Source organism: Lepus europaeus, chromosome 5, assembly GCF_033115175.1.
Source record: "Lepus europaeus isolate LE1 chromosome 5, mLepTim1.pri, whole genome shotgun sequence".
Taxonomy (NCBI): Eukaryota; Metazoa; Chordata; class Mammalia; order Lagomorpha; family Leporidae; genus Lepus; species Lepus europaeus.
This window is the reverse complement of record NC_084831.1, coordinates 134,230,662-134,374,840: the sequence shown is the minus strand read 5'-3', so window position 1 is coordinate 134,374,840 and position 144,179 is coordinate 134,230,662. Positions and strand designations below refer to the sequence as shown.

At 41.0% G+C, this 144,179-nt stretch overlaps 1 protein-coding gene and 1 pseudogene across 1 annotated transcript; one reads left to right on the top strand and one right to left on the bottom strand.

The window, feature by feature from the left end:
• Window positions 1-24,996: 24,996 nt before the first annotated feature.
• Window positions 24,997-109,951, bottom strand: LOC133759265 (adenylyl cyclase-associated protein 1-like; annotated as a pseudogene).
• A 5,467-nt stretch (window positions 109,952-115,418) lies between these two features.
• LOC133760363 (E3 ubiquitin-protein ligase Midline-1-like) lies at window positions 115,419-119,544 on the top strand. Its single transcript, XM_062192712.1, has one exon. It carries the CDS (start codon window positions 115,448-115,450, stop codon window positions 117,137-117,139), a length of 1,692 nt encoding a protein of 563 aa, XP_062048696.1. The 5' UTR covers window positions 115,419-115,447; the 3' UTR covers window positions 117,140-119,544.
• Window positions 119,545-144,179: the final 24,635 nt, after the last annotated feature.

Here is a 144,179-nt window from a genome sequence, read left to right as displayed (position 1 = left end):
CAAAAGTAAAGATAAAGGCTTGTTAAGGATCATCACATGTCAAAGTGTCAATTTCACTTCTATAGAATACCTTTTAGGTACTCTATTAGTTACCACAGATTAGGGAGAAAGTACGGTATTTGTCTTTTTGGGACTGGCTTATTTCACTATGTATAATGGTTTCCAGTTGCATTCATTTTGTTGCAAATGACAGGGTTTCATTTATTTTTCTGCTGTGTAGTATTCAATAGTTTATGTGTACCATAATTTCTTTATCCAGTCTTCAATTGATGGACATTTGGATTCATTCCATACCTTAGCTGTTCTAAATTGAGCTGTAAACATAGGATACAGATCACTCTTTCATATGCTTATTTAATTTGGTAAATTCCCAGGAATGCGGTGATTGGGTCATATGGTGGGTCTATATTCAGATGTCTGAGCTAACTTCATGCTGTCTTCCACAATGGCTGCACCAGTTTACATTCCTATCAACAGTGGATTAGGGACTCAAACAGGCACTCATATGGGATGCCTTCGCTTCAGGTCAGGGTGTTAACCCACTGCGCCACAGCGCCAGCCCTATCCTGCTGTGTTGACTTCTCATATGGGCACTGGTTCATGTCCTGGCTGTTTCTCTTCTAATCCAGCTTTCTGCTATGCCTGGGAAAGCAATAGGAGATGGTCTAAGTCCTCGGGCCCCTGCACCATCATGGGAGACCCAGAAAAAGCTCTTGTCTTCTGTCTTCAGATCGTCCCCAGTCAATGAGGCCGTTTGGAGGGTGAATCAGCAGATGGAAGACTTTTCTCCTCTCTGCCTCTGCTTCTCTGTAACTCTGCCTTTCAAATGAATAGATAAATCTTTATAAAAAAAAAAGGATTCTATTTATTCATTTGGAAGGTAGAGTTACAGAGAAGCAGAGGCAGAGAGAGAGAGAGAGAGAGAGAGAGAGAGAGAGAGAAAGGGCTTCCATTCACTGGTTATCTCCCCTAAATAGCCATAGTGGCTGGTGCTGGTCAAATCTGAAGCCAGGAGCCAGGAACAACTTCCAGGTCTCTCACATGGGTACAGGAACCCAAGCACTTGAGCCATCTTTCTGTGCTTTCCCAGGCCATAGCAGAGAGCTGGATCAGAAGAGGAGAAGTCAGGACAAACACTGGTGCCCATATGGGATGCTGGCACTGCAGCACTGGCCCCAGGATGTTGTATTTTATCAAATGTTTTCTCTATATCTACTTATTAAAAAAAGAGGAAGAAGCTCCAAATCAATAAAATCAAACTTTCAAAGAACTGACTCCAATTCTTCTCAAGCTATTCAAAATAATTGAAAGAGAGCAAACCTTCCCAAACTCCTTCTATGAAGCTAGCATCACCTTAATTCATAAACCAGAAAAAAGATACAACAAAGAAAGAGAACTATAGACCAATATCCCTGACGAAAATAGATGCAAAAATCCTCAACAAAATACTAGCTAATCAAATCCAACAACACATCAAAAAGATAATTCACATGGACCAAGTGGAATTTATCCCTGGTATGCAGGGATGGTTCAATATTTGCAAATCAGTAAATGTGATAATTTATATTTTTCTTTCTATAATAATTTTACATGTTTTTATTTAGTAGAGCCTGTTTAAAAAATTTTTATACAAAAACAGATTTCATGTATTTCATATATACAATTTTAAAAAAAAATTTTAAGGAGAAAAGTTTCATGTATTTCATATGTACAAATTTAGAAATAGAGAGATACTTTCCACCTTACCCTTCCTCCGGCCAATTATCACAGCCTTCTTCCTCCTACCTCTCCTATTTCCACTCTTAATTTTTTTCAAAAACCCATTTTCAGTTTCCTTTATTTCTATCTGTTTAACCATACACAAAGTAAACAACAAATAGTATGAAGAAAAACCACTGCTCAACACTAGAGACAATGGTCGTAAACAATCATTGAATCTCAAATGTCAGTTTCACTCCTATATGTTACGTTTTTGGTACTCTATTGAGTTACCACAGTTCAGGAAAAAATATCATTGTTTTTTGGGACTGATTTTTCAGTAAGTATAATTGTTTACAGTTGCATCCATTTTGTTGCAAAAGATAAGATACCATTCTTTTTTTTTTACGATGGTGTATTATTCCATTCTATCTATCTATCTATCTATCTATATCTATCTATCTATCATCTACCTATTTATCTTTCTATCTATTTATCTATACCACTTTATCCAGTCATCAGTTGATGGACATCTGGGTTATTCCATATCTTAGCTATTGTGAATTGAACTGCAATAAACATGGGGGTACAGATAACTCTTTCGTATATTGATTTCATTTTGTTTGAGTAAATTCCCAGGAGTGGGGTTGCTGAGTCATACTATATATCTATTTACAATTTTAAGCCCATAATGATACTTCCCACCTTCCTTCCTCCTACAAGAAAAGCAAATACTATTTCTTAAAAGTAAAATTACCTAAGGTAGAGGGCTCAATTTTGCTTCAAAGCTCTAAGTATCTTTAGTTTGATTCAGTTAGAAAATTTCCTTCAGGAAACATAGAATATTCCAATCTACCACATGTAATTTGATTCCATGTAAGACTGTCTTTCTTGTATAAGAACAAATGTCAAATCTGCTTGTCTAGTACCTAGACTAACCAAAGAGTGTCCTCTTCACTGTATTCTTGAGTCTTACTCAGAACTGGATCAGATACACGTGTTACTGTGGTATGTACTGCATCCAAGTCCCCAAGTTCCAACAAGTACTCAATGCTTAAGTACTTTCCTTTTGATGGAATACATTTACCTATCTGCATCTACTTTTAACTTCAAAAATTGTAGTTCTCTACTAGAGTTTTCTATTTTTGTAGACTTTATCTTGTATTCTTTGAAACCCATGTTATTATCAAAACATTTATGTTTTGATATTTGTACCATGTTTTCCAGGTTCTCTGAATATTATTTATAAACATAAGAAACAGATGCCCTAACGTAGCAGTGTCATTGTGGATAAATTGTGGCAAAAGCAAGAAAGTTTAAGAAAAAAAGTAGACATAAACTTGGGCACAATATTTACATTTTTTTCATAACATGTGATCTCATTTTTATGTTTCATTTGTCTTTGGTGTGCTGCAATCATCTGTGCATGTCATCCAAGATGAAGTAAAATTCAGTTCTACTATTGTGAACCTTTAGCCACCTACCTTATCTTTACCTTAGGAAGTCATCTACTTGTTGAAAATCCCCTATATTGTCCTGGGAACATTTTCTTTTCTTTTTCTTAGATAATTTTTCATATATATACATACATATTACATAATTATACAAACATATATAATACATAATATATACATAAATATGAGTACCTATATTGTATATAAACATATGCACGTACATTATATATAAAATAAACATATATGAATTATACATATATAGTTTATATATAATAAATATATATAAGAACAGATTTCATGTGTTTCTTTTTTTTTTTTTTGACAGGCAGAGTGGACAGTGAGAGAGAGAGACAGAGAGAAAGGTCTTCCTTTTGCCGTTGGTTCACTCTCCAATGGCCGCCGCGGTTGGCGCGCTGCGGCCGGCGCACCGCGCTGATCCAAGGCATTAGCCAGGGGCTTATCCTGGTCTCCCATGGGGTGCAGGACCCAAGCACTTGGGCCATCCTCCACTGTACTCCCTGGCCACAGCAGAGAACTGGCCTGGAAGAGGGGCAACTGGGACAGAATCCAGTGCCCTGACCGGGACTAGAACCCGGTGTGCCGGCGCCGCAAGGCGGAGGATTAGCCTAGTGAGCCGCGGCGCCGGCTCATGTGTTTCTTATACTCAATATTAGCCCATAATGATTCTTCACATCCCTCTCCCACCGTCCCTCCTCCTGCATTTAGTGAAATAAGCCAGGCCCAAAACAAATGTCATATATCTTCTTTACTTTGTAGCTAATACACAGAATACAAAAATTTGAGGTGTATGAGTGAAATTGACATAATGACATTCGATTACTGTTTATAGCCTTTGTCTATACTCTATGGAACAATGGTCTTTCTACTTTCTACTTGTTGAATTCTTCATGTAGTTGAGTATTAAGCCTGTGACTATTAAGTAAATTGAAAGTATGTTATCACAAAAATTAAAGGAAAAAACTAAATATTTAAACTTATGATGTTTTATATTATTGCTTCCAAAAGTATTCATGTTAACCACTTAAGAAATCTATGGAGATCTTTTATATCCTTGGTTAAATTTATCTATTCCAAGATAATTGAATTTTCTTTGTAAGTATTGTGAATGGAACTGATCTTAGTTCTTTCTCAGTCATGACATTGTTTTGTATACAAAGGCTATTGATTTTTGAGTGTTGATTTTATAGTCTGCAACTTTGCCAAACTCTCTTATGAGTTCCAATAATTTCTTAGTGGAGTCTTTTGTTTTGCTTATGTATAACATCATGTGATCTGCAAACAGAAATCATTTGACTTCCTCCCTTCCCATTTTCATCCCTTGGATTTATTTGCTTGCCTAATGGCTCTGGCTAACACTTCCGGAACTATATTGAATAGTAATTGTGAAGTGGGCATCCTTGTTTGGTTCTTGATCTCAGTGGAAGTGCGTCAAGTTTTTCCCTGTTTATTATGATGCTGGGTATGGCTTTGTCATATATTGCCTTGATTGTGTTCAGGTGTTTCTTCTATACCTAATATGCCTAAGGTTGTTATCTTAAAATGATGTTATAGCTTATCAAGTGCTTTCTCTGTGTCTGTTGAGATAACTGTATGGCTTTTATTCCTCAGTTTGTAGATGCGATGTTGATTTGTGTATGTTGAATCATTTCCACATACCAGGGGTAAATCCCACTTGTTCTGGATGAATGATCTTTCTGATGTGTTGTTGGATTCGATTAGCTAGTATTTTGTTGAGGATTTTTGCATCTATGTTCATCAGAGATATTGGTCTATAGTTCACTTTCTTTGTTTTATATTTTTCTGGTTTTGGAATTATGTGATTCTTGTCTAATAGGAGTTTGGGTGGGGGGAGAGAGCAATGTGGTACAAAAGGTTAAGGCCACTGACTGCAGCACTGGCAGCCCATATGGAAACTAGTTCAAGTCCTAGCTGTTCCACTTCCTGTCCAGCTCCATGCTACTGGCCGGGGAAAGCAGTGGAAAATGGCCCAGGTGCTTGGGCCCCTTATCCATGTGGGAGACTCAGAAGAAGCTCCTGGCTCCTGGCTTTGACCTGGCCAGGCCCCAGTTGTTGCAATCAGTTTGGGAGTGAACCATCAGATGGAAGACTTCTTTCTCTCTCTCTGTCTCTCCTTCTCTCTCTCTCTCTCTCTCTCTCTCTCTCTCTCTCTCTAACTCTGCCATTCAAATAAATAAATAAATCTTTAAAAATGAAAGGGGTTTGATAGCATTCCCTTCCTTTCCATTGCTTTGAATTGTTCAGGAAGAATTGAGATTAGTTCTTTAAAAGTTTGGTAGAGTTCAGCAGAGAAACCATCTAGCCTTGAACTTTTCTTTTTTGGACAGGTCTTTATTACTGATTCAGTATCCATCTTTGTTTTTGGTCTGTTTGGGTTTTCTGTGTCTTCATGACTCAATTTTGGTAGGTTGCATGTGTTCAGGAATCTATCCATTTCTTCTAGATTTTCCAATTTGTTGGCATACAGCTCTTTGCAGTAATTTATGATGATTCTTTTTTATTTCTGTGTTATCTGTTGTAACATCTCCTTTTTAATCTCTGATTTTATTAATTTGAGTCTTCTCGCCTACCCTACATCCTTTTTGGCTAGTTGGGCCAATGGTGTGTCAATTTTGTTCATTGTTTTTCAAAAAGCCAGCTCTTCATTTCACTGATCTTTTGTATATTTTTTTATTTTAACTTTGTTTATTTCTTCTCTAATTTTTATTATTTCTTTCTTCCTCCTAAATTTGTGTTTGGTTTGTTCTTGTTTATCTAGATCCTAGGGATGTATTGTTAGATCATTTATTTGATGTCGTTCCAATTTCTTGATATAGCATTAATAACTATAAACTTTTCTCTTAACACTGCGTTTGCTGTATCCCAGTGTTGATATGTTGTGTTGTCTTCATTTGTTTCTAAGATTTTTTTTAATTTCCCTTTTGACTTTTTCTATGGCTCACTCTTCATTAAGGAGCATGTTGTTCAGGCTCCATGTGCTTGCATATTTTCTATAGATTCTTAAGTTGTTAATTTCCAGCATCATTCCATTGTGGTCAGAAAAGATGCCTGATGTGATTTCAAATATTTTGAATTTGCTGAGACTTGCTTTATGGCCTGGAAAATGGTCTATCCTAGAGAAAGTTCCAAAACACTGATGAAAAGAATCTGTATTTGAAACTGTGGGTTGAAATGTTCTGTAGATATCATTTAGGTTCATTTGGTCCATAGTGTAGATTAGCTCTGTTTGTTGATTTTTTGGCTAACAGATCTGACCATTGAGGAAAGTGGAGCATTTAAAATCTCCATTATTATTGTATTAGAGTCTATGTCTCCCTTTAGATCCATTAACATTTGATTTACATAGCCAGGTACCCTGGCATTTGGTGCATATACTGTTCCTATAGTTGCATTTTCCTATTGAATTGATTATTTAATCATTACACAGTGCCCTTCTTTGTCTCTTTTAACAGTTTTTTAAAGTCTATTTTTCTTGATATTATGATGGCTACTCCAGCTTATTTTTACTTTCCCTTAGCATGGAATATCTTTTTCCATCTTTTTGCTTTCGCTCTGTGTGTAGCTTTGCTTTGAGGTGTTGCTTGTAAGCAGCCAATAGATAAGTCTTGTTTATTAATTTATTCAGATATATTGTATTTTTAATTAGAGAATTTAAGCCATTTATAGTCAAGATTATTATTGATAAGTAATGGCTTGCTGTTGCTATTTTTCCATTAACATTCCTATTGTTTGTTTTGGTTTTACTGTACTGGGAGATTTTCTGCCATCACATTCTTTCATGATGCTATCTTTGTTTCTGTATGTAGCACATTCTTAAGTCTCATTTGTAAGTCCGAACAAATGGTGAAAAATTCTTTCAATTTCTGTTTGTTTTGGAAGGTGTTTATTTCACCTTCATTTATAAATGAGAAATTTGCTGGGTACAGTATTCTGGATTGCCAGTTTTTTTTCTTCTAGGACCTAAACTATGTGCTGCCATTCTCTCCTACCCTGTAAGCTTTCTGATGAGAAATCAGCTGTCAATCTAATTGGTGATCTTTTGAAGGTAAGCTGTCATTTCTCTAGCACAAATTTTAGAATTTTTTTTATGTTTTACTTTTAAATATTTGACTATCATGTGTTATGCTGAAGATCTTTTCCGGTCATGTCTATTAGGAGATCTATGTGCTTCCTGAATGTGGATTGCCGTATATTTCTCCAAATTAGGAAAGTTTTCTGCTATTATTTCTTGGAATTGATTTTCTAATCTGTTCTCTCTTTCCATGCCTTCAGGAACTCCTAAGACATCTATGTTTGGTCATTTGATAGTATCCCATAAGTTTCAAATACTATTGACAGTTTTTCTAATTTAAGAAATTGACTGAGATTTTCTTGAATCTTCCTTGTTGTTTAAGTCTAGCCCCAGTTTATTAGACCTAAATGTTTCTTTTAATGTCATAAATTCAAGTGGTTTAATGTTTGCAACAGTGACAAATTATCTCTGCCAAAGGTCTCTGCAGGTAGAGGTTTTCAGATTTTCTCTGTTCTTGGTCTTTTTAGTGTCTCAGTAACTTTTATGATGATCCATGTCAAATTAAACAGTTTACAGTGTCATTTATCTAGTGTCAAGCCCAAACCATTTAAAATGTATTTATAGCCCAATACCTTAATCATTGTTATTTCTACTGACATATTTTATAACTGATAGGGAACTATGTAAGGGATATGTAAGGGAGCATGACTGATTTTTTTTTTTTTTTTGACAGGCAGAGTGGACAGTGAGACAGAGAGACAGAGAGAAAGCTCTTCCTTTGCCGTTGGTTCACCCTCCAATGGCTGACACGGCCAGCGCGCTGTGGCCAGCGCACTGTGCTGATCCGAAGGCAGGAGCTGGGTGCTTCTCCTGGTCTCCCATGTGGGTGCAGGGCCCAAGCACTTGGGCCATCCTCCACTGCACTCCTGGGCCATAGCAGAGAGCTGGCCTGGAAGAGGGGCAACTGGAACAGAATCCGGCACCCCGACTGAGACTAGAACCTGGGGTGCTGGCGCCGCAGGTGGAGCATTAGCCTATTGAGCCGCGGCGCCGGCTAAGCATGACTGAATTCTATAAAGATATAAAATAAATTGTACTATTATTTTATCACAGAATAATATGAAGATACGTCAAAAGTTTGTGGAAAAACAAAAGATGAGTTTTTTTTGCTAAAAATGTTTTTGAAATATACACATATGACTCATAGAATGGCAGATGTCCTAAACAGCACTCTGGCCTCAGAATCAGCCCTTAAAACCTTCGGATCTGGCTGAAGAGTCCATGAGAGTATTTTAGGCATGGAAAGCCAAGACACTCTGGCAAAAAAAAAAAAAAAAAAGAAAAGAAAAGAAAAGAAAAATACCTAAATGAAAGATCTCTGTGACTGAGATCCCAGTGGGAAGAATGGGCCATCAAAGAAGGAGGTACCTTTCTCTGAAGGGAGGAGAGAACTTCCACTTTGACTATGATCTTGTCTAAATAAGATCAGAGTTGGCGAACTCAAAAGGCTTCCATAGCCTTGCCAACTCATGACTAGAGCCTAGGGTGATTACTGACACCATAAACAAGAGTGTCAATTTGTTAAGTCAACAACAGGAGTCACTGTGCACTTACTCCCCATGTAGGATCTCTGTCCTTAATGTGTTGTTCAATGTGAATTAATGCTATAACTAGTACTCAAAGAGTAATTTACACTTTGTGTTTCAGTGTGGGTGCAAACTGTTGGTGGCTTAACCAGCTGTGCCACAACACTGGACCCAGGAAGGTGTTCAAAATCAATCCCTGGAGCAAGGACAGTCTCTTTAACAAATGACGCCGGGAAAACTGCATCTCCATGTGCAGAAATACGGAATAAGATCCTTACCTTAAACCTTACACAGAAATCCACTCAAAGTGGATCAAATACATAAATCTATGACCTTATACCATCAAATTACTAGAAAACATTGGGGAAACTCTGCAAGACATTGGCATAGGCAAAGACCTTAGAAAAGACTCCAGAAGCACTGGCAATCAAAGCCAAAATTGACCAATCTGGTTGCATCAAGGTGAGACACAGTGTTCTGCATTACAAAAGAAACATCAGCAAAATGAGGAGGCAACCAACAGAATGGGAGAAAATATTTGCAAACTATGTAACTGATAAAATATTAATGTCCAGAATCTATAAAGAGCTCAATAAACTCACCTACAGAAAAAACAACCCAATTAAGAAATAGGCAAAGGAATTGAACATTTTTCAATAGAGGAAATTCAGATGACCAATATACACATGAAAAAATGCTCAGGATTATGAACCATCAGGAAAATGTAAATAAAAACCACAATTAGGTTTCACCTCTCCTCAGAATGGTTCTCATATAGAAATCAACAAACAACAAATGCTGGCGAGGATGTGGGAATAAAGGTACCCTAATCCACTGTTAGGAATGTAAACTGGTGCAGCCACTGTGGAAGACAGTATGCAGATCCCTCAGAAATGTGAGTATAGACCCACCATATGACCCAGTCATCCCAATCCTAGGAATTTACCCAAATGAAAAGAAATTGCCATATGAAAGAGTGATCTGTATCCACCTGTGTAATGCAGCTCAATTTAGAACAGCTAAGGTATGGAATCAACCCAAATGTCCATCAACTGAAGACTGGATAAAGAAATCATAGTATATAAATGCTATGGAATACGACACAGCAATAAAAAATTTAAATCTTGTTGTTTGCAATGAAATGGATGCAACTTGAAACCACTATACTTAGTGAAATAAGCCAGTCCCCCAAAGACAAATATCATATGTTCTCCTTGATGTGTGGTAACTAATAGAATATCTAAAAGGTAATCTGTAAGAGTGAAATTGATACTTTGAGATGTGATGATTTTTAACAGCCCAAGTCTTAACTATTGAGGAACAGTGTTTTTTTTTTTTTTTTTTTCATGATATTTGTTGAACTCTTTACTTAGTGTAGGGTTAATCTTATGAGTATAAAGTTAAGTGAAAATAGAACCTTGTAAAAAATAAGGATAGGAATAGGAAAGGGAGGAGGAAGAAGGGTGGGAGCATGGGCAGGAGGGAGGGTAGGGTGGAAAGTATCACTATGTTCCTGAATCTGTATATATGAAATACATGAAATGTGTATACCTTAAATAAAAGTTTAAAAAATGAGTAAAAAACTAAAATATCATTTTATAGTAAAAAAAATAGTTCCAAGCAGTGCTGCACTCATTTACTTTGGGACACAATGTCAAGTGGATGAATTTCCATTTCTATTTATTTGGGAATATGGAAGCTGTTGTAACTGGTACAAGTATGTCAGCAGACAAATCAACAGTAAAGAGTTTGTTGTACAATACTATTCTTTGATTTTTTTTTTTTTTTTGACAGGCAGAGTGGACAATGAGAAAGGTCTTCCTTTTCAGTTGGTTCACCCCACAATGGCCGCCGTGGCCAGCATGCTGTGGCCGGCGCACTGTGCTGATCCGAAGCCAGGAGCCAGGTGCTTCCTCCTGGTCTCCCATGGGGTGCAGGGCCCAAGGACCTGGGCCATCCTCTACTGCTTTCCCGGGCCACAGCAGAGAGCTGGACTGGAAGAGGGGCAACCGGGAGAGAATCCCGCGCTCCGACCAGGACTAGAACCCGGGGTGCCGGCACCGCAGGCAGAGGATTAGCCTATTGAGCTGCAGCGCTGGCCAATACTATTCTTTGAAGAAAAGTCAAATTCTGGTGTAACAGTGGGAGAGCTAAATGTTTTTTCAGCATAACGACTAGATAATGAGCATTTGTTACATATTTTCTATGTAGGTGGATAAGCTCTATGCGCAGTAACAAGGGGCAGAGATTTGAACGTGCTTTGGAGGAAGATAGCTCCAAAATTATTTTACAAAATTGACAATTGTGGCCTTGGGAGCATAGTGATAATCCTTTCTTACAACTTTGAAAAGGTCCGTGTCAGGTGAATGTGATAACCACTACTCCATGGAAACCTGCATGAAAAGGCCTGTGCTAATGTTGAGCCCTGACACTTAAACTTCACATTACTGGTGGCGTTTCTTTAAGAAAACCATGATAATGTCAATATCTTCAGGACGGAAAAAAGAGAAGCATGACATCCTACACTCTGAAGGCCTCCAATGGGATCCTGGACATTCATACATTCACAGGTAAGCAATGTATGAATATATATGAATATACAGAAAATATAGACATATACAGAAAGTTACTCAAGGGAAAGCTACAAAACTGGGACTGTAATTCTAGAGAGATGAGCTGGAGCTGGAATCTTTTTATCCCATTCTGAAAGAATACATTAAATACAGAGTGAGTAGCCTCACCAATCCCTTTTCCCTGGACTCAACTGCTTTTTAAAAAAGATTTATTTTTATTTATTTGAAAGAAGTTTTTATCATCACATGTTCCCTGCCTCCATCATATCAAGTCCATCTCCAGAATAAATTTCCTTGAAGCTTATGTGTTTCATGTGTTTTAACACTGAATTATTTCCTCTTTATTTTTCTCCCAATCAGGTTCCTTCCATGAGCACACATCTTGCCTTCCACAATATGCACCGCTTTTTACACTGTGCTCCCCAGAGTCCTGGGGCTGGAAGCACCTCTGAGGCCCTCAGGGAGGATGCGGGTAAAGGAGAGTGGAGGCTCAGGTCATTTGTTTCCACTTTTGATGAGATATGTCTGCTTTGAAGTGTTTTTTGCATCATCCTTCTCTTTAAGATTTGAATTGATACAACATGATTCCAAGGCATAAACAAGAAACGTGAACACCACAAATTGTTGACATCACCATTTGGCTAAGACAATCTCAGATGCTTCCGTGTGATGCTAAACATATGATGTCCTAAAGGACATTTCACATTTGAATGTTCCCTCCCAGAGTGTATGGCCCTTGTGCACTGAAATCCAGTTAATTACATGACACTATTTCACAAATAAAGGGCAGATAATAACTTATCTTTGCTTACTATCCTGTAATTACAAAGGGACCATGACTTGGACTGCCAGAAAAACAGAATGCTTTTACAACCTTTCCTAGAAATTAAAAAGTACAGAATGTGGGGTAATAAATTATCCAACCTGAAAATTTTCAATGGGGGAATAAAATCAGGCAAAGGAATTGGCTTTCCTTTTATTTGTCATGGTGGCTTTCAGTTAGGATACAGTCCTGGGGCATTCAAGCTGAGTACTCGGCCAAAGTCATTTGGATTAAGCCATCTCGGAAACAGACGCCAGGTACAATGTGGAGATTGATTTCCTATAGGTCCTTAATATGCAAACTTGATGTGCTTATTTTTTGTTAAATTTTATTTATTTTTTATTTGGGGAGAGAAGTGGGGGTCGGGGGAGAAAGCAAGAAATAGATTCAGTTTCCAGCCACTGATTCACTCCCAAAATGCCCGCAGTAACTCAGGTTGGGCTAAGCCAAAGCTGAGAGCCAGAATTCAGTGTAGTCTCTTATGTGCCACAGAGACACAGCCACTTGGTCTATTGCCTGCAGCCTTGCAGAGTGCACATTAGAAAACTAGTGCATATTAGAAGCAGGAGTGAGCTGCCGGCGCCCTGGCTTAACAGGCTAATCCTCCGCCTTGCCGCGCCGGCGCACGGGGTTCTAGTCCTGGTCGGGGCGCCGGATTCTATCCCGGTTACCCCTCTTCCAGGCCAGCTCTCTGCTATGGCCCGGGAAGGCAGTGGAGGATGGCCCAAGTCCTTGGGCCCTGCCCGCATGGGAGACCAGGAGAAGCACCTGGCTCCAGGCTTCGGATCAGTGAGATGTGCCGGCCGCAGCAGCCATTGGAGGGTGAACCAACGGCAAAAAGGAAGACCTTTCTCTCTGTCTCTCTCTCTCACTATCCACTCTGTCTGTCAAAAAAAACAAACAAACAAACAAAAAAAAAAAAACAGGAGTGTTGTCAGGACTGAGACCCAGGCACTCTGAAATGGGATATAGGCATTGCAGCTGGAGTCTTAACCACTAGGCCAAAGCCTGATCCTGGGTGCTTTGTTACCAACTCAGTTATTTGAGTGGTGTGGTTTCCTTTTGTTGATCAGTAATTCCTATTTGTTTCCATCATAGAGAAAATACAATTATTTAAAACATTAATGATTTGAATTATTCCTAATATTTTTGAAATTTTAAATATTTAAGGAAAAACAGTGAAGAAAGATGCTTTAGTATATTGTATGTATGTGTGTATACTTGGAATTGAATACTTTAAAATAGCAATTATTCTTGAACTATATAAGCAGTAACAAACCATCAACTTACCAGTTGCTGATAAGATTGTCCCGATATTGGTGCTTTGTACATTGCATTCTGCCATCTCTCTGTCATGCAGGTTGGTCTCTACAGTCACTGGCTGTGCATTCTTGACCCAATATGTTCTGTTTTCCCTGTGCAATGAACTTTAGCAAATCACATTTTATTCATTATATTAGCATAACACCGAAAGGAGGGGATCATAAAGATAATCTACTTAGAAACATGTTGTTGTTGAATACTTCTGGTGCCCTCACTCCTTGACAAATAACATTCTTCAATTCTATTACAGTCAAATGAGACTTTTTTGCCCGGTTTTTCACTAAGGTGTCTGTATCATCTGACACTCATATGTAATCCCCTTGACATTAACCCATGCTGTGTTTAGTTCAAGGTTCACACTTGGTCAGGTTTGTGGTGGAGTTGGGGGCTCAGTTGTGCAGTGTGCAGACACCAACAGGAGATTTTCTATTTTTCTATTGGTTCAAGGAATTAGTTAGATGGAATTAAGGCCATGTGGCACAGAGGCCATGAACTACTGCTTTCCTAGGCCATAGCAGAGAGCTGGATAGGAAGTGGAGCAGGCAGGACTTGAACCAGTGCCCATATGGGATGCCAGCACTGCAGGTGACATCTTTACCCACTACCCACAGCACTGGCCCCGAACTTATCTTTTAATTGTATTTTTTTCCATGAAATATATGAAATATCCTCATAGTCCTTCCATTGAGCATATGATGTCAGAGGCAACTGACCAACTTACTCCTGAATGTCTGTGCTTTTCCCCTAACGATGAGCTGGTTCCACCATATACCGTCTTATTTCCCATCTTTCCTGCTCTCCAACCACACTCAGGCTCCCTCATTATAGCATTTGTTCAAAGATCTCTTTTCTGTTGTTGATTTATCTTCATTATAATTTATCCATAAGTTCTGAGACTATAGGTTGCCTCTGTGACCACTAGAGATAGATAAGAGCAAACCTTGGGTTATGTGCTCTGATAGTTACAGAAATACACACAGTGTATCATTTGATATGATTTTCTTTCAGCTTATACTAAAATCTAGACGAGGCTGAATCATTTTTATGATGAGATTTGCCCAAACCTATCCTCCTGTGGATTTTCTTTACCTGGGAAATATGTGCTCTTAGAGCTTTTAATAAAAGAACCGTAGTTCTTTCTTTATTATGTTTCATCCAGGTGGCAAGAGGTGTGACACATGAGCTGAAAGTAAATTTAATAGGAAACTTGGGTTTTGTTTCCCTGGCAACTTTAATTCAGTCTTCTTACAAGTGGAGACAGAGCTGGAGGCCTTTGTGTCTGCATTCCCAGCTCTACGGGACAATGCGATGTGCTGAGCACTCTGGAAACAGTGCCGTCAGAAGCTTTAGACTTACGCCACTAAACTTCATACAACACCACAGGCATAGTATGCTGCCGCTGATACTCATTCTGTCTGCTGAAAACTATGTGAGGATGGAGGAATATTTAGTGCTGTGACGCAGTGCACCAGGGAGTGCACGTCAGCAGGGCAGATGCATTATGTAAGTCCATGCTTAGAGATTTGGTGATTTGGGAACGACAGGGTCAGAAGACTCAAGGTCCTATTGTGCAAGATCAGAGTGGACAATGGTTCAGTAGTTCAGACATTTGGGGCTGGAGTACCAGTGTTGGAGCAGTGGCCACATCAAATGCATGACCTGTCACTCTTTATCATCAACCTTGAACGTTATATGAATACTAGGTGAGTTTCAGAGTCCTGGAAGATACTATAATCCAAGTCTATCCATTTCAATACTTTGCATTCAAGAGGTTTTGGTGAAAATTTGTCCATTTTCTATATCCAGGAGATTTCATGGGTGCATTTCCACTAGAAGACTTTATCATATAGGAGATACGCAGGGTTCTAATGACAGACTCCTGAGATTTAATTCTTGGCTCTATTTTTCATCAGTCATGAGCCCTTGGCAAGCCTCATACTTTCCGTGTAAAGTGAAGACATCTATATAAGGTGCTGAGAACAATGCCTAGAGCCCTATGGTTAATCTTCATGTATTTTAGACATTGAAATACCACACCATCCCATGTATTTGTCATGGAGAGAAAGAGAGAAAGAAAGAGAGAGAGAAAAGGAGAGCTCACTTGTTGATCTTTTTCAGCTTTCTGGGGAAAATTTCAGTAGAACTGATGAATATAAACCCTCCTCCCAAGTAATTCCTTGGGAATTGATCCTTATTTTATAGTTGCTTCTTAACTATGTGACGGGGAAGGGGCTTGAGATCATGAAGCAGAAATTGGGCCAGGGGCAGGTGGAGGAAGGAGAGCGCAAGACAGAACCAAGAAATCCAGTGAGCTTAGAGTTGCATGAGGTTGGCACTCACACCCTCCTTCCTCTTTCCCAACAAGGTTTGCTCCTTCCCAGTAACTGTAGACTCTTCTTAGAACTATGTGTCCCTTTCATCTTGAATCCCTAAAAGCCAAACCTGAAATGCAAGCCCCCGGTGTGGAGTTACTCACAGGTTGTAATTCAGAGCTGCAACCGACAAGAAGAAACCACCCTAAGCACCACAGCCTTGCTAACAGCATGAACCCAGGGTTCCGCGTGGGTGTGGAGAAAGAAAGGAAGATTTCTTTTTCACTCGTAAGGTTAAGATTAGGGAAATTAAAAAAAGACTAACCTCCTGTTTTCATCTGTCATTCTTAAGCATTTACCTTACAATTTTAGAAAATTAGAGGGCACAGGATTTCCTTAGGACCATAATCAACTGGAAGAACAAATGCCACACATTTTTTGTTTATAACTGACGATTAATGTTGTTTATTGAAGTCATAACTGTTGGGCATCTCTCCCCCTCCATCCGTCCACAGTCTCATGTTGCGGGGAGCTCAGAGTACAAGGGACATTCCAGCCAAATGCATGCTGCTCATTCTTGGAGAGAAATTCTGTCTTAAGTACAGACACTTGGAAGGGCATACCCAGCTCCTGTGATGTGACCGCCAGACACCCTCTCCCCAGCTTCCCCCTTCCTCACGTATTTCCCACTTCTGCGAATCCAACCAACACGTATGGTGCTCCAGTATCTCTGGCCCTTGGTGTATGCTGATACTTCCACCTAGAGTACTTTACCTCTTCCCATGATTTTCACCTCAGCTTGTCTTTTTAGCATACTCTTTTTCCCTCTTTTGGACCAAGACATGATCTTCCTTGAGACCTTCTCCCTGTCAACCCTCATTGCCCTTTCAACATTTCACCCTCCGGAACTCAGATAGTGTTCACATCTTGCATTTAGCACCTGTCATATGGAATCCCACTGTATAAACGTGGTGTGTGTGTGTGTGTGTATTATTGATTTTCCCTATACATCATGGTAACCTTAATGATGGGGAGCCAGTGTTTTTTGTCTTTATTTCTTGAGTTCCTAAAGAAGTTTTAGCACAGAAATAATTTGTAAAAGCCCCTTGTTTGCATGACAGAATGAGGAATGTCCTGGGCACTTTACCACTCACTCCATTATGCACACTAATATTTGAGAATCGCTAGTTTCATTAGAAATGGGAGCCTACTTTCACGATGAACAATTTCTGTAGTTTTGTGGGGGGAAAAAGGTTTAATTTTCTTTAAGGTGGTATGAAGTTAGTGTGGGTTATAGCTAAACACGGATTCTTCCATTTGATAAAATCATGGCACAATAAATTTACCTGTGAAAGACAAAAAAAAAAAAAAAAAAAAAAAAAAGAGCTACCACTCACTCCAGCTACTGGGCTGCTAGGAGGACGTCTCTCCCAAAAGGCTCTTTGTCTTTTCTCCTGTGAGCCTTCTCTGCTTTGTCAGCTCTGCCCTGGTCCTCGCCAGGAGTCCTTGGGCCTGGAAGTAGATTTTCAAGTCTAAAAGAGAACAGCAAACAGGCCACAAAGCCCATGGGTCAAGTGAACCTTCTCCCCACCTTCAGCAAAGTTAAACAACCACAGGATTTGAGAGTTCTTCAAATATTTTTCCCTTTCTCTGTCCAACTTCAGTGGAGGCTGGTAAGCTTCTGGAAGGGGCTGAGCAGACAGAACCTCTGGTGCCAGCTCAGTCTGAGGTCAGCCTTATTTTACCTCCTTTAAACATTCTCTGTACTGGTTTCATATTTTGTGGGGAGTTTCTGTCAATATTTTTTTTCATATCCTCTTCCACTTTATGTCATTAGTATCCCACAGTCTTGATCAAGCCTGCCTTCTTCATATCAAAGGCCAGATTTGTGAAATCCTAATAGTATTATGCACATTAATGGTCAGTAATGGCTTGTGATTTAGTCCCAGCTTATCAGATAAGCACATAGGAGTACTATTTGATTGGTGCCTGACTGAGGGTAATTAATTAAGTCCCATGCTCTCTGCCTTTCCCTGATATCTGCCACTTTTTTATGGGAAGAGTCTTATGTAGCAAACAATTTCTTTATTTATAGAAAATAATGATGATGAGAATCAAGGATGCATGGAAAGAATTTATCAATCAACATGTATTCTTTATTTCTCCCTTTTAAAAGATTTATTTTATTTATTTGAAAGGTACAGTTACAGAGAAAAAGAGAGAGAGAGAGAGAGAGAGAGAGAGAGAGAGAGAGAGAGGAAATAATATTTTATTTGCTGGTTCATTCCCCAAGTGGCTGCAATGTTCAGGGCTGAGTCAGTGGGCCAGACAAAAGCCAGGAGCTGGGAGCTTCTTCTAGGTCTCCCATGGGGTGCAGGGGCCCAAGTACTTGAGCCATCTTCCGCTGCTTTCCCAGGTACATTAGCAGGGAGCTGGATTGGAAGTGAAGCAGCCAGGAACTGAACTGGCGCACATACAGGATGCTGGTGGTGCAGGCAGCGGCTTTCCCAGCTACACCACAAGGGCAGCCCCTCTTTATTCTTATTCTCTGATCATTCTGACTTTTCTGAGCACTTTCAGATGTCCTAGGGCAAGAAAGAGAGAAGCACCTGTCTTTTTCTAATTTCTCTGTAAGTGAATAGATAGTGTTCTATCACTGTGTCTGGAAGTTGCTGTCCTCAGTGGGCTTGGGAGGGTTTAAAAACTTTGGGTGCTTTGTGAAGAGCAAAATACAAGGATTTAATGGACAGGGCTCTGGGATGAGCAGCCCCTCCTCGGTGTCTGTGTGGGCCTGGATGAAGGAGATGGCAACAGCTCAGATTATTCGACACTTCTTTTTCTCAGTGCTTCATAAGACTAAGTCATGAACTATTAGAGCTAACTGAGTGTTATTCCCATTTTACAGATAAAGAGGCTGAGTTTGAATAACAAATGCATGTCAGAGGCAGGACTCAAACCTAGGGCTGAATTGGAGAACCCGACTCTTCACAAGTATCCATGCTAGGCCCATGTCGATAGGGCTCATGTCGCTGGCCCTCTTCACTCTCAGGGTTCCCAAGTAATGGGGGCATGGCTGTGGTAGTCAGTCATAGATGAGATTTTAATGCCCAAGGTAGAGTGAGGGACGACCATTTGCACAGTTTTAACATGGCATCACCTGCAAGAACTCCTCAGGAATGCACAAAGCCTCAGTTGTCCAGAGATTCATATCTGACATCTTTTCTTCAAATAAATAAAACAAAGCATGACTGAATTTTAGTGTCAGCCTACGACATGGCTTCTTTGTGTTTAGACCTAGCAGCTCTCTTGAAATTGTTGCTGCCTGTAATTAGATTTCGGATTTTTCTGTGATAATTCAGTTAAATCAATTTGGCCTTCTTATAAATTATCCTTGTACATTCCATAGTTTAGACTGTTTATCTGAGCCTAATGACAATTGTAACGTATTTCTAACTTGCCTGTTTTAAACCAACAAGTGCCTTGTGGTTTTTAAATAGAGTGACATGGTTTTACCTAATCAGGGAGTTGACGTTTTCTGCATGACAATGTGACCCTGTGACTCGGTTGCTCGAGTTTCATCTCTGAAAGCTGTCATCTCAGTTGTTCAGATTTGGGTCCACCAGATGATGCTGGGGCCTTCCTATGTGCAGGCACATTCCCTTATGTCTTCTCCACTGCTGTCCTGTCTCTCAGGTTGGATTTGTCAGACAGGGACTCAGGGGCTCTGTGGTTGCAGTGACCAGTGCACCGGGATGCCAGCAGGCAGGATTCCAACTCGAGTTTCAAACCTTACACTGAGCATGGTGCTTTTTATTACATCTGATCTCTGCTTTGTAATGGATTTGTCTTTTCTTCTTTCTCACGAATCATGTCAGTGAATGGCTTACAGTATCTTTAAAAAACAATTATGTGGACACAAATCAGGTTTTCCTTTTTTCATGTTGTTGATGTTTTCAGAATTTATCTCCAGCGTGACCTTGGGTCTCTGGTGTATAGTATTTGAGCTCGCTGACTGCAAGCAGATTCCTGAGTTTTTGGCAGAGAATAAATTTGGGGGTGGAAGCCTTCACCATGTCTCAGGTCCTCTGTCCCCTGTGCAATTGATTTGTGTCCTTTGGTAGAGAAAAATGATAACCAAATGGAAAAAGGCTATTTGTGTAGAGAGTGGTGGGATTTTATTTTATTTTTTTATTTTTTTATTTTATTTTTATTTTTTATTTTTGACAGGCAGAGTGGACAGTGAGAGAGAGACAAAGGTCTTCCTTTGCCATTGGTTCACCCTCCAATGGCCGCCGCGGTAGTGTGCTGTGGCCGGCGCACCGCGCTGATCCGATGGCAGGAGCCAGGTGCTTCTCCTGGTCTCCCATGGGGTGCAGGGCCCAAGCACTTGGGCCATCCTCCACTGCACTCCCTGGCCACAGCAGAGAGCTGGCCTGGAAGAGGGGCAACCGGGACAGGATCGGTGCCCCGACCTGGACTAGAACCCGGTGTGCCGGCGCCGCAAGGCGGAGGATTAACCTAGTGAGCCGCGGCGCCGGCAAGGCGGAGGATTAACCTAGTGAGCCGCGGCGCCGGCCGGGATTTTTTTAAATATGGTTTACTCTGAACTTTTACTGTTTTAAAAGAGCACATGTAAGATGTTCTAAAAGTGGGGCCCATATGTAACTAAACTGAAAAATCTATCCAACTGGTTAAAAGTCTCTTTAAAATCATGTCAAAACTTTTGGCCTTTCCTGCTTCGCTTCGAAGACCTACGTTATTTAAAGTGCTGTTGGCAACTACCCCAGTGGTGGGTGCCAAGGGAGGGACCAGGATCAGGAGGGCCCAAGGATCCCTCCTGGGCCACCAGCACACAGAGATAACTTTTTATTTCTATATAAGGTCAACTGAATGCATTGTTTGGCAAATAATATGGTAAAATGAGAAAGAGAACAATACTTTCTTTCTCTATTGTAAGAGTTCCTGGATAATTGCTTTCAAGTTCACTGCATTTTTATTGAATTTTTTTGGGTAATGATGCACATTAATGAGGGCAGATTTGTGTCTTTGACACCTAGATGAGCCATTTACCTTTCTTTCTTTTCCTGTGCTGACTGATTGTATTCTCATATCTCATAAATCTAGGGTCTTGACCCCTGGCTGGTAGTAGGGAGGTTCCTGGAATATCTTGTCATCCCATTTCTCACCATGCATCTGTGTCTATTCAAAAGCAAGTTCAATGCTACTCTCAATCTGTGTGAAGTGTACTGAAATTGTCATCCTAGCTCTTCATGACAAGTGCATGGTGTCCCATGCCCACACCACCCTGTCAGTAATTGCACACACAACCTTGAGACTTGGGTGTTGCTGAGATTGCCTTTCTTTCTCAAGGAATTCTGCCGCCTGCTGGGGCAGGTGTTGGGAGGAACTTTGGACCTCATAAGTACAGGCACCTGTTTGGCAATGAAATGTCCTGGTTTGAATTGTGGCCCCACCTTCTTGTTAACTAAGAAAACTTGAGTAAGTCTATTAACTTTTTTTTTTTTTTTTGACAGTCTGAGTTAGACAATGAGAGAGAGAGACAGAGAGAAAGGTCTTCCTTCCTTAGGTTCACCCACCCCCACCCCCACCAAATGGCCGCTACAGCCGGCGCGCTGCACTGATCTGAAGCCAGGAGCCAGGTGCTTCCTCCTGGTCTCCCATGTGGGTGCAGAGCCCAAGCACTTGGGGCATCCTCCACTGCCTTCCCAGGCCATAGCAGAGAGCTGGACTGGAAGAGGAGCAACTTGGACAGAATCTGGTGCCCCAACTGGGACTAGAACCTGGGTATCGGCGCCTCAGGCGGAGGATTAGCCAAGTGAGCTGTGGTGCTGGTCAGTCTATTAACTTTTTTAAAAAGCTTCATAATCTTTATTTAGAAAATGTGGATAATAAGGAATCAGTCCCGGGCTCATAAGGTTATTTTTAGCACAAAATAAAATAATTCATATAAAAGCAACTAGCGCAGTGCCTTGTAAATAATAAATACTCAAATGTTAATGATAATTAATATGATAATTTCATATGATGGAAAGGAAAATGAATATATAGTAGATGAAATAATTTGTAAAATCATTGTTTAGTGCTAGGTTTGGGTTGATAAATATTAAAATAAATTCTATGTGAAGGATAACTTTCTACTGTTTAGAGGCAGTTGAGATAATTGGTTAAATAAAATACTTAATGTATGAGGGAAAAATGGAAAAGGAAACTCAGATGTTAACTTCTCACTTTTGTTTTAAACTTTTTGGCAAGAATCACCACACCATCTAGTGTTTATCATTTTCTCTGGCAACAGAACAAATCCAAAGAGTTCTTAGTTCGTAACGGATCATTGACCAACTAGAGGCTCATGGTGAGTCACTTGTTCTGAACTCAAGTTTTCCCATTGCGGCAAAGAGATAAGAAATCTTAGTTCATTGGGTTCTCATGAAGACTGGGCTGGAAAATGCATTTGAAAGTACTTCCTAATCCACAAAATACTTAAAAAACTAAAGTAGTGTTATTTTCTTATATGGCTGAAAAGTGAAGGGCAGAGTCCCTTAATTCCTTGAAAAAAGTTTAAGAAGTTAATGCTGAAAGTTGGTGTAGCCCCAGCTTCCTTCTTCCTAGATCCACCTTATTGATCAAGTACTGGATCAAGTGAGCCTGCTCTGAAATCTTTTTTAGGGCATGTGTAGCTAGCTGTTCTGCTCTCTGCCCTTACTGGTTGCAAATCCACACGCTGAGGGCATCTTGGTCATTTTTCAGGAAAGGAGTCCTTTCTTGTCAAGGAACCAGAATCCATTTCTTTTCTTTTATTTATTTGAAATTCAGAGTAACAGAGAGGGTGGGAGGGAGGGAAGGATGGAGGGGGAGGGGGGAGAGAGAGAGAGAGAGAGAGAGAAGGGAGAAGGCAGAAGGGAGAAGGGAGAAGAGAGAGCTTCTACCTGCTGATTCATTGCCCAAATGTCCACAACAGCCAGGGCTGGGCCAGGATGAAGCAAGGAGCCAGGAACTTCATTTCAGTCTTCTCCATGGGTGCAGAGACCCAAGGACTTGGACCATCTTCTGCTGCTTTCTCAGGCTGTTGGCAGGGAGTTGGATTGGAAGTGGAGCAGCCAGGACTCAAACTGGAACCCATATGGGATGCCAGCACTTCAGATGCAACGCTTCAGACACAATTCATTATAGTTGTGTGCTTTGTTTGTTAGAAAAAAGAATCTACTTGCAAAGAAAACACAGATTTTTATGGTATTATTCCTGCAGATTTATTAATGAAAAGTAGGTGCTCCTCTAATCAGCAGTAAGGGTGAGGGTCTTGAAGGTTCTTGTTTGTGGTTGTAGGGGATGTCACTCAAGCTAAGTGTACAAAGGATTTTATATCTACAGTTAGATCTGTTTTGGGGATAGGCCATAAGAATGTCAAATTTCCCACTTAAATATTCAGTTTCATCCGTGGCTATATCCAAGGTTTGATTCCGTGTTCAGCCATAAGCAATATTTTCCTTTTAGTCTTAGCAGTGTCCTCTGCATGCTGTCATGTTTGGGCCTTTGCACATGGTATTCCTGTGTCCCGAACAGTTTTTCTCTATCTTCCCTACCATTTCATGTGACTATAGCCTACTTTATACCATTGATATTGATAGCACTTATAATCAATCCATCTGTCTATCTCCTTCACTGAATTGTGTTTATTTCCCATTGTATTCCTTATTTCCTTCCCAAATATCTGGCTTACTTTAGATTTACAATATGCATTTTCAGCATAAAAAAGCTATACTGTTTTTATTTTTAATATTTAATCTCCTAAGGGCAATTTTATAGTCTGCAAGTTCCTAGGATCTTTAAATCCTTGGTTAATAACAAGATAAATCACCTAGGGTTTCCAGTTAAAACTTGAGCAAAGATTCAGTTACAAGCAAAACTACTTCTCTTATTCAGCAGAGTCAGACTTCATGACAGATTGAAAATGGAAGAAACTGTGGAACGTGTTGGATTCTTGCTAGAAGAATGCTGTTCATGACAAGACTTGTCTTTGGGAATAGCTGCAGCTGAATGAAGGGATTGAAGTGCTAGTGCTTGGATAGCTAATTGTTGAGAGTGACTCTACATGTGCAGTAATCGTCACTTGAGAATGATTAGCTGATTTAGGAAGCCCTGGGAAGTCTTCAGTTTAGTTGACAACACAGCCCTGGGTACCAGGCAGCCACATGTAATTGTGTTTAATACTTCTATTCCTCTGCCTCAAATTGGAGTGCTCTCAAGGGCAAGATTTTGTGTCAGTCATCCCTAAATTCTGCAGACCTTGCAGAGCCTAGCACAGAGCAGGATCTTAGTAAAAATCTTAGTAAAAATTTTTGATTTATTTTCATTTTCTACTTGAAAGGCAGAGAGACACAGAGAAGTCTTTTAACCTCTGGGTCACTCTCCAAATGCTCACAACACCAGGGGCTGAGTCAGGCCAAAGCCAAGATCCCTGAACTCCATTCAAGTCTCTCAGAAGGATGGCAGGAACCCAAGTATTTGAGCTATTGTGTGCTGCTTCCTGGGATGCACATTATCAGGAAGCTGCATTGGGAGTATGATAGTCAGGACGCAAGCCAGGCACTTTGATATGACATGCAGGAATCCAAAGCTGCAACTTAACCACTGTGCCACACACTGCCCTTCAGTGAGTATTTCTGAATGAATGATGAAGTAGAGCCAGCTACAACTACATGAGCTAGGTGGTTTGGTGTCTGAGCGTCTGTATGTACATTCTGATGACTCAACCATATAGCATGAATTGCTGTTGGATTCAGGTAATCGCTCTACCCCTAGATCTTCCAATTCTTACTTACTTGGACGAAGCAAGAGTTACCAGCAGAGAACATTTACCATTGTGTGGAGTGTATAAATAGCTAATCAGTCTCTAATTGGCTTTTGTTGTCATTGTTCTCAACCTTTCAGGAGGTGAAACCCCTAAAAGAGGGCAATGTTGACACCTCCCTGCCACCTGTCTTCTCCCACAGTTTGGCCAGCTTCTCCCAGTGGGATTGCTGAGAGGAAGCTACTGGGACTTCTGGGCCTGTGAAATGGGGAACTGAATGGGGAGGAGAGGGGGAGAGGACAGGGGAACTAAAATGTGGTGGTAAGAGTATCTTGTGGTACAGATGTTCATAACTCTTGCTCCCACATCAGGCCGTACAGATCTCATGACCCAGCTTGGGTAGAAATGTGGGCTTGGTGGAGCCTGCACAGGCGTGCGGGGCTAATCCTGCCCGTAAGATTCACAAATTGAACTTAAATAGCTGAGAGTTAGATGCCGACATGTCTACAGTACAGCCTCAATGGCTCCTGCCATGAGGGCCTTCATATCTTAAAGTTCTAAGCAGGTATGTAGATGTGCACCTCTTGTCTGATGACTCTAAGGAAACCACAGCAAAGGAAAATAACAGATAAAGTACTCAATATCTTTTCTGTAGGCATCCAGAAGGAAGTTTTGCAGCCCTTGACTTACCTACTGAAAAGTCTCATGTGGGATTTCTGCCAAGAGTTCTCACGTCTCATAAATCATAGCTCTGATAATAGATGTGACTGTGCCACAAAAGAAAATAAAAGCTGATTTCAAGACATCATCAAACCAGCTTGATCAGTAATATTTGCCTAGTGCTTTGACACTTTTGAAAGAAGCATGGAATCAAAGGGTAAGTTCTCAAGACAGTACGCAAAGCAGGTAGCTGGCTAGCATAGCTTTAACATAATCCCATTCTAAGCTCCCACGTAGAAAGAACAAGCTGGCTATTGAAAAGACTTTTGTAATTTATTTATAAAAGATTTTGTGTTCTAGCACGGACCATGTTTTCCTTGTTAGACATGAGCAAATATCCAAGTTCATGGCCATGAGATTGGATGTAATTAATAGAAAGCTCATTATTCCTTTTTAAAAAAGATTTATTTATTTATTTGAAAAAAGTCAGAGTTACACAGAGAGGGAAGGAGAGGCAGAGATCGAGAGAAGTCTTCCATCCACTGGTTTACTCCTCATTTGGCCGCAACGGCCAGCCAGAGCTGCACCTATCTGAAGCCAGGAGCCAGGAGCTGGGAGCCAGGAACTTTTTCTGGATCTCCTACACAGGTGCAAGGGCCCAGGGATTTGAGTTTGGCAAAGTAGCAGGATTTGGGCCATCTTCTACTGCCTTCCCAGGCCATAGCAGAGAGCTGGATTGGAAGTGGAGCAGCTGGGACTCAAAACGGCCCACATATGGGATGCCAACCTGCAGGTGGCGTCTTTACCCACTATGCCACAGTGCCGGCCCCTAGCTTATTATTCCTGACACTAAGTCTCCCAGGTGCTGAGTGTGAGAAGGAAGTAAAAAGCCACTCAAATGAAAAGCTGTGGCTTACCGACACAAGGAGAAAATCACCATTATTCCTGCTTTTTGCTTGAAATTTGTATAATAAAGTTGACACTTGATTAACACAAAGTTAAAAAGAATGGGAGTTTATGTTCCAATTTGTATGTGGAGAAAGTGGATCTGGAACTCAAAAGCTCAGAAGGAGTGCTTCAACTTCTTCTCTCTGTCTAAATTTAAGCTCATCCCAGTATGTTACAATTGCTCCAAACTCTGGATACCGCAGGAGTCAGAAGACTGACCACTAACAGGATCTTCACAAGCTATGCCCACGTTGTCTTCTGGTAGAGTCCCTTGCTGATTGGGGTTGTCCACAGGCGGAGGGGTGCAGTAACCACAATACTGGGCTTTACGGCATGTAGAGGCTTGAGAGTGGTTATGCAAAAACCAAAAACTAGTGAGCAATCTCCGGTGCTGGGATAAGAACTTTTCACTTATTATCCTCATGATATCTAAGAAATGATTATCAATATAATCCCCATATTATGGATGAAGGCACAGAGGCACGGATAAGAGGCAGCCATCCCAAGGTCACTGTGATATTTTGATGTATGTTTAAGTTTTCATCTGTGATTCCTGGCTCATAACTCCTTCCCAAAGACAGGTCATAGAAACTAGAATTTCTCTTCTCCAAGGTGGGCCATACTCTAATCTTTTCCAGCCTTTTGGTCTTGGAGTTGGCCGTAAAGGAATTATATGACCTATCTGACAGTAGTCTGTAAGACCCCCATTTTAGAAGCAGTTTTGTATCATACCCTAGAGGAAAGATTGCTTCCCAGAAAGGCCAGGAAGAATTTGAACAGATAGGACTTGCTGGGTTTCCCCACTCACTGTGTTAGCATAAGGTTATAGCCTTTTGGTTCAATCACGTTTTGACACAATTGTCATTGATTCAATCATGTCGATGCAATGAACTCTCTTCATGTATGTGCATTGTAACATCCCTTATAATTAACCAGGAAATATGCTTCCCTGGTTTCTTTTTTTAATTTTTTAAATGATATATTTTATTTTCTTGAAAGGCAGAGTGACACAGAGAGAGGGAGTGACAGAAAGAGAAAGAGAACGAGGTCTTCCATCTGCTGGTTCACTCCCTAGATGGCTGCAATGTCCAGGGCTGGGTCAGGCCAAAGCTAGCAGCTCCATCCAGGGGCCTAAGAACTTGGGCCATCATCAGCTGCTTTCCCAGGGATATTAGCAGGGAGCTGGATGGAAAGCAGAAGAGCAGGGAATCCAACCATCACTCTGATATTAGATATTGGCATTGTTGGCAGCAATTTAACTTTCTGTGCCACAATATTGGCCCTTTTCCCCTGATGTCTGTGGGCCATTCAAGGACATTAATCAAACCTAAGGAGGAGATACAAATTTTTTTAAAGATTTACTTATTTATTTACTTATTTATTACTTATTATTTATTACTTATTGAAAGGCAGAGTTACAGAGGCAGAGGGAGGGAGGAGGAGAGAGAGAGAGAGAGAGGTCTTCCATCCGCTGGTTCACTCCCTAAATGGCCACAATGGCTGGAGCTGAGCCAATCCAAAGTCAGGAGCCAGGGGCTTTTCCTAGGTCTCCTGCATGAGTGCAGGGGCCCAAGTGCTTCGGCTATGTTCTACTGCTTTCCCAGACCATAGCAGAGAGCTGCATTGGAAGTGGAGCAGCGGGGACTGGGACTGGTGCCCATATGGGATGCTGGTGCTGCAGGTGGTATCTTTACCTGCTTCACCATGGCACCAGCCCCAACGAGATGCAATTTATAGCTGGTCATTCAGAAGCACCGGCAAAACAACTTGGGACTCATGATTGATGTCTGAAGTGGGAAAGGGAAAAACCTTGGAGAAACTTATCCCTCTACCTGAGGGGCCTGTCTCCATGTAGGCAGTGTCAGAAATGAATTGAATTGGGACTGGTGCTGTGGTGCAGCAAGTTAAGCTGCCGCCTGTGACTCCAGCATCTCGTATGCTGGTTTAGTCTCAGATGCTCCATTTCCAAACCAGCACCCTGCCTTTCAAATAAATAAATAAATCTGTTTTAAAAATAAATGAATTGACCTTCGAGATACAATGATTTTGAATAGCCCTTGTCTGGACTGTTGAGGAACAATTTTTTTTCCTCCTTCTCTTTTTCTTTCTCATACAAAGTGTTGAACTCTTTACCTAGAATAGAGTTAACACTCTGTATATAAAGTTAAATGAAAATAGATCTTAGTAAAAAGCAAGAGAGGGAACAGGAGAGGGAAGAGGCCAGGCCCCATTTCTGGGTTTTTGTCTCAGCTCTGCTACTGATTAGCTGGGAACCCAGATCATGCTTTCCTCATTTGCAGAACTAAGATCTTATCCTATATAACTGCCATGGTTCTTCATAAATCAGGTAGGGTATACTGCCTAGACTTTGTCCTATTAGTCTTCAAGGTTCTTCATTTCCTAAATTGAGATCTGAAGACATTTTTGGGCTTCTGAAATTTTGCAAGGCTGTTCTAGGAAAACTTGATGTCCAAGAATGATTTTATTTAGGCATTGAGCTTTGCAGAGTTCCTAAGAATGTTAATACCTAGTATTCTCATGCATTGCACATGTTGACTTAGACATGCCATGTCCCACAGTTCCCAACAGCAAGTTTGAGTGGTTGGTTGGAGGCTGTGGTTCATATAAGCCAACACTGAGTGTCATTACCCACTCAAACACCTTTCCTCTAATTGCTTTCTGCAACCTTCACAAATCAGAGGGGTTCTAAATGAGTATTAAATATACTCACAACATCCCTAGAGGAAGTGGCTAGCATTCCCATTTCATAGATGAAGAAAATAAAGTGCAAGAAACCATACATTTTATCTAAATGCTAGGCATTTACAACTAAGACCTGAGTCCCAGCCTACATCTTCTGTATATAAATCTAAAGTTAAATCTATTTTCATTGCCTCTTGTTAGGAAGGCTGCATAAGATAAATAAAAGGCAGAGCCCTGCAGTGGTAGGTTTGATTCATTCCTCCACTCTTTACCATCCAGAATTCGAGCCAACAAAATTCTATGATTCTCTTCTGTGAAACGGTTTAATAATATTTACTTTTCAATATCATTCCGAGGTTCAGAAATGATATACCTGAAAGTAGGGGCAGACATTTGGTGCAGTGGTTAAGATACTGCTTGGGATGCCTGCATCAGTATGGGAGTGCCTGGGTTTGAGTCCCAGTTCTGCTTCTAATTCCAACTTTCTGCTACTGCAGAGCCTAGGAAGCAGCAGGTGATGGTTCAAGTTGCTGGGTCTCTGTTACACCTGTGGGAGACCCGGATGGAGTTCAGGGTTCCTGACTTCAGCCCAGACCAGCTCTGGCTGTTGCAAGTATTTGGGGAATGAACAAGTGGATGGAAGCTCTCTATCTGTCTCTGTCTTTCTCTTTACCTCTCTGCCTTTAAAATAAATAAAATAATATTTTTTAAAAATTATTAAAAAATTTAAACAAAACCAAAAAATTATCTTGCCAAGTATCTGGAACAGAATATGTACTCAAAGTCATTATTTTTATATCTCTGTATTTGAGAAACTGCATTTTCTTTTTGCTTTTACAGATTATCTGTTGTAGTCTAATTAGTATGCAAATGAGAACAATTATTTTAAAGGTCTACCATGGAAATAATTTTCTTAGAGAGTAAAGAAGAGAATGAATTAGAAATTGGAAAGTTATCTTTTTAACATATCAGAAATAATCTGGTACCAGAGTAAAGGCTTGCTAATCTCTATTCTCTTAACTTCTAGAATTTCATTTTCCATATTTTAAACTCAGCTTTAAGAAGTATTAATGTACAGATTATATAATCTGTGCTGTTAGGCTACTCCTGTAGGGCTTCAGTACAGAGCTATAGAAATCCATGCACTAGAAAATCTATATTCAGCATATACAACTGCAACCGTGGTGAAACATTGGTCCCAGTACCCTGATGGAATAAACAATTCTCTAAAGGAAGGTTTTCAATTTTTCATATTTCAAGCCATACACACTTATTTAAAAACAAAACAAAACAAAAAACTATTTCAGTCACCATCACTACTTGTCATTTCCCTGAGAATTTGGGTGCTCTGCTGGTTTTTATACCTGGTTATCAAAATTTCTGCACTGGGGGATGGGAAGACATATTGTCATTATTGACCTACTATGTGTATTAGGATCTATTTTTTAAAAGCTTTGTTTTATTAACTTGAAAGGCACAGCTACAGACACACACGCGCTCACGCACACACACACACAATAACCAGCGCTGGGACAGGCTGAAGACAGGAGCCAGGAGCTTCTTCAGGGTCTCCCACACGAGTTCACAGGCCCAAGGACTTGGACCATCCTCTACTGCTTTCCCAGTCACGTTAAAGGGAGCTGGATTGGAAGTGTAGCAGCCGGGACTGGAACTGGCACCTATATGGGATGCCAGTGTTGTAGGTGGCTGCTCTTCCCACTATGCCACAATGCTGGCCCCAAAAATCTATTTTTCAAAACACATTTAATCCACTGAACACTGCATACCTGCAGAGTGTTGTCTGACCGGGTTCTGTTCCCTGTTTCCACTCACCACCTCCATTTTGCTCTTTGTCAAGACCTCTGGTGGAGCAAAGAAAATGGGGATGGTTTGTGCAAGAATTCAGACTTGTTGACTGAGGCAATGCTGTGTTAGAGTAACAGAATGGGAATGTATTTCCCAGTAAATACTTGAGTGGAGAAAGCAATAAGAGGAGGATGGCAAACGAATCAGAATACACGAGTCTGAGTCTTGGCTCCTTCACTGCATGCCTACGGGACTCTGGGAAAACCCTGAACTCTTTCTAGGCCTCAATTCTCTCTTATATTAAAGCCAATATTTGGAATAATAGATCTCCAAGTTCCCATCCAGTCTTAGAATATTATGGTCTAAGACTATGCATTTCAGTTACAGTAAAACAAATCAGGCTTAAGGATAGTTATGTTAAGTATACTTGGTTCAACTGTGATTATATATAATAATAGGTTTTTTTAAAAGTAGAAATGATGAAAGATGGTTGGCTGAATCTCTCAGTTATCCTCTCCATACACAGGAGGATCGGTGGTTTGCCAGACAGTATTTATCTTCTATCATTGTGCTAGGATAAAAACAGGCTGGGGCTGGTAGCACAGAAGGTGCAGCCAATTTGGAATTCTTGCTTTTCTACCATAATCTGAATCTCATAGTCCCAGTAGGCATGGCCTTAGAGTGAAGCAGGGAATTTTAGGCAATGATCAACATCTAGGTTCAAGCTCAGATCACTATTCTACAAGGTGCTTCTTGCCTCGTGAGTGGTCCATAGAGTTAAGACTCCTGTGGTGATATTTGAGAAGGTGATATTCAAAAAGGATGTGACTGGAAGACTAAATCTTCGTTGAAGGTTGTGTAGGACCCAGATAAATAGAGAAGAGCTGGGGGCTGGAGGCTGGGAGGGCAGAGTGCAACAGGGTATATTGGAAAGCTGAGGAAAAAGGATTGGACCAGTTTAGCAACTCTGATATAGAAGTCTTCTGAATCAAAACCAGAATTTTTAGGCTCTAAAGAAATGTGGAGTCATGTAGATGAGTCATATTGACTCAAACAGACCAAAACTTTCAATTCAGTTGAATTTTTTTATTTGAAGTGAATTTTACTTACTAGCAATAGGGATATTCACCAAAGTTGCTATAAACTTGCTTTTGTTTTTTCAAAGTGACTTCACATAGACTACCTAGAGAGGGTAATTCTGATATTTTCATGATAATGTACTTGTTTTTGACTAGTTCTCTATCCATCATTATTGTCTGTATTGAAAGTAATGCTTTAATGGTTTTCCTGTGGAGATTGGTTCTTGGGTTTCTTTTGGCATCTCCAGGCTCTGTGGATTCCACAGAAAAAAGCCATGTTCTCTTTTTTGAACTCTGTGTTTGAAGTGCAGCCTGTACTACTGAGTGAATTGTGTGGGATCATTTTCAGGTCTCAAAGTGCTTTTCATTGCTCCTGAGTATATAGCATCCTACTGGGGTCCTGTCATTCACCAATTGAGGAAATGTTCTTGCATTATGACAATGGCAGATCTTGCTCTGTAGTTGCCTCCACACAGGTCCAAGTACTACATTAACACCTCTGCCTGTTGGTACATAAAGACTATGAAATAATTTGCATGTCAAATATTGCTTTGCAAATTTCTGTAATATGCCAAGAGAGATCTACCTACCTGTAGGTATATGTAGATGTATTATGTAAGCACTATGAATTTTTTTTTTTTTTTGACAGGCAGAGTGGACAGTGAGAGAGAGAGAGACAGAGAGAAAGGTCTTCCTTTTGCCGTTGGTTCACCCTCCAATGGCCGCCGCGGTAGCGCGCTGCGGCCGGCGCACCGCGCTGTTCCGATGGCAGGAGCCAGGTGCTTATCCTGGTCTCCCATGGGGTGCAGAGCCCAAACACTTGGGCCATCCTCCACTGCACTCCCGGGCCACAGCAGAGAGCTGGCCTGGAAGAGGGGCAACCGGGACAGGATCGGTTCCCCGACCGGGACTAGAACCCGGTGTGCCGGCGCCGCAAGGCGGAGGATTAGCCTATTGAGCCACGGCGCCGGAGCACTATTAATTTTTAGTTTGGAGTCTTTGTTAATGTTCACATTGTTAGCATTGCCATAACCTTCTTTTAACTCCAGACTGATTCATATTCATACATAACCTATGTCTTTCCTAATGTATGTAGCTAAAAGGAATTTCTGATATTTTTCTTTCCTCTTGTGTATCTAAAACTCAAGATTTTTCATCAGTTACTCATGGGACACTTTTTTCATATTTACTTTTATCCTTTATAAAGTGGTATCTTAGGGCTCAAAAATTGTGTTTTTGGATTCTACACTCTTTAGTAATTCAAAGGCTCATAGAATCCTCTTCTCTCTCTCTCTCCTTCCCTTCTTCCTTCTCTCCCTCCCTCCCTTCCTTCATTCTTTCCTTTTTTCCTTTCCTCTTTTTTACAACAATCTCAATAAGATTTAGCATATGTATACATTTTGGCAAAAAAAAGCATGAGGAATCATAGACAAATTACCCCTAAATTTCTACAGTCAAGGAATGCAAAGCCCAAGAGAATTAGAGCAAAATAAATAACTGTAGGCCCTTTGTGGGCTGAGTTACCCTGCCCATTGAGATTGAAATGAGATTAGTAGTGAAAACCTCTCAATCTTTCCCAGAGAACATTTTGAAAGGGAAGAGGGCCAGTGCCATGGCTCACTTGGTTAATCCTCCGCCTGCGGCACTGGCATCCCTTATGGGCGCTGGGTTCTAGTGCTGGTTGCTCCTCTTCCAGGCCAGCTCTCTGCTATGGCCTGGGAGTGCAGTGGAGGATGGCCCAAGTGCTTGGGCCCTGCACCCACCTGGGAGACCGGGAGGAAGCACCTGACTCCTGGCTTCGGATCGGCACAGTGCGTCAGCCATAGTGGCCATTTGGGGGGTGAACCAACAGAAGGAAGACCTTTCTCTCTGTCTCTCTTGTCTATAACTCTACCTGTCAAATACATTAATAGAAAAAAAAAAGGGAAGAGAAGGAAAGGAGGAGTGATGAATGTGCTGCCCACCTTCCGCCTTGCCACTTCTGGTCGCATGGGACTCCTCCACCCATGGTGCTTCTGTACTATAATGCCCAAGCTGTGGAATGCAATCCCTTCACCCCTGAAAACTCAACTCACATAAGACCTTTGTTTGTAGAGCACTTGCTGAAAGTTGGAGATGGTGAAGGGTTTCATACAGTGCCCATAGCTTTCTTCCCTCCCTCAGCACACACTCCACTTCTACATTTTTTCAGGTCTCCATGTTATTACCTCTTAAGAAAGGCTCAAGAGGGTCATGGAAAGTGAGGAATGAGGTGAAGCATGAGGGATGACTTATGTGATGCACTGACTGTGGACACTTTGCAGCCCTGAGGAAACCTTCTCCTGGAAGAAGGCAGAGTCCGCCATCTCCCTCCTGCCTGCTCCCCTGTCCACAGACTCAACGATTATCAGCCCAGCCTGAGCTACTCCCTCCTGCCTCAGGCATCAGTGGTCCTGAAGACCTAGAGACTGAGGTTTTCTCATTTTCGTTTCTTCATTCCTCTTATATCAATGAAGGAGAGCACTATAAGGATTCATTGATATTAAACTATGTCATTTCTTTTAGAAGACAGGGATGACTTTTTTTTTTTTTTTTTTTTTTTTGGACAGGCAAAGTGGACAGTGAGAGAGACAGAGAGAAAGGTCTTCCTCTGCCGTTGGTTCACCCCACAATGGCCACTGCGGCCAGCGCACTGAGGCTGGCGCACCGCACTGATCCGAAGCCAGGAACCAGGTGCTTCTCCTGGTCTCCCATGGGGTGCAGGGCCCAAAGACTTGGGCCATCCTCCACTGCACTCCCTGGCCACAGCAGAGAGCTGGCCTGGAAGAGGGGCAACCGGGACAGAATCCGGCACCCCAACCAGGACTAGAACCCGGTGTGCCGGTGCCGCAGGCAGAGGATTAGCCTATTGAGCCGCGGCGCCGGCCAAGGGATAACTCTTGTAAATATTATATTTACCCCTTTTGTGATTGTGACAGAGTAAAACCTATTCCAACTCCACATCTGGAATCAATATGCTTTCATCCAATGGACAATGGATACTTTTCTTTCCATGCAAAACTATGACTCCAAAAGTTAAGTAATAGCCATGCTCCATACCAGTGTAGGTGTCAGTGGCTACTAAAAATTCACTCCTAAATGAAAAATAAATGATGTTGAATACACAATTCTATGGGGTACTTATTCACATTTATGAATAGGGAAGATAATTTTAAATTTTAAAATAAGACAGAATCATTAATCATTATTTTATAGAAATTCACATCCAAAGAGAAATTTGTTTTCTGAAGTTAACCTTCTCATATAAAAATGATAAAATTGCCAAGTCAAATGAAGAGAAAAATTGAGGACTGACTAGTTTCTCAAATATTTTTATTTTAATGCCACTTAAGAATAAACAGATAATGGAAACACAAGTCATTCACTCATCTTGTTTTAGTGATCAGGTTAAAATTTTTATAGGATAGTGGAAGTACTAGGTACTTCATTGACAATTACCTTTTCATATAATCCTGCTCACTTCATTAGTGGAAATACTTCTTAAGAGTAAAATAGCCAAACTGATAAAAAGTAAAAGTTTTGGATAGGAATATATTTTAATGAATTACTTAAAGTCTTTCATTCCAAATTATGTTGTTGTTTTTTTTCCTAAAGATAGCTGCTATTAATTCCTTCCCCCTTTACACCTGTGTGCCAATCTCATATGACAAGATGAATTCTAATTTCTCTAACCTTGAATCTGGGTTGACTTAGATTCTTGCTTGATCAAAACAGTTGAGGTAGAAATGACACTACTTAAGAATCCCTGCAACTTGCACCTGGACTTAATGAAAATTTCTCATGGGATGCTCTTGGAGACCATCTACCATGGTATGAGAAGTCCAGTCACATTGCAGAACACATACAGATGCTCCACAGATACTGCAGTTGATTGCAAAACCAACAGTTGGCTGTATGAGTCAGCCATCTTGACTATCAAGCCCATTTCAGTCTTCAGATCACTTCAGTCCCAGTAGCCTGGTAGCACCTATATGAGATATCCTGTAAAGAACCACCCAGCTAAACACACAGAAATATTAGAGAAATAAATTGTAGTTTTAAACCACTAAGTTTAGGGATAGGACATGATAGAATAATAAATAAATGGAAATTAAAATTTTTAAAATTATTTTTTATACTTTGCTTCAGGCTCTTTCTATATTCTTTTTTGGACATACTTCAAAGCCAGGTACTGAAAATGGGTTCAAAGATGAATGATATGTAAGATGTAAAGCCAAATATATTTGCTTTCAAAGCATGCTGTTGGAGAGACAAATGAACAGAAGAATATTATGCCATATGATAAATGATATTACAAAAATGCTTCTATAGGAGTTGCCCGACTTTTGGAAAGCTAATTGATTTTTTTTAGGAGATGATAAACAAAATGAAATTTGAATACTTAGAATAAGATAGAGTGAATCGCTTGAATACTAATGTGGAGAAAACATGAATGTGGCAGTTTCCTGGAAACAGAAATATTTCAGTATGGCTAGTGAGTAGAATATGATGGCCAAGACATTATTGTAAAAGTTAGCAGAAAATTCAAAAAGATCCTTGTGTTCTGTCAAAGGAGTTAGGGTTTTATCATTCAGTGTTAAATTCTTTTTTTTTTTTTGTAATGATTTATTTATTTATTTGAAAGAGTTACAGAGAGAGAGGGAGAGATAGAGATAGATAGAGAGAAAGAGAGAGAGAGAGAGAGAGAGAGAGAGAGAGAGAGAGATCTTCCATGTGCTGGTTCACTCCCCAAATGGTCATAACAGCCAGCGCTGGGCCAGGCTGAAGCCAGGAGCCACGAGCTTCTTCTAGGTCTCTCATGAGGGTAGTAGGGGACCAAACAAATATGTGGGCCATCTTCTGTTGTTTTCTAAGGACATTAGCAAGAAGCTGGCTAGGAAGCAGAGCAGCTAGGGCATGAATTGGTGCCCATATGGAATGCTGGCAATACAGATAGCAGCTTTACCGACTACTTCACAATGCTAGCCCCCAGTGTTAAATTCCATACATGTCCTTACATTTCAAAAACTTTTTATCTTGTCCTTCAGTAGTTAAATAATAATAATAATCTTCCATGGCTACATCAAAAGATTTTGAGGGTAGGAAGAGAGTTGTATTATCTGATTTGTGACTCATGATGATGCTATAAATATAGACTGGGGAAGGGAGTTTGGCAAAGAGCTTAAGCTGCCACTTGGGATGCCCATATCCGATATCATAGTGCCTGGTTTGAGTTCCAGCTCCATTTCTGATTCCAATTTCCTCCTAATGCACATCCTGAAAGGGAAGAGTTGATTCAAGTGATTGGGTCCCTGCCACCCACGTAAGGAACCCAGTTGGAGCTCTCACTTCCCAGCTTCACCCTAGCCTAGCCCCAGTTATTGTGGGCATTTGAGAAGTGAATTAATGGGTGGGAGAGCTCGTTCGTTTTCTCTCTCTCTCTCTCCCTCTCTCTCCTGCCCTCCCTTCCACCCTTTAAATAAATAAAATATTTTTAAAAATAAGAAAATAGATTGAAGGTATGGTGGAAGAAGGCAGGAATATTTCTAGAAAGACTATTTGTGAACCATTCCAGTAATTTAGGTGTGAAATCCGTTGTGAGATTGGCCAAAAGGAGATGAGTTCAAGATGTAAAGCAGGTAGAATCTGAATGGTTCATGTGGTAAGACAAGACGAGGGAGAAATCCAAGATAAATTCCAGGTTTCTAGCTTGGGAAAATGAGTAGATGCAGATACCATTTTCTGAGGTGTGGCAAAAGAATAATGGTGAACGGTTTCAAAAATATTGAATTTGCACTATATGTTGGACATTGGCATGGAAATGTAAATTAGAAAGCACATATATAGTTTAGAAGTTAGGTGAGGAAGCAGATTTGAAGGTTTGGTTTGGAGATTATCATTATATAGAGAGGGTCTGAAGCCATGAGATGGAATGAACACTGGCTGGGCTTCCAGGTAGGGCTGCTATATGGCTCTCAGAGCTCAGTTTAAGATTTAAAGGAATGAGGCTGGCACCATGGCTTAACAGGCTAATCCTCCGCCTTGCAGCGCCGGCACACCGGGTTCTAGTCCCAGTTGGGGCGCCGGATGGATTCTATCCCGGTTGCCCCTCTTGCAGGCCAGCTCTCTGCTATGGCCCGAGAAGGCAGTGGAGGATGGCCCAACTCCTTGGGCTCTGCACCCGCATGGGAGACCAGGAGAAGCACCTGGCTCCTGGCTTCAGATCAGCGAGATGCGCTGGCTGCAGCGGCCATTGGAGAGTGAACCAATGGCAAAAAGGAAGACCTTTCTGTCTCTCTCTCTCTCTCTCTCTCACTATCCACTCTGCCTGTCAAAAAAAAAAAAAAAAAAGGTTTAAAGGAATGAATTTCTATTGTCACTAATCTGTGCAGGTATGTTATCTGTTTTTTAGCATTTAGAAACTCAGTTGCGGCAATGAGAAGGTGAATGAGTGGGTTGATCCAGGCTTATTATTTTTCTGGCTAACATAGCAATGGAAAAATTGGATGGCAGTTGGTTTTTCAGAGTGGTGAGAATAACGGGCCACAAGGTCCCTTAAGCAAGAGGTTGTGGGGTCACTGAAGTGAAAGAAAACCTGAATATTAAACTGAGAAAGCTGGAAATATCAGAGCCTGTAGTGAGGAAGGTGCACATGTCTGGGGATGGGATAGACTTTATCTATGGACTTGAAAGAGATGCAAACTTTCTAGAGACAAGATTCTGAGATATCAATGACTGTGATGACATTCTTGACCAGGGAGGCCAGTGGACTTCATTGGTATCAAGGGCAGAGGGTGGTGGAGCTTTACTGCAGGATCCCACGTGAGTCTGGAGGAAAAGAAGGGTTACAGAGGAGGTGACTGACTCTGAGTTGTGGAGCACGTGGTATCAGAGCTGGACTTTGAAGGATTGATCAGAGCTCTCTAGGCAGTTGAGGAAGCTGATGGCGAGGGCATTTCTGATAAAATCATCATACCTGCCAAGCTTTGGAGACACTTAAATTCTTTTTCAGTGCAATATCCCCCAGGAGATATAATTGATAAATACATGCCCTACTTCCTGTTTTGCCTCTTTTCTCCAGGTCGAGGCCATTCTGGAAATTAAACACTCCAGTAGAATTAAAATAACCCTATCTTCAAATAAACTTAAAAGAGGGGGGGGGAGGTGTGTTTGGCATAGCAACTTAGCTGCCTCTTAGGATGCATGTACCCTCTACCAGAGATCCTGCAGCTAAATCCTACCTTCCTTTCCAATCCAGCTTCCTGCTAATGCATATCCTGGGAGGCAGTAGATGATCCCAGATACTGGGTACCTACCATCCACATGAGAGACCCACATGAAGTTCCTACTCCCTGGCTTCACTTTGGTCCAGCCCTGGCTGTTGTTGGCATTTGAGAAATGAACCAGTGGATGGAAGATCTTTCTCTGTCTGCCTTTGCTCTCCCCCTCACTTCCATCATTCTGCCTTTATTTTATTTTATTTTTTAAGATTTATTTTATGAGTCTGCTGTGTATCCCACTTCACATGCACACAGCAGACTCATAGAATGGCAGATGTCCTAAACAGCACTCTGGCCTCAGAATCAGCCCTTAAGGCATTCAGATCTGGCTGAAGAGCCCATGACAGTACTTTAGGTATGGAAAACCAAGATACTCTGGCAAAAAAACAAACAAACAACAACAACAAAACCTAAATGAAAGATCTCTGTGAGTGAGATCTCAGTGGAAAGAATAGGTCATCAAAGAAGGAGATACCTTTCTCTGAAGAGAGGAGGGAACTTCCACTTTGACTATGACCTTGTCTAAACAAGATCAGAGTTGGTGAACTCAAAAGGCCTCCATAGCCTTGGCAACTCATGACAAGAGCCTAGGGTGATTACTGACACCATAAACAAGAGTGTCAATTTGTTAAGTCAACAACAGGAGTCACTGTGCAATTACTCCTCATGTAGGATCTCTATCCTAAATGTGTTGTACATTGTGATTTAATGTTATAACTAGTACTCAAACAGTACTTTACGCTTTGTGTTTCTGTGTGGGTGCAAACTGTGGAAATCTTAATATATGCTAAAAAGATCTTCTGCATATAAAGAGAATTGAAAATGAATCTTGATGTGAATGGAATGGGAGAGGGAGCAGGAGATGGGAGGGAAGTTATAGGGGAGAAAAAGCCATTGTAATCCATAAGCTGTACTTCAGAAATTTATATTCATTAAATAAAAGTTTAAAAAAAAGATTTATTTTATTTACTTGAAAGACAGAGCCACAGAGAGAGGTAGAGACCGAGAGAGACATCTTCCATCCACTGGCTCACTCCCCAGATGGCTGCAACAGCTGGAGCTACGCCGATCACAACCAGGAGCCAGGAGCTTCTTCCAGGTGTCCTATATGGGTGCAGGGGCCCAAGGACTTGGACCATCTTCTACTGCTATCCCAGGCCATAGCAGAGAGCTGGATCTGAAGAGGAGCAGCTGGGACTAGAACCGGTACCCATACGGGATACCAGCGCCTCAGGCCAGGGCATTAACCCTCTATGCCGTAGCACTGGCCCCATCATTCTGCCTTTAAAATAAATAAATGAAGAAAAATAACTCCATCTCTTGAATGCCTGAGCAAGTTTTTTTTAAGTCTTGCTGGAGTGTACCAGTTTCACAGTCTGAACTTTGTTCCCTGTCATTTTCATGAGAAAACAGTCAGAGATACAATATATAAGAGTTCTTACATAACTTTGAAGAAATGCCATTTTTATGACTTCACAAAAATTGATATCCTGGAATCTATCATTTCTCCGTGATCCAGTTCCTTCTTCTATGCTTTGGAGCTATTGTGATTTTAGAAAGATCATGGCCTTTGCGGCTGAACAGAGCCGGTATTGAATCTTGATAACAACACATACTAGCTGTATGACCTTTAGCAACATAAATTTTTTCCTGAGTTTCCATTCCTTGTTCTATGAAAAGTGGATAGGATGCTTACCTCCCAGAGTTATGAGGATGAAATGGCATCCTATCATAAGGAGACACAGAATAGATGCACAATTCTTCCTGGCTTTCTCCTTCCTTGCCCCTAACTCTCCTCCTGTGCTAATTTCTTTCAAGCACTGAGCTGCTGACCTTTACTTCTGTCTGTATTGTCTGTCTCCTACCTGCCACAACCTCACATAAATACTTCACAGTTCCCAGAAAGTGCTCTGTTTTCCTAGAATCATGACCTCTAGAAGTCTAGCTCAGGAAGATCCAAGAAAAATAAAAGGAGGAAGAGGAAGCTCTTTTATACTGGATGGTTTTAAGAATGGCATTCTGGAGACAAGGGCAGACAGTGAACAAGGGGGCAGGAAACTTAGAGGAGAAACTGCAAGAACGTAGAGGAGACACCTTGACAATCAAACCGAGAGTCCTCTTGTGCTTTGCTGACACTTGATGATATTTGGTTATAGTTTCATTGGACTCCTATCTCCTTTCTGAAACTAAATGTTTTGACTAGGAGGAGCAAATCCTTTAATAAGATGTGTTGTGAATGATTCGCTGTATTTTTTTCATCAAAGTGTAACTGACATTTTCGCATTTCCCTACTTACCAGACTTGTTTTCCATTTTGTCCTCTTCCAGGAGTCTGCAGCCAAGATAAACTGAAACTCTCAACCTATTCCTTATTTACACTGTGGAGCAGAGCAGTACACTCCATCTAGGTGAGTGGTGCAGCACAATCGCCCTGAGAATCAGGGAGATTGGCATCTTCAGAGTCGCCTGGCATCAGCAGTGGCTTCATGTTTTCTTGTTAGTGGTTACACCATATTGTCTATGCAAAGTCCAGTGCAGCAATGCAGCAACAATAGAAAGAGAAGCTTGCAACACAGACCACAAGACCTTCAAATCAAGTAACTCACAGACAGAACTGTGTAAAGAAACCTACATTCCTGTAGCGGGGAGGGGAGGTGTTCTTTTAGAACTATTTAACATAAGACTCTTGGAACTGGGGCCTGCACTGTGACGTAGCAGGTTAAGCACCTGTCTGTGGCGCCAGCATCCCATATGAGCCCCCTCTTGAGTCCCAGCTGCTCCACTTCCGATCCAGCTCCCTGATGATGGCCTGGGAAAGCAGTAAAAAGGGCCCAAGTGCTTGGGCCCCTGCACTTACATGGGAGACCCGGAAGAACTTCCTGGCTCTTGACCTCGGATTGGCTCAGCTCTGGCTGCTGCAGCCATTTGGGGAGTGAACCAGAGGATGGAAGACCTTTCTCTCTTCTCTCCCACTGTCTGTCTGTAACTCTACCTCTCAAATAAATAAATAAACTCTTTTACAAAAAAGACTCTGAATTATACATTGGTAAACTATTACAATATTCCCTGAGGAAATCTTTAAGTTTATTATTAGTAAATTAAATCTTCATTCTCTGTTTAATGTGAGCATAATGGCTAACTTAGTTTCTTCTGAACCATATTAATAATTTTTACTTACTAAATAAATAAATAAATAGTATAAAAATATAAATGGCCAGTGAACTTATGAGAGAATATTCTGTCTCTCTAGTAATGCAGTGCCACTTTAAATAGCAAGCATGAGCCATTTGAACTGATTTGACATTGGTAGTACAAAATAGTGACCATTTTTGCCCAGACTACAATAGACCTCAAAGGCAATGATAATTATCTTTGGGCAGTATGACCCTGGGTGATTTTTCTTTGCTTCTTGTACTTTTCTGAGTACCCTCCTACTCCCTCATCTCTACCAATAGACACCCTCTCATAATAAACACATGTTAAATTCAGAAAACAAAAAGGGAAATGACCAAATCTAATGACTTAGTGTGAATTTTTTTAAAAAACTTTCAGAAGTAAAAATATTGGGATCAAGAGTTTAGTCTAGCAGTTAACGTGTCTGCATCCCATATCAGTACACCTAGGGACCTGACTCCAACCCAGGATGCTGACTTCAGCTTCCTGCTAGTGCAGGCCTTGGGAGGTAACAGGTGATGGCTCAAGTAATTGGGTCCTTGCCGTCCACGTGGGAGACCTGGATCGAGTTAAAGCTCCCTACCTCTGCCCAGCCCCAGGCCCTGGCATGTGCACATTTGGAAAGTAAACTGGTAGTTTATGCCTGCTCCTGCTTTCCATCTTCTCCTTGTGTGTTTTTTCTTTCCTTATCATTCCCTGCTTATTTTAAAACAAATCCCTGGCCGGCACCGCAGCTCACTAGGCTAATCCTCTGCCTGCGGCGCCAGAACCCCCGGTTCTAGTCCCAGTCGGGGCGCCGGATTCCGTCCCGGTTGTCCCTCTTCCAGTCCAGCTCTCTGCTGTGGCCCGGGAAGGCAGTGGAGGATGGCCCAAGTGCTTGGGCCCTGCACCCACATGGGAGACCAGGAGAAGCACCTGGCTCCTGGCTTCGGATCAGCGCAGTGCGCCGGCCACAGTGCAGAGGCTGCAGCGGCCACTGGAGGGTGAACCAACGGCAAAGGAAGAGCTTTCTCTCTGTCTCTCTCTCTCTCTCACTGTCCACTCTGCCTGTCAAAAATAAAAAATAAAAATAAAAAAATAAAAAACCAACAAATCCCTACCATCATGTCATCTTAACCACAATTGTTTATATACACACACATACACACAGATGCACACACATATAATGTCTGTATATGTATTAAAAGGTTCATATATATTATCTTTAACAAAAATGAACAAAAGCTCATTGGTGACATCTAAGCTCGGTCTTTCTTAACATTTCTCCCATTATCAAAAAAAAAAAAAAAAGAAAGAAAAGAATTGTACAATTGATTTATTTGAATTAGGATCCAAATGAGGTATAATCATTACATTTGATTGTGACACATTTTAAGCCTCTTTTAATTTAGGACAACTATCTCTTTCCTCTTTTTCCTGGTCCTTGACTTTTTGTCTTATAAATTGTCCCAAATTCTGGATTTATCTGTTTGTTTTCCTACTTCCCTGCAAACTAAGTTAGATATAAATCTTGACTAAATACAAGTTCAATGTTTTTTGGCAAGAATATTTCATAAGTGAAGTGTCTTGTTGCATTACATCATGAAGCACATGATGTCTGATTGTCTCATTTTGAGACATTAGAATTGATCAGTGGGATCTGATGGGGTGAACTATGGTAAATGTCCCCAGCATCCTTTTTCTGAATGATTTTAGCTTCTGTTGACATTCATTGCCTGAATTAATTATTTCATTAATGCTTCTAATTTTATTAATTTTATTTATTAATTGTATTAATTCTTACCTATTAAAATTCTCCTCTGAAGAAAAGTGGTACGTTGTCAACTTGGAGTTTTGTTTTCTGAAATGTAATCATACAAAACAGTAAAAACAGATGTACATCCCCTGCTTTTGTCCAGTCTAAAGTCCTAGAAACAGTACCAGACCAGTGTCAAGGAATATCCATGACACACAGGCATCATGAACACGGGGAGGGACCAAGACTTGGAGGATGGGCTGATTCAAAGTGTGGAGCTGGAATAAGCCAGTGAGCCTGGTAAACCTTGTGGTTCCAGTAACCAAAGAATCTACGCAAGCTGATAGGGCTGTGTCAGAATGGTTCCCCAGGAGCTGATTGGAAGGAACTTCTACTGGTGCAAGGTAATTTGAGCATCAAAAACAATAGCGGCTACAATTGATTGACTCATTGAAAATATTTAAAAAGTCTTACGCGTTCACAATGATACAGATATAATATGAAAACAGGTAGAAAATCACTAAATAAAAACAAAAGCAAATACACTGGTAGTGACCTCAGCAAAGTAGAGCACCAACTCTCTAAAAATTAGTAGATTAAAGGGAAAGAGTGATTTATGTTTTTTTTTGTTAAAGATCACTGTGGCCTCTGTGTGCAGAGTAGGTGGACTACACACTGCCAGCAATGTGTAGATGAAAAGAGCAGCACCTGCCTCCTAGAGCTCACGTCTCCAGTGGGGATGGCTGCCTTGGATCAGGTAATCAAGTGGAATAAGAATAGTAACAGCGATGAGCAGATGATGCCACTGGAGCATACAAGAAGAGCCTCAAGTCACCCTGAGAGCTCTGAGACAGAGTCAGCACCCAACGTGAGTCTCACAGGTAGAATCAAAACAAATGGTGATCCTACACTACACTGACTCAAAACCAAGCTGGAGCTTCTGACTCAGGACGTGGAGAGGAGTAAGCAAGCAAGTGGAAGGACACATTGAGTCCTGCACAGAAGGGGCTGGGGAACATGGGCTGAAGGCTGATCAGCTGGCGCCAGGGAGAGAGGGCTCAGATCTCCTTGGTATTACCTTCAACTTTCTATTTGATCGTTGCTTGTAACTGCAAAAGGTGCTGGTTTGGGGAGACAAGAAGAGCGCTAAAAGGAAAGGTGGGATTGGGAGGTGAATGTCAGTGAAGAACAAATCACAGCTGTGCTATATGGATGAGATGTTCTGCTGTGATGTTAAATGACATCATGGGAAAAAAGGTGCTGTGTGTAACAGCTTGGATGTGTTGTACTATGTTAAAGCTTTAAGCAACAGAGATTATATGAACACTGGGCATTCACAAACATATTAAGAGCTAACTAGTCAGACAGAAGTAACAAATGGAGACAGCAAGACACAGGCTGCCGACTATTGGAAAGATGATGTCATTGTAGAGGATCACAAGACCCAGAGGATCTGCAGATGTGTGGGATTCCCATGAATGGATAAAACGGACCCTGTTCACGGGAGGGTGAGTAACATAGACTGATTCTTTATGCACAGGAGGTTACAGAAGAATTATAATCCAGTGCAGAACTGAAGTGTAAGGTTCTAGAACAGGGTTTAAGCAAATATCTAAAATAATAATTAACAATAACATTCAGTCTTGGCAGGAGTGCAGTATAATTGGTCCTTTCTTATATCGCTAGTGAAAGTTAAATCGGTATAATTTTCCTGGAAAAATTTAGTATGATCATTAAAGCATTCTTATTCTTTGGCCTACTCTTGCAATTTTTTTTGCAAAACCTAATATAAGGAGAAAATACAAAAACACATGTGTACAAAGTGCATCAGAGTATTAATATAGAGAAAAAATGAAAACAACACAGGTTTCTATCAATAAGGGAACTATTAATCCAGTGTGGCATATTTATAAATGGAATATCATATAGGAATTAAATGCTAACAAAGTTTTTAGCAACATGGTCAGGTTTATCATTTGAAAGCATTTAAAAACGATGTAGAAAAGAAGGAGAATACAGAAAAACTATCTGTAACTAGTGGGCAGTATTTTTCAAAGTTTTATTGAGGGATAAGTTACTACAATAAAATTCACTAATTTAAATGTAGAACTTGATGTTTTAGACAACTGTTTATGCCCACGTTAACTACTACAACTAAGATACAGTTGGCTTCAATCTCCCCAGAGTTTTCATAGATCCTTTTGCATTACCATCCTCTGACCTCCTGACCCCTAACAAAAAAAGTCTTCTTTTTGTCACTGTGTTTTTACCTTTTCCAATATTTCATGTAAACAGAATCTTATACTATGTAGGCTCCTGAGCTAGCATAACACTTCTTGAGATTCTTCTGTGCTGTTGGACTTATCAGTAGTTCATTTCTTTGTATCGCCAAGATAGCATTCTGTCATACGCATGCTGCAATCTGATTTTCCATTTGCCCCTTGTTGGATATTTGAGTTGTTTCAATTTTCTTATTACTGTGAATGAAGTGTGCTGGCCATTAGTGTACAAGTATTTGAATGCCCATTGTTTTTATTTCTTTTGGGTAAATACATAAGAATGGAATTACTGTACTATAAATTCATAAGGAGCTGCTGAAGTCATTTTCCAAGTAGGTGAATCTTTTGTAATATTTGAGTGTTCTGGTTCCACATGTTCACCAGCACTTGAAGTTGTCAATTGTTTTCATTTTAGTCATCCAAGTGAGATCAAAAAGGCAATTTAATGTAGCTTTAGTAGATGTTTTATTAATGACTAATGATGTTGAACATCTTCAAATGCACTTATTTGCAATTTTTATATTTTCTTTGCTGAAAAGTCTATTAAATCATCTCCTTTCCCTACCCCATCTATTTATAGGGGTAAAAATAGATTATATATAGATTATAGGGTTATAAATATATCATATATAGATTACAGGGTCATAAATAGATTATATATAGATTCCTTGTTAATGATTGTGCTCTTTACATATTTGCATATATGAAGTTATTGATTATATATATATATATATATATATATATGTTTTGCAAATATTTTTCCTGATCTGTGACTTTTCATTTTCTCAACAGAGTTTTTTGAAGACTGAAACTCTTAAACTTAGATGAAGTCCATTTTTTTCTTATAGTCATTTTCTTACAGTATTAATTCAGAAATCTTTATCTAACCACAAATTTTATACACTAGTAGTTCTTATTTAGACCTATAACACATGCCAAGTTAACTTTTAAAGATGGTGTGAGATAAGGTTTATTTTAGATATGTCTTATCATGTTGAGGAAATTCTATTTCTAGTTTTCTGAGAGTTTTTAAAAAATTTATGTGGGTTTTAAAATTTAATTTCTTAAAAGAATGTTAAGGGGCCAGCACTGTGGTGCAGCGGGTTAACACCCTGGCCTGAAGCACGGGAATCCTGTTTGGGCTCTAGTTTGAGAGCCAGCTGCTCCACTTCCAATCCTCTCTCTAATATGGCTGGGGAAAACAGTAGAAGATGGCCCAAGTTCTTGGGCCCCTACACTCGCGTGGGAGACCCAGAAGAAGCTCTTGGCTCCTAGCTTCAGATAGGCGCAGCTCTGGCTGTTGCAGCCAATTGGGGAGTGAACCATCAGATGGAAAACCTCCCTCTCTCTCTCTCTCTCTCTCTCTCTCTCTGCCTCTCCTCTGTAATTCTGACTTTCAAATAAATAAATAAAAAGCTTTTGTTAAAAAAAGAATGTTAAGCGTTTATGTTAGTGAAAGATATTGATCTGTAGTTTTCTTTTAATTTTTTTTTTTTTTTTGACAGGCAGAGTTAGACAGTGAGAGAGAGAGACAGACAGAAAGGTCTTCCTTCCCAAGGTCTGTACCCCCTAAATGGCTGCTACGGCCGGCACACTGCGCCGATCTGAAGCCAGGAGCCAGGTGACTCCTCCTGGTATCCCATGTGGGTGCAGGGCCCAATCACCTGGGCCTTCCTCCATTGCCTTCCTGGGCCACAGCAGAGAGCTGGACTGGAAGAGGAGCAACCGGGACAGAATCCAGTGACCCAACCGGGACTAGAACCCGGGGTGCCGGCGCCGCAGGTGGAGGATTAGCCTAGTGAGCCAAGGCACTGGCCACTAATATTTTTATTATCCTTTTAATGTTGAACTCTAGTGACATTTACTCTTCCATTGTTGATATTGTCAAGTTGTGTCTTTTCTTTTTATTCCCTGACCAATTTTGTCAGTGTTATTTTTTAATCTTTTTAAAAAAAATTTCCTTGGGGCCGGCACTGTGGTGCAGCAGGTAAAAGCCCTGGCCTGAAGTGCCGGCAGCCCATGTGGGCGCTGGTTCTAGTACCGGCTGCTCCTCTTCAGATCCAGCTCTCTGCTATGGCCTGGGAAAGCAGTAGAAAATGGCCCAAGTCCTTTGGCCCCTGCACCCGCGTGGGAGACCCGGAAGAAGCTTCTGGCTCATGGCTTCGGATCGGTGAAGCTCTGCCCATTGTGGCCATCTGGGGAGTGAACCCACAGATGGAAGACCTCTCTCTGTGTCTCTACCTTTCTCTGTAACTCTTTCAAATAAATGAAATAAATCTTTTAAAAAAATTCCTTATTTTCTGTTCCTTATTTCATTCCTTTTACTTACTTTGGGTTTAATTTGCATTTTTAATCAGAAATAATTATAAGTAATACAAATACTACAACCAAGAAACATTTAAATTTTCTATTTTTTCAGATGTTTAAATAAAAGTTTTCAGTTTTAAAAGAAAACCGAAGAATCTCAGGACTACTGATACTTCAATAAAATAAAATAAGACAATATTTGTGGGGCTGGCACTGTGGCTTATAGAGTAAAGCTAGGACCTCCAGCACCAGCATCCCATTTAGGCACCGGTTCAATTCCTGGCTGCTCCACTTCCAATCCACGTCCCTCCTGATGTGCCTTGGAAAACAGTGGAAGATGGCCCAAATCCATGGACCCTTGCACACACGTGAGAGACGTTAAAGAAGCTTCTGGCTCCTGGCTTCAGACTGGCTCAACTGCCGTTGTGGCCATTCAAGGAATGAACTGGTAAATGGAAGATCTTCACCTCTCTCTCTCTCTCTCTCTCTCTCTCTCTCTCTCTTCTCTCTCCATATATATGACTTTCAAATAAATAAATCTTTATATAAAAGACACTATTTGGCTTCCTATAGAAACAAATTGCCATAGAAGCATTATCAAAATTATTGCTTTTTAAAAATATTATTTATTTGCAATGCAGAATGAAAAGGAAAGTGATAGAGAAAGAGGGAGGGGGGGAGAGAAAGAAAGAGAGAAAGAGAAATGCCCTCAGTAGCCAAGAATGGGCCACACCAAAACCAGGAGCAGGAACTCCATCTGGGCCTCCCACGTGGATGGCAGGGATCCAATTACTTGAGCCATCATCTGCTGCTTTCCAGAGTGCACATTAGCAGGGAGCTGGATCATAAGTAGACGTGTGACCCCATCGTCCCAGTTGTTTCAATATGGGATGCAGGTGTTCCAAGCAACATAACAATGCCTGACCCTCCCAGTTTATTTAGTTTACTTTCCCATGTCAATTTTTGTATTATACATTTGCAGTATATCATAGATTCACTATACTTTGCTTTACTCAATTAAAAAACAAAAGAATGGCAAGGAGTGATCTTTATCACTCACCTCTTGAGAATATCTTGACAAAAACTGAGGAATAATTGTGAACTGTCCTGTGAAAACAACGATGAAGTATAATTGCCAAATGCTAATTAAGAATTCATCAAGAGTGTCAGCATATTGGCATGGAGAATCTCCAATGTACCTAAGAATGATCATGCTTCATGACTGAGGTGACGTTGTCATTGTCATCCACAGCAACAGATGTTCATAGACTCTGTGGTCATGTGCAGCACTGGGTAGGCAGAGAGGTCCCTGATCTCAAAGAATTCCTGTTCTCATTAAGGATGCAAGGCATATAGAAGATGTGAAGTGGTACAGGTTGTCAGCGGCTCAGTGTCAAAGGAGGGATGGAGAACTTTAGAAATTCAAAGGGGTCACAAATGTGGGGGATGTGCTTCCAGATCAGGACCGTAGTAGAAAAGTTTCACAGGGAGGAGGGAACATATTTTGATTTTCAAGGAAAAATCCAACTCAAACAGAAAGGGAAATATATTCAGAGGGATCAGAGGAAGCAAATATTCAGAGGAAACAATGCTTATAATGTGACACTGTCAGAATGAATGCATGCAGGTGGATATACTTGAGGGGAGAGTTTGTGAAATGGAGTAGAGGAAAATGGTTGAAGAGAAATCTGCAGCAGCCTAAAGTATATTCCTGTGAAATGTAATTGCATGTCCTTTGCATTTATTTGTTGGACCCATGGTGTCTTTGTTTAGGCACAGGGGTTTTTCTAATTTTATAACAGAAAAATGAGGCTCAGGTCTCGACAGTAACTCCAGTCTTTCAACTCAAATCTAAGCCACACTGAGATTGGCAAGCACTTGGAAAAATGACCTAAAGGAATTTGGGTTTTATATGTAAGCCATGGCAAAAAGAGAGAGAGAGAGATCTGAATGCCTGGAGAATATGAACCAACCTTAGTTCTAGGAAGATAGATCAGCTGAGGTTTGTGAGATGAGTTGGAGAAGGGAAATGGAAGCAAAGGAAAGGTTGTAAAATTCCTCTTCTATAAGTCACTCAAATCAGTGGAAGCAGTGAGAGTGCACAGGAAAAAAAAATGCATATAAAGTGGAAAACACTATTCCGAGTGACTTTGGGAGGTATGCTTTTTTTAAAAAAGATTTATTTATTTATTTATTTATTTATTTGAAAGTCAGATTTACACAGAGAGAGAAGGAGAAGCAGAGAGAGACAGAAAGGTTTTCCATATGTTGGTTCACTCCCCAGATGGTGCAACGGCCAGAGCTGCACTGATCCGAAGCCAGGAGCCAGGAGAATATTCTGGGTCCTTCAGGCAGGTGCAAGGGCCCAAGAAGTTGGATCATCTTCCACTGCTTTCCCAGACCATAGCAGAGAGCTGGATTGGAAGAGGAGCAGCAGGTCTCTAACCGGCGCCCATATGGGATGCCAGCACTACAGGCGGCAGCTTAACCCACTGCACCACAGTGCCGGCCCCAATATGCTTTTGACATATTGTGACAAAATTAAAGTATTATTGTTCTTAAGTGAAGAAAAATAATAAGAATTATGAATGTATAGATAAGCACAAAGAAGAAGGAAAAATAAAAGATGGTTAACATATTGTAAGATTGAGTATTTGGGAACAAAACAACTCTGGCAGGTTGAGCTGACTGGGTTGGAAAAATATTATGTTTAGTTTTGGGTAAATTGAGTTGTTGGAGTAGCAAGGCAACCAGCCAGTGATATCATACAGGGCCCAGGGGACTAATACACTCCTGAAATTGACAAGTAACTTTGAAGAGAATGAACACATAAGGCTCAAGGTTAAGATTTTTGTGGAATTCCCCTGTGATAGCTGGTCCTTTCTGAAGGGTTTGTCTATCTTGAGTTGACTTATAACTAAAGAGAAATCTGCTACAAAACTCTAGAAAGATGATGAAAACTTTGGAAAATCAAACAGATAAACAAATGCAGTGTAATTATGTGCCTGATCTTGATAACCCTTATTACACAGAATTCACAACTGCTCATTGCTTACCATGTCCTTCACGCTTTTCGTGTGCAGGCTCATGTAACAACATTGGCAAAGTGGGCAGAGAAAATGATAGAGAAAGCTGTGGCAACACCACAGAGACGAAAAGGACTTTCTAGACTAGTTCAAGCATTTATGTTACAGATGAGAAAACGTGGTCTCTGGGAGGTTAATAGCCTTACTTTCTGAGGAATCTGGAAACTACAAGGAGTCTTCAAAAAATTTTGGAAAAATGTGTATTATGAAAAAACTCAGCAAGGATCTCAAATTTTTTTTTCATTTTTTTAAGATTTATTTATTTGCAAGGCAGAATTACAGATAGTGAGAGAGATTTCTTTAAAAAAAAGATTTATTTGTAAGGCAAGAGTTACAGAGGGGGAGAGACAGAGAAATGAAGAGAGAGAGAGAGAGAGAGAGAGATCTATCTTCCATCCTCTGGTTCATTCCCCAAATGGCTGCAAAGGCCAGACCTGGGCTAATCTGAAGCCAGGAGCCAGGAGCCCCCTTGAGTCTCCCACATTGGTGCAGGCCCCTAAGGACTTGAGCCATTATCAGCTGCTTTTGCAGGAGCTTTAGCAAGGAACTCACTCAGAAGTAGAGCAGCCGGGACTCGAACCAGCACCCACATGTGATGCTGGTGATGCAGGCAGCAGCTTAACACACTACACCACAGTGCTGGTCTCAATGAATAAATTTTTAAGAAAGAATTTCTTCATGTTTTAATACCTATGATACTTTCAAGTAATTGATTACTCTCAAACTCTGTTTGCTAATTGGGCTAGTAGAGTATATATTATTTGAAGGAATGAACTACTAACTAATGACTTAGAATCAATACTAAATAGTTTACAGGGTAAATCATGCATTATGAGACAGATTATTGCATTATGTAACTTTGCTTTAGTACTCTCACCAACACTGCTGCATCTTTAGTGTGGAACTTGTGTTCATTTTAAGAATACTTAAGAGTATTTTTAAGAATTTAAAATTTAAGAGTATCTGTACCAGGCCCCTCAAAATTGTTTTTACTGTGATAATCCAATCTCTGAATTCCATTTTCTATGAACATCCTGAATACTCTTACATATTTTTGTTATTTTTATTTAATTACGGTTCCATTTAAAGTCATAAAGAAAGACTCCAAGAGTCCCCTCAGGGAGTGTGTGTGTATTTTGGAGTAGCATTTGGTGAGGACAACCTCAGGTTATGGTCAGTCTGTGGTCCTGTGTTGAGTCTTCGGTGTGATATGGAGTCCACCAAGCATAGGGCCTGTTATGGTAGCTGACATGCAAGCTCAGTGATCAAACGTTTCTTCTCTTCTAAATAACAAGCCATTTTCTCCACAGTACCTCAAAGGTCAGTACACATAGCCTATTTCGAAATATTTACGCTATTTGAACTTCTTTTTCCTTCTACATTAGCATTTCCCAGGCTTCATTTCAGCCTTAAAGAAAATCTTTATTTTTGGTAAATTCTAAAAAAAAAATCTGTTCAGCTATTTTTTGAGTTTTCAGCGTGAGAAAAGGCAATGTTTTCTGCTGCTAAAATAATTAAGTACTTTGATGTCTTGGATACTCAAATAATTAAAACCTGTCTTCTCATAGAAAGTTGTAATTCGGCATGTTGGTGAATGTCAGCAGAAAGCCAGCTGCTGTGCTGTGTTTGATAATATTGGTCTCGTTTTAGTTTTCTATTGCTGTCTAACAAATTGCTACCAGCTTTGAAGCCGAAGCAACACACATCTGCAATCCCACAGTCTTCGTGAGTGAAGAATTTGGATACAGCTTAGCTGGGTCTTCTGCACAGGCCTCCCAAGACTGATCAAGATGTTAGACAAGCCTGAGGTTCTCATGTGGGAGCCCTCTTCCAAGTTCATTTAGGCAACTGGCCAAATTGAGTTCCTTTTGATTGATTGAATGACCCAGACCCATGCTTCCTTGCTATCTGTCCATCAGGGCTTACTCTCCACTCCTAGAAACTGCCCTTCTCTGTACATGGCCGCCAACACAGTTGCTAGCCTTTTCTGACTGAGAAGTCTGCATTTAAGGATTTATCAGACCCCCATCCCAGGGTAAAAATCAACTCATTTTTTACCTTAATTACACCTGCAAGATATCCATACCATAGAACAGACTGCAGTCACAGGAGTCATAGCTCATACTTACCTGGTCCCACCATGCTCAGGACAGAGTGATAGAAGGATGAGGGTTGCTGGGCATGACATCATCTTAGAATCTTCTCTACTCATTTCCACAAATAAAATTACTTCAGATGAGTAAAATCTACCCTAATTCCTGTTGTGTTATCAAAAGCTCCATCCAGATTTTAGAGTCAGAAGTGACTGCATAGCTAAAGCAGACCACACACTCATCAGAACTCAGAGTTCCCCTCTTGGCACTGCTATAAAAAGAAGATGACTGTGGGCCTTTGGTGTAGCAGTTAATACACTGCCTGAGATGCCACATCTCATATTGGAACGACTGAGTTCAAGCCCTGGCTCTGCTCCCAATTCCAGCTTGCTCCTGTTGTGCACCCTAAGAGGAGGCAAGTGTTGGTTCAAGTAGCTGCCACCTATGTGGGAGACCTGGATTGAGTTCTGGCTCCCAGCTTCTGCCTGGCATAATCCAGGCTGTTGCAGGCATACGAGGAGTGAACGTTTTTGAAATGAAAAAAGAAATAATAAAAAAAGCTAGATGAGACTAAATCCATGTTATGCTTTGATGAGAAGAGTAGGAGACTCATATTCATTCATTCAGCAAATAAATACTCATATTTGGAGCTCCTATAGAGGGACCAGGACAATGCCAAGTAGGTAAAATGAATGATAAATGAAAGTAAATATGTCCTCTACCCTCTACCCTGAAGATTTACAGATTGGGAGGAGTGACAGGACTGTTTTTCCAAGGCAGAGGGAGCATGGTGTGTTTGAAGAACACAATGAAAGTCATCATGACTCGGGCAAAGAGAACAAGGAATGTTGTCACTTGAGATCTGTTTGGAGAGTCATATAATCAAAATATGGTACAGACCCTTTAAGACTACGGTAAGAATTTTGTTCTTAATCATGTGATGGCCGGCGCCGCGGCTCAACAGGCTAATCCTCCGCCTTGCGGCGCCGGCACACCAGGTTCTAGTCCCAGTTGGGGCACCGGATTCTATCCCGGTTGCCCCTCTTGCAGGCCAGCTCTCTGCTATGGCCCGGGAAGGCAGTGGAGGATGGCCCAAGTGCTTGGGCTCTGCACCCGCATGGGAGACCAGGAGAAGCACCTGGCTCCTGGCTTCGGATCAGTGCGGTGCGCCGGCCGCAGTGGCCATTGGAGGGTGAACCAACGGCAAAAAGGAAGACCTTTCTCTCTGTTTCTCTCTCTCACTATCCACTCTGCCTGTCACCAAAAAAAAAAAAAAATAAAAAAAAATAAATGACATCACATTGGGTTTTAAGAGAATAGCATACTCTGATTTTTTGAAATGATTCCTCTGACTGTAGAGTAGAGAATGCATTTCAAGTTGGCAAGAGTAGATACAAGAAGACTAATTAGAAACTACAGTAGTCTTTCTAGAGGCCCCTTTACAAAGCATGAACTAAGGTGCTGTTGACCAGATGGAGATTGTGGCTAGCGTTGAAAGAATCTGAAGAGATAAATAGTTAGAATGTGGTAATGGGCTTAGAAATGGGTGTGGGATGAGGGTAAGATGTCTGAGGATGCCCTGGCATCCTGATTGCACAATGGTATTATCATGTTCTGAGACTAGAACCACTGTGAAACCACTGTAACCACACGGCAATATACTGTGTTGCATGGGAAGAGAGGGGAGATGGCAAATGAACATAGTATATTTGTTGTTGGATGCTTTGAGTGTGAGGTGCTTGGATATATTCAGGTGGAGACACCCAGAGTGTTGTGCATCTGAGTCCAGATAGAGGAACACAGGTCTGGATTGGAGATGGAATAGTAAGACCAGCTGTGTTTGTTTTCTATTGGTCCTGGTACAAATGACCAGGACTTGAGTGCTTTAGAACAACACAAATTATTCTCTTCCAATCCTGGAGCCCTGAAGTCTGTATTGGGGTGTATAGAATTAGTATGAGTGGGACTGGTCTGGAGATTCTGGGGAAGAATATGTTCCTACCTCTTTCAGTTTCCAAAAGGTCCCTTGTCCCTTCCTTCCTACTCAGATTTAGTTTTGCTGCGTCTTTAAATCACTCTGCTCTGTCTTCACATAATTTTCTCTGTTGTAAGTATAGGGATCCTATGGTAACACTGTGCTCACCAGATAATCTTCCTATCTCCCAACCCTTAATTTAATCATACCTACAAAGTCCCTGCTGCCATGAAAGCAGCAAGCTCGCCTGGAGCTCCTTGGCAGTGGGGATATTATTCAACCTGTAACCCCAGCCCTATTGATGGAAAATATAAAGGGATTCTGAGTACAACTGCCATATAATAATTCATGTGGGGTGAGGGATCATCCAGGCATTCTGCACTAATTCACTCAGATCCTTAAAGGTCTCTTCAAGGGAGATGTGGTTGCTATCTTACAGGTGCAGCAACAGAGGCAAGGAGAGGTTAGAGGGCTTACAGATTGTCTAGCTAATCAGAGAGAGAAGTTATTCAACCCAAGTCTGTCTGGTTCCAAAGTCCTCATCTTTTTAGGCTAAAGAACTCACTTTTATTGAGATCTGATCCCCTTTTCAGAGCTACCCCTCCCCTTCCAGACCCACTGTCACTCCCTCACTCATTCACTCACTTTGGATGCCCACTCAACTCCTGTTAACTTAGTCTTTTGTACAAGAGAAGACAACAAAAAGCAAATTTGCAGAGCTTAAGTGACTTACGTATTATGTTTCCCTGAGAATTTGATAGCACATGGCCATAGCCACATCACACCCCAAACTGAGTCATCCTTGCTGACAGAATTATACCCTCACCACGCCAGAGAGGAAGAGGCCAGGAGCAAGGAATCCTTGCTACAGTTCTGCAGTGCCTCTGTGATTCATGGCTGGGACACTGAGTTGTGATGACAGTGGGTATTCCCCTGAACATGAGGGCGAGTTCAAAGCCTGTGACTTTATACAACCTTTTGCAGAGGATCAAGGACATAGTTTGACCAAGGAGACAGCTTGACCAAATTCACAGACAGTGACATTTCTGGCCAACTGGCCTTTTTACAGTAATTTTTTTCTTTATTGTCTTTCAAAAGCAGTGAAGTACTTTTCATTGGGCTTAACTTTCCATGCCTCTACTTGCCTGAGTCAAGGTAAGATTCAGGTGGATCAGCCTGAAGGGAGAGTTCTGGATGGCTCTACTGTTTTCTTTTTTTTTAATTTATTTGACAGGTAGAGTTATACACAATGAGAGAGAGAGAGAAAGGTCTTCCTTCCGTTGGTTCACTCCCCAAATGGCCGCTACAGCCGGTGCTGTGCTGATCCGAAGCCAGGAGCCAGGTGCTTCTCCCTGGTCTCCCATGCGGGTGCAGGAGCCCAAGGACTTGGGCCATCCTCCACTGCACTCCCTGGCCACAGCAGAGAGCTGGCCTGGAAGAGGAGCAACTAGGAATAGAAACCGGTACCCATATGTGATGCCGGCACTGCAGGCACAGGATAAACCAAGTGAGCCACAATGCTGGCCCCTCTACTGTGTTTTTAAGCCAAAGATCCAAAGAAACTTCTTAACTCTGCCCTTATTAGCTCTGTACAGCTTGGCTCATCTGGACTCCTATAAGGCCTTTGGCTCATCAACCTTATAGAAGTAGGCCCAGAGTGAAATGTTTCTGCTTTCCTTTCTATCAAGCCTGTCAGTGGTGCCTGATTGAGGTCTCACCATTCTGGGAGCTAGAGATAGTCCTATCTATCTTTTCACTGGGGATATGGCTAAGACTGGCCTATTTTTTTTTTTTAAGATTTATTTGTTTTGAAAGTCAGAGTTAAACACACATCTACACAGAGAGACAGACAGAAAGATATCCTCTATCTGCAGGTTCACTCCCCAGATGACCACAATGCCAGCAGCAGGTCAGGCTGAAGCCAGGAGCCAGGAGCTTCATCCAGATCTCCCATGTAGGGGGCAGGGGCCCAAGTACTTGTACCATCTTCCACTACTTTTCCCAGGACATTAGCTGGGTGGGAGAGGATTGGAAGTTGATCAGCCAAGGCATGAACCAATACCTATATGGGATGCTGGCATTGTAGCTGATAGCTTTACCTGCTACAACATTGGCCCTTGACCTATTTCTAAGCCCTGCTTCAGGGAATAACATCTAACACGTATTCTGACTAAGATGTAGTATTTGAAACTTAATTTTCTTGAACATATTGAGATATATGGCCATAAAAATATTGTGCATTCCCAACTGGGGTGGGGATTTGGCTTTCAGAGCCAACCACTCAGATGACCTTGTCTTGGAAGAATCAGTGGCCAAGGTTCTGGCCCCCTTTTGACATGCTATTATTTTTCTTCCTGAGACAAATTACAAGTAGAGGATTTCTACCTGCTGCTTTCCAAATTGGTTCAATAGATTCATTCCGCACCTTTAAATCAGGAGTTGATTTTTGTTGTAGGGTGCAAGTAAAAGCTTGCATTCCTGCTGCCTCTGGCAGACGTGATATTTGGCAAGAGCCCTTGCAGCACAACATATTCTACACGATTCAGTCAAACTCAGTAAATATAGGTAGAAACATCTGCCTTGTGTTAGGTTTACAGAAATAAGTAAGTGACGCATCACTGTCCTCCAGAAGCTCCCCAGTGGATTTTCTCCTTTCACAGGTCAGAATAACACCTGCTGGGGTCTCTTGGGTTAAAGCCTTCTACGCCCTACACACACCCTTTAATTCTCTGTCAGAGCTGCTGCTCAAGACAGTTCAGAATTCTGACTCCAATTTACAGATAAAACCACTGAGGCATGAGAATTCAGCAGCATTCATTTGTAAGTCAGCAATGACACTACTCCTTGAATTAAATTTTATTTTTTTCCCTTCTATCCCATTAAGCAATGACTTTGGCTAAAACTGTACATTATCAATTTGTGCTTCCTTCAGTTTAATGCTGTCACAGAGTAGGCAGTTAATGTTAGCTGTTATTATAACTGTTGTTTTTCTTAACTGTTATTTGAGAGTGAGGGGAAATCAGGGAGGGAGAGGGAGTGGAAGATGGAGAGAGAGTGGGAGCGAATGAGAGATCACTCATCCTTTCATATGCTGGTTCATCCCCAAATTCTTGCAATGGTCAAGGCTGAGTCAGTTCCTGGACCAGGAGCCAGGAACTCCATCTAGACTTTCAATGGGTAGTAGGCATCCAAGTACTTGAGCCATTGCCTGCTGCCTCCCAGGGCGCACATTAGTAGGAAACTGGAATCAGGAGCAGAGTTGGCACTTGAACCTAGGCACTCTAATATAGGATGTGGGCATCCCAAGCAGAATTTTAACTGCTAGGTCAAATGCCCACCTCTATAATTACTGTTACTTCTTAGATCAGTTCTAAACTCATTGTGTGTGTGTGACAATGCTGCCAAGTTTGAATGGTTGTACTAGGTGAAGCACTGGGTGATATTTGAGTAATATATTGAAAAAAGGAGACCCTATTAATGCCAGAGGGTACTCTCAATTTCTCACTCCCATCTCAACCACTATACTTAGTTCTGCATAGGATAAATTCTGTGACAGAGCATAACAGAGCCTGGGTGGATGCTGACTTGGAGCTATTCTTGCCTTTTGCTTAATGTCTCTCTTTCCTCTCCTACCCTATGCAGGTTCACAGAAGGGCCATGGGTGTTTGATTCAGCTGCTTTCTTTTTCTCCAAATCCAAATTGCAGTACTACCCATTATCCCCCCTACTTTTCTTCCCTTTTTACTTCCCAATGCCCAATTTTATATAAAATAATTTTTAGAGTATGTACTGTGTTTCAACACTCATTTTCCCAAAGGAAAATGAAATATATCCATCTTAAAGATTTCCTAATAAAATGGGTTAATTTCTAATTCTGGAGATGTTCCTCATTTGAGCTCTTTATTGTACTCCACAATCCATGAAGGATTAACCAGACTCAGAGTTAAGCTCTGAGGATGCAAAAATGAATTGGATATTATCTCAACAGTTGAAATGTTCATAGACTAGCTGGGGAAGCTGAGCAGTACACAGTGGAAATCTCTGAATGAAAAGATTCTTATTGCACCTACTTTGAATCTGATACATGTTTTGTAACAATTGAGGCAAAATTAAAATAACCCACAATTAACTATTTTTTAAAGATTTATTTATTTATTTGAAAGCCAGTGTTACAGAGAGAAGAGGGTGGGGAGAGAGAGAGAGAGAGATGAGAGAGTCCATCTACCAGTTCACTCTCCAAAGTGAACCACAGTGAAGCCAGAAGCCAGGAGCTTCATCTGGGACTCCTGTGTAGGTGAAGGGATCCAAACACTTGGGCCATCTCCTGCAGCTTTCCCAGGCACACAGCAGGAAGCTGGATCAGAAATGGAACAGTCGGGCTGTGAACTGGAGCCCATATGGGATGCCAACATCACATGACCCTCTTTACCACAATGTGGCCCCCAATTAACTATTTTAAATGGATAGTTTAGGGGACATTTAGTGAATTCACAATGTTATACAACCACCATTTCTCTCTAATTTCAAAACTTTTCATCTCCCTGGAAGAACACCCAATATCCACTGGAGTAGTCACTCTCCATTCCCCTCCATTAATTTACTTTCTATCTCTATGGAGTTACCTATTCTGGATATTTCAAATCAAAGGAATTGTAAAATATGTCACCCTTTGTTTGGCTTCTTTCACTCAGTGCAGTTTTTGAGGTTCATATATGTTATAATCGTGTATTTATATTTCATTCATTTCTATACCTGAATAATGTTCCATTGTATATATATACCATAGTTGGCTTATCCACACTTCCACTCATGGGAATTTGGATTTTTTTCCCTACCCTTTGGCTAGTGTGAATAACATTGCTATGAATGTTCATGGAGAGGTCTCTATGTAGACATATGATTTTGTTTGTGTTAGATATATACCTAGTTGTGGAATTGCTGGGCCATATGATAATTCTGTTTAAATTTTTGAGGAATTGATAAACTGTTTTCCACAATTACTGCATCACTTTATATTCCCACCAGTGGTGTGCTAGGTTTCCTATTTCTCTACATCCTTATCAATACATCACTTATTATTTCCCATTTTTTAAAAAATAGAGCCATCCTAATAGCTTTGCGGTGGCATCTAATTATGGTTTTTATTTGCATTTCATTAATTATCAATGATGGTTAATGCTTCCTGGAATTTTTTGTATATTTTCTTTGGGGAAATACCTATTCAAGTCCTTTGTCCATGCTGTGTTACTGCAAATAGCTTTACTGAGGCATAATTTGCACTCTTCAGAGTTCATTCACTTAAACTGTATAATATAGTCCAGCGGTTGTCATATATTGACAGAACTGTGAAGCCATCACCATAATCTAAATTTGGAATATTTTCATCATCCCCTCGCCCCGAAAATTAAGTACCTAGAGGCAACCACTCCTCATTCCCTCATTTCCCCTAGCAACACCTACCTACTTTCTGTCCATATAGATTTGCCTATTCTAGGTATTTCGTATTAGTGGAATCATAGAATATGTGGACTTTTCTGGCTGGCTTCCTTCACTTAGCATTATGTTTTCAAGAAGATTAATACTGTAATATAATTAGTATTTTATTCTGCTTTGTTACCATATAATTTATTGTATGGATGTACCATCTTCATAAATGGTGGACACTTGAGTTACTTCTACTTTTTGTACGTTATGAATAGTGATGCTATGAATATGAATATATGTTTACCTGTTTTCAAATCTGGGATATGAACCTAGGAGTGGAGTTGCTGGATCAAAAGTTATATCTGTGTTTAACTGTTGAAGAGCCACTACATTGGTTTCCTAAGTGACTGCAATATTTTGCATTCTTGGGGCATGTATGAGTCTTCCAATTCCTTCATACCCTCAAGAACACTGTTATTAATTATCATAGTCATTCTGTAGAGTGTGAATGACATTTTATAGTGATTTTCATTCACATTTCTTTAATAGTTAATAATATTGAAGATCTTTTCATGAAATTATTGGCCGTTTGTGTACAAGAGGACTTCAAATAATTCATGAGAAATGCTTATTATGAAAAAAACCAAGAATAGATTTCAAAGATATTTTACATTAAACAATTTTTTTAATTCCATCTCCTGTAAACTTTTCTAAGTACCCTTTTATCTTTTTCCAATAAATTTCTATTTATAGCCCTTACTTTTGAGGTGTTTTTTTTTGATTGGAAAGGAACGAGCATTGGAGCCAGGCAGGTAGCCTTATGCTAAGGTTTGACTGTGTCCCCCAAATTTATGTTTTGTAAATTTAATCCCTGATGCAACAGTGCTGGAAAATGGGGCCTATTAATGGGCAATTATGTCATGAGGACTCTGCCTTCATGAACAGACTGCCACCATTACAGGGAATGTAGCTTACTTACCAGAGGAGTGGGTTAGTTATCAAGAGAGTGGGATTGTTAGAAAAGCAAGTGTGGCCTCCTCTTGCTTATACTCCCACGTTCTTTTGCCTGTCTGCCTTCTGCCATAGGTTGATGCATTAAGAAGGGCCTCTCCAGATGCTGGTATCACATTCTAGGATTTCTCAAGTTCCAGAACCATGAACAAAATAAATTTCTGCTGTTTAAAAGTTACTCAGCCCTCAATATTCTACTATAACAACACAAAATGGACTAAGACACCTTAGTTCCTCCATTCACTTCCTGTGGTACTTTGACATCTCTACCCCTTGTTTAGTGAATCGTGATGAGCAGGGGTGGAATAGCCTTCACGGCCTATGCCAGCTCTCAGATCCACAGGGCACTGCATGTTCCTATGATTCTAACTGGAGTCATTTGTGTTGGTGGATAGCAGCAGAGGGGTATGATTTTCTCAATTTTGGTTGTATATTGCTAGAATGTATGAATGGTTCATTGTGGAAAAAACAACAACAAAAATGGCATTAAAAAGAAAGAGTTCCTTCTTATTTCAGAAAGCCTGCCTTCACTCACTCCCACATTAAAAAGCTCTTTGAATAGTATGGTGGGAACATATTATGGAATTCAAATAACCTAACAGGGCCCTGTAATCAGCTTTATTTCTTAAAGGAAGGCAACATCCCATATTGGATTCCCTCGATCCAGAGTCCTGCTCTGCTTCCGTTCCATCTTTCTGCTAATGTGCAGCATGTAAGTACATGGGTCCCAGCCACCAATGTTGGGGACCCAGTTTGAATTCTGGGCTCTTGACTTCAGCCTGGCCTTGCCCTGGCTATTGCAGGCATTTGAGAAGTAAAGCAGCAGATGGGAGAAATCTGTTTCTCTGGCTTTCAAATAAAAAATTAAAAATAAAAAAGAATTGGAAAAAAAGTATATTAGTTGGTTGTAAGCATTAATGGTGAAATAGTAAACACTTCTGAAATCGGGAATGAGACAAGGATGTCCACTATCGCCATTTCTAATCATCACTTTACTGGCAGTCTTAGCTAGCACAGAAAGGCAAAATGAAAATATTAAGGATTGTCCCTTTTTTCCCCACATCCTCTCCAGCATCTGTTGTTGGTAGATTTCTGAATGTGAGCCATTCTCACCGGGGTGAGGTGAAACCTCATTGTGGTTTTGATTTGCATTTCTCTGATTGCTAGTGATCTTGAACATTTTTTCATGTGCCTGTTGGCCATTTGGATTTCCTCTTTTGAAAAATGTCTATTGAGGTCCTTGGCCCATCTCTTAACTGGGTTGTTTGCTTTGTTGTTGTGGAGTTTCTTGATTTCTTTGTAGATTCTGGTTATCAACCCTTTATCTGTAGCATAGTTTGCAAATATTTTTTCCCATTCTGTCGGTTGCCTCTTCACTTTCCTGACTGTTTCTTTTGAAGTACAGAAACTTCTCAATTTGATGCAATCCCACAACTAGGTATATATCTAACACAAACAAAATCATATGTCTACATAAAGACCTCTCCATGAACATTCATAGCAATGTTATTCACACTAGCCAAAGGGTAGGGAAAAAAATCCAAATTCCCATGAGTGGAAGTGTGGATAAGCCAACTATGGTATATATATATATATATATACAATGGAATATTATTCAGCTAGTATATATGAAATACATGAAATTTGTTCACCTTAAATAAATAAAAAATTTTAAAATCTTTAAAAAACTCAATATCTCAAAAAATATATATTAAAATATATAATATAAATATTACATATAAAATATTTAAAATATATCTTAAATATATCTTATAATATAAATATAATATATAAAATATATAAAAGTATATCTTAAAATAAATGAAGTATCAGTACCAGAGAAATCAAAAGAATTTTCCCGAGATCACCACGTAGGCAAGATGGAAAGATGGATTTTAATCTTTGACCTGCATCTGACACAGCAATTAAGATGCTACTTTGAACACCTGCATCCCATATCACAGTGCCTGGGTTCAAGTCTGGCCACATCCTCAGTCCCAGCTTCCTGCTAATGTGCACCTGAGAAGCTGTGCTGGATCAAGTATTTGCATTTGTGCCGCTTGTGTGGAGTTTGATTCAGTTTGAGCTCTTGGCTTTGGCCTGGCTCGGACTGGGCTATTGTGGGCTTGTGGGGAGTGACTCAGCAGATGAAAATCCCTGTCTGTATTTCTCTGTTTCTTTCTTTGTCTGCCTTTTAAGTAGAATGAAAATAATTTTTTTTAAAAATGAATAGAATAAGCGAAGAAACAGACCTATCAGATTTTAAACCTATTACGATGCCTAATACCAATGATGATTTTATTGTTTTAAAATAATTTCTACTGTTATTAGCTTTTTATTTCATAGTCTTCCCACCCAGAGAAAATTTACATTTTTTTTTTACAGGCAGAGTGGACAGTGAGAGAAAGAGATATAGAGAAAGGTCTTCCTTTTGCCGTTGGTTCACCCTCCAATGGCTGCTGCGGCCGGCGTGCTGCGGCCAGCTTACCACGCTGATCCGAAGCCAGGAGCCAGGTCTTATCCTGGTCTCCCATGGGGTGCAGGGCCCAAGCACTTGGGCCATCCTCCACTGCACTCCCGGGCCACAGCAGAGAGCTGGCCTGGAAGAGGGGCAACTGGGATAGAATCCGGCGCCCCGACCAGGACTAGAACCCCGTGTGCCGGCGCCGCAGGTGGAGGATTAGCCTATTGAGCCGCAGCACAGGCCAAAAATTTACATTTTATGATGAGATTCTTAGAGATGAAATTTTTTAAGATTTATTTTTTTTTATTTGAAAGCAGACAGAGAGAGAGAGAGAGGTCTTCCATCTGCTGACTCACTCCCCAAATGGCTGCAAAAGCTAGCTGGAGCTGTGCCAATCCAAAGCCAAGAGCCAGGAGCTTCTTCCAGGTCTCCTACATGGGTGCAGGATCCCAAGCACTTGGACCACCTTCTACTGCTTTCCCAGGCCATAGCAGAGAGCTGGATCAGAAGTGCAGCAGCCAGGAGTTGAACCAGTGCCCTTATGGGATGCCAGCACTGCAGGTGGTGGCTTTACCTGATACACCACAGCGCCAGCCCCTAGATGCAGTGTTTTAAACCCTATGAGTGAATGTGGTATATTGGTTTATTAGTTAGGATGCTTTTATTTATATTTGAAGTAAATATGGAAAAATGTTAAAAATTACTGTAAAAACGCAATTAAATGAAAGAAATAAATGTGGGAAATAAACAGAGCTTTAATTGTTAGGAGGCAAAATTGTTATAACAAAGACAAATTACATAAATAAACAAGTAAATGACAAAGCTGCATATTTTCTCTCTTAAGGAGAACCTCAGATAGAGAGAAATTCCAAAGCTAGTTTAATCAGGGCCATCATCAAAGACTCAGTCTCAATCCTTTTTTCTGCTCTGTCATCTACAATAATTTCATTTGTCCCCTGAAGCTGGTACCAGATGGCTCTCTCATCGCAGGTGTCTTAAGCAGGTGACAACATTTAGAGGCAGAAAATGAAACTGCTAGACTTGCATCCATTTTTAGGAGTGAGAAGAAGCTTTCCCAGGGCCTCACCTACAGACTCGCCTTGACATCACTCCAGCCAAGATTGTGTTACAGACCCAGGCCTGAACTCATTGCTTTCCAACAGAGTTAGTGTGTTGGACTCAATCTCTTAGAGCTTTGCTTATCCCTGAAATAATTGGCTTTTCAATATCTGAACAAAATTAACGTTCCCTTAGGAAGAAGATCAAAGTAAACGGCTGGTGGGTGGGAAGCAACGGGGGTTATCACATTCAGGCAGCAGGACTTACTGGGATGGGATCGAAGTGGGCACTTTCAAGTTCGGCACAGAAGTCTCCTTCCCGTGGGCTCAGCCCTCCTGTAAGACTTAATATAGAGATAAATATTGTAAGTGGAAAAGGATCTTCTCGTTGTCTTAAGGTGTCGTTTTGGAGTGAAAAAGATTCTAGGTTGGTTAATTAGAAGCCATATAAGAATCAAATTCTGGCTCAGTACTGGTGACTCACATTTCTGGATGGTAGACCCACGTGTAATACTTGTCTCTCTTTTACCATGTCTTTTCTATTACGTTTCCTCTGTCTCAGTGCATTTTAGAGCAGAGGCTCACTACTTACAGTCCATTCCCTTTGGAGGAAATTCTTTTCGTTAAAAAGTTATTTCATATATATTTTTAAAGATTTATTTATTTTATTTGAAAGGCAGAGTTGTTACAGAGAGGGGGAGAGAGAAAGAGATCTTCTATCCATTAGTTCACTCCCCAAATGGCAGCAATGGCTACAGCTGAGCTGATCCAAAGCCAGGAGCCTGAAGCTGCTTCTGGGTCTCCCAAGTAGGTGCAGGGGCCCAAGGATGTGGGCCATCTTCTACAGCTTTCACAGTGCAAAATCAGGGAGCTGGATTGGAAGTGGAGCAGTCGGGACGCAAACAGCCACCGTATGGATTGTCAGCACTGCAGGTGGTGGCTTTACCTGCTACGACACAGCACTGGCCCCCAGTTCATACTTCTTTATTTTTAATTTCACAATAGTTTTAAATTTACAAAACTAGAATAATGAAGTTTTAAATTGAAGTTTCTATAATTAAGTTCTTATGTATTTAACATAGACACATATACACTGTGTAGAAAAAAAGGACAGATTTTGGAATTAGAAAGGATAGGCTAGTAGCTCAGGTTTGCCAAAGACTGATTAGAGTCAGGAGACAAACAATTGGGTTGAAGTCCCAGGTAAGTTATTTATCAGCTCTGCAGCCTTGGGAGAGCACTTAACTCATCCCCCACCTCCATGCCTCAGCCTTCTTATCTGGAAGGTGATGCGTAATCACATCCACTTAGGGGTTAAATGAGCCAACACACATAAAGTCTTAGTTCTGGAGACAACAACTATTGCTTACTATTTCTAAAATTCATTGTGAGGGCTTACAAAAATGATCTGAGCTCTCTAAAACTTAGTAAAATTGGTATATGCATACCTAATTCTGAGGTTCTCTATAATGGTTAAATGAAACTTTGAATACAGAAAACTAAAAACAAAAAAATTGAGTCCTTCTTCCCACTTCACTTGCCAAATACTTGCTGCTATTGGTTGCATGTTCTTGCCCTTCTAAAATTCATAATCCATAACACAACCATATTAAGAAATGTGGTCTTTGGGAGATTAAGTTATAAGGGCTCTGCCTTCTTGAATGGGATCAGCGCTCTTATAAATGGGCACAGGATTAAAGGAGTGCTGTTGCCATTCTGCCACATGAAGACCTAGTGTTCATGCCCTCTGGAGATTGCAGTAATGGGCACCCTATTGGAAGACAACAATGCTGGTGTCTTGGTCTTAGGTATGCTACCCTCTGATTTCTACTGCACTAGTTCCACTTTCTCCATGAAGGTATAGGAATGAGGTTCATGGAATTGGTTGATCTCAGCCCTCCATATGGACTCCATTTTCTGCAGAAGGGAATCAGCTCCTCTCAAAGATCTGGCCTCACCATGGTTTGTATCTCCCCGTCCACTAGATTACAAGCTTCTCAAGGACTGAATCAAATCTAATTCATCCCTTCACCTTTAGTGCATACTATCTGACACAAAATTGGTGCCTTGCACATATTTATGACCAAATAAACTTTTCTCTGTGCCTCTCAATGAAGAACTAAGTACATGCCCTTATACATTCCATAAATGTTCAAAGACATTAACTATTGATATCATTATTATTATATTAATTAATTCAATTGTGCATTCAGCTAGTGGGTTGGGAGTGAGTGGGGAATGTAGTTAGTCCCTAGACCTGCAGTGCTATTTCCCTTCCTCCTAGGATAGAACTAATTTTTTTTTATTTGACAGATAGAGTTAGACAGTGAGAGAGAGAGAGAGAGACAGAGAAAAAGGTCTTCCTTCCGTTGGTTCACTCCCCAGATGGTTGCAATGGCCGGAGCTGTGCCGATGCAAAGCCAGGAGCCAGGAGCTTCTTCCTGGTCTCCCATGCAGGTGCAGGGGCCCAAGCATGTGAGCCATCTTCTACTGCTTTCCCAGGCCACAGCAGAGAGCTGGATTGGAACAGGAGCAGCTGGGACTAGAACCGGTGCCCATATGGGATTCCGGTGCCGCAGGCGGAGGATTAACCAAGTGAGCCAAGGTCCTGGTCCCCCTAGGATAGAACTTCTAATGTTTACTTTTCCTCTCCCCAGGCACAAATCATACCCACAAAGACTAGCCAGCACAATGGGCAGAGTATTGCATTTCTCATGGAACAATTCCCTGTTTCCTACACTCAGGCTGGGGCCGCATTTTCAGTGCAGCATGCAATTTGGGATTATGCAACCTTCATTTTAAGTCAGCTAACTGAAGTCAGAGTTTGATGACCGCTGCCCCTAAATACGTTTGTTCCAAATCTCTCACGGTTGCCTTTTGAATGGTAACTTGAATTACTTATGAAATATGGTAACTGCTGCATTAAATCAAACATCATTTTATTCAATCCGACCTTCTCTCCTTGAAGCCATCTCAAGGCATGGATTGAGGAAGAGCTTGAGAATTTCATGGCATAAAAATCTTGTGATCTTTTATGAATTCCCATCATGAAATCATCTTGATGCTCTGTGGAATTCGTTCAGGAGACATCAGGGTCTGTCCCCAGCTCTCGGTATCAAGTTTGTGTTCTCACTATGGTCTTGGAGATGCTGAGTTACTTACTTCCTCTGCTTAGCAGACCTAGGAGGCCTGGTCTTTATGATAGCTGCCTTTAGCTTTGTGACTCCTTTCTTTTAATTACACTTGAATACTAAATAATTTTTCAAACATTGCCTCCTTGGGAAAGAGGCACACACATTTTTTCACTCAATGAATATCTCCTCGATGTAAGAGAAACTGTTTATCTAAGAGAGCAGACGTTCAGGAGCTTCACTGAATTGTTCTGCTTTGGGAACTGTAAAAAAAAAAAAAAAACCGCTGAGCTGACTCCTAGTGTTCTTTTAGCTGGGCTGGGATGTCTGCATAAACGGCCTTTCTTATGACAATTTGGCAATGACCCTTTTGGTCAGGAAGAGCAGAATCATACGAATGTTTTTATTTCTCATTCTCCATCTTCTTCCACCCTCCCCTTTCCTGACCTTTCTTTGAACTTTTTTGCTGAGGCTAGAATTTGATTGGGGCTTTGTTTTACTATTTGGGCAAAAATTTTGGGTCAGCTGAGGTCAGTTCTCATTTTATCTAAATCAGTTTGCCCTTCCTCAATCTCAATGGAAAAACTTCAACAAAAACGCATTTACACTTAAGACTGAGTTTTCATTGAGTTCTGTGTTGATAAAGGAAGCCAGATTCTTATCCCTGGAGGCACTTTACTACTTAATAATGTTTTATTAATTTTTTTAAAGAATTTTTACTTCATCTTAAATAAATTGGCTCCACTGCTTCTTTTCTTAAAAATTTATTTATTTTATTTGAAAGTCAGAGTTACACAGGGAGAGAAGAAAGAGAGAAAGAGAGAAAGAAAGAGAGACAAGTCTTTCATCTGCTGGTTCACTCCCCAATTGGCCACAGTGGCCACAGCTGTGATGATCCAAAGCCAGGAGGCAGGAGCTTCCTCCAAGTCTCCCACACGGGTTCAGGGGCCCAAGGTCTTGGGCATCTTCTTTTGCCTTTCCAGGCCATAGCAGAGAACTGGATCAGAAGTGGAGCAGCCAGGATTCAAACCAACACCCATATGGGATGCTAGCACTGCAAGTGGTGACTTTACCCGCTATGCCACAGCACCAGCCCCTACCCTGCTTCTTATTCTAGCTCTAAAAGTTTGGAGATATTCCCCATAATTTCAGTCTTAATCTTGTCCCAAATATGTATGAGTACCAAAGAGGTATCATCGTAAGAGAGAGGATTTGCAATCAAGAAAGTCAGATTCCAGCTCTGCCTGTGCTACTGCATGAAACCTTGGACAAATTCCCCAATCCCAGGCTCCTCATCTCAATATATCTGTGATTGCATAATATTCAAATCCTCCAATATTTCATGATTTAATTAAGAGCAACTGAATGGAAATCAAAGACCCAAAAATATATCAAAGGGCATTGGACTTAGTTTAGAATTCACAATTCTTCTACATGGTTACTGAAGTGAGGGGCACTCTTTCTTGAGTTTCCAAGGTTAAAGAGCTATTAGGGAGCAGTGGAGACTCTTAGCATGTGAGAATGGAAAGGACCATATCATATCTAACTCATTCCTTTTGTAGATGAGTAAGCTGGGAGGTGGAGGGGAGCAGCAACTTGTCTAATTTTGGCTAAAACAAACAAAAAAACTTCCATGGATTTTTCCCTTCATTGTTCTTGCTTCATAATCCCCTGACTCTTCACACCAGTACTCAGAGTAAGTAGTATTCTTTACCCCTACTACTATCTACTTCTACTACTTTATCTACTACTCGGAGGTATTCTTTATCATAAGTGTTGAGAGCATTGTGTTTTGAATATTGCCAGTTTTTTGGGAGTATTAACTTCATTTTACTTTCTATATAGCTTTAAGTTCATAAAGGTTTACTTCCACAGACCCCAAGTAATGGGTAGAAGTCACAGGACAATCTCTCTTCCCACCAAAAAGAAGTTGCATATTTTGGTAAGTGCTTGTTCTAGAGGGAAAGACTTAAATTTATATTCACAATGTTGTGCAAGATCCTTACATACATCAAAACCTAAAAACAGCTTGTGGTGGTTTTAGTCCTTTGTTCAGGTGCCTGGACAGAAGCCACATGCTATTGAGCATGACAAGAGGCAAAGGAAATAGGTGATCAGCACCTGGCAAGGAAAGAAAAATGCTAGATTCCTTGGAATGGTGTGTGTGTGTGTGTGTGTGTATTTAGAGCCTTCTCTGTAGGGAGGTGCTGGGCAGGGATGCTAGAGAAAGAAAGGGTCCACCTGCCCTGCCCTCAGTGATGGGCAATGACATAGCAGCTGATACCAGAGAACCTACTCTGTCATGGTCAAGGCAGACTATGGGATCCAGAACAAAAGGAATGCTTAGAGAAAACAGTTTTGTTTGGAATGCAAGATGGTCAAGTTTCAACCTTTGGTCCAGGGCAACCCTTGCCGAACTTGTCAAAGTGAAGGATTAATTTGGTTAGAATAACTGTCTGGAATCAAAACAGCTTCTGCTAGCTCTATGTTCACTGTTAGAAAAAAATTCACTAGCGTGAGCATTCTTTTTTTTTTTTTTAAAGATTTATTTATTTGAAAGGCAGAGTTACACAGAGAGACAAAGAGAGGCAGAGAGAGAGAGAGAGAGAGAGAGAGAGAGAGAGAGAGAGAGAGAAGTCTTCCATCCACTGCTTCACTCCCCAGATGGCTTCAGTGGCCGGAGCTGAGCCAATCCGAGGCCAGGAGCCAGGAGCTTCCTCCGGGTCTCCCACGCAGGTGCAGGGGCCCAAGGACTTGGGCCATCTTCTACTGCTTTCCCAGGCCGTAGCAGAGAGCTGGATTGGAAGTGGAGCAGCCGGGACTAGAACCGGCGCCCATATGGGATGCCAGCACTGCAGGCGGCAGCTTAGCCCACTACGCCACGGCGCTGGGCCCTAGCGTGAGCATTCTAATCTGTTAATTCCTGAGACTGTCTTATTCTTCCCAAATAACTGTACTTGGTAGAATAATCCCAAAAACTGAGAGCAAAATTCACCAGTCCTAGTCTGCAGTTCCTTAAGAATGGATTGCTGATGTGGCTGCACAGAGATAAAGAAGCTACACCCTGATGCAAAAGATCAATTGACCGCTATCCTGCTCCAAATCTCAGCCTGAGGTATACTTCAGTGAAGGCAGAGAAGCAGTTTAAGAGCAGAGACAGAGGGCTTTGCAGGATATAATATTCTGGGCTGGCAGTTTTTCTCTCTTAGTACCTGGGCTATGTCTCGCCATTCCCTTCTAGCTTGTAGGGTTTCTGATGAGAAGTCTGCTGTGAGTCTAATTGGAGATCCTCTAAGAGTGATCTGACGTTTCTCTCTTGCACATTTTAGGATCTTTTCTTTGTGTTTCACTGTGGTGAGTTTGATTACAACATGTCGTGGTGAGGATCTCTTTTGGTCATGTTTATTAGGGGTTCTATAAGCTTCCTGTACTAAGATGCCTCTGTCCTTCTCCAAACCTGGGAAATTTTCTGCTAGTATGTCACTGAAAATGCCTTCTAATCCTTTCTCCCTCTCCATGCCTTCAGGAACTCCTAGAACTCGAATGTTGGGTTTTTTAATAGTATCCTGTAGATTCCCGACAATATTTTTTAGATTTCTAATTTCTTCTTTTCTTTGGTTTGCCTGTTTCCTTTCCTGTTCTCTGTCTTCTAAGTCCGATATTCTCTCTTCTGCTTCGCCCATTCTGTTTTTAAGGCTCTCTAATGTGTTTGTCATTTGATCTATTGAATTCTTCATTTCATTATGATTTCTCATCACTATCTCAGTTTCTTGTTCCACTAGTTGTTTCATTTCATTTTGATTCCTCCTTAATATTTCATTTTCACAAGAGAGATTTTCTATCTTGTCCATTAAGGATTTCTGTAGTTCAAGAATTTGTTTTTGAGAACTTCTTAATGTTCTTATCAATTTTTTGAGATCCACTTCTTGCATTTCTTCTATCTCATCATCTTCATAATCTTGCATTGGGGTGTCTTTTTCATTTGGGGGCGTCATAGTGTCTTCCTTGTTCTTGTTACCTCGATTTTTGCATTTGTTGTTTGGCATGTTGGAGATATTTGGTTTCTTCACTGTGGTGTTTTTTCTTGTTACACTATGGCTCTATATTAAGTGGACTGTCTGCTTTCGGTGGAGCCTTAGAGGCTTGAGATGAGTGTGGACTGAGAGCTGTGTTTGGTTCCTCAGGGCTGAGGGTGTGTCAAAGAGGAAATTAGGAAAGAACCATCTTGATACAGAGTTATTCCATGGTGTGGAGGGAGAGGGCACAGAGCCCCGTGGCACTGTCACTGTGATCGCCAACTGATGCCCATTCCGTACAGTCTTGAACTGCTCCAGGACTGGGAACTCACTGAAGTCACTGCCTTCTGTAGGAATGAGGACGTTCATCTATCTCCCAATCCAGGGCATTCTTGCTCAAGTAAGGGCGCCAGCCTTTGTTTTTTTAATGGAAATTGTTGGCACTTTATCCATTACCTGATATTTGATTATCTCCACAATGCCCACCACGTCATCGAACACCAGGCTGAGTTTTTTACAGTTATCCTTGAGTTTCTCTTGCCCTTGATTTGCAGTGTTGTGTTGATACATTTATATATGTAAGCCACCTGTTTCAGCTCTGTGTCATTGATCCCCAGGTTGAAACATTCTCTTGATTTTCAACTCTCCATTTCTTGCCCTCACTTTCTTCTTAATTTTTTTTTATTTGACAGATAGAGTTAGACAGTGAGAGAGAAAGGTCTTCTTTCCGTTGGTTCACCCCCCCCCCCCCCAAATGGCTGCCATGGCCTGAACTGCGCTGGTCTGAAGCCAGGAGCCAAGTGTTTCCTCCTGGTCTCCCATGCAGGTACAGGGGCCCAAGCACTTGGGCCATCCTTCACTGCCTTCCCGGGCCACAGCAGAGAGCTGGATTGGAAGAGAAGCAGCTGGGACTAGAACCGGAACCCATATGGGATGCCGGTGCTACAGGCAGAGGATTAACCAAATGAGCCATGGCACCGGCCCCTGTCTTCACTTTCAATACAGGTGGCTCCTTCTTTGTAGCTGATTTGGGGGATGGGCTTTTTTGGGGTTTAGATGCAGAGAATGGTTTGGGGTCACTGCACACTGGACCACTCTGAGCAGTCAGGGCAGGGTTCTTGTGAGTCCTCATATCGTCAGACACATATTTCAGGGCATGTGTGATGCTGTCTCCCTGGGTAATCTGTGTAAACAGTGCTGAGCAGGAGGCAGAGTCACTGGGTAGATGGATCAGGCAGCAGGGGAGAAGGACCTGACCCAGCAAGAGTCCAGATGGAAGTCCACTCAATTCTTTTGCTTGGTCACCATTTTGCTGCAGGCTAGCTGGGTGGTATGCAGTTCCTTAAACGTAAGCCTGCCAGCTCCATCCATATATTCAAGTAGGCGTTGACCCATTCCACATGCTTCTTAGCCACATTCTTTTATTCCTTGAGGATTCAGTTTATATAAAACATGGCAACATCATTCATTTCTTTCACATAGGGGTCAGCTTGGAGGCCATAGCCAGCCACCGCAGGGCCTGGATGCTTCCTCTGACAGCTGCCAGGTAATTGGGAACAACTTGCTGCCCCAGTTTTTCTCCCAAAATGTTATCACTTCTTGGTTCTGCTCTGAGAATGGATGTCAACAAATCATGGAGCTCATTATCTGCTGGCTGCTGGCATGGAGAGGCTGTAACCAAGAGAGCTCGCCCAGCTTCAGACCCGTGTGCACCATCTCTGTGCCTGCACATCTCCCCCAGTCTCCTCATTCACCTTCAGGTACTCTGCCCACAGCGCCAGCAAGCAGTGAGTCAAATGCCGCACTTAGAGATGCCCCTTTGGGAGGACTTCTCCATACCAGGGGTTCATGTCAGAGGGACAGGATTCTGCCTCCAGGTGGCCCACTGCCATCTCCAATCTTTCTACTAGATTTTGCACGTCAGTCACCTCATCAGAGTTGTGCTTCACATCAATACTGCTAGCTCCTTCCTTCCTTCCCTCCTTCCTTCCTTCCTTCCTTCCTTCCTTCACTCCTTCCTTCCTTCCTTCCCCCTCCCTCCTTCCCTTTCTCTCTCTCTCTCTCTCTCTCTCTCTCTCTCTCTCTGATAAAGGCAAACCCATTAGGCCATTCTGATTATTCCTCATTAGGATTGTCACCAGAAACCAAATGATGTGTTGGTGTGATGGCTGATAAGTTGTACATATGTCCCAGTGGTTGAAACAAAAAGAAAGGAATTTAAAATGCCCTGTATGTAAAACTGCATAAATTGCTTGCATGTCTTTCATCCTTTTTCTTGGTTCTACATATATCAATTCTCTAATATGTTCAAACCTGAAAAATACATCCTTATTACAATTTTCCCAAACTGCTTTTACCCAAGGTATCAGGGCAGCTGAAGTCCACATTTATTTTAGAAAAGTAAATAATCAGGATTGCTGACTACAGAAGTCTACCAATTACATCTTTAATGTGCAGAAGTTTATCTACTACATCTTCAGTGCAAAGAATATAAGACTACAGATTTGGTTTGGCACACTACTCCCAACCCCCAAATTTTTTGTGTTCCCAACATTCCTCAGACAATGAGGACAACACATGACATTTTAGCATTAGTCACATTAGATTCAGTTTGCCAGCTAATAAATATCTACCCATCCTGAGAACATCTTGTTTATCTCACATTTGGGGGTGTGAAATGTGTCACTCATGAGTTTTTTCAGGCAGTTAGTATTTTTTTAAAAGCCAGCCATAATTTTAAATTAATAATATTTGATGGCATGATTGCCATTTTTTTCTAATTCTAGAATAGTTATAGCTGTCCTTATGTTTTGGAGTGCCCAAATTTCATTAAGAGCATCAGTTATTGAACAGTCCCTGATAATATGAGGGTACTTCTAAGAAGTTCATGAAAATGGAATTGACAGCTAAGTTTACTTCAGTGAAAAAATTTTTAAACCACATGTAGTTTTTCCTAATATGAAATTTCTGTAAACGTTTAAAAACTCCTTGTGCAGTGATCATTTCGGGGATTACTGAAATGCACGAGGCCACTTGCCCTATGTGTAGGCATTTCTGGAGAGGTGCACAATTTTATTCTTGTGATATTGATATGAATGATTACCTACTGTTCCTACTGTGGATAGCATGATAATTTTTACATTCTCATTCACCCAAGACGATATTCATTGTGCATTAAAGCCAAATAAGCATACTTTTATAACCATGGGGAAGAAAGAGAGGGGGGGGGGAGATAAGAATCTGAGACTGGCCTCTGGGACTTCGGTGCATGGAATTTTACTGGCCAAAGATCTCTTCTTGCGTTTATTTTAACAATAACTAGTGTGTGGGAGGCATTTTCTCCAGAGCTTACAGCTATATATTAGTTTCTAATATATGGCTCTATTGTATTATCTGGGGTCAGTTTGTATACAACCTCTTAAATAACAAAAATGTTCTTAAGCCATTCTTGGAACTAGATGTTAGGAATTAAGGATGATTGGGTAAATAAGTAAACGAGATTCAGCTATGCACTGCATTTCTTCCTGCAATTCATTCCATTCCTGGGAGGTAGGTTGGCATGTCTGTTAAAGATAATAGGCTTTGGAGCCAAAGCAACTTAGGTTCAAGTCCACGCTAACTACTTTTTAACTCTTTGACTTGAGCAATTCACTTAGCTTCCATTTTCTTCATGTGTAAAATGCATATGATACTATCTACCTCTTTTTGTAAAATTAGCTGTGATAAAGCATGTAAAACACTTAGTCCAGGGATTAACATAAAGCAGATTCTCAATAAAATATTAAACCTTATTTTAAGGCACACTTTCTTATTATCTTCCATATTTCTCTCATTTCTATATTTTTTAAGATTGGTTGATTTATTTATTTGAAGGTGAGAGTAAGGGTTGGGAAGAGGAAGTTAGAGAGAGAGAGAGACATCTTCCTTTTACTGGCTCAGTCCCCAAATAGCTGCAATGTCTAAGGCTAGTCCAGATAAAAGTTAGGAACCTTGAGTTGCATCCAGGTCTCCCACATGGGTGACAGGGCCCTAAGAAATTGGGCCATCCTCCACTGCCTCCCCAGGCTCATTAGCAGGGAGCTGGGTGGGAAGTAGAGCAGCTGGGATTCCAGCCAGTGCTCCCATATGGGATGATGACCTTGGAGGCAGCAGCTTATCTTGCTGCGCTATAACTCCAGACCCTTCTCTATTCTCTTTTTTAGTCAGGATTGGATAACCAGTATACTGAACAACACTTAAATTTCTTGGCTAAGCATAACAGAAGTTTGTTTCTAACCTATGTGAAGCATAGTCATAGTGGTAGGGGAAGAGCTGTGCTCCAAGCAGTCAGAGACTCAGGCTCTTTCCAGCTCAGCATAAAACACTCTTGGCAGTGAACACCAAATGATGGCCTATGGGCTAAATTTACCTGTTGCTTGTTTCTGTGCATCCCATGAGCTAAAAATAGATTTTCTCCTATTTAAATACTTATTTTTATTTTATTTATTTTTGAGAGAGAGAGAGAAAGAGAGAGAGAGGAGGTAGCCAGGTCTGGGTAAGGCCAAAGCCAAGAGCTGCAAACTCAATCCAGGTCTTCCACATAGGAGACAGAGACCTAATCAATTTAACCATCATATGATGTTCACAGTGTGCACATTAGCTGGAAGTTAGGATCGGGAACAGAACTGGAGCATGAATTCAGACACTCTAATATAGTATGCGGACCTCCCAAGTGGTATGTTAACTATTAGCCAAATGCTAGCCCCAATACCTACATTGTATCCTTGATTTTGCTTCTTGGCACATAAAAATATAAAACATTTGCATCTTGCTTTTAAGAAAACTTTTTTCAGCCCTCTTTGTGGGCCCCAGAGAAGAATCCTCTCTGGGTCCTCTGTTGGGCCATCAAATGGAGGAAAGGAAGTAGAAGATCATGTGGGAGATTTCTTTAGGTCCGTTCAGGAGAGGGCATGCCAAAGTCCCACTGTGTTCCTTTAGCCAGAACTGAGCCAAAGCCCATACCTAGCTGCAAGGGAAGCTGGGAAATGTGCTCTTATGTAAGCCCCAGGAGCTGAGTCATGGATTCCAGTGAGCACAGGGCAGAATGGCAATATCACCTTAAAAATAGACCTCTTCCGGGCCGGCACCGCAACTCAATAGGCTAATCCTCCGCCTTGCAGTGCCTGCACACCGGGTTCTAGTCCCGGTCAGGGCGCCGTATTCTGTCCCGGTTGCCCCTCTTGCAGGCCAGCTCTTTGCTGTGGCTAGGGAGTGCAGTGAAGGATGGCCCAAGTGCTTGGGCCCTGCACCCCACGGGAGACCAGGAGAAGCACCTGGCTCCTGCCTTCGGATCAGCGCAGTGCGCTGGCCGCGGTGGCCATTGGAGGGTGAACCAACGGCAAAAGGAAGACCTTTCTCTCTGTCTCTCTCTCTCACTGTCCACTCTGCCTGTCAAAAAAATAAAAGAAAAAAAATAGACCTCTTCCTGTTCAATCTGCATATTCCCCTAATCTACCTTTTCTCCTAACCCTATTCCTTTCAACCCCAAATGTTACTGACTCACTCACTCTTCCCCTGGCAGTGGACCACTTCATTGTCTACCTCACGGGGATACTCTTTATGTGGTCTCTCTAGGCACCTCTTGTTTCTGAATCCACCTAGTCCTTTGTATTTTACAGCCCCTCTGTCTTTCTGCAGTGACTTTAACAAGACAGATCTCTCCAGCATGTTCTGTGCTGGTGTTCCTGTCACTCACAGAACAGACACACCATGGCTGTGTATAAGCATGATTCCTTTATGCTGCAACCCCAAGACTTCAAACTCTAAAATCCTCTTTTTTGACTGTCATTTCTTGCTATTGCACCTAATCTCTTCTTCCTTACACTCCCAGGTCTTCTTCACAACCTTCAGGTATCTCTCTTTTCCATCCTACTAATCCTGGGCTCGATGATCAATCATATCAGTAACTCTGTTCCTGACACCCAAACATCCTTCTCCCAAAGTCTTCCAAGCTGTTTTCTACCCTGAATATTCCCACATCTCATCAAACAGCATCAGTATTCACGTGCACCACTTCTATTCCTAAACTGGCGAGTGTTGCAAAATAAAGACCAATGCACCGGCTAACTTGTTCTTCTAAATATCCCTAACCTGCCCATCTTCATCTGGGCCTTCGGACACTCAGGAATTCTTTGATTTCTTTTCAATAATTCTTTGAATTATTTCTAATTGTTACCCTGCTGCACACCTAAAGCTTACACTTTCATTATATTTCTTCATCCATCACTGCCTCCTTGTTCACTATAGATGACTTTTATTAGGATTTTAAATAATTCACTCATTACTTCAATGCTTATTTACAGAGAAACTATTATACACCCTCTGCATATTTTATATTCTTGTCTTTGCATTAGCCAGGATTTGCAGTATGATATTGAACAAAAATGGCAAGAAATGTTACACTTTCATAAAACAATCTGTAATGAGGATAAGCTCTGTTAAGAACAGAGTGATTTCGGCATTTACAGAATGGATACTGTTCTTTTCCTTCTGCTAGAGGCACTGTGGAATTTTCTCCAGGGTTTGTTGTAATGACCTGGTGGTAGTGCTCCTGGAGATAAAATCACAAAATCCTGGAGCCCTGTAACTGGCTTCTCTTCTCAGCAGTGAGCCTCCAGCAATCTGTCAATTATAGCTCAGCATTTCCTGCGCTAGAACTGATTCCCATGCAGATTTCTGCTCCAGTAGATGAGCCTCCTGACATACCTGTGTTGTCTCTCCAATTCTGGGGACCACAATTTACCCTGTGAGCCTACTTCTCTGATGGATCTCAAAAGAATTGTTGATGTTTTAATTTGTTTATATTTTTATTGGTTGTTAGGGCGGGATGGAAACTTATAAGCTCCTGACATACCAAATTAGAAGTGTAGAAAAGAATTCTTACTCAAGTCATATGGGCTGGTGTAGTGGAATGAGAAGGCCATGCCAAGGTGGCCACTGGCAAGCGAGCGTCAGTTAGTCAGGAATGGTTTTGAAACTGCCTGGCGACAGGCTGTGATTGGATGGCTCTGGAAACTGCCTGGCAACAGGCTGTGATTGGATGGATTTGAAACTGCCTGGCGACAGGCTGTGATTGGATGGCTCTGGAAACTGCCTGGCAACAGGCTGTGATTGGATGGATTTGAAACTGCCTGGCGACAGGCTGTGATTGGATGGCTGTGGAAACTGCCTGGCAACAGGCTGTGATTGGTTGGGGTATGGACCGCCCCTTGACCAGATTGGCTGGTCTTGGCTATATAAGCTGTTGTACCAACTGTAATAAACGAGTCTGCAGGCTGCTCGCCTCAAGCCTGCTCTCACCGGACTCCCGGGGTCTGTGTGTTGACTCCGCGCCTCTTGCCCCCACCACGCTGCTCTTCTCAGAAACGAACCCACTGCTACATTGTAGAGAATTCAACGGCTACAGGCTGGGAGATTTCTCTGTGGGAAAGATTTTGTTATAGATTTCTTTCCTAATAACTATGAAAATATTTTGAATTTCTGTTTTCTTCCATGTCATTTTTATAGGTTTTTCTTTAAGAATTTGCCTATTTTATCTAAATTTTCGGAACACAATTGTCATAAATTAATATAAGTCTCATAATTGTAATGGCTATAGGATCTTTGGTAGTATCTGCTTTTTTTCTTGGTATTGGTTATTTATTATTTCTTTTTCCATCATTAATCTTACTATGAATTTATCAATATTATTAGATTTTTCTATTTTTTTAAGATTTATGTATTTATTTGAGAGGTAGAGTTACAGAGAAAGAGAGAGAGAGTGAGAGAGGGAGGAAGAGAGAGAGAGAGAGAATCTTTGATCCATTGGTTCCCTCCTGAAACGGCTGCAATGACTAAGGCTGGCCCAGGCAGAATCCAGGAGCTTCCTCAAGGTCTCCACAAGGGTGCAGGGGCCCAGGGACTTGGGCCATCCTCCATTGCTTGCTCAGGCACATCAGTAGGGAGCTGGATCAGAAGTGGAGCAACTGGGGCTTAAACCAGCACCCACATGGGATGCCAGTGTTGCGGGTGTGGCTTTAACTCACTGAGCCACAGCACTGGCCCCTGGACTTTTGTAAGAACAAATTTTTACCTACGATGGATAACCAGTCTGAAACTTTTATCATATCATTATGTTCTGCTTTTACCTTTATACATTTTTTCTTTTACTTCCTTTGGGTTTAATTTGATATTCTTTTGTTATCTTCTTGAGATATTTTCTTTTTTTTTATTTTTATTTTTTTATTTTTTTTTTGACAGGCAGAGTGGACAGTGAGAGAGAGACAGAAAGGTCTTCCTTTGCCGTTGGTTCACCCTCCAATGGCTGCCGCGGTAGGCACGCTGCGGCCGGCGCACCGCGCTGTTCCGATGGCAGGAGCCAGGTGCTTCTCCTGGTCTCCCATGGGGTGCAGGGCCCGAGGACTTGGGCCATCCTCCACTGCACTCCCTGGCCACAGCAGAGAGCTGGCCTGGAAGAGGGGCAACCAGGACAGGATCAGTGCCCCGACCGGGACTAGAACCCGGTGTGCCGGCGCTGCAAGGCGGAGGATTAGCCTAGTGAGCTGCGGCGCCGGCCGAGATATTTTCTAGATACTGATTTTAGCCTTCCTTTTTTCCCGTTATATGCATTTTAGGCTTATAAATTTACCTCTAAGTATCACTTTGGTTGTACCTCACAAGTTTAATATGTTACATCATTTAAGTTATTCAACTGAAAATATTTGTAAAACACTTTTGGAGTGATTTCTTTATTTAACTAAGGGTTATTTTGAAAAATATTGCTTAATTCCTATCAGATACTTGAAAACCTTCTAACTATCTTTATTCATTTTGTGGCTTAATTCCACAATGGTCTGAGAAGTATACTCTGAATTATTACAATTCTTTGTAATTTGTTTAAACATTTTATCAATAAACATATCACCTTTGGGTAAGATTCTATGTATGTATATAATGGATGTGTATTTCGATGTTATGCACTGTATTTATAAATGTATCTATTTTTCTATAAGCCTCTACTTACAGATATAGCTCTGTAGCTCTATTAGAGGTTCTCTAAACATCTTGTGGAAATAATAGAATTAAAAATAAGTTAATTTGTATTATTAGTATAAAAATTTTGAAATATAGACAGTTTTTTCATCACAAGCATTTTTATGAGTTTTTGAGACCACATGAATGCATGGATTTCAATTTTTGGCATCAGAATAAAATTATCTTTTAATCTACTTTTCATGAATTTTTTAATTTACTCTCATATATATGTATCTCCAAGTTTGTTTAAATCTCCATTGCTTTTTTATTTAATTAAAAAATTATTTACTTATTTGAGAGGTAGAACTACATACAGAAAGAGGGAGAGACAGAGAGAGAAGTCTTCCATCTGTTGGTTCACTCCCCAGTGGCCACAACAGCTGGGCCGATCCAAAGCAAGGAACCAGGAGCTTCTTCCAGGTTTTCCACATGGGTACAGAGACCCAAACACTTGAGCCACCTTCCACTGCTTTCCTAGGCCATTAGCAGGAGTTGAATGGGAACTGGATCAGCTGGGACTCAAACTGAATGCCTCAGATTGGGGCCCAAATTGGATGCTGGCTCCGCAGCAGAGGCTTAACCTACTGTGGCACAGCAGTGGCTCCAAATCTCCTTTGTACTTACTGAGTCCTTGTAACTTGATACATTGGTTTCCCAGAGAACTTTGTCAAAGTAGCCTTCTGTGGTTGTGACTTTGTCAGTTTCTCTTTTCACTTCCATCAGTTTTCGCTTGATGCATTTTAAACTTATTTCAGAAGTTCATATAATTTTAGAATTATCCTTTCTGCTGGGTTAAAAATTTGGCATTAAAATATCTCCTTTATACTCTAGTTTTTTTGTTGTTGTTAGTTTTTTTTCTTAATGTCTGCATTCTCTGTAATTATCGCAGCTTCAGATCTGCAGGTGCTCTCCACTGGTGAAGGTTTGCAGGCATATCATTTTTACTTTCCTCTGACTTTAAAGGGTACTTTTTAAAGATTTCTTTTTTATTTATTTGAAAGGCAGAGTTACAGAGAGAGGAGGAGGTGGAGGAGACACACACACACAGACACACAGAGGTCTTCTATCCACTGATTCACACCTCAAATGGCCGCAGCCACTGGAGCTGGGCCGGAGAGAAGCCAGGAGCCCCGAGTTCCATTCAGGGCTCCCCCTTTGTTACAGGGCACAAGCACTTGGGTCATCTGCTGCTGCTTTCCCAGGTTCATTGGTGGGGAGCTGGAGGAGAAGTGGAGCAGCCAGGTCTCGAACCAGCGCCCATATGGGATGCTGGTGTCACAAGAGGAGGCTTGACCAGCTACACCACAAGGCAGGCCTGTTACTTCTTATTTTTAAGAAATACACTCATGTTGGTTTCAGTCATCTAGTTAGGGTGACAATTTTCATTTTAATTGAATCATTAATCTGTGTTTAGAACAATTTAGAACAAAATGTTTCATATTAATATGCATTTCTATTTCAAGTACATGTTCATACTTTTTTATTGTTCTTTCTTCTCTTTTTTGTTGAATAAGCTTTTCAAAATGTTCTCCTTATTGTTGCTACTTATATACATCTTCTGGTGGTTACTACTGAGATTATAAAATATACCTATGGCAAATATAAACTAGTAGCTTTACTATTTTTCTGAGTTTTTAAGACCTTATTATAACTCACCATCTCAGAATACATTATCTGTAACCTTTAATTCTTTTGTAATACTGATGTTATTTCATTATCCATAGATATTAAATTTTAAATGCCAGGATATTTATTGTTTGATCAGCATTCAACATGTTTCTTCTTTCTATTCTCTTCATTCTGCATTTCTTTTTTTTTTTTTAAAGATTTCTTTATTTGTTTGAAAGTCAAAATTACAGGGTGGTGGGGGGAGAATGGAGGAGGAGGAGGAGGAGGAGGAGGGGAGAGAGATGTCAATCTTCTATCCACTAGTTCACTGTCTGCAATGGCCAGTACTGGATCAGGCCAAAGCCAGGAACCATGAACTTATTCCAGGTCTCCCATGTGTATAGCAGGGGCACAAGCACTTGTGCCACCTTTCGCAGACAACCAAAGTGGTGTCTTAACCGCTATACCAAATGCCAATTGCAAGCTTATTTCTTGTGCCATACAACATCCATGGGGTTTAACAAGATTGAAATTGGTTAGATAACTTAAAATAAAGAGATATAATTCAGATTCTCATCAAAAGTTAGGTGTGAATCAGACTCTTGGAGAAGAACCTGGACTATTTTTGGCCATTTGTGTAGGATGCTTTAAGTAAATTCTTTCAGACTGCTGATCGAACATAATTATGCATATTCTATAGGTACAAGGAAGAGCTAAATGAGCTAGGGATGCTGGGCTCTCTTTTCTAAAAGGTTAATGTAGATAAAAGCCTCCCCCAGCAAGCCCATTGTGCTCTGAAGGAGTTAAAGAGCCTTCCAGAGGGCCTGATTTGCCAAAAGAGTGCCAATAGCCAAGAAGTTGTCGAATGCCAGGCAGGTCAGCATTTTCTTGCTCCCAGCATTGTGTTTTGTGCCATGAGCCAGCCATCACAGGCCTTCTCAGTGGTGAGTGGGGGTCTCATCACCAGAGCACATGGATGTGACCTGAGTGGTTTGCTGCTGTAGCACACCAGGCTCACAGACTGACACTTTGGGAAGGCAACTTCACCCCACAGCCTAGAAACACATCCTGGCTTCAACTGCAGAAAGAGGAAAGGGGCTGAAGGTGGTGGGAGCTGGATGTGCTTGATGACAGTCCTTTGTCTTCGCAGGGTGCTCCTTCTCCATTCAGTTCCTCAAAGTTCCCACTGCAGTCTCCCTGGGGTATTACTTTCCTCGAACAGAAGGCAGGAGAAAGGTGGTGCAGGTAGGACTCACGGGTGTGACTGTGAGTGCTTTCTACACTGGGAGTTGCTATTCAAATATAAATGCTCATTACATTACTTGAGGACTTCAAATCATTTGTTGAAAAATAGAATTAAAAATAAGTTTACCAGGATCTGGCATTGTGGCAGATGGGGTAAAGCTGCACTTGCAATGCCTGCATCCCGTACCCATACCGGCAACTGGTTTGTGGTCCAGTTGTCTATTTCTGACCCATCTCCCTACTAATGGCCTAGGAAAAGTGGTGAAAGATAGCCCAAGCTCTTGGACATTCACCACCCACATGAAACACCTGGATACAGCTCTGCCTACTGGTTTCAGCCTGGTCCAGTGCTAGCCCTCGCAGCCATTGAGGGTAGTGAGCCAGTGGATGGAAGATTCTCTCTGTCTCTCCCTCTCTCTGTGTAACTCTGACTTTCAAATAAATAAATAAATGTTTTTTTTTTTAATAAATTTACTGTGGTATAAAAATCCTTAAAAATCCCCTTATAACTTTCTCATAATACATACTTTCCATGGATTTATGTGAATATCCCTCATATATACATGACAGTCAGAGTTAGACAGTGAGAGGGAGAGAGACGGAGACAAAGGTCTTCCTTCCGTTGGTTCACTCCACAAATGGCTGCTACGGCCAGCGCATCGCGCTGATCCGAAGCCAGGAGCCAGGTGCTTCCTCCTGGTCTCCCATGCGGGTGCAGGACCCAAGCACTTGGGCCATCCTCCACTGCCTTCCCGGGCCACAGCAGAGAGCTGGACTGGAAGAGCAGCAACCGGGACAGAACCAGCGCCCCAACAGGGACTAGAACCCAGAGTATAGGCGCCGCAGGCCGGAGGATTAGCCTAGTGAGCCGCGGCGTGGGCCAACCTCATGTATTGTTTTAATCCCTCTTATTTGAGGAGTAAAAGTTGAGTTGCAAAGAAATCATCTATGACTGTCTGGAACAATGCCTGGGACAAAAATCAATCATGCAAATTAGCCCTGTTAATTTACCAGGAATTAGAGAGTTTAACGACTCAGCTAGATTTGGGACATTAGAAGGAATACATTTTGGGTTTTATCTGTTGGAGTTAACCCTGGATACCTACTGTTTGCACAATAGGATGTATTTTTGAAATCATTTTAACATATCCCTCATCTGATTTGACCTTCACAGTAACCTTACTATGAGGACAGCAATACCATCTTTTTGTATGGATGAGGAAATAGCTATGCAAACATGTGTCCATTGTCAGTAACTGCTGTCCATGGGAAAACAGAGTGGGGTTTGGACCTGATACTTGTTTTTCGGGTTCTAAATCCTCAGTCTTTCTGCTTCAGTGTAATCCTCCAGTGTAACTGGAAGCTCATTTTATTATTTGGTAAGCTTTTTTGCCATTGTGCTACTCCTTAGACAAAAGTAAGGGTGGGGACAGTGAAATTTACAGATTTGAGAGGCCTTTGCAATTAGTTTGGAGTTCTTTGTGTTTTTTTTTTAAGATGCATTTATTTATTCATTTTAAAGGCAGAGTTACAGAGAGAGGAGGGGAAACAGAAAGAGAGAGAGAGAGAGAGAGAGAGAGAGATCTTCCATTCATTGGATCACTCCCCAAATGGCCTCAATGGCTGGAGATGGGCCAAGAGCCAGTAGCCAGAAGCTTCAGGTCTCCCACATGGTACCTGGGTACATGGGTACCTGGGTCATCTTTGGCTGCTTTCATAAGTACTTTAGCAGTGAGCTGGATTGAAAGCAGAGTGACTGGGACTCAAACCTGTGCTCCTATGGGATGTTGGTGTTACAGGCAGCAGCTTAATCTGCTGTACAACACCAGACCCTGCTTGGAGTTCTTATGTTAAGAGAATCACGTAGTTATTCCTGGGATTGAATTTAATCATGAAACTGCAATTGTAGGTTCATCCCAATGCTGTGAACTATGGACTTCCCACAAGGGTAGATGTTGCCCAGGAATAATTCTCCTTCTTCTCCAAGAGTGGTAGAGCAGATTTTGTCAACAATGTGCTTTGGGCATTGTGCTGGGGACCACGGGGAATAGAGTAGAAGTTTACTACAAGGTGCTTGCTCCCAGGAGCTGAAATCTAGACTAACTAAATGCACACAAAATAATCTGATGCCAGCTCTCCTTGAAAGAGCATTTCAGAAGAAAGGAGAGATAGTGGGAGCAAAAGAAGCTGCATGGAACTGTAGAAAAGAAGTGTCCCCTAAGGCAAGCCAGTGATGAGAACTCAGTACCCTGAAGGGGGCAATGCACATTTCCAAGTGGAGGGTCAGTACGAACAAAGCTGAGAGGCCGGCGGCGTGAGAGGATGTGGTGACACAGGGAAGGAGGCATCTTCATGGTGGTGGGAGGACAAACCACTCATCCCCTCTCCTAGCAGGAGAAGAAAGAGTGAGGCCAAGGCAAGTCTGAGGTAGGAGCAAGGAGAAGCAGGTTCTCTTGGTGATGGTGAGGCAAGGACTCCACCCCTTCCTGCTGTACTATTAATCAGGATGATCCTCAGAGGTGTGAGCTGTCCACACTCAGAGAGAATGTGACCTTTCTGGGAGAGGGAGGTGTAGGGAAGGAGGGGAGCTGAGAAGAAATTCTTCGAGATGGGCAGGAAGTAAGCTTCTATTTGAGCACTTCACCCCACGGACAGACTTTCCACAAGAACATCCTCCTTGGCTTTCAAGGCTGATTCAGGCAATGATCTTCCTTTGGGAGATTTCACATCTCCTCCCTTTCCTGCTTGGTACATACTTTTTTTTTTTTTTTCTTATGGCAGATTTTGTATTTTTAGCCCAGGCAGTTGCTGTGGCAACCACTAGAGCTGAACATTTTGTTTCCCAAGAACAAATGTATGCTTAAATATTCAAGCAATTTTCAGTTGCTCAAAGGAACTGAGATTTCTAACATATTATTTAAACCATATGAGTGAATTTGAATTTTCTCTCCTTTGCCTTTAAGAGTTCCCACAGTACTCACACTTTTTCAGAATTGGTGAGAGAGGGGACAGGGGTCAGAATTAGTGTTTACATCAAACATGGGAATACCTTGGAAAAAGAGAACTAAGGAGTAATTTGATGTTTGCTTGCCGTTTCTATTTTATTTTAATTTGAAGATTTTAACACTGTGCTCTCCAGATAATGAATATTGGAGCTCATTTCTTCCTTCCTTGAGCAAGGAAGATGCATTCAGAGCTACTCTTCCCCAGCCTGTCAATCAAGAAGGACCATTCTCATGTCCTGCTTACCTCCAAGTTGCTGGCATTGAAAATGTTTTTTTCCTCAAATTTGATCACAACTACTTTAGAAAAGTTGTAGAAATTCTTTTATTATATCTGTTTTTATTTTTCTCCCAATACTACATGCATAATATACATGTGTAATATAAACATGCTCCTCTTTTGATATCTCAGGGTTTGAAGCCCCCACATTCCTTTCAAGTGCATCAGAATGTGAGAATGGATCTTTCCATCATCAAGATAAGGAGTTGTTAACTTTGGGTCCATGAACTTGGATACAAAAATAATTAAAGCATTATTTTTGCTAAATTCTCTTTGAGATGTATAGTTTCTGTCTATTAATGTAGTTAGCAAATCAAGTCTAGTGGTCACTTTGTTGATACTAGTAACATTATCATATTACAATTTTTGCACAGGTATATCAAACATTTTGCTTGCCCATCACTATTTTGAAATTGTTGTAGCTATTAGATATCTATGGAGTACAATCTTGTTATCTCTTCAGTTAATAATGAAACACACACACATACCAAAAATTTTATATTTGGTATTTTGATGACTATATTTAAATATATATCTCTTTAAAACAATATATTTTAATCTATTCATTTAAAAATTATTCTGAGAAGGGAGTCTTTAGGTCTTCCAGAATGCCAGCAGGCTCCATGGCACACAAACATTTAACAACTCTGCATTTATGTGTTTGTATTCTTGTGCTGTCATCTCTACATCTGTAACAAGCTGTGTTAAGGAAATAAGATTCCTTAGCTTTGCTTTTTAAAGTCACTGACACATGGAGGCAAATTTCTCAGTATTATAATCTGGACCTTGTCAAAGAAGCCCTGCTCTTTTTGAGAGTAGGTGATGATGATTTGCCATTGCCTGGCACATATTCTACACTCTGTCCATTGCCTTTGAAAGGTGCCTGTATACCTGGAAATTTAAAAATGATCCTGCAGAAAGAAGTGGTATCAGTCAGGGCTGGTTCAAAACTCAGAATCCACTATGGTAACTGAAGCAGGAAGAGATTTAGGGATTGTAGAAAATTACATGCTGGAGTTGAAGGAGAAAAGTAAAGAGAAAGCTACCCTTGGTGCTCTGGAAATCGGGAAATTGAAAGAATTGCAGGAACCCACCACTGGTGCTGTTGGCTACCACAGCCACAAATAATGTTATTCACAGAAAGACACCTGGAAATTGCTTTACAGCATCATGTTAACTGTCTTCTGCAGTCCACATGACTCATACCACTGTCTGATACTGCAGGGACCTTAATATTTTCTGTTTGTCCTCAGCTTTCTAGATATTGCACTTGCCTTTTATCGCTGGAATCTAACCTAGGATCTCACTGGTTAGAATTTGTACATCTCAGGCACCCAGCCTCTGGGAAATCAAGGCAACATGAGGTGGGGAGCAGAGGGAAAGGAAGGTGGGCACAGAAAAAATCACAGAAAATCCAACCACAATCCTGGAGGAGGGGGGGGATGGTGGGAAAATATAGGTTTGGATGTTGTGATTTCTGAACCCTTGGCTGTGTGTGCTTTCAGGTAACACACTAGTCTCCTCTGACACTCAATTCTACATTTACACAGGTTTAATTTTAAGCTCTTCTACATTATGATTAAGGTACCTTTCAATTCTGAATCCTCTTGGTCCATGGTTTTGGGAGGTGATTTCTTGGAATTCAGTCTTTTGAAAGGAAAATTGGCTTCTTTGCTTATGAGCCCTGATGGATGAATGGTCCTATGGAACGTGGAACCCGTTGGACAATGGACTGAGGAAACGCTGGAGACTTTTTAAGGTTTTCTTGCATTCCACAGAGGGGTTGCTTTTCTTTTCAATACCCCCCTATTGTGGGATGACATCTTTCTCTGCTGCCTAGGTAATCCACTGGTGGAAAATCATACCTGAGGATTTGATTGCATTAACTCAGTCTCATCATTTATGTGCATTCACATGGGAGTGTGTAGGAGATAATTTCTTATTAGTCCAGTGGTATTCCTGTATTCTGCAATCAATCATCTTGAATCATTTCCCAGTAAACGTGTTCATCTCCAGCTTCATCACTTCCCCACAAACTCTATCTCTTGTCATGCTGCCAAGGAGGGAGAAACAGAACAAGAATCAAAATATCTCAGATATCCTAGTAGCTGAAAGCAGGATGGGTTGGACAAAAGTGTTTTCCTGCTGTTCTATTATGATCAATTAGTTCCTCAGGGGGCTTTCTTTGTATCAAGCCTTCTAGAAAGTCCTTTCCTATAGGCAAGTGCATTCCAGAGGCCAGGCCCCCTATGCTCAGAGTGCTGAGTTCATTATCTAGAGGCAACCAGGTGTACTACTTTGTCACACATCAAGTGAAAGCCTGGAAGAGACTTTGAATCATCCATGTTAATTCTACAGGCTTATTGCCTCCAAAGTGAAGGGATTATGTGCAGATGAGAGATCTGTTTTAGCAGGAATTTCCAATATGGAAAGTACTTAATATTTGATTTCATGCATTACAAAGACCAGGCCTTGGTTTCCACAGCATGTCAACAATTCTATTCCTGTCCTGAGCATGGGGAGGCCCTTGGACAGAGGTGGGGTGAAGTTAGAGAGCCAGGCTTCCTGTCACTATTGGCTCTGTTGAAGGGAGATAAGATAGCTGGACAGCTGAGTGAAAAAGGCAAAAAAAAAAAAAAAAAAAGCTTTCTGTGGTTACTTTTGGCCCAAGAAAGATTAAAAAAATCAATTTAATTCACTTTTAAAATACAACTATTGATCGTGTATTTGTAAAGATCAATGCTGCAATTACAAAAGGATTAGAGTTGAAAATTATGTGATTTCAGACTTTATTATTTCAAGAGATGATTAGAATGAATACACATCTAAATACTTTGATACAACTCTGTCATGATTGCTAATATATGGTTATAAACCATATCTGATGATCCAGAGATTTGTTTCTCTGTGAGTCAGAGAAGGCATTATTAGAAAATGTGAAATTTAAGAGAACCTTGAAAGAAGTAGAGTTTAATAAATAAGTGATGGTAAAGATTAGTAACAGAGAGGGAAGCGTTTCATGTAGAAGCTGAAATTAGAACTGGGACACAAAGTAGAAGGGTGAAGGACATAATCGGAGAAATGCAGAGTTGCCATGAGTTTAATATCAATGAATCAACAATATATATTAAATAGGGTGTCTCTAAACAGAAACACGCATAAAATATGTGTTGACTGGTTATGTATTGACCAATTATGTATTTGATTGTTTGACAAAAATGTGTGGCCAGAGGCTCACAGGAACCTAGTTTCATATTTCTTCTAGGAGCAATGGGTCAGTATTTGCTAATTTGTCACTTTTGGTAAGTTTATAGAGCACAACTACCATAAATAATGAGAATCTCCTGTATTTGTCATACTTCAGTTAGGCAATAATACTGATAATAGGTACATTTAATTCCTATGCACTGTGTATCAGGCATTGTGATAGATGAAAGAGATATAGTGATGAAAGAGAAAAACACAGACTATTCTCTCCCATTTACAGGAAATGGAAATACTAATCTACTCCTTACAAAAGTGATGGGCGTGAGGAAGAAGTGAGGCATGTGGTGGGAGGATGCAGAAAAAGGGAGCAATCTACAGGTAGGTACTATTATTCTCTCTTGCAGGGGGCTGGAGGCGCAGAATGGCTGAGTAATCTGTCCCAGATTCCCTCTTCCTACTTTTCCCAACTGTTCCTGGGGGTGGAAAATGTTGGGAGGTTGGAAGGCAGAAGTGATGAGTAATCTCACTATAAAAGGAATCTTGATTTTATTGAGATTCACTTGCAATATTATGGTAGAAAAATGGAAAATGTCAGGAGCCACTGCACACAACGACAGGAATGATGAACCAGTAGTGCTTCCATTTTAATGGCAGTTGGTGAGATACAAGTGAGTTTTCTAAGCATTTCATAATTCACCATTTTTCAAGGATAAACCCACCACATAAGGCAAGATAATCCTATGAAAATCTATTCTAGTCTCTAAAATAGAAAAATAGTTTCCTGCTTTCTTCCTTTTTCTTCCTTCCTCATGTCTGTTTCTTTTTTCTCACATTATGTTTTCTCCATTGAGCTGTGTTCAATGTTATGATTAAGTTTACAGTTGATATTCTCTTGTTACTGAGAGTAAGAGACTAAAGAGAAGAAAAGCAAATAGTAATGTGTTTTCTCATTGCACTCTCACTTTCTAGACATTTAATTTGTTCTTGGTAATGGTAACAACTCCTCAGGGACCTTGGCTACATGTGCACTAGAAATGGAAAAATCTATAGGGAAACATGTTTCCTTGTTGTTGTGACTACAACAGCACCCTATGGCTTTGAGCTTAAAGCGAGTTGCACTTTCCAGTGACAAGGTATAGGCACAAGAGAAGCAGAAAATGCAGAGTACCCTTTAGGAGAGAGTGCATGGTGAGGCATGATCCCAGAAGGCATTTGTCAGGTGGAGATCTTAATGAACAACCTATCCAAGCAGTCCTGTGTCCAGGCCAAGGAGGAAAACTTCAGAGTTCTTCAAGACATTTTGCTTTTTTTTCGACACCTTTGCTGTTTCCATTGAGGTCCTGGAGATGCATCCATTGTAGGACAGTTCTAACTGACTTCCCTGAACACCTTCCCAGCACAATAGTGTTGGAGTGGGTGGGAATGATCCCACCTGGTTTTTCTGATGGGAAACAGACCCTTGAGAGAGAAAATGGTTTGTCTAGGGCTCTCCAGCCAGTGAGTAACACAGCTTTGATTGGAAAGTAACCATCAGAGGCAACGAAACAGGGAAAAAAAAAGTCCTTATCTGGAAGATAAGCTTCCTAATTTACCACAGAATAAGAGCTCAATCACCTTCCATTTAAAATCAGTGGACTTCAGTGATGTCTAAAAATCCTGTACTCTGCCAATGTCACCACAAACATGGCTGATTAAATCCCAGAGAATTGCAGATCAAATGAAAACAGGGTTTGGACTTCAGTTGCAGGATTGAGCCATTTGATTAGAAAAATCTCTTATATTTTGGACAGAAACTCTACATGGAAACACAGCTGAGCTTAGCCTGCTTATTTAAAATAAGACACTGGCAAAATTGCAACACATACGTGGGAGATCTTTTACAAATGGACATCAGTGTTCCAACTGGCAGAAGTAGATTCAGTGTAGGTTTGTTGAATAAAATGCAGGCAGCACAGTTAAATTTGAATTTCTTATAAATAATTAATTATTTCCTTTAAAAATTTATTGATTTATTTGAAAGGCAGTGTAATAGAGAGAGGGAGACACAGATTTTTCCATTTACTACTTCACTCTCTAGATGGCTGAGATGGTCAGTGCTGGGCCAAGCCAAAGCTGGAAGCCAGAAACTTCATCCAGATCTCCCGTGTGGGATGTAAGGACTCAAGTACTTGGGCCATCATTTGCTGCTTTTTCTAGGTCATTAGTAGGGAACTGGATTGAAAGTGGAGCAGCTGGGACAGGAACCAGTACCCATATGGGATGCTGGCGTCCCAGGCTGCAGCTTTACCCACTGCCATAACACTGATCTCCCAAATGACTTCTTAGTATGAGGATGTGTCCAATATTGTGTGCCTTATACTTATACTAAAAAATTATCCATTGTTTATATGAAATTTCAATCTGAGTGTTTTGTATTTTTATTTGCTAAATCTGAAAATTTTAATCATGTACCTTAAAATCAACAACTGGCCCCAGATAACAGAAGTGTAAATAGTATCACAGACACATTGTCTTCCCAAAGCATATGTTTAATAAATGATTATACATGCTCAATAAAATGAAACATCTCCCTAGCTAGTAAATAAATTTACTTTTCAACAGTGCTACAATGTAGATATTATATTTTTACTTTCAGAGGACTCATCTGAATTTTTCAGGGTCACATAGTTGGTAGGTGACATTGGTGACATAATATCGAAGTCTTCTTCTCACAAAACCCCATGTTATTTTTATATAGAAATCCATAAATGTTGAGATATCTCATAATCTTAGGAGAAAATCTTGAGATATATACATTTTATATATGGTAAAAAAAGTCCTACTGGACCAACTAGAAGTTCACACTGCAAACTTAAGACAAACCACTGATTTGGATAGCTGGGGCATAGCTTCAAGAGTACTTCAGAGGCTGGTGCCTGACCTGGAGGATAAGGCACCAGTTAGAACACCCATGTCCAATAAAAGGGTGCCTGGGTTTGAGTTCTGGTTCTGGCTCTTTATTCCAGCTTCCTGTTAATGCAGCCCCTGGCAGGCAGTGGTGATGGCTTAGTTCTTGGGTCCAGATTAATCCATATGGGAGACCAGGATTGAGATCCAGCTTCCAGCTTCAGCCTACCCCAAGTCTGACTGTAGGGGCATCTGGGGAGTAAGACAATCTATTGGAGCTTTTTCTGTCTGTTTATCTATCTGTCTATCTGTCTCTCTTGCTCCCTGTCTCTCAAATGTAAAAAGAAGAGTACTGCATATATTTCTTTGCCTGTACTTAAGATCTTTAGGTCATGTGCCAAAGAGTGCTGCTCAAACTCTACTTTGGAGAACAAAAATCCAATTGGAGAACATTTCACATGCTCCAAAGAGAAAATTTGGATCCAACAAAGAAAAGAAGAAGAAAAGAAATGAAAGAAAAGAGGAAATCCATAGGAGGCGGGATAAAAAGAGAAGTTCCAAGTCAAAGGGAGGAATAATAGCCTGAACCCACATGGTTCACAGCTCAACTGGTCCTGGAGGTAAGTTCTAGGGACTAGATATGGGTTTTTCATTCTCATAGAAGACAAGCTACAATATCTAAAGTCATTGAGATTATCAGCTACAATGGAGTCTCCTATTTATTGTTAAGATTGTTGGAGGTAGATCCTGTCCATGGGAAAAGAACTAGAAAAATTAGACACAAGAACATAGTAGCTACACACTAGAACTCTACTGAAAAATGTGTAAACAATGAGAATTCAGAATACCAGAATTCCTTGATAAGTGTGTGTAGAGTACAGATTTTCCCCACTCATGAGGTACAAGAACCTGAGATTTAGAAATCAGTGCAAAACCGATCCAGCTGTGTGGAAAACCTAGGGCTCTGTGCACTTCCCCAGATCAGCACAATGGAATTTCTTCCCCCTGGAGACCACCTCTAGGAAAGGTGAACTTATAAAAATCACAAATAACACAAGCAATTCCTGAGGAAGGCTTAGCAACAACAGGAAAGAGAAAAATGATATAGATGAAAAAGAATGAGAAAATAAATATACTTAAAATGTTCACCTTAAAACTTAAAATGAAGGGATAGATACCAGAAGATAGGAACAACTTAGTATAATAAAAAGCACAAAGATTATAGAAACAAAAATATTTAGTCATTACATTAAAATGTTAGAATATGAGCTAGACCTAAAGTATATGTGGCTGAAGACAAGAGTAATACATAGAAGAAAAACTGAACTAAACATCTATAATGTAGGAAAGAGTGATAGGTTGTATATTATGAAGAAATTAAAATATGTGGAAGTTAGAACGATAAGATTTAATACAAATGAGCTAGAAAAATGGGGATAAGATGACACTCAAAAAATACTGGTTTGAAATTTTTTAGTACCAAAGAAAGATAAGAGTATTCATTAAATTGCACAACTAATCTCAAGATGGATAGATTTCATAGTGAAATTGCAGAATAACAAAGAAAAACAAATGTTATAGGTACCAGGGGAAAAAAGATTACTCACAAGGAAAACTGCAGACTCATAGTCTACTTTAGCAACAATAGAAGCCGGAATAAAATGGAATAATGTTTGCAAAATGTTCAGCTAAGCTGTCATTGAAAAGCATGATGAAATAAAATTATTTTCATACAAAAAAAGACTGGGTTTACCAATAACAGATATTCACTGAAAAAAAAATACTAAGAGATGAAATTCAAAGAAAAGGAAATTAGTCCAGAAGAAAGGTTAAAGATGCAAAAATCAGTGGGTAGTAAAGGATTTGGGAAGTGGGGCTGGAGCTGTTGGCATGGCCGCCACCTGCAGTGCCAGCATCCCATTTGGGTGCTAGTTCCAGTCACAACTGCTCCACTACTGACCCAGCTTCCTGCTAATGCACCTGGGAAAGCAGTGTAAGACGGCCCAAGTGCTTGGGCCTCTGTACCCATGTGGGAGACCCAGAAGAAGCTCCTGGCTCCTGGTTTCAGATAGAACCAACTCCAACTGTTGCAGCCATTTTGGAAGTGAACCAGCAGATGGAAAGCTTTGTTTCTCTGTCTCTCTCTATGTTCCTTTCAAATAAATAAATAAACCTTTGAAAAAAAGAATTTATTAAGTATGCTGGGAATCAAACTGTTGATTGTATAAACAACAACAACAAAAGACTTTGGGAAGTTTAAAAACAAGGTGGAACTAATGTGGAATAATATGAAAATGGGAGAGGATTGGACCTAGAGCATTCTAACTTTCTTCTATTGGTCAATAAAAGATATTGACTAAACTTGAACTTTATTAGGTATCTATGTTAAATAACAGAAATAAAAGATATTTATTCAAAGAGTAAATGATGAAAGGAAAAGAGAGAAAATCTGATAGCGTATGAAAAAGAAGCTGGTAAACAACGTAGATAATAAGAAACACAAAAAAGATAGAAATAGCTATGTATTAGTAATCACAATAAATACAAAGGGATTAAACTCAGTGTGAAATGGCAGAACATTTCAAACTAAATTATAGAGTCTATTATTAAGATATCTAAAAAGTAAGAATAGAAAAATTTTAAAGTAAAACTATTTTTAAAAATATATTAGGGGCCGGCGCCGTGGCTTAACAGGCTAATCCCCCGCCTTGCAGTGCTGGCACACCGGGTTCTAGTCCTGGTTGGGGCGCCGGATTCTGTCCCGGTTGCCCCTTTTCCAGGCCAGCTCTCTGCTATGGCCCGGGAAGGCAGTGGAGGATGGCCCAAGTGCTTGGGCCCTGCACCTGCATGGGAGAACCAGGAGATGCACCTGGCTCCTGGCTTCGGATCAGCGAGATGCGCCGGCCGCAGCGGCCATTGGAGGGTGAACCAACAGCAAAGAGGAAGACCTTTCTCTCTGTCTCTCTCTCACTATCCACTCTACCTGTCAAAAAAAAAAAATTAGGAAAAAAGCTAAAATCCTAATATTAGTATCAGAGAAATCTAGATTATATGGCACAACTATTAATAGTTTTTCAAACTATTATTTCCTGGGGCTGGCACTGTGGCATAGAAGGTAAAGCTGCTGCCTGTGATGCCAGCATTCCATATGGGATTTGGTTCGAGTCCCAGCTATTCCATTTCCAATCCAGCTCTCTGCTGTGTTCTGGGAAAGCAGTGGAAGATGACCCAAGTCCTTGAGCCCCTGCATCCACATAGGAGACCCAGAAGAAGCCCCGGGCTCCTGATTTCGGATTGGCACAGCCCCAGCCATTGTGATCAACTGCAGAGTGAACCAGCGGATAAAAAACCTTTCTCACTCTCTCTCTACCTCTGCCTCTCTGTAACTTTGCCTTTAAAATAAATAAATAAATCTTTTTACAAAAACCCAGTTATTTCCTAATGAATAAAAGAACAATTCATCAGCAACCTCTAATATCATTACATATTATAAAAGTAATCATAATCGGAAGTATTTTTTACCCCATCAGAAACTGATAAGCCAAACACATTAAAAATGTAAAGAAATAACCACATTATTGTTAGCATTAGTAAACTCAATTTTAACAGGCATATTTAGAACCGCTCACCTATTGAATAGAGAAGTTAACACATATTCTTCATTTTATAGCTACTTTTCCAGAGACAGAAAAGAAGGGAAGGCTTGCCAGGTTGACCCATAAACCTATCATTACTTAAAGAGCAAAATAAGACAAGAACTACAAGAAATGATAATTGAGGATAAACTCTCATTTATAAACATAAATACAAATTTTATAAAGTATAATAAAATTGGAGAGGTTTTCTTTTAAATATTTATTTATTTACTTGAAAGGCAGAGTTACAGAGAGAGAGAAAGAAAGAGATCTTCCATCTGCTGGTTCACTCCCTAGATGGCCATAATAACCAAGAGTGGACCAGGCAAAGCCAGGAGCCAGGAATTTCTTCCAGATCTGCCACATGGGTGCGGGGGACCAGGGACTTGAGCCATTTTCTGTTGCCTTTCTGAGTACATTAGCAGGGGGCTGGATTGGAAGTGGAGCAGCTGGGACTGAAACCAGCACCCATATGGGATGCTGGTACTGCAGGGCGCAGCATCACCCACTGCCACAGCACCGATCCCAGAGATGGTTCTTTATAGTTATTTTTTAATTCTATCATGACTAATGAGGATTTGTTCTAGAAATGCAGGGTTATAGTAACAGTAGGAAATCAATAAAGTTTGCACATTAACAGGTGCAAGGAGAAAAATTGCGTTAACAATCAAATAAGTACAGGAAAGATTCACTCTTTGTGATTGAACACAACACTTGGCAAAAGTAATGGAAAAAGTTCCTGAACCTGATTAAGAGAATTTGACAAGGCCTAGTAAACAAGATGCCCATATTCTACACTGAAGTGCCTGGGTTCAGTTCCTAGCTTTGGCTCCTACTATAGGAGTCTGACAACAGAAACCCTGGGAGATAGTGGTGATGGTTCAAGTAATTGGGTCCCTGCCACCCATGTGGGACACTAACATTGAGTTCTTGGCTCCAGATTCCAGATCCCACCCAGCCCCAGCTGTTGCAAGCATTTGGGTTCTGAATCAGCATATGGTAGCTCTCTGTGTCTCTCATCTTTGTCTCTCTGCCCTCAAATAATTAATTTTTTAAAAATTTGACAAATGAGTGCAGAATACCATCCTTGGAAGCTTAAAATCTTGTTGTTTCTGTCTGTAGTTGTATTGGAGATCTTAGGCAATCTGAAAAGGCAAGAAAATAAAAGAGGAAGAGTAAACATCAGATTAGGAGAAATAAAATATTTGAACAAATATTTGAGAAACTGAAAATTTAAAGATCAATATTAGGGATGCAGTGGTTACCTGCTTGGGATGCCTGCCTCATCAATCAGAGTGATTGGGTGTGAATCCTTCTGTCACCATGTCTAGGTCTGAGTCCTGGCTCTGCTTCCAATTCTAGTTTCCAGCTAACACACACCCTGGGAGGCAGCAGATAAGAGCTCAAGTTCCTGGGTCTTTGCCACCAACATGGTGGATCTGGAATGAGTTCCCAGATCTTTGCTTCAGGTTGGCCCAGCCCCAGCTGTTGAGGGCATTTGGAAAATGAATCAGTGGTGGAAAATCTCTCTGTCTCTGTCTCTCTGCCTGTCAAGCAAATAAAAAAAGTTTTAAAAATGAGATCCACATTGTATACTTGAGTGTAAGGATAGGGGGAAGTTTTCAGCACATGGATTTCATTGTGTAAGACTGCCATGTTGCACACACATCTGTCTCCAGCCATTCCTCTTTCAGATCTGGGTTTAACTTGATTACTCCATTCAGTTTTCCATTTTCTGTGACAGATTCTTTTTTTGGTTAGATTCTCTGTGTTGAACACTGGATCGTATATTTCCATTGCATAACCTCTCTCTTTGACTTAGTGTAATTGTAGCATGGGCTGTTGGAAATATTTTGAGATGTCATCAAATACATAGCAGGATTTCCTGTGCCAGCTTATCCACACTTTCAGTCAATGCATCGAAGGATCTTAGGTCCAGGTAGTCTTTGCCAAAAGGAATTCTATCCTACCTAACTTAGTAAGAAGCTGAATATTTTGATACTTCTTTTTCAGTGACAGAAGACAAAGGCATTTACAACACTTTTTATCCTGCTGTGGGAGCTTCAGGCAAAGGAAAATTTATTTGCTCTGATAGCTGTGCTGATTGAATGACTGTCACAGCTGGGGTGGAATGTGGGGAAAAGGACAGTGACCCAGGAGGGAAAAGTAAGCAGATAGGAGAGGACACTGGGGCTCAATTACTGCAGACTGAGGGAGGGAGTTCATCTAGTGGAAACATTTCCTTCCTGCACTTGAGAGCAGTTCGAACCTTTTCCTCCTAGATTTTCTTATCCTCCAGACAGCTGGGGGAATATATACCTCTGCACAAAAGCTTGTAAGAAAATAATCTACCTGGCATTTATTAAATGTCTTAGGTTTACAAAGTGATTTCATATGCATGATCTCATTAGAAGCTCACAATATCCCTGAACCTAAGGTGTGGTGTCGTTCCCATTGGGTAAGGAAGGACATGGACTTTCCAAAAGCTTAAATGACTGTTCAGTCACACAGCTCACTCAGTGGCAGGGCCCAGATTCAAGCCAGGAGGTTGTCGGTGCTCTTCCAGCCTTGCACTGGGGCCCAGTGACTGATGCAAATGACTGGCAGTAAACAGGGTATCAGAAGCCACCTGTCTCTAGGGTACAGCTTGTCTGGGAGCTCAGGTCTCTGCCAATGACAGAGCAGAAACAGACTGTTTTGGGGCCCATTGCATGTATCCTGAGTGCTCCAAAGAGTTCACCTCCTGCAAAAGGCTCTAATGGGGTCTCTTGGATTCTATCTTGACCTGTCCACTGAGTTTGTAATCGTAGGCATCTTATTAAATCTCTCTGGTCTCAATTTTTCTATTCATTAGATACAGTTAGTAATAATTACTCCAATAATATTATTACTATTGTGAGAATATAGTAAACAATAAACATCTTACAATAAATATAAAAGAAAGAAAGGTATTATTATCCTTGCCAATAAAAATATAACAAACAACACCAGAAGGCTTTAAATTCAGTTGTATGTTTTTGAACTCCTCATGTAAATTTTGAAAGAGCTGACTAGTATTGTGAACACTTATTTTTTTCTAATTTGAAAAATACTAAGATACCTTATTTAAAAGCCATCCATATTTTAGTATTGGAAAGCGGATATGAAGCAAGAGTTTGCAATCTCCTGCCCCCCCTCACCTTCGCTGTGCCTAGTAACTCTCAGTTCTACCCCCAGAGTTAAGCATTATCTCCTCTGTCTTACTTCCATTCTTTTCATTCCTAAATGTTTTGATTTTCAGGAAATGTTCTATTTGATGACCAATATTGCTATGCAGTGGTGACTACACCTTGCAATCACACAGAGCTCTACAGCTTGTGAAACACTTGCTTGTGTACTACCTCCTTTGATTCTTCTAGAAACCTGTGTACAATGTTTAATATGTCCTCCGGGTAGCTGTCAGGATGACACTATGGTTGTTTATGAGGCTCAAGATCATGTGTCCATCAAGAATCACAGCTTAGTGAGAGAGAGGAAAATTACACACACACACACACACATCTGCTTATATAGTCATTACATTAAATTAATTCTGTCTGGGCCTGGTAGAAAAAATTTAGGGAATACTTTGGATAGGAAACTCTGGTAAACGACATTAGAATTCAGAAAACCAGTACTTTTTCAAAATCAGAACAATAGGAAGGACTCCAACTTGTATATTGTGGCTGTAAGTCCAAGCTTCTTCCTCTCGTGCAGTGCTGTAGAGTTTATGGTTTTCCCATTCAAAGCGGAGATGTGTTATGTAATGTTTAACCAGAGTCAAAGGAATTTCCCAGCTTCTACGACATTTAGTGTAGCTGACAGGCATGTGACTGCCTAAATGGATTCTAAAGTTCACAGAATTACAAGTTATTGTAAGAATAACCTTGGCTTATCAAGATGTGGATTACGCAAAATGGACAAGAAAGGAACGTTTACTTTTGTAATGTTTTCACAGTAACCATTCAGAATCCTGGCCCTCGTGCTAACTCTTACTCTCTGAGGCCCCACTGTGGGAATACAACCAGGGCAGCCTGATCCTTAACCTGGGCCTAAACTGTCCATTGCCACTGACTAGCCAGTGTCTTGTAATGACACCTATCAGATTGCAGTGGAGTCTAATATGAATATGTTAACAATACGTAGTAATCATTTGAGATAGTATAATGTTGATACTGCTCAGACCATTAAACAGAGAAATTTGTAGAAACTACAGTTCTCTAACCAAGGAGATTGTTTCTACAGGTACAGTTGGAGACACTATGCTGTTCAAGGGGAGCAATATTACCCATGCTTGCAACTGAGGATTGGAAAGCACCAGCTCTGTGTGTGTATGTCACTGTCACACCAGCTGAAGCAACTTGTGTTGTGCACAACATTGTTGCTTGTTTTCTGTGCTGTTTTGGTAGGGAAGGAGGAATGACTGTTTGCTTTTCTAAGACAAAAAAGCAACACAGGGTGTACTCAGCCAACAGGGTCTTGCTGCCCTTGGCTTGTGTCTTCTCATCCCTGTGGTAGGAAGGAAGACTCCTGCTGAGGTTGCCAGCTTTGGCAGGGCCACCTCCGGCTTCCTGTTCTTGTAGGTGGTAGGGAGCAGGTAGCAGTGGGGAACATTGTGCTGGAGGAAGCATAGCTTAAAGAGGTCACCAGTGGTCAGGAATGCTGGAGAAAATGCCAGCCCCAAATACGTCCTGTTTCTTTCAACCACAAAGTATTACTATTTGGTTGAAACTATTCTAAGACTCAAAGACCCTTCCACCGTGAGCACTGGGTGATTCCATGACTGAAGGAAAGCGGGACAGTGAGTGGTGGGGAGTTTTTGTTAGGAGAAACAAAAGTTTTGTCAGCTTTTGCCTATCCCCATGACACCCCTTTTATTTCCAGGCCTTTGCATTTCCATGGTAACCCGCATGGCAGAGCCTGTGCCTGTGGTGTGTAGGGCTCTGGTGGCTCTAGCACAGCGCCTGCCACATAAGTGCAGATCACTAAATATTGTCAGATGACCTTTGTGAGTATCATTGTGAGGTGAAATCCCAGAAAACCATTTCCTTCTATGCAATCTAAACATCATCCAGATTTAATAGTCACGTTAACAAATAAGCGAGCAAAACTTACTCATAGGGAAAAAAGGCTGGGAGGAAATAATCAAAATATGAATAACTCTTTTGGGGAAATGTGAATATGTTTGTTTCTTTCTATTCTGCTTTTGTTTAACTTTCTGCTTTTCCTAACTTTCTATAATAAAATACATGCTAACTTTTACAAGGAACAAAATCTTTAGCAGGCTTGATTTAAAAATATAGCTACCTTTGTGAGAATCCATTTATTTTCTGAAACAATAACATCTACTGACTTTCTGTGATGTTTTGGTGGGGTGTATCTGTGGGTGGATTATGTATGCATTATATGTATGTATATATTGTGTCCATGGAGGTGTTAACTCATTCTTGTAACACTGTGCTATAACCAAATAAGAAAAACAAGAAATGTACTGGGTAAATCCTTCCTGAGTGATAGTGATTGAATTCTTCCAGTAACATTTGCAGAAGTGATTCCCAGCTGATTAATTCCACATTCTCATCTCTTGCTGGATCCATCTCCCCACTTCCCCTGCACCCTCCACTTCTGCAGCACGGAATTTCTGGTTACTTGCTGAGAAGGCCAGATCTTGCTTGTGTCTGTGCCTTTGCACTTTTCCACCTAGGAAACACCCTCATCCAAGATGCAGCTGAAGACAGGGGCCCCCACTGCAGGAAGCCCTTTCTAACTCCTTTCTCAACCCCTCCCTTACATTTCTGGACAAGGGATATCCCTCCTCTGGGCCTTACTTGCTTCCTGTGTGTGTCTCTATGAAAGATCTGCAATGCTGGACTGTGCATATCTGTTTAATTGTCCCTTCTGAGGGCTTGCAACAGGTCTGAGTACCAGAACCTAGTACAGTCGTGGCACCTAAAAGAAAGAGCCCTCGGGAGGTGTTTGATGCATGAAGGCACAAAATTAACCACAATGTGCCAGTACCAGTAACAGACTAGTGGCAGGTTATGATGCATTGGGAAGAGAGGTGTTTGGATAGTGTGCATTTAAAGTTAAAATAGAAGCCAGAGAAAATGAGAATTCACTGCAGCCCACTTCCAGAGATGCAAGTGGAACTGCCACTTCTTTTGGATCTGCTGATGCTTTACTTTGTTGCTTTTGTCTAGAAGTGTCATCTGAGATTATGCTGTTTATATCTTGTCTATCACAAAATCTCTGGTTTGGTGGTAGGAACACGGTCACCATGCTGCTATGGTAATTGCTGTCTGCAAAAAAACAAAGCAATAAAACAGCTTTTTTCCTCGCGCTCATATCAGAAAAAACTGGCTTTGAGCTGCTGCCCTATTTAGGTGTAAACATTCATGCCAAATATTCCAAGGCAACTATGGTAATTATTATGGCACATTCATTATGTTCACAGACACTTGCAGTGCATCTCACATGTGCCAGACTTGTGTGTGAATGCTGGCCTGGATCCTAACCCGGGCACCAGGGATAACTGGACTTTTCCAACAAGATGTTGCTGGAGAAGAGGCACCTCCTACCTTATTCCATCACCTGTGAGCATCATACCTGGGTCCCAGCCTTAGAAAGGCAGGCAATTTAACCCCTACCTGAACAGCTGGAGGAAGGATTCCTCTGTCTGTGCCTTAACCACAGGCTTCAAAAAATGAGGGTGCCTAGGATCAGGCAGAGCCAAAGACAAGGAGAGGGAGAGAAGAGAAGAGGTTTTTTTTTTTTTTTAATAGAAAAGCTTTTATTTAATAAATGTAAATTACATAGGTACAACTTTTGGATTATAGCAGTTCTTCCCCCCATACTTGCCCTCCCACTCCCAAATCATCCACCTCCTACTCCCTCTCCCATCCCATTCTTCATTAAGATTCATTTTTAATTATTTTTAATATACAGAATATCAATTCTATACTAAGTAAAGACTTCAACAGTTTGTACCCATACAGACACACAAAGTATAAAGTACTCTTTGAAGACATGTTTTACCATTAATTCTCATAGTACAACACATTAAGGACAGAGGTCCTCCATGGGGAGCAAGTGCACAGTGACTCCTGTTGTTGATTTAACAATTGACACTCTTATTTATGATGTCAGTAATCAGCCGAGGCTCTTGTCATGAGCTGCCAAGGCTATGGAAGCCTCTTGAGTCCACAAACTGTCATTATTTAGACAAGGCCATAATCAAAGTGCAAGTTCTCTCCTCCCTTCAGAGAAAGGTACATCCTTCTTTGATGGCTCTAGAGAAGAGGTTTTGTATGCTGAAGATGGGCTGGAAGGGAAGTAAGATGAAAAACATGAAAAATGGAAATTACAGGGTAAGGGGAATCGAGACAAAATCTGTGTAAAGGAAATGAAACAGAAGAATACAGGGGAGAAAAATGGGTAAGTCTGGAGAAGACAAGAAGTGCAGGAGCTAGAGCTGGAGATTGTGGGGAATGAAGAAGCAGTGTGAGGTCCCCGCGTCTGGGGTGGGTGTTGCTCTAGTCTGAGGTGGTGCATTTAGCTCCAGGTGCTGCCCAGGCAGCACCCCCTACTCCCTGTGCTGGTCATCTTTGCCTCCCTTTGCTGCTGCCCCTCTCTGGCTTTTGTCTTCAGGCTAGTCCCTCCAGGACAGACCATGGTTTAGAATGACCTTTCAACATCTCCACATCGGGGTTCGTTGTTCAACACACCAAGCAGTCTTTGCCTTTGGCCTTATCTTGGCTTCTCCTTTCAGTCTAGAATGTTCTCTGGGCAGGCAGGTATTTGCCTCAGTCTCTCAATTCATTCAGGGCTCTGTTCAAATGTTACTCTCTCCTAAAAGCTTTCTCTGACAAACCTATTATGAAATATCCTTCCTTATCAATCTTCATGCCCATCTCTGATTTTTATAACCATCTAATTCCATTCACTCATTCATTTATTCATTCATGAACCAAGGGTCTTCAAAAGGTTCACTGAAAAAGGCACATTATGAAAGCTCTGTGTCTAGATTCCAACAATTTTGTTGCACTGAAATAACATTAATTCCATTTCTGCAGACTTTTTGAAGTACCTTCTATTTGCCTTTCCCACATAGAATGTACAATTCTTGTGCTAGGAGACATTTATCCATGACTTTTACATGTTTCTTTATTTCCTATGAGTGGAGGAGACATGGACTTTGCTCCAGACTATCTTTCCCAGTACGTTTGTATAGTAAATGTCCTGAAAACTGGAGATAATATCTCACTCTGGAGCAAACAGCATGAAAGCCTACTGATCCCTAGAAAAGATCTGGCTCCCTAAGCTCAGGGTTTCTCTCTGTAATTCAGCCCACTGTATGTACCATTGCCAGCTGGCTCCCCAAATCCTGATTCCCATGAGGTGACACCAATGCTGGTGTTCTGCTTCTGTGAAAATGTGCAAATCAATTTTATAGTTTGTAAGTAGGTAAATGCTGTCCTTTAATAAGCTCTTTCAAAGATTTAGCACTCATCCGTTTGTTATATCAGAGCCAATCCCGTCCTTCTCACACTTTCACCTATGCTGGGATCCCTTATTTCAGCCACTCGGTATAACTGAGATCGAGAGTGTGGAACATGGGGAGCTGCATTCAGTGAAGCACCCCATGCACATGTCAGAGTTGAGGGAAATTCCCAACAGGTGGGGCCAATCTCAAATCTCCCATCTTCCCCATTTGCACACAGAAAGTCAGTTCAGGTAATCCCCTGACTTTTGCCCAAGGCTTTCAGAGTTTGCTCCATCTTCATGGAGGTTATTTATAGAGAGTTTTCATTTGCACAGGCAAGGCTGAGAATTTACAAGGTTGTTTTTGGTATCTCCCTGATCCTCAGCTGTCTTGAGAACATTTGATTCATAGGGCAGAGTTGTGGCTAATGCTGCTGGATGTTTGGGACCGGGGATCTCTGTTTCATCTGACTTAACCTAAGAATGTTTTTACGGAGATGTAATTATTTGTTGGGATTAGTGATAGAGGCACATGCAACCAACATTATTCCCAAATGTCTTATGTAATTGAATTCTTATGGGTCAATTTGTGTTTTTCTCATTCAATTACATTACTACTTTAGAGATGACAATATTTATTCATTGCTTAATGATCTACTATTGGAAATGATTGCTGATTTCATTGTCATTCTCTGGATGTTCATTGAGCACCTATTATATCCAAAAGAGGGTCAGGCTTGCGATAAGGCAGGAAAACAAGTGTACTCTAATCAAATTAAAGCATGTTATGTGACTTAAATATAAGCTAAATGTTAACTTAGTATGAGCAATTATGGGGGGGTTAGAAAATGGAGTCATTGGGAGTGACTTTAAGTTCTGATAGCATCAAGTACAAGACTAGATTTAGACTAAGTCCTTAACAAGCACTTGTTTAATCAAATGCAGGAAGGAGAACATATCTTGTTGGGGAGATCAATGATTTTATAGCATAATGTTACTTCATGTAGATCTTGTAGGTAATGCAAAGACTCTGGGCAACAGTCCAACATTTTAGTAGATACATATGCGAACAATACAGAAATCTCTGCATTTGAAATTTTCTTACAAACTTTGCATGATTTTGCTCTCTCCTCTACTTCATTACTAAATAGTATTAGTAATTATATATGTGATTATTAGAGGCAGTAATTAAAACTATTAGTGAAGCTTTTGTATCACAACATGTTAGAAATAATTTTCTTGGTGACTAGTACTTTTATTACATTTTCAAAATAAGTTTGGAATCAAGGACACACCAGGGTAAACTGTGAAGATAGGAGACGTTCATTCACTTTCTTTTTCAGGCAACCCTTAAAGTCTGAAACATAACACAAATATTAATATAGAACAATCTTGATTCTTTTTTGTTAAAGATTTATTTTATTTATTTGAAAAGCAGAGTTACAGAGAGGGAGAAGCAGAGAGAAAGAGATTGATCTTCCATCTGCTGGTTCACTCCTCACATAGCCACAATGGCCAGAGCTGGGCCAATCCAAAGCCAGGAGCCAGGAGCTTCTTCCAGGTCTCCCACGTGGGTGCAGGGACTCAAGGACTTGGGCCCCCTTCCACTGCTTTCCCAGGTGCATTATCAGGCAGCTGGGTCAGAAGTGGAGCATCTAGGACTTGAACCGGCACCCCTATAGGACGCCAGGACTACAGGTGGCGGATTTACCTGCTATGCCATGCCATCGGCCCCCATTCTTGATTCTTAATTCTTGAAAAGTTCACTGTCTGCTAATCCATAGTTAATTTGCTTGCTAAACAAACAGCCAAAAAATAATCTCATAATGAATTGTTTTTCTCTGGTGTTACATGTTTGAAGATGACAGCATGGAGCCAATCTGAAACTCTTGGTCTCAAAAGTAGTGATTCAAATAGTAAGGATTTTGTTCTCTCTGACTACCTGCTGCTACATTTAAACTGTCTTCTTTGGAACTGAAGAATTTTAAAGCTACAAAGTACCTTGTAAGTCATCTTTTAAAATACAAAATGTGAGGCCTAGGGAGAGAAAAACAAAAACAAAAAGTAAGCAAATAAGCAAACACAATTTAGCCAAAGATACGAGTCAAGCTGGCAACCTCCACCTTGAAGAGGTGAAAATTCAGGTCTCCGGATGTGTAATCCAGACTTAGAATTTTAAGAATGATGATCTGGGGCTGGTGATATGGCACAGGGGGTTAGTCTGCTACCTGTGACCCTGCATTTCAAGAGAGTGACTGCGTTGCAGCTGCTCTGCTTCTGATCTAGCTCCTTGCTAATGTTGCTGGGAAAGCAGCAGAAAATTGTCCAACTACTCCCACCCACGTGGAAGATTCAGAGTTCTAGGATCTTGGCTTATTGCAGCCATTTGTGAAGTGAACCAGTGGATGGAAGACCTCAGTCTCTGTTCCTCTCTTTGAACAAATCAATAAATCTCTCTTTAAAAAAAAATCTCTTTTTAAAAAGAATTACCTATTGCTTTGAAAAAATTTAATTTCTCATTAAGACCTTGCATCAAACCGATAGATAATGGATCTCATTGTATAAATATATTAATTATGAATCATTTATATATTATAATTCTTTCCCATGTCTCATCAAAGAGAAAGCGATTTCTACTATTGAAAACGGGAAAACAAGTGGCTTCTAAGTAAAGTGAATGGGTCACACAAGGAATCACTGGCTCAGCTGGTCCTGGAATTGAGATCATTTGTTTTCTTGACATCTTTGTCCTCAGCCTTAACACTTCTTCAGGGGCACTTATTTCATACAATATTCCCATGTACATATGTTCCAAAGAAGTAAGTTAATATAAGCTCAAGTATTTATAAATGAGTCATGGCAACTGCTGTCTGAGATACAAATCGGCAGGGTCCCTAGCCTCTAGGAATTTCCATCTCTCTGGGAAGTCTCAGAGAGAATGTCCCACCCTGCAACAAGGCCATATGACTTTTCAACTTCTGCAAATAACAATAACAGTAAACAAACCAGAGCAAAGCTTTTGACTTGTGCCCTATAATCTCATAGATTTTCTGTCTGGCATTTTCGTTCCTTTCAAACCATATATTAATGATGCTGACCTTTTTAGTAATTTGATTCTGACAAGGGCACAGCAACAGCAGTGCTCAAAGGATGACAGCCTGATGTGGGCAAGCCAGGAAAGTAATCACTGCTTTAAATCAGAGAAAAAACCATCTGTGCTTCAACAGCAGGAGATTCCATCTCAAGCAGGAATACCTGCATCCTGAAGACCATGTAACACTGATCATCATCTGTGGATTTGCTTCCCAGAGCTCAGAAAGTTTAGCTGCCTGTTTGTGCCTCCAGAGGTAGTAAGGCTGTTAGAGGCCATTGAACTTCTTCATTCAGTCTTAGACTTGGAAGAGTCTTTGCCAATCACCCCCTCTAACTTTCTGCTGTAAATGATATAAACCCCAAAAAGGAGATCCATGGAGGGCATGGATGCCCCGGTGATGGAGAACACAGCCCCTGGATCAGTCAAGCAAGGATCGCTTGCTTGACATCTACTCTCTTGAGTAAGGTATTCAGTGTAACTTGGGTACACAGCGTTACAGTCTCAGCCTGCTTGTCATCAGTTCTTCCTTCTTTCTTCATATTCTCTTTGTATCTTCCTCTAAATCGCATCTTCTAAGGATCCACTGAGCATACAATAGGTGGATTCACAATTACATGAATGACCTTATTAAAGTGTGTTTCAGTCACATCACCAGAAGGCCGTACTTATGGACAAGAAAGGAAAAGGAAAGTTAAAGAATATTTTTAATGTTTAAAGTATAGGCAAACTTAGCTTGCAAAAGGCTAATTGGATTCTCTGCTAAGCCATTCCTTATTTCCCCATGGCACTGTACTTTTTCTGGAAGAATTAGATCAGACCTAACAATTTAGCTTTTGGTTTGTAACCAGACTCTTTTCCTGTCCCTTGTGTGTTTTATTATAGAGTTAGCTTTTCAACTGGAGAAAGAAAGGGGTAGGAGCATGCTCATTTTCTCACACTAAAAGCCAAGATCTCAAACACCATCGATTTTCTACTGGTCAGGTCCACTTCTTGACCACTGTACTGGAGCATTCTAAACTCTAAACTCTAATTTCTTGGGGCAGGTGCTGTGGTGCAGAGGCCCAAACCGCCACATGAGTCACCTGTGTACCATGTTGATTGCCTGAGATAGAGTTCTATCTATCTCCACCTTCCATTACAGCTTCTTGCTGATGTACCTGTAAGGCAGCAGACGATAGCTCAAGTACTTGAGTCCCTGCCAATCACATGGGAGATTCAGATGGAGTTCGTGGTTACTGGTTTCAGTCTGGCCCAACCCTGGCTATAGCAGGCAGTTGACATCTGTGTGTGTGTGTGTGTGTGTCTTTCTGTCACTTTGCCTTTCAAAAAAATTAATCTTTACACTTCAATTTCCTTATGTCTATGGATTGTATGCCCAAAGGTGAGAGACTTATTGACCAAACTTACTGAATTTTTTTATTCGTGGAGAATAAATGATGCTCAATTACCAACAGTCCTGGGGCACCATTAACTTATATGGCACCTTTGTGTAACTTGGCAAAACATGCCATCTTTGGGTGATGTAATCCATGGTTGTACAGCTTGGCTGAAAGAAGGTGATTCTGAAAGGAACTCCTGGGGAAAGTGTTAGGGGCACTTGAGTACCTGATTGGAGTCTTGACTGTAGCTTGGCAGTTTAAAACAACAAAGACTATCTCACAATTTGAATATCATACTCCAAAATGCATCTCATTGAGCTACACTCAAGGTAGAAGTTCGGACATTCATTGGTTTGCACTCCTCTTCTTCCATCCTGAAATCCAGTAACATCTTTTTCAACTACCATGTATCTGATTATTTCTTCCAAGTCTTTTTCCATTTTTTAGTAACCTTGTTTTATACTTGGGCCCACCCTGATAATTCAGGATAGTCTCCCTATCTTACAGTCATTTGATTAGCAGCCTTAATTCCATTTACAACCTAATTCCTCACTGCCATGTAACCTAATATAGTCACAGGTTCTGAGGATTGCACCACAGTTGGCTTTGGAAGACAATGGATCTCACAATGACATTTGTGTCAGAGTCTGTCTCTCTCTCTCTCTCTTCTCTCTCTCTCTCTCTCTCTCCCAGCGGACAAGATCTGCCCTTGCAGAGAGAGCTCCCCACTGGATCTTTGAGTCTTGATCTTATGTATGAACTTATAACCAAAGAGTGCTCTACAGCCAGCGCTGCAGCTCAATAGGCTAATCCTCCGCCTGCAGCGCCGGCACACCGGGTTCTAGTCCCGGTCGGGGCGCCGGATTCTGTCCCGGTTGCTCCTCTTCCAGGCCAGCTCTCTGCTGTGGCCCGGGAGTGCAGCGGAGGATGGCCCAAATCCTTGGGCCCTGCACTTGCATGGGAGACCAGGAGAAGCACCTGGCTCCTGGCTTCGGATCAGCGCGGTGCACCGGCCGCAATGCACAGCCGCAGCAGCTATTAGGGTGTGAACCAACGGAAAAAGGAAGACCTTTCTCTCTCACTGTCCACTCTGCCTGTCAAAAAAAAAAAAAAATCAAAGACTGCTCTACAGTAGACCTCTCAGAAGTTAGAAAAATACACACAAGCACATGCAAACACACACATCCTCACACTGTGCCACACCCACACTCACATCCCTCTCACCCCATACACAGCCCAACCTCAGAGCAGAGGTGTCTGTTAGGCATATTAGGTCAGTCTAGAAGGAAGACAGCTTGTGTATCCTCTCTCTTCTCTCCTAGAGTGAGACCAGAAGGAAGGCCAGACTACTTATTTATCAAAGAACAAATGAAATTGGAGGCCACTGGCCTGGACATAAGGGTCCTGTGGTCCCAAGCCAAGTAGAAGAAAGGTCTTTGGAAGACTATGTAAGGAATTTTTTGGCCATGAGTGAAGAGACTGTGATATGAGGTCAAGTTAGTGTAACTCGGTCTAGTTGCCTACAGCCAGGAAAACTTGGTGGGTTGAAAATATAACACAGGAGAGACCGGCACCCTGGCTCACTTGGTTAATCCTCCGCCTGTGGTGCCGGCATCCCATATGGGCTCTGGGTTCCAGTCCAGGTTGCTCTTCTTCCAGTCCAGTTCTCTGCTATGGCCCAGGAGGGCAGTGGAGGATGGCCCAAGTGCTTGGGCTCCTGCACCCGCATGGGAGACCAGGAAGAAGCACCTGGCTTCTGGCTTTGGATCAGCGCAGCGCTGACCGTAGCGGCCAATGAAAGGAAGACCTTTCTCTCTGTCTCTCTCTCTGTCTGTAACTCTGTCAAATAAAATATATATATATATATATATATATATATATATATATATATATATATAACACACAAGAGAGCTTGGGGACCTGGCCACATAATAGTTTAGTGCTTATCCTGTATCTAACCTTTAATTTTTCTTCTTTAGTCTTGTGGCAGTCTTTCTCTCTTCCTTCCCTATAATCCTTTCGTCTACCCTTCTTTTCCTTTTTTATTGTTCCTACATGCCTTTATTTCTCTCTGCCTATTCATGACCCCAAACTCACTGCTATGACAACATTCACATATTTTGTACAGAGTATATCCACCATTCTCCTGGGTTTCTTTAAAGTCAATTTGATATATAGAACCCTTGCCATTCCTAGACTGTTATCCCTTCTGCCTTTTTAAGATTCCTAGGAGTATGGGAAGCCTAGAAAAGACTTTTAGCAACTATAAGAAATTGCTTTCCTTTAATGACAGCCTTTCTCCAGTTATTTGCTGAGAACATGTGCTAATGGAAGAGGTGGAAATTTTATTATCTCTTGTCAATAAACCTAATTAAAACATGCAAAATACTTTCTAGTGTTGCCCTAGGTTAATGTAACCTCTTGATTACCGTCATCTTGATAGTGAGGATGGCATCAGTGAATGCTAAATGCTGGTGGAGTGGTTGGGGTTAGCTTAGAACGTTCTGCTCCTGAGTTGATGATTCACGTCCTAATGCCTGCCAAGAGCAGAGCTGTCATGTTCTGTCCCCAGCTAAGCACTTATTAGAACCATCAACAGCACGCCACCAGGCAAACACGGATTCTGACTTACACTTTCTCTTAAAAATGAAATAAATTAAATGTTTCTGAAATAGATAATTAAATTTAAATTTCTACTTGATTATGCCCAAATTTATATAAAAGACATTGCATAAACACTTCTTAAAACTCTGGCCGGCGCCGCGGCTCAATAGGCCTCTGCCTGCGGCGCCGGCACACTGGGTTCTAGTCCCTGTTGGGGCACCGGATTCTGTCCCGGTTGCCCCTCTTCCAGGCCAGCTCTCTGCTGTGGCCAGGGAGTGCAGTGGAGGATGGCCCAAGTGCTTGGGCCCTGCACCCCATGGGAGACCAGGAGAAGCACCTGGCTCCTGGCTTCGGATCAGCGAGATGCGCCGGCCGCAGCGGCCATTGGAGGGTGAACCAATGGCAAAGGAAGACCTTTCTCTCTGTCTCTCTCTCTCACTGTCCACGCTGCCTGTCAAAAAAAAAAAGAAAAAGAAAAAAAAAAAACTCTAGCATTAGGTCCCGCCCCTCTGGCTCCTGATTGGCCCTTGGGCCCCGGGCCGCCGAGAACGGATTTGAAACCCGAGCCCGGGCGACCACTTCCTCCCGGCCCGGGCGGGGACGGAGGCGGCGTCGGCCGGCGGCGCGGGCGGCAGGTGAGGGCCGGGAGCCCTGGGGTCCTGGGGTTCTCGGGGACCGGGCAGAACCGGCGCCGGCCGGCCTGGGCCGGGGGAGGGGCGGGAGTGCCGAGCTCTTCCCGTTTCGGACTTTGCGAACTTTTTTTTTTTTCTGGAGTTGGGATTTTTTTTTTCCCAGGGGCCTCCGGGGCGCGAGTTCTTTGTGGAATCCGCACACACATTCCAGCGGCTTGGATGCCCCTCCCCCTTGTACGTGCACGCGGTTGATGGACAGCCAGCGTCGCCATGGCAACGCGCGGTTTGATGGACAGCCAGTGTCGCCCTGGCAACGCGGGGCCCTCTGCTGTGCACTGACCTGGATTCCGGGCGGCGGCCAAGGGAGGCTGGGCCTTCCTGGCATTGTGCGGCCGTCGGCGGAAGAGGTGGGGGTGGGTGTTCGGGCTGGGCTCTCAGGGGGCTCTCAGGGCCGGCCTGGGCTCTAGGGGCCAGCCTGGGCTCTAAGGGCCAGCCTGGGCTCTGTGTGCTAGCCTGGGATCTGAGGGCTAGCCTGGGATCGGAAGGCTAGCCTGGGCTCTAAGGGGGCTCTGTGGGCTAGCCTGGGCTCTGAGGGCCAGCCTGGGCTCTGAGTGGGGTCTGAGGGCTAGCCTGGGCTCTATGGGCTAGCCTGGGCTCTAAGGGGGGCTCTAAAGGCCAGCCTGGGTTCTGTGGGGTAGCCTGGGCTCTGTGGGTAGCCTGGGCTCTAAGGCGGCTCTAAGGGCCATCCAGGGCTCTGTGGGCTAGCCTGGGCTCTGAGGGCCAGCCTGGGCTCTAAGGGGGCTCTCAGGGCCGGCCTGGGCTCTGAGGGCCAGCCTGGGCTCTGAGTGGGGTCTGAGGGCTAGCCTGGGCTCTATGGGCTATCCTGGGCTCTAAGGGGGCTCTAAAGGCCATCCTGGGCTCTGTGGGTAGCCTGGGCTCTAAGGCGGCTCTCAGGGCCATCCAGGGCTCTGTGGGCCATCCTGGGCTCTGGGGGTAGCCTGGGCTCTAAGGGCCATCCAGGGCTCTGTGGGCTAGCCTGGGCTCTGGGGGCCAGCCTGTGCTCTAAGGGGGCTCTGTGGGCCATCCTGGGCTCTGGGGGTAGCCTGGGCTCTAAGGGCCATCCAGGGCTCTGGGGGCTAGCCTGGGCTCTGGGGGCCAGCCTGTGCTCTAAGGAGGCTCTGTGGGCCATCCTGGGCTCTGGGGGCCAGCCTGTGCTCTAAGGGGGCTCTGTGGGCCATCCTGGGCTCTGGGGGTAGCCTGGGCTCTAAGGGCCATCCAGGGCTCTAAAGGCCAGCCTGGGCTCTCAGGGCCGCCCGGCCCCCCTCTCCCGCCCGCAGGTCGCCGCCCGGCCGCCCCGGCCGCCGGCCTGACCGCCATGGACGCGCCCGAGCCGCCCCGCCCCGCCTGCGCCCCCCCGGACGTGGCCGCCGCGTGCCCCGCCGCCCCGGACATGGCCGCCGCGGGCCCCGCCCCCTCCCCGGGCTGCGTCCTCTGCCAGTTCTGCGAGCTGGACCCTGCCCGTGAGGCCGCCAAGACGTGCGTGACGTGCGCCGTGTCCTACTGCGCGCCCTGCCTGCGCGCCACGCACCCCAACAAGTGGCCGTTCACGGGGCACCGGCTGGCCGAGCCCATGCCGGACGCGCACCTGCGTGGGCTGCAGTGCCCGGAGCACGAGGACGAGCGGGTCAGCCTGTACTGTGCGGCCGACGACCAGCTCATCTGCGCGCTCTGCAAGCTCGTGGGCCGGCACCGCGACCACCAGGTGGCGGCGCTGAGCGAGCGCTACGACAAATGGAAGCAGACGCTCGAGACCAACCTGGCCCACCTGGTCAAGCGGAACGCGGAGCTGGAGGTGCAGCTGGGCAAGCTGATGCAGACCTGCCAGCTCGTGGAGGTGCACGCCGCGCGGCAGGAGGCCCGGCTGGGCGAGGAGTGCGACCTCCTGGTGGCCGTCGTGCAGCAGCGGCGCGAGGCCATCGGGGCCAAGATCCGCGAGGGCAAGGCCGTGCGGCTGCGGAAGCTGGCCCAGCAGATCGCCAGCTGCAAGCAGTGCGTGGAGCGCTCGGCCGCCCTCATCGCGCAGGCCGAGCTGTCGCTCAAGGAGGCCGACCACGCGCGCTTCCTGCAGACGGCCAAGAGCATCACCGAGAGGGTCTCCATGGCGACCGCCTCCTCCCAGGTGCTGCTGCCCGAGATCAACGTCAGCGACGCCTTCGACAGCTTCGCCCTGGACTTCTCCCGGGAGAAGAAGCTGCTGGAGTCTCTCGACTACCTCACGGCGCCCGGGCCGCCCGCGCTCCGCGAGGAGCTGTGCACGGCCTCCCACGACACCATCACCGTGCACTGGGCCTCGGACGACGAGTTCAGCGTGGGCTCCTACGAGCTGCGGTACTCGGTGCTCACCGGCCCGGCCAACGTGGCCAGCCTGTGCAGCTCGGCCGACAGCTGGATGATCGTGCCCAACATCCGGCAGAACCACTACACCGTGCACGGGCTGCAGAGCGGCACCCGCTACGTCTTCCTGGTCAGGGCCATCAACCAGGCCGGCAGCCGGAGCAGCGAGCCCGGGCGGCTCAAGACCAACAGCCAGCCGTTCAAGCTGGACCCCAAGTCCGCGCACCGCAAGCTGAAGGTCTCGCACGACAACCTGACGGTGGAGCGCGACGAGGCCTCGTCCAAGAAGAGCCATGCGCCCGAGCGCTTCTCCGGCCAGGGCAGCTACGGCGTGGCCGGGAACGTGTTCATCGACAGCGGCCGGCACTACTGGGAGGTGGTGCTGGGCGGCAGCACCTGGTTCGCCGTGGGCCTCGCCTACAAGTCCGCGCCCCGGCACGAGTGGGTCGGCAAGAACGCCGTGTCCTGGGCCCTGTGCCGCTGCCACAACGCCTGGGTGGCCCGGCACGACGGCAAGGAGGTGGCGCTGGAGCCGGCGCCGCACCCGCGCCGCGTGGGCGTCCTGCTGGACTACGACGGCGGCTGCCTGGCCTTCTATGACGCCCTGAGCGCCCTGCGCCTGCACGCCTTCGACGCCGCCTTCGCCCAGCCCGTGTGCCCCACCTTCGCCGTCTGGAACAAGTGCCTGACGGTCATCACCGGGCTGCCGGTCCCCGACCACCTGGACGGCACGGAGCCGCTGCCCTGAGCGCCGCCCGGCCGCAGGGTGCGGCCATGTTGTCCAAGATGGCCGAGGTCGGGGCCGAGGTGCTGGAGGAATCAAAATGGCGGACATCTGGTCCAAGCTGGCGGCCATGTTGTCCTGTAGGAATCAAAATGGCAGAATAGAAATCAAAATGGCGGACATCTGGTCACAGGCGGTGGCCATATTGCCCCGTAGAAATCAAAATGGCGGTACTTACCCACAGACTGCCCACTTCCTGCGGAACCGAACTCATGCCCTCCAGGGGGTGTGGAAGACCCTGTTGGATTGCTGTGGCTTTGTTTCCGAATAAAATAATTTTTTTTGGCAAAAAAAAACAAAACAAAAAAAAAAAACCTCTAACATTAGCTTCTTTTGTACTTAATTTTCTTCATAATATAATTAATTTTTAATATTATATCAATAAATATAGTCTAAAAATTAAAACAATATTGTGAGTTGCATAATGAAAATGACAGCTCCACCTTTTTTCACTTCTGATTTCCACTCCTAATATGTGAGAAGTTCATTCTTTTTTTATTTAAAAAGATTTATTTATTTATTTGAATATCAGAGTTATGTAGAGAGAGAGGTCTTGCGTTTGCTGGCTCACTCCCCACTTGGCTGCAACTGGCCGGAGCTGCGCTGTCCTGAAGCCAGGAGCCAGGAGCTTCCTCCAGGTCTCCCACGCAGGTACAGGGGCCCAAGGATTGGGCCATCTTCTACTGCTTTCCCAGGCCATAGCAGAGAGCTGGATTGAAAGTGGAGCAGCCAGGTCTCGAACTGGCACCCATATGGGATGCTGGCACTTCAGGCCAGGGCTTTAACCGGCTGCGCCACGGCACCAGCCCCAAGAAGTTCATTCTTTAGGTTGTTTCTTGTTATTTATTTCCATCTTTCTAGACAAACATTATACTGCTATTTCTTGATTTTTCAATTCTAGACACTTGATTTATTTAGTAGAAAATGGGAATTTGGTTCACTTAATACCTGTTGCCCCTGGACAATTAAAAGCTTATATATACATTTTGGTAGATCACATTTTGGTAGGTCACATTTTGGTAGATCAATATTCAAGATTTACATTACTATTAATAGATTAATACACTAATTGACTTCACAACTGGACCAATTAGTGTCATCATATTATGCTTCTTACCTAGCTTTTGTTTTTCAGTGGACTTAATGATTATATTTTTTGTTGTCTGCTTAGTTTTCCGTGTCCTGTCACTAATTCACATCCAAACACTCCGCCAAATTGGTAATATTCTTTTTATTACAACAATGTATAACAAACTCTGTATATTATTTTTCCTCTTTCTTGGGCATATCTCTCCTGGTGCCTTCACCTGTCTTGCTGTTATCTCCACTAGTGGTTCACCAGTCTCCTAAACATCTGTTTACTTGGATTTCTATTCATTGTTTTTCTAAAAACACCCTTTACCTTTTCCTATTTGAATCTTGCCCATTCACTTCTAAATTTGTGCACATTTTTTGTTTATTCTCATTTTGGATGGTTAATATCCTTTGGCAACTTTCTAAGAAAGGTTACAGGGAAATTAATGTTTTGAGACTCCATAGAAATGAAAATCTCATACCTCCTTCATTGGTTGATAGCTTATGTGAGTACTGAAGTGTAGGTTGCAATTTAAATTTTTCTACATGTTGGGAAAGCATTTTTCATTATATTCTGCATATTATCTTTGCTTTTGGTAAATTCATTACCCTGATTTCAAATAGTTTGTATGTGACTCCCTTAGCCCCATTTCAAAGCAGTGCTGAGGATACCTTTACAGTGTTATGAAAATCCATATGGATGAACTGTGATATGTGCTTATATCTTTGGCTCTTGGAATTTTTAGTATAATATTCCTTTGATGATCTTTATACTTCCACCATGTACCACACTGTCCCTGTCTTCAGTTTCTGGATCTTCTGATGATTCCTTATTGTAATCTTATTTTACAGGAGATTAGACATATATCTTGGATGCTTCTCCAATTTTCCTGTTTTCTCTCTCCTATTTTACACTTCAGCAATCTTTTTGTTTTATTTTCTAGATTTTCCTTAACTTTCTCTTGCACCCTATGTAGACTTTTATGTAGATTTCTGCTGTTTGAATCTCCAAGATATTTCTTGTTCTTTCAGTGTTCCTTTTTATGACACTATGTTTTTGTTTTCTGTCTATAAGTGTGACTATATTTATGACTATAAAGTCTTAGCTGGTTAAATAAATTAATCTTAGGTTTTCAAAGTTGTTATTTTCTGCTCACCAACAATATTTATATTTCCTCTTAGCCCTTCCCTCCCCTTCCATCCTCTATTCTCCCCTCCTCTCCCCTCCCTTTTCATCTAGTCTCTCCTCTCCTCCTCTCCTCTCCTCTCCTCTCCTCTCCTCTCCTCTCCTCTCCTCTCCTCTCCTCTCCTCCCTCTTTCAACAATAATATATCACTGATTATAGGCACATGTTATACAGCAAATCTCTAGAATTTGATCATTGGGTATAACTGAAACTTTATACCCCTTGAATGTCAACTTTCCATTTCTCTCTCCCCCAAGCATAGGCAATTACCATTTTACTCTCTGCTTCCATGAACTTTACTGGGTTTTTTTTCAACTTTTATTTAATAACTATAAATTTCCAAAGTATAACTTTTGAATTATAGCGGCTTTTCCCCCCACAACCTCCCTCCCACCTGCAACCATCCCATCTCTCACTCCCTTTCCCATCCCATTCTTCATCAAGATTCATTTTTTTTTTATCAAGATTCATTTTCAATGATACCACATGTAAGTGGAAACATATAATACTCATCTTTCTGTGAATGGCTTATTTCACTTAGTATAATATCCTCATGGTCATCCATATTGTTACATATGATGGAATTTCTTCCTTTTAATGACCAGATTAAATTTCATTATGCATATATCACATTTTGTTTATCCATTCATCAATTGATGGACATCCAGTTTGCTTCTACCTCTTGGCTAGGGTGAATAATACTATAATGGGACATGGGAGTGCAAATACTCCTTCTAGATTCTAATTTGAATTATTTTGAGTTAAAGTAGGATTACAAGTAGTTCTATTTTTTTGCAAGGTGTCCAACGCATAACAAACATTCTTAGCCAGATTAATCAATTTGTAAGCTTTTATTGGGATTCCACTCCCAGGCCAGGTTCACCAGTCCCAACAGAGCAGGGGTGAGGGTGGGAAGGGAGTTGCACCTCAGAGGTTGGGAAGGTCCTTTTGTAGATATAGGGCATGGAGGTTAAAAGTTGAGGCATGTCTGATCCCCACTGGTTGACCTTTAGGCACCCGTGGGGACCTTGGCAAGGACTTTTCATTCCCAGAAGTGCAGGTAGGGACTCTCCATTCCCGGAAGTGTGGGCCTTCTCTCCTGCAGATCCCAAAGCTACCATTTTGAATTTTGAATTTTTTCTCCTGTGACTACCATTTTACATTCCCACCAAGACTATACAAGAGTTCCAATTTCTCTACATGCTTGCCATCCCTTACCATTCTTAAAATGATGTTTATATAATATAGCCATCCTAATAAGTGTGAGGCAATATCTGCTTGTGGTTTTGGTTTGAATTTCCCTGATGATTAGTCATATAAGCATCTATTTAAATACTTGAGTGTTCGTACATCTTCTTTGGAGAAGTAGCTATTAAAGTCCTTATCCTGTTTTTAATGGAGTTATTTCGTAGTTTCAATATTTGCTATTCAACTGTAGGAGTTCTTTATATATGTTATAAATATTGTCTGATAAATGTTTGCAAATATTGTCTCCTGTAAGTTCTTTCTTTCTTCCTTTCTTTTTTCTTTTTAAGATTTATTTATTTGTTTGAAAGTCAGAGTTACAGAGACAGACAGAGGTCTTCCAGCCACTGGTTCATTACCCATATGACTGCACCAACCTGGGCTGGGCCAAGCTGAAGCCAGGAACCAGGAACCAGGAACTTCTTTAAAGTCTATCACATAGGTGCAGAAGCCCAAGCACTTGAACCATCCTCTGCTGCTTTCCTGGGCCATTGGTAGGCAGCTAGATTGGAAACAGAGTAGCCAGACTTAAACTGGCACCCATATGGAACCTATATGGTGCAACAGACTGCAGCTTTACTCACTGTGCCACAGCACTGGCTCTTCCTCTCTCTCTCTCTCTCTCTCTCTCTCTCTCTCTCTCTCTCTCTCTCTCTTTTCTTTCTTTCTTTCTGAATATGCTCATTCTTAAAATGATGATACTTGCCAATCAACTCATAATAAAATCTGAGGCATATTATTAAATTCAACTTAGGTTGGATGGAGGTGCAAGGATGACTATCTGAGTTCTGGTATTAGATTGGAGAAAGTTGCTGTACATTGTACTGTTCAGCCTGCAAGTTTTTACATAGTTCTTTTATGATTCAGTATAGCACCATCCCATATTTTCAGGTAAGTGTTATGCCTCCAGATGCATAGGAAATCTAATTTAAGATCTCTTGAGACTGTAATGTATAAAGAGAAAAGAAAGGTAAAAGGAGAGAACAGTCAATAAACTATGCCAGAAATTTTTATTTGTAAGAAGGGTAAGGCAAGCACCAGCAACAACTAACAACACAGAACTGAGAAAGCTAAGACCTAAGCTTGTAGAAGGAAAGAAGAAGAAAAAAAATCAAACCAATTCATGCCTCAGATTCTCAGAAAAACTTCAGAACTGTAGGATTATCTGGGAGATATAGATCTAAAAGGCTGAAAAAAAGAAAAGTGATCATGCTTGTATAAGGAGCTTATACTTACAGCTTCTCTATTCATCTTCAATAGATAGTTGGCAGCCCTTCTTCCACTTTGCAAAACAAGCAGGATTTCCTCTCATGAGAGCATAAACTAGAATCTCTATGCATTTGGGGGGCCCCAGCCCTACCTAAAAGCAGAGGAAAGGTTCTGTACACTTCCTAGAAGTTTAGAATGGTTCAAGGAAAAAGTGTTAGCCCACCAAACAATCTACAGTTATTTAATTTATAATTATGATGTTATAGAAATAAACCAAACTTGCAGTGAGAAGACCTGAATGCAACTGAGTTAATTAATCTGTTGAGATAGCTTATTTTCTTGTCCATAAATGGAAACCTCTTCACATCTGTGAGGCACAAAATCCCAAACTCAGAGAGAGAGTTTCTGTGACCCTTTGTTAGGGTAGGTGTTGGGTTAATCCTATTCAGCCGTGTGCTCCGGTGCCAAGTGCATCATGCATACTAGACATACATTATTGTTGTGAAATCACTTTTTGAAGTATAAAATACTTAACACATGTAAGACATCGCTAAGAGGTATTATGGGAAGGAAGTAATAAAAACGCTTATCCTTAGTCAATCTTGGGTGCTTACTATATGATCAACACTGATTGAAACATGCTATAAAATGAATGATCTCATTTCTTTCTTGTAAAAACATTCTGAGATAAGAACTAGTACTATTCCTAGTTTGTATATGGAAAAAAAAAATTCACTAGTGGTTAAGGACTTTGCCAAGATCTGAGCGAAGAGTAGCCCAAGGGTATGAAGGTGGGTAGTCTGGCTATGAAGCTTGCTAGACTGGCTTTAGCCATCAGATTTGTTAAGTACTGCCCTGCACATTCTGTTGACAGAAGATGAAATCATTGGAATGAAGTAACTGGAACATAATCAGCAAGCAGCATATGAAAAATGCAATGTGTCTCAATTATTTAAGTGTGTATTGTCACTGACATACCCAGTGAATAAGATCACATTTATTCCCAGGTTCCTACTATAGTTTCCTAATGTGAACCTGCCTTGCTGGACGCAGAAAGACAACATATAAGCCAACCTAAAGAACAGGAAAAATTAAAGACATTTAGGTCCTTGATGATTGGAGAGTTAGATTTGAAAAGTGCCATTACCTCTTAGTTTATTGGTCCATATACTGACACCAATTTACAGGATAATTTTCATCAATCTGCTAAGCATTTCTATGTGAAGCTTCTTAATTTCTAAAATCTAAAACTTGCTTGGCAGTCAAACTGAATATATCCTAACTCAATGTGATAAGTATGATTTTCATTTCATATCAGTTCTAAAAGAATTGATTAAAGTAGATTAAAATAGCTTAAAATTACATAGATTCATTCTCTGTCTACATGTACTTATGATATGCTTATGGATTTGTAAAAGGTTGAGTGGAAGTTTTCTTAGCCTACAGTATGGCCTGAATTGAGATAAGTAATCTAGATCAGTGGCTCTCTTGAGCCTCAGCCTAGACATTAGGATTTTTCAAGCTTCCTGGTATTTTTCATGTGCAGCCAAAGTTATAAATAACTCATCTAAATCATCCTTTTACCCTCATAATAGCATGATTAGTGACTATATATATCCACAGTAACATTATCATGATGTGTGTTATACTCTGTTGTGTGGTATCATTATTATAATGTGTCAAATTATAAATCCATTGCCCCTATGTGGACATAAAAGCCACACGTTTTCATCTCTACTTAACATGTAAGTAAAGCAGAGTTCTGAGAAATTAGGTAACTTGCTTGGAATCATTTGGCTGGGAAGTGGCAGAGCTGGGAGTTCAGGTGGGGTGGGTGGATTAGTTGAAACAAGGGCAGCTTGATTCCTTGACTGATGCTCTTACAAATTCCTTACACCATAATGTTTCCATGTTTTCAAGATCTCTAATGAAAATTAACTTTCTTTTTTAAATATTGAGAGGCAGAGACGCAGACAAAGAGACCTCCCATCCACTGGTTCACTCCCTAAATGTCCACAATGGCCGGGACTGGGCTAGAATGAAGTCAGGAGCTGGGAACTCAATACAAGTCTCCTACATGGATGGCAGAGACCCAGCCACTTGAGCCATCATCTGCTGCTTCCCAGGGTCTGCACTGGCAGGAAGTTGAAACCTGGAGATAAAGTTAGGAATCAAATCGAGTCTCTCTTATATGGGATATGGGTCTCTTGATTGTGAAACCACTTTCTCCCCCATCCCCGAAATTTTAAAGGCTATAAGAGAAGAAGAATTCCCAACCCAAAAGACAGCTTTCTCTTTTTGATCCACATCCTTCCATACCCTGCCTCATGGCTCCTCAGATCTGTTGCTCTTTGATTTACCACTTGTCCTGCACACCCAAAGCCATCTTGAACCTTGGACATTTTTTCTGGAAATTTCTAGATAGTGATCTCTCTTTGAATACTGAAAAGACAACAAATATATCAGTGTTCTTTATCCTGGCCCTACCTCGTCATCCTCTATTCATCATCAACACATTTAGTAACATTAAGCCATCTGGCTTTCCTGTGGCTTCTTAAAGTCTTGTGCTCTTGTGTTTTGGGTGAGGATAAGAAGGATTACAACACACCACTCAGTAAAAATGATGGCAGGAAATATGAGGACACATCTGAAAGGGTTGTTCAGCAGGTATCGGGGACTGAATTCTATTCCTCAGGAAAAAAAAATAGTGGAATCCTAACTTCAGAGCCTCAGAACATGATCTTGTGTGGAAGCAGGACTTTAAAAAAGACAAGTTCAACTGAGATCATTAATGTAGGCTTAATCCAATGTGACTTCCAAAATGGAGAAACTGGACAGAGAGACAGATACTCATAGAAGGCAGACAGTGCAAACAGACAGGGAGGAGATGGCTGTTGACAAGCTGAGAGAGGCCTGGAACACATCCTTCCCTCACAGCCCTCTGGAGGAAGCAACCCTGCTGACCCCTTGGTTTTGGACTTCTGGCCTCCAGAACTGTGAGACAATACATTTCTGTTGTTTGAGATCTGTGGTCCTTTGTTCTGGCAGCACTAGGTAGCTGACACAGCAGGTGAGGTGAAGGGAAATCAGGCTCCAGGAGAGCAGCCAGATAGAGCTCTGCTTAGGAAACATTAAAGCAGGGATTTGGAGTCCCCAGGGAGCCACACACAGAGCTCTCTGAGCTCTGGAATTCTCTCCTGGGATCACTGAAGGAAAAGGTTTCTTGTCTGAGCTGCCAGCATCTGGTTCTATACCTACCTTGGGGGTGGGGAGATGGTAGGCATTTACTCTCTGTTGCCATGCCAACCAAGGAGGTTGGCGAATTCAAGTGCTCTCTCTTTCACAAAAAGATCACCATGCCTTAGACTCTCAGGCACTCGCTATGAGCAAGCCTACCTCCTAGAACTTCCATTCTAAGGTGGGTAAATTATAATTTTCCTTGTTGCTGATTTCAAGGTTATAGTCTATTTCTATCAGCAGGAACACCTCCACACTACTTTAAATGTTTGTCACAGGGCATTGGAAGGAAGTACAGAAACTGATGTGCTTTGGTTCTTTGCAAGACACAGACAGGTGATACCCTCTTGGGCTCTGCGCTAGTGAATGCACACCTCTCACTACCCAACCCCACACCCCTTATAATCACATGCACTACTCTGATTTTCCCTTTTCCCTTTCACCCTCTGCATCATCTGCTACACCATCACTTTTTTTTTTTTTTTTTTTTTTTGGTCTGGTAGGAGCTCAGGAGCCTGGCTGCAGACTATTTCATCATCAGGGATTTCATCAGTGATGAAATCATCACTTATTAGCCTCTAGCTCCTAATTGGAAGGAATAGATCATGTATCCTCTTTGCCCTTGTGTCCATAAAGCAGAGAAACTAGCAATGGTGTAAACCATCTTTTTAGGGGTCCTGATTGAGGCTTTCCATGGGGTTGCTCAGCAGCCAGATGTGTGGCTTCAAGGAGATGGAGGATTGTTTACAATGTGATGAAATTCACACACTTCATGCTAGTAGCAAAGGTCAAGCTTAGAAAACTCTTGAAGAAGGATGCATTTCAAATATTTTTGACTGGAAACAGACTAATGGAATGCAGGCAGGCAGACAGGTGAATGTTAGCAACTAGTGTCACCATAGCAACCAGAGAATCATAGTTGATGGTGGTGACTTACTCTCTACTTCCTCCATCTCCCAGAAATTACAAGCACTGTGCTATGATTGAGTGGAGAGCAAAAGTAACTTTATATTTATGAATATAAGAGAGATCATCTTCCCCCAATCCTTTCTACTCAGTTATTGTTGGCAGGATGGACAAAGTTACAGAAATACTCCCAGGAAGGCAACATGGTGAAGACAAAGCTTAACAAGTGAGATGTGGCAGAGCAGGGGTGTAAATCTTGACTCTGCCACTTTACTGGATTCTATGTAGTGGGGAAACTTCCTTAATTGGTGGTTTGGTTAAGGGATCAAGTCAGAGAATCTATAGTTACAGGTAGATATGTTGTAAAACTATTCCCACTTTCTCTTGCTAATTTCCACACTGCATATTTCCAGACCCCATCTCTGAGTACACTAACTTAACAGTCAATTTGAACAGGCAAACAAAATGAGAACAGTCCTGTAAGACAAAATTACTGAATTTGATTATTTTTATATGTGTTTTTTTAAAGATTTATTTATTTATTTGAAAGGCAGAGTTACAGAGAGGCAAAAGCAGATAGAGAAACGTCTTCCATCCACTGGTTCATTCCCTAAATGGCCGCAACAGCCAGAGCTGGGCTGATCCAAAGCCAGGGGCCATCTTCTGGGTCTCCCATGTGATTGCCAGGTCCCAAGGACTTGGGCCATCTTCCTCTGCTTTCCCAGGCCACAGTGGAGAGCTGGATCAGAAATGGAGCAGCTGGAACATGAACCGGCGCCCATATGGGATGCTGGCACCACAGGCAGTGGCTTTAGCTGCCATGCCACAGCACCGGCCCCCCAAGTTCATTTTTATAAGACAACTTAGGAGTTTTCTACACATTTCACTGGCTGTGATGCAACACTCTTCACCCTAACTAGGCTGAATCTCCAGAGGATAGGTTTGTTTTGTTGTTGCTACTGTTTTTCTTTTCTTTTTATTTCCTGGGTCTTGCTTTGTGAGGCCTAGGATTCTCAGAACTTATCAGCTACAAGAAGTAGCCCATATTTCCTTCCTATTCATATCTCCCTACCTCCATATGTGTGTGTATGTGTGTGTGCATATCTCCTTAGCTCCATATATATATTGCTTCTGATTAATGGAAGTGAATGAGTTGTACAGTGTAGTGTGTTACAGAAGCAACAAGGAGGGGGAGGTGAAATCAAATTAACTATGAATTATGAAAAGCACCTCACCCTCTGATGCTGGTGCCCCTGAGGCTGCTAATGAAATGATCTATGCTAACTTTGTTCTAGTGGGGCCAGCACCGTGGTGCAGCAAGTTAAGCTCCACCTACAACACTGGCATCCCATATGAGTGCTTGTTTGAATCCTGGCTGCTCTGCTTCCAATCCAGCTGCCTGCTAATGCACTTAGGAAAACAGCAGATGACCCTAGGGCTTGGGACTCTGTCCCCATGTCAGAGACTCTATGGAATTCCAGGCTCTTGGTTGGACCAGCCATGGCTGTTGCAGCTATTTGAAGACTTAACCAGCAGGTAGAAGATCTCACTTTCTCTGTCACTGCCCTTTCTCTGTCAGCCTTCCTTTCAAAAAATAAATAAGTCTTTAAAAAAAAACAAAACAAAATCTATTTCTAGCAACAGACCAGCAAGTACCCCTGCTGAGGAGGCTTCAATAGGCTTGGAAAGCCTGACTGAATTAGTGGTTTGTGAGTGGGAATGTGGTATGATGCCCAACAATGTTGGACTTGAAATTGGAAGACACAGGGTTGAGCCCTGATTATGCCTCATATGATTGTGTACCTACATCTAATGTCTTCATGGGTATAAAGAGACTAACACCGCTTCCCAGGACTTTTGTGAGGATTTAAGTCTGGCAAAAATATGAAAACACATGGTGTTGGAACCAGCTCTCCAGGAGCTAATAAGTAAACATTAATTATATCTAGATTTCATGCTTTAATTGCATTACTTTTCCTAGTTATGAAGGCACATTGTAGCGCCACTGATTTTAAAATTGAGAAAACTGTCATATTTCTCTTTATAAACTTGCACAGGGATGACAGCTCATGATTTCTCAGAGCTATTTCAGAGTGAGGCTCCAAAAATTTCATGTATCCATTGATCACATGGATAAAGAGAAGGATACACTAGCTTCTCTACAAAGATAAGCACGAACAAGTAGTTCTATGTCTGTAAACAAAAAGAGGGTAATGGGGAAGGAAAGGATGTCTACGGGTCTCAAGTGGAAAGAAAAACAAAATGGGTCTGTAATTGCCACATTGATGTGGTTGGAAAGGAAAAAATTATACGGATATAAAATGAAAAATAGGAAAGAGGATTTCTAGGTCAATGATGAGTAACCAGTAGAATCAATGGGGCAGATCAATGAGGAGATCTTAACTCTGTATTTTATTTAGTCACTATGTTCCTGGAAAAAACGCTAGTGTATAGAATTGAATCAATAATGTGAGGAGAGCTCTCTGCTTTTGAAAGATGAGCATTATGGAAGCTATGTATAAAGCAAATATTATCTTTTCAGTTGGGTTATTTTGGGAGCACACAAGGATTTTTAATATTAAATGTTTTTAACACAGGGAACCCCTCTGTAGACATATAGAGATAGTGTTATTTCCAAATGTGTGAAGTAAAACTTTAAAACAGGACGCCATGGCATTTTACCCAAGTTTATCTAGAGAATGCTCTTCTAAACTATGGTAAATGCAGTCAGTTTCTAACTATAAATTACGGTAAGTTTGGAAGCTAATTCAATCATCAATGATAATTTGAGGAACAGATTCTGTCTAGCAAATTTAAAGACTAGAGATGTCTGGAGAGACAAGAGGAGGATAATTTAATCACATTCATTGCCTATACGAGAGAGTTGTAAGGGATCTGTCATGTGTTCTGAATTTTCACAGAAGATGATGACTAGGTATAAACTGTGTTGTGAGCACTGGATTGATCAGACATAGGCAGACTCTTCCTCCCTGTTCGGGTGTTTGAGTACTGAAACATATCAGCATGGGAGAAGGCAAGGAGCACACCTGGGGAAACCGGATGAATAAGGCAGGCACAGGCATAACCTCTATCCTTGGCACAAAAGCATTGGAATAAGGGTTAGTATGCAATTCTAGAAGCTCTTTCTGACCCCAACATTCTTTAATTGGGTTTACATATGAGACAGAACATTCCATGGAACGTGGAGAAGTCACTAGAGAATGAAGACACTTGGTTTATAAGCAAATCTGGAGCAGCTGAAAGCAAACCTGTGAATCAGCTCACCCCTACTGCACTTGCCCACTCAGTACAATCTGCCCACTGCTGGCCCCCGTGGTATGGCCACAGGACCTTGGTTTTGAGCACTCACAGTAGAATATGGTCATTATTTCCACTGGCTCTCCCTCCTTTCTCTGTATTCCTTACACTTCTTGAGAAGTAACCATTAAGTCAGCATGCAGGACACATCTGAATGAGGAAATGAACGGATAGTTGAGTATCTGTGATATCTTGCAGAGGATTCCTTTCCTTGAGTTTTGTCTCAGATTCCATTCCCACATTTCTAGCCTTTTTATTCCACACTATCACTATTCTCTCCTATACTTCCTTTGTATAGGAACTTGCGCTTCCTTGGGGATGGAAATCAACAGAAGGGACAATTTTGACTAAATGCCTACCTCCCCAGTGCATCTGCATTTTAAATATTTATTTATTGTTTTTTTAACCTATTGAAAGGTGAGAGAGAGAGAGATCTTCTATCTGCTATCTGCTGGCTTACTCCTCAAATGCTAAGAACAGCCAGGGCCAGGCCAGCGGGAAGCCAGGAGCCTAGAACCCCATCTGGGTCTCCAATGTAGATGGCAGGAGCTCAAGCAGTTGAGCAATCACCCATTGCTTTCCAGGCAGCATGGATTGAAAATGGAGCAGACAGGACTGAACCAGCACTCTGATGAGGCATTCCAAAGCAGCAGCTTAGCCTACAGCTCCACAACAATCATACACTTTATTTATTTATTTTTAAATATTTATTTATTTATTTATTTGAGAGGTAGAGTTACAGTGAGAGGAAGAGACAGAGAGAGAGGTCTTCCTTCTGTTGGTTCACTCCCCAAATGGCCGCAACAACTGGAGCAGTGCCAATCTGGAGCCAGGAGCCGGAAGCCAGGAGCTTCTTCCCGCCTCCCACGAGGGTGCAGGGGCCCAAGGACTTGGGCCATCCTCCACTGCTTCCCCAGGCCACAGCAGAGAGCTGGATTGGAAGAGGAGCAGCCAGGACTAGAACTGGCACCCATATGGCATGCCGGCACCACAGTCAGAGGATTAACCTAGTGGGCCACAGCACCAAACCCAACCATACCCTTTAAAAATGTTTATTTATTTTAATTTTTCATCTACTTGAAAGTCAGAGTGACAGAGAAAAAGATGTGCATTTTAACAAGTAACCTCTGGAAATACAAAATAGTAAGACAAGGGAATACATCTCTAGACACTGAAGTGGATTCATTTAGTGATCCCCAAATAAAGCATCTAGGAAAAAAGACTGTTCAGTCAGTGCACTAGGGCAGGTCTTTCTATAACACTGAATGTCAGGAAACATCTCTAACAATCATGAAGACCCAATCAGGGCTGGCAAGTATATTAATATTTTCTATTTAAACTCACATTTTTATAGAATATAGGGGTCAAAGAGGAGCCATTGGTTATGACATTCATTATTCATTCATTCAACAAATATGATACATCTGTAATACATAAGGCATCACGCAAGCTTCTTAGGATACATTAAAAGATAACATACTCAATGAGAGCTGATTTCACTGAGTTTATATTCTAGCTTGGGGAGTTAGACAATAAAGAATATATATAAAAATAAATGACCATAGTCTACCGTACATAAAAATAAAAACAATGGAGAAGTATGAAGTGGCTTGGAAGTATATAGGGGTGATAGGAGTGTATGTGGTAGGTTATAGTATCAATGACTTGGCCAATTCAGGTTTTATTGAGAAAGTAAGTTCAGGGAGTGAGCCAAGTAGATTTCTTGGAAATGAAGATTCCAGCAGAAAGCAGAGCTAGTGCAAAGCACCTATAGAGGAAACAAGTGTGACTGGTACTTTGAAGATAGTAAGGAGGGCAGAGCAGTTGGAGAAAGGGCAGCGAGGTGAGAGGAACAGAAGTAAAGTAAGAGAGATGGTGCTGTAGCTGATTAGATAGAGCCAGTAGGTTGTGTTAAGGGCCTGGATTCCCACTCTGTAAGTGGAAAAGGAGGCAACCAATTCATGTTTTGATCAGGAGAGTGGCATGATTTTATTTACACTTTCAAAGTCTTACTGTTAGGCAGAACTTGCTCAGAGGCAAAAGTGGGGAGAAATGAGAACTGTTACGAGGCAGTCATAGTATTCTAGGCAATTAATGATGGTGGCTTGGGTGGACAGTCGCCCAGGAGGTAGTAAGAGCCCTCAGGGTCTAGATATTTTCTGACAGCTGAGTCACAAGGGCTGTGAGAGACAAAGAGTGTGAGAGACAAAAAGGAATCAAAGTTGACTCCCAGGTTTGGGTCCACTTAACTGGATAGAGCTGTGAATACCAACACAAAGAAGGCTGTGATATGATAGGTTTGAGGGTAAGGAGTAAGGGAAATTGGGAACTCCTGTTTAAGAATTTGAAATATCTACTGACGTTTCCAAATTTGAAAGAGAGCTTTCCAAGCCTCCAAGCTGTGGTCTAATATACAGTAGATCAACTCTTTGGCCATAGGCTGCTGTTCAGTATAGCTCCTCTAAATAAAAGGTAGTGGCTTTCCTTGCTTGTATGACCAGCTAGCTTCTGGTTTCATTCCCAAAAGAAATCTCAGTAAACAGAAAAAAAACAAGGGACCCAAGTATTTCCCAAAAATTATAAGTATCATTTATAACTTTAAATAGAGGTTTCCATAGAGTATGTGCTATAACCTAGTTACTCCAAGGAATGGATTCCCTCTGCTGAGATTAAATTTGTATGCAGGAATTGACTCATCATCAAGATACCCTAATTCATACCTCAAGTATCTCAATTTTACTTGCTTTTCATATATGACTAGACTATTATAATAGTGCATTCAAAGAGAGAACAATATGGGTAACCTTGCCACTGAATTACAGTGACTCTTTTTTACTTTGCTCCCTATTCATTCCCATTTCTTCTCAATCGTACATGAAGGCATTGTTTAGGATATTTTTCACCTATCAACTCTCTCCACACTGGTAACTCAGAGAGGCCTTAGGGGGAAAGTGACACAGGATCCAGGGCACAGCAATAGAGCCATGTGAAGTTAGCAGGGCAATAAATACAACCGAATTCCACAGAAACACTGTTTTGTTTCAGAAATAGAGGGAAGAACTATTGTCCCATGTATTACTTCTGCTAGTATTAGCACCTATTAATGAGGGGCTTATACTTATGTGCTTTGGGTATTTTTATTATGTTTTGTTTTGCTTTTATTCTTTACTTTTTTTTCTCTCAGGAGTACCAGATACTCTGTACATACTCAGACATTCCCACTTTATTCTTGATTTTATGTTCGCAGCACATACACATAATATAAAACCCCTTTAAAAACTTGGGAAATACTGCATCTTAGCACATCTAATCTTTTTCATTTCTACAAATTCATGATGTCACTTAAATCAGTTATGAAACTCAGATAGCTTTTTTTTTTTTTTTTTTTTTGACAGGCAGAGTGGACAGTGAGAGAGAGAGACAGAGAGAAAGGTCTTCCCTTGCCATTGGTTCACCCTCCAATGGCCACCGCGGCCGGTGCGCTGGGTCCGGCGCACCGCGCTGATCCGATGGCAGGAGCCAGGTGCTTCTCCTGGTCTCCCATGTTCAGATAGCTTTTAAAAATTAAATCTTTCTTTGCATAGATAGCTCCTGGAAAACTGGCAACAAGTTACAAAATACAAGGTAGTATCCTTGCAAAGAGTGAATTAATAACAATGAGAAACAGTGGCCAGAAAACAGAACTGTGGAATCTGAGGCACTGTTTCAGAGCAACAGAAAACTCTGTTAAAGCAACACAGCTACCTAAGTGACACCAGTGACCTGTACACCTACTTGATTTTGCATTTCTTTAGTAAAAATGGTGTTTTCTTGATAAATATCTGTATTTATTTAATATAATAAGCGTACAATTGTTCTATTATGTACTTTGCTTTATATGTAATAGAAATTAAATGGAAATTAATGTAAATAGCATTCTAATAATTTCATCCTGCAACTCTGTGGATCATTTTTATACCTAGGGTACACGCACTCCACTTGAGAGACCACTGAACCCAGCCATCGAGTACCAAGGGAACTTTTCAGCTATGACTGCCCCTTTGTCCCAGTCTCCATTGATTTTAGCTCCACAAGCTGCTCCACCACACAACACAAAACCACTGCAGTCACTTCTTGTCACAGTGTCCTGAATGTAACCACCCCAAGTTGTCAATCTGATATTGGAGACAGGGAGGCGTCATGTCAGTTTAGAGGATTGGAAGAGAATAAATGCCAAGGTCTTACTCAGCTTATGCCAAGTTCAGAATATGCCAAGTCTTTTGTAGGGCCCTGAATGATTTGCCTTAGTATCCATGCCTACCAGCAGCCCTGTGAAAATTGTCCCTCTTGAAGCAACACTTTGAAGCTTGCATAATGCAGATTCTTTCCTGGGAAGGACCTTCCCCCCTCATTTTCTGTCGGCCACTGGCCATCTTGTGATGACCCATGCACACATCCAATCCTGGTCAGTGTTACTTGATTGTTTTCCATCACAGGTCCTCCATATAGAACTCGCATGCTTTCTCATGAAGAGACCACGTGTGTCTGTCTAATGGACTGTCTGTGTCTACATACGTTCATACTATTAAAGGAAAACTGCTTGATTTAATGTTAGATGGAATGCATAGATTACTGGTGATAGAACTATTGATTTCGCCTCACTAAGAGACAAGTATGTACCAACCTGCTAATAATAAGACATCACATTCCTGGTTGCAAGACAGTGTCTGGTTTAACCATTTTTCCCATTTTAATGATCTGAATCATTATATTTGGGTGGATATAATCAGTTGAGTAGAAAATCAACCAATAGTTTGTTTAAATATCATACAAGTGAACTTTGTAAATTATTTGTTTCCAGGTAAAAAATTATACTACTTTATGAATGCCATTAAAGAGAAAGAGCACTTCACATAGTGCATCTGGGTCTTGCCTACGCTTTATTGTGAAGTATGATAATCTGTTGGTTTAAGCAAGCCCCTGTGTTTTTACCAAATTTCAGCAAAGCACTGTACATTCTAACTCTTAATACTTGTATTGAATTTGTAATAATAATACTTAGATACCTTCTTGAAACAAATTTTCATTTTAGCAAACTGCACTTGTTTTCTATCCCAGAAGAAGATTTCAGAAAGTTATTATTGACAATTTAAATGACAGTAGAATTTCAGTTAAAAAGTTTTTGAATTTATTTCTTGATTAAGGCCCTTAGACAGTTTTCATCATTTTCAAAATTACAGATTCAATCATAGCACCATTCAAGAAAAAGTGAGGAAAGAATTCAAAAGCATTTCTTAAGCTAAAAAAACTGAACTTGACTCACTTTGTTGGCACATAAGCATATTCTGAATAGTTTAGTATCCTGGCATATACAGAAATATATTATGTACTATTTGGTATGAGTACCGTATGTGTGTTTAAATCTATAGTGTTCATGTTGCAGATCTGTGAGGTTTAATTATCATCCATATTCATATTACTTGTTCTACTCACAAACACTGAGAGATAAGACATATTCAGATACTTCCTTATCTGTCTCCAATTCCCTTTGAAAACTGACAAAATATTAAATTAAAAAGAATAGGAAATGCTTCCTAGAATTTTCATATTTTAATAGAAATGAAGCACTATCTATTATAATTCATTTATTTTGTGGTTGAGGAACCTAAAACTTCTTCCAGCAGCTCACAGCTAGTAAATGATCAAGGTAAAATTAGAAGAGGTCTGACCCTTTTAAATTCCCTTTAGATCTACACCAGAAATGTATCTGACCCTGACTTCCAACAAAGAAAGAAATTTTAAAGTTTAATGACAGCTTAAAAGTTAAGATTTCTTCAGTATAGTTGATCCACTATTCATTGCATATATAATTGTACTATAGAAAGCTATACAGTCGATGACTACACTGATAATATGGGTACATAGCATTGCTGAAGGTTATAATTCTAATGATACAGTTGTCTTAACCATGTATATTTCCATTCATTACCCTCTCTTGCCACCAGACTATCAAACAATTCAAGAATACTTTAAGAAATTAGTGGGCACTTGAATTAAAAGATAAATTTATTTTGGTGTGAAATATTTTAAAACCCAAGAATGCTTTTTCTTAATAGGCATTTTCACCAACTTTCTAAAGACCTCTGATATGTAAAATGTAAATTTGGCTACTTATTCTCCTGTTAAAATGGTGGACTTCCATTGTTTAAACAGATCAAAGACTGAATTCCGTCATTTAACCCTATCCTGGTGTTCAACTTCAACTTAAACTCTTGCAAGGTCTGTTTCAATATTTATATGCCAACAATACTGAGATAATTATGTCTTGGCTGTGTCTCACTCATACTGGCTACCACTTTCGTGCCTCTGTTCCTGTTCCCGCCTCCCTGCAGCATCCTCACCATGTCACAAATCCATTCCATCCACTCTAGTGGCTCACTGCACCGGGGACATCTCTGTAGGCTCTCCCTGACACTTCCCTCACTCCCTACTTCCCAAATTAGGTATGCCTCCTCATGATTCTGTATTTCTGTCTTCATGGTTAATAATTACTGTTGAAAAGGTAACTGTGAAACATCATGTAATTTATCCACCTCACTTAATTACTGTGAGGATGATTTTATAGCAAGCGTAAGGACAGACATATTAGTATGAACTCAATAAAGGTTATTGAATTGATTAAATGATTAATGGTCAAAGGAGTTAAATATGAAAAGTCTATAAAACAGTGCTTAGCAAATACAAATGGCAAGAAATATATGACTAAACTTGAAGTTATTCCCCAATTCTATGTTCTTGTAACTGATAAGCATGATATTTCAATAGGAGTCATAGGGTAAGTAGATAATCATCAGAATTTCATAGAGGAATTGGGGTAATTTTGATTTAGGCAGCTTTTATGAAGTTTATTCAAGTGTGGGTAAATCTTATATTGGCCTTGCAGAAAGTCCTAGGCCTGAACTGAAGAAAAATCAGTCTCACCAACTAGTTTCATTGAAGCTCTTTCAGCATACAAAGACAGTGATATACTGTTACTGCTTCAATGGCATTCATCAAATCTTTTTTTTTTTTTTTATTTGTGACAGATTTATGCCTGATATATCCACTAGGGGTCAAACTTTTAAACATGTCGCATTGCAATAATATTGCAGGCCTAAGGAAACAATTTCATTTCCTTCTGGGTTGTAGTACAAATTGCTGTTCTCTGTGTGTGGGTTGCATAGACAACCAGCCTCATATGTAATCTGGAGAGTAAGAGAGTGCTTTTCTCTTGGCCTATATCATTCCTCTGCTCTTACCAGAAATGGGTGAATTGCATTGGCCATTTGTGGAATGGTTTATATAGATTGCCATCTGAAAGCAGCAGCTGGATGCAGTCTTTTCTAGTACTAATTTAATTTTTTCTATTTTATTTTTGTTACATATCTGTTGCATGATATAAATTCAGACATTTGCCATTCCTTTGCTTCATTTCCTCCCACCAGCTGCCATTCTAGGAGTATCACAAATTGTGGAATCCATTCTGTTTTCACTCCCACTCAATGCACAGTACATTGTTGACAAACTTGTTTCTCAGAAGTGTCCATTAGTGCATTCACAAATTTCCACTTCCCCTTTAAACTACGTTGTTAATTTATTAGGAAAAATGAATACTAATGTATCCATAGTATTTTATAACTGACAAAGTATTTTGCAAATATTGTCCTACCTGATCCTTGTACTATGCTGGTAAATTGAATAAGTGCACTAATCACTTTCCTATCAATAATGAATTACATTGCATTCATTTTATAATTAAAGAAACTAAGGCTTCAAAATTTAGGTGACTTGCTCAAGTACATACAGGTGGGATGCAAAAGGACTAAAATCCTGTCTTTGAGCTATGACACCTGCACGGTTAGACTCTTGAAATTAACTTACAATATCAGTCATTAAGATATCCTAAGAAATATTTTTCCACATATATTTTTCTTCACAAATTGGTAGACTATCATGGAGAAGAGTTGAGGGAATAATTTGATACAATCCACAACCTCTGGGGAAGTGAATGTTTGTAAACCAGTAAAAGTGACTTATTTTCTTATTGGAAATCTTAAGTACCAAAATATTATTATTATATTATCACACTGATTGTTCTAAAGTAATTCATATATAAAATGTATATAATTTATGACATTTCCTTATTTTCCAATTTTTATACAACAGAAAGCTAAAACATCACTGTCTCTCTGTTTTGAAGATGGGAAACAATTTTTCTTCATTTTCCTTTTTCTGTTTTACTCTTTCATCTTATTCTCATGTCACCTCTCACTGCAAGTCATGGCTGACAGCATTTGTCATTCGTTTCTGCTTGACTACTGTCACCTTCCCAGTGCCACATGTGGATTTCATCTTGCACAACTTCTTTTCAGGTTTACCTGATGCCAGGAGTCCCCTCTGCACATCATTATCAAATTGCTTCAAATTAGTGCCATAGAGAAAAATGTAAAAACATCCACAAGGGAATAGATGACACATATGCAGAGAAGCAAAAATAAGGAAAACATCAGAACTCTCTCTAAATAATGCAATGCAATGTAGAAAAGAGCATAACAAATATTAATGATACAAAATAAAAATAACACTAATATTGGAAGAGAAGTGGAATACATTGTTCAAAGACTCATATGTGATACATGAAAAGGTATGCTATTACTTGTATGTGTACTTTGATAATTTAGGTATCTATGCTATCCAACCTAAAGAAAACATCTAAAAATAGCACATAATTATAGATAATAAGTCAACAAAGGAGATGAAATGTGGTGAATTAAGATTAAACTCAGAAGTGGGAGTTTTTCACAGCTGTGAAAAAAAAAGAAGTGACTTGGTAGGGCCAATGTTGTGGTGCATCAGGTTAAACCACCACCTGCAATGCCAACATCCCATATGGGCACTGATTCAGATCCCAATTGTTCCATTTGTTGAAATCATCTGGAGACTGAACCAGTGAATGGAAAATCAATAAGTGAATCTCTCTCTCTCTCAGTCCCTTTCTGTCTGTAACTCTGCCTTTCAAATAAAGAAATATTTTTTTTTTTAAAAAGTGATTTGTCACCGTATTCTGATTTGACAATTGCTTCATTTAGAACATGTACTGTGTATCTCGATTCCCTCCCAGTTGGTAGGGTTTCTGATGAGAACTGTGCTGTTAGTCTATTGGAGTTCCTTTAAGGTACTCTGGAATTCCACAATTTTGTACCCTGTGAGGCTTTCATTTATAAATGAGGGTGAAAAAAAGACTCTCCAAAACAAACAGAAGTTGGAAATTTGTCACCATTTGGCCAGTTGTACAAAAGATATTTAAGTATGTGCTACAAACAGAAACAGAAAAAGACAGCACCATGAAAGAATGTAAAGGTAGAAAATCTCCTAGTAAAAGTACAAAGGAGATCCAAAATAATCAATAGGAATATTTACATAAAAACGGCAGCCAAGTCATCACTTATCAATAATAACATTTAGTGTGAGTAGCCTAAATTCTCCAACTAAAAGACACAGAATGGCAGCATGTATCAAGAAAAGAAGACCCATCTATTTGCTGCCTACAAGAAACACACCTCACCACCAAAGATACATACAGACTAAAAGTGAAAGGATGGAAAAAATAGTCCAAGCTAATGAAAGCAAAAATAAGCAGGAATAGCTATCCTAATATGAGACAAAAGAGACTTTAACACAAAAACTATTAAAAAGGACAAAGAAAGACATAATGTAATGATTAAAGAATCAGTTCAACAGGAAGATGTGCCTATAATAAATGTATATGTATCCAATGCTAGGCCACCCAGCAATTAAAACAAATGTCAATAGATCTAAAAGGAGACATATGTTCCAATACAATAATGGGAGATACCAATATCCTACTGTCAACTAGACAAAAACCAACAAAGAAACAACAGAGCCAATCTACACTATGAACCAAATGGTCCTAAGTGATATCTAGAGGACATTTCACCCCACATCCACAGAATATATATTCTATCAGAGCATGGAACTTTCTCTAGGATAGACCACATGCTATCCCATAAAACAAGTCACAGCAAATCCAAAAAGAATTGAAATCAGACCATGTATCTTTTCTGACCACAATGGAATGAAGTTGGAAATTAATAGCATGAGAAACTCTAGAAAATATGCAAACACATGGAGACTGCAAACCTGCTCTTTAATGAACAGGTTATAAGAGAAATCAAAAGGTAAATGATAAACTCTTAGAAATGAATGAAGATTACAACACAACATACCAAAACTTATGGGATACAGCAAATGTAGTGTTAAGAAGGAATTTTATAGTAATTAGTGCCTACAAGAAATTGGAAAGGTATCAAATATCAATGCATCTCAAGGATCTTGAAAAATAAGAACAACCCAAACTTCAAATTAGAGGAAGAAAGTAATAATTAAAATTAAAGAAAAAATAAGCAAAGTAAAATAAGAAAATGATACAAATGATCAAGGAAATGAAGAAATGAATAGCTTTTTTTGAGAAATAAAAGCAAAATTGATACACTGGCCTAAATGACCAGAGAGAGAGAGAGAGAGAGAGAGAGAGAAAGTCCAAATCAATAAAACCAGAGATGCGAAAAGAAATGTAATAACAGACACCACAGAAATAAAAAGAATCATCAGGAGTTACTACAAACAGCCATATACCCACACATTGGAAAATCTAGGAATATCGATAGATTTCAGGACACGTAAAATCTGTAAAAGTTGAGTCATGAAGATATAGAATACCTAAATAGACCAATAACCAAGATACAGACTGAGTAATAGAGACTCTCCCAACAAAGAAAAACCCAGAACCAGATGGCCTCACTGCTGAATTCTTCCAAACTTTTAAGATCTAATTCCAATTCTTCTCAAACTAACCAGAAAAATTGAAATGGAGGGGATCCTCCCCACAAACTCCTTCTATAAGGCCAGCATCACCTTAATTTCAAAACCAGAGGGAGATACAACAAAAAATAGAGTTATAGACCAATATCCCTGACGAACATAGAGGCAAAAATCCTCAGCAAAATGCTAGTTAATCGAATCCAACAAATCAAACACATCATTCACTTGGACCAGGTGGGTTTATCCCTGGGATGAAGGGATAGTTCAACATAGGTAAATCAATAAATGTGATAGATCACATTAAAAATTGAAAATAAAAACCATATGCTTATTTCTTAGATGCAGAGAAAGCATTGATAATATACAACATCTTTCATGATAGAAACCTTAAGCAAATTGAGTATAAAGGAACATTCCTCAACACAATCAAGGCAATATATGACAAACACACAGCTATTAACATATTGAATGGAGAAAAGCTGATCATCATTCCTATTCATTATAGTCTAAGTCTTTAGGTAAGAAAAAGAAATCAGAGAAATACAAATTGGAAAGGAGGAAGTCAAATTATCCCTGTCTGCAGATGACATGATCCTATACAGAAAGGAAACAAAAAATTGCATTAAAGAGTTTGGTAAAGTTGCAGGATATAAAATCAACACACAAAAATCAATAGCCTTTGTACAAACAAACAATGTGTTGGCTGATAAAGAACTTGTAATATCAGTATCATTTGCAATAGCTACAAACAATGTAAATACCTTTGAATAAATTTAACCAAGAATGTGAGATATCTCTATAATGAAAATTATAAAACATTACAGAAAGAAATAGAAAAAGATACAAAAAAGGAAAAATCTTACATATCATAGATTGGAAGAATTAATATCATCAAAATTTATCCATACTACCCAAAGCAATTTACAGATACAATGTGGTCCCAATAAAAATACCAAGGAAATTCTTCTCAGATCTAGATAAACAATGCTAAAATTCATATGGAAACACAAGAGACCCTCAATAGCTAAAGTAAACTTAAATAACAAAAACAAAGCCAGATGCATCACAATACCAGATTTCAAGACATATTCAAAGCAGGCTGGTACTGGCACAAAATGACCAACTAGCTGCAATGGTCAGGGCTGGGCCAGGCTGGAGCCAGGTGCCAGGAGTTTCATCCAGATCTCCCACATGGATCCAAGGCTCAAGTACTTGAACCATCATCTGCTGCTTTTCCTTATGGTGGAATCGGATCAGAAATATAGCAAATGGGATTTGAACCAACATTGGAAGTGGCAGCTTAACACACTATTCCATGACACCAGCCCCACTTAATATATATTTAGTGGCAGATTAAGCTTGTGACTATAAATTAATTGAAGTATGCTATTTCATTTTATTCTTACTACTTGTTGAATTATTTACTTAGTGTAGGGTTAGTCTTATGAGTATAAAGTAAACTGAAAGTATATCATGGTAAAAATTAAGGGTGGCAATAGGAGAGGAGAAGGAAGAAGGGTGGGAGTGTGGGCTGGAGGGAGGGTAGGGTGGGAAGTATCACTATGTTCCTAAATCTGTATATATGAAATGCATGAAATTTGTATACCTTCAATAAAGTTTTTAAAAAAACAATACACAAGAAACTGCCAATGGGTTAACTACTATGGGGAGGTAACTTAGTGTCTCTATGAAGGTAGAGTGATTATGTCATGGTTGCACTTATATTTGTCATTGTATAATATTCAATGAAGGATTATCTTGCTCTACTATTGTGATAAAATTAAGCAATAAACTTCTCAGTAACTCAAAAAAAAAAAGAAGCAAATCATGAAAATGCAAGAATCAACTATATGTTCCCTATAAGAAATTCATTTTAAATATGACAACTTGAATAGATGAAAAGTAAAAGAATGTATAAATATGTACCATATAAACTCTGATCAAAGGGAAAACTGGAGTGGCTATATTAATGTGAGACAGAGTGGATTTCAGAGCAAAGAACATTACTAGAGATGCAAAGTTCCATTTCATCATAAAAGTCAATATTAAAGATAACACAAAATGATAAATATTTATGCAGCTTGTAAAATAAGTGAAGATTTTCAATAATGGATAGAACTGAAAATGAAAAATAGAAGAATCCACAAATATAGTTAAAGATTTAAAGAACTGATAGTACAAGTAAGGTAGAAAATCAGTAAGAATATACAAGACTTGAACAATATCAACCAACTTGATCTGATGGTCATTTATAGAACTTTCCACCCAAAAACTGGATGCAAATACTTTCAAGTGCACATGGACTATTTACACATATTCTGAGCCATAAAACAAGCTTCAATAAAATTTGAAGGGTTTAAACAATCCAAAATATGTATTCTACTACAAATGAGTTAAATTAAAACCAATAACAGAAAGTTATGTGGAAAATTCCAAGTGTTTGGAAATGAAATTACATTCTTAGAAATAACCTACATGTAAAATAAGAAACAAAATAGATATTAGAAAGCATTTTGAAATTAATGAAAATAAAAAATAGCAAAGCAAGATTTGTAAAAGTAAACTATCAAAGGAAAAATAAGCAGAAAAAGATGCGTAAATCAGAAAGAAATTATTGAAAGAAAAACAGAGAAGCAATAGGGCAAATCAAAGTAGCAAAAGCTCTTCTTTTAGGAGCATCAGTAAAATTGCACTCAGATTGATCAGGAGGAAAAGGAAGACAAGCATTACTAATATCAGGAAGGTAACGTCATGGCAAACTCCATCGACATTAAAAGGATAATGGGGATATTATGAGTAACTGAAAGCCAGATTTTGATAACATAAAAGAAATAAGAGCAATTTCTGAAGAGATACAAATTACCAAGGTTCACTAAGAAGAAACATAACCTGAATTATTTTATATCTGTTAAAGAAATAAAATTTATAATTATATACCTCCTCAAAAAGGAAACTCCAGAGCCATATGACTCCAATGATAACTTCTTCCAGTCATTGAGGGGAGTGGTAGTCTGAATCCCAAATTCTTCTAAATACACTGCAACTCATTTATGAGGCCAACATGACTCTGAAATTAAATCAAGATGAAGGCGCCATAAGAAAAACATACATCAATATCCTTTATGAAAAAAATACATGCACATTTTGGAGAAAACACTAAAAGTTAATAGTAAAAAATAACATATATCACAACCAAGTGTAGTTTGGCCTAGATTTGCAATGTTGGTTCACCAATCAAAAATAGATCGCTGTAATTTAAAATATAAATACACTATGAGAAATATAGTCACCTCAATAATGGAGAAAAATACTTGCCCAAATTAGTATTTTTTCTAATAAAACTCTCATCACTATAGTAGCAGAGAGAACCTCTTCAATCTGGCAAATGACATCCACAAAACTTTACAATGAATATGATACCTAACAAGAAAATACTAAATGATTCAACAATAGAAAGAGCAACAAGGGGTGGATACAAGCCATCAACTACTTTTGTTCTTCATTGTACTAGAAATGCTAGCCAGTATAATAATAATAATAATAATAATAATAACAATAATAAACAGGTTCAGGTTGGAGGAGAAGAAGTAAAATTGTTGTTTATACATAATATGATAGTCTTTGAAGAAATCCAATAAAATCTACAAAAAATTAGAGCTAATAATTGAATTTAACAGATTAGCAGGTTACAAAAGCAATATACAAAAGTCAAGTGTATTTCTCTATATTACCAATGAACAATTTGGAAATTGAAATTTAAAATGATTTTACAATAGAAGCAAAGTGTGAAATGACAAGAATGCTAACAGAAGATATTCAATTCTTACACACTGAAAACCAGAAAAAATATCACTGAAAGAAATTAAAGAAGATTCAATAAATGAATTGATAGATTGCAAAATCAATATTATTATGATGTCAATTTCCTACATTCTGATTAAAATAGATAAAATGAAAAAAAAAAGGTAA

Bases quoted from the DNA above. Each gene is read 5' to 3' on its own strand.
- LOC133760363 (XM_062192712.1), top strand. From the start codon at position 115,448: ATGGCCGCCGCGGGCCCCGCCCCCTCCCCGGGCTGCGTCCTCTGCCAG.